A 121,896-nucleotide genomic window follows, 5' to 3' on the forward strand; every position below is an offset into this window, starting at 1 on the left:
GTGTCACGTACTCTATAAAAGCATGGTTTTGAGTCATTTCTATTATAAATAAACCTCCTGAATGTCAGCTTAGAGGAGAGGAGGCCTATCATTTTGCTGTTAAAGCACTTGGCAGGCAACAGGCGCTGGAGGCTAACAAAGATGTGAACTTATCGAAAACAATCCTGCTTCTCTTTGCTTTTAAAGTGAGCCATCTCCACAACAGATGGATGACTCCCCTGCAAGTGCTCTGCAGTGTAGTAACCGGCTTTCACAGGTTATTATTACCAAATGTCAGCTAAGCGAACGCACCTTAGATTATATACACAGAGTTTACTGGGAGAGAATTGAACCGCCTTGCTTCTTGGTGCTCTGTTTTCCCCTCCTGTGGATCAAACCAGGAACAATCCATTCTCTGTATAATGCAGAATTCAAATAAAAATGTCATTGGAGCCACAACCTTTCAATGGGTGATGAACGTTTGGAAACTCCACCTCTGATGAATACAAGAGTGAGCATAATGGGGAAATAGCAAGCTCATTATCCTTGCGACTTGGCCCCGGTCCAGTGCAAAGATTTATTGTGATGTGTTTGCTATATTGCCATCATGATTCTTCCCTGCACGAGCTCATGAGCTGGAGAGCTCTTGTTTGGCATGTAGCAGTATGGGAGTGGATGCTCACACCTGCTTAATGAGTCACTCCCACCTCCAACACACCCGGGGACATGCCAAGATAGATATAGCCCTCCCCGAAGGCTCACAGGAGGTGAGGGCAAACTCTGGATGACAAAGAGTTGCATCAGCAATCACTGAGCGACATGACTCCAAAGAGGATAAAAAAAATGCACACAGCACAAGGGGGCTGTTCCAAACAAGTAATTCATAAATAAATCACTTGGCATCTCATTAGAAGAGCAAAAACAACAACACGGTCTCTCTTCGTTTCTGCAAATACAACACAGCCGAAGGTGGCGTACCGAGAGAAGCCTTTTTGCTCGTGCGCGTCTGAAGCTTTAAGAAGTGAATTTCTGAATGAAATTAGTGAAATGTCTGATAGCTGGTAGCAAAAAGGGGTTGTGAGGAGTGTTAGGATCCCGTTGGCACGTTCGGCCGAGGGTCAAACACAAGCAGGGCAGCACTGGCCCGTGTTCAGGCAACCAGGAGTCTCTCTGAAAAGTGCTAAACCACTATTTCACCGGAACTGAGGTGTAAGATTTCTTTAGGTTTAAGATTTCTCGACACCAGTAACTTCAAACTATCCGCGGCGTTGGGACGAAACCTTTTGTCTCTGCATGTCATGTGGCAAATTTCTACAGCTTCTTAAAATCGCTCGTGGCTCGTGGCTCAAAAAACACACAGGGGTTCGCAGGAGCAGTTGGGTAGTTCTCTCCTCACATCTTTTCCCGCTCACAACCTTTTTTTTTGCCTGTTTGTGCAGCAGAAAGAAGAAACAAGCAGAGGAGCTGACAATACGACACACTTGTATAACCTTTCAAGGCTTCTCTTGCCAAATGCAGCACGATGCTGACAGGTCCGCACTGCCGAAAGCTTCACTTAACAAGTAGAATTATGCCTCCTTGTGCGAGAGAGGAGCCGTGTAATGTGGACGAAATGACATTTTGCGAAATGTCATTTTCACTGGGGATAAAGGGAGGCGATGAGGGTATTTTGATCAAAGTGAAATTGCATTCCTCCTCGAGAAAGAAAACACGTCAACTGAGAAAACATTTTGTATGAGGTCGGATGACGTCAAACGAGGCGAGGGCAAGCTGGAGAACAGTTGAGAGAACTCCAGACTGGTAAACAGGTAAAGTCAGCACAGTCCTTTTATAATCAGATGCTGGAGTGAGGAGTTAATGTCATCCCTCCTGTGATGACAATAACCTTTATTGTAATCATCAGGCAGACACACAGAAGACCAATCGTCTAAGCTCCATATGCACTCCTCCTTCCACATCCTCATGCAGCTGATACATTATTTCTATAGTGGCATGGACTGCAAATCACTCCACAGCCTATTAAGCCTCTGTCTGTCTCTGTCTGTCTGTCTCTTCTCTTGGCTTATGCCTTCCCCCTCTTCCTCCCTTCCCTCCCTCCCTCCCTCCCCCCCGATCCAATATCACCACAGCATCAATAACCTTTGCATGGTTCACTGCTGAAGGAAAACACACTAAACGCGCCTCAAAATGACTTGGAAATGCTGAAATGTTTGTTATGAGGCTCCAACTAAAAAAAAAAGAAAAGAAGAAAAAAAGCAGGCATTTTTCATCTGCTGCACAAATGAGGCTGTAGACAACTAAATCAGTGGCTTGAATATGCCTCCTGCTTGCTTTAATACGACATATCCTGCCAGCATATGCAACCACAGAAACATGTTTTATCAAATAAGGGACAGAAATGATATATTTACCCTTATAGAAATGCAATATATAGATATTTATGAAACAGTAAGTTGGTCTGACATTCAGGAAATAGCCTATCTGTGTTTTATTATCTTGAATAGTTGCTTGGATTCAGTGATGTGCTGCATGTTCACATGCTGAGAGACACACTTGAATGATCGAACATTTCCTCACACACACACACACACACACACACACACACGCACACACACGACCAGAGCATCATGGATCCTTGTAGTCCCGCAGTGGTCCGACATATAAGATGTCTTTACAGTCACATTAACTATATCCACTGTGTATTAATAACTTATCGCGGTCTCCATCGCTGTGAAATCACAATCGTGCCACTGTGGCGAATAACTGATAATTAAATGTTCGGGATGAGGTTCTTCCTCCTCTCAGAACTTGTTTAAACAAGCCTGTTAATTGGATGAAGGTGTTGGTGATGAAGATGATGGTGGCGGTGGTGACTAAAGCAGCAGCAGCAGCAGCAGCAGCGACGGCGGCGGCGGGCGATGTAGCCTACATTTCCATAATGATTAAGATGATTAATTTTCGCTCTAAATATATCGTGACGCCCGCATAGACGTGAGTCGAGATTTCTGCCATGTAAAGCCCAGCGATGATCAATGCCCTATTGGTAATTTATATTAGACATCAGCTTGGATAAATAGACAAGTTATTACGTTTCATGAATGAAACCGGTGTGGCAAAGTGGGCAAGCGCAATCCGAAATCGAGTTTTACCATCATTTTTTTTTTTTTAAAGAAAGGAACTACCTGGTATTTATGTTAAAAGAAAATTGAACGTCCTTAATTGAAAACCAGATTTCGCCAAATCCTTTTAGCCCCCAAAGTGCATGAATTGATCGCAACGGGAAAACGACACACAAAGGCCAACATTTACATTATGAAAAGAAAAACCCAGCAAACACATCAGCCGTATGAAACAGTCTAGGATACCATTAATGCTAATCCTTATTTCTGCGGAATGCATTTATTTATTTTTTCGTTAGAATAAACAGGCCTACCGAAAGAATTTCATCTGATTTTTGCAATGAAACCTACCATCAGGTTTGTTATTGACGCCCACCCCAACTCTGCAGAGCTGAGAGTGCAGAGAGACAGAGAGAGAGAGAGAGAGAGAGAGAGAGAGGGAGGGAGAGAGAGAGAGAGAGAGGGGAGATTCTCGGTAAAGATAACACACGCGGAGACGCACGCACACAGTTGCGAGCGCACGCAGGCGCACGCCCGCACACAAACACACGCAGCCCCATTTATGGACTGATCCGCTGACGTACATTGCAGAAAAGTGCTATAAAAAAACCTTCATACATACAAAGTGTGTCGTGCCACCCCACAGACCCCTCCTAACCCGCCTCCGCTCATCCCTCCTCCTCCACCCAACACGCCCACGCCCACACCATAATCCCACGTCTCAGTAGAAAAAAAAAATAATAATAAAAATACTGCTACATGGCCAGAAAATAGGCATTCTGCAAAGAAAAGATTATATTTATAAACCAAATACAACCGGAAAAGATGCAGCGATAAAAAAAAATAATAATCCAACTCTCTTGAGGCATCTTTAAATAAAAAGCCAAATATGTCTTCAAAGTATCACAATTTCCCTGATCTTATGTAAACTAAAACGCGTGTCGTTTCGTTAGATAAATTATTGATTGATGATAATTTGGGTGATAAACGGTTTTGTGGTATTGATGAGCCCGAAACGTGGCTGTTATAGTTGCGACGCAGCCTTTATTGAAAGGAACATTTTTTTTTTATGAATGTCGGGCTGCCTGATAAGTAATATGATCTATTTTGGTTTCACTGTCATAAAATGAGGACTAACAGGCTGTAAAATGCAGAAACCGACCGGGCAGCGCATTACATTGGTGGGTAAAACTGACCGAAAACGCCAGCGGAAGAAGTCACACAATTCAAATGCAATTAGGGATTTACTGGATACATTCGTTTTTGGAGTATTTATTCGAAAACGCAGCCTGGGAGAGGAGGCTTGATTAAAACAGGACTGCCAGTGGGCGTTGGGGCTTTTCTCTTGCAGTTGTTTTGCCATGCAATTGCTTCGTCTTGGATCAGAAATCTTAAATCTTTGACCAGAGGAAAAGAGAGAGAGAGAGAGGGAGAGAGAGAGAGAGAGAGAGAGAGAGAGAGAGGAAATAGACAATATCCACCCGCTTCTGCATCGGTGTGAGACGAATTTTTTTAGGCTACAAGTCCTTCAGGAGAGCAGAGAAATAAAATCCCAGAGCACTTTTGGGTGATGATCGTGTGAATCTAACAGCCTCACGTGATGCTTTAATTTGGAATATTTAAAAAGAAAGGGAGATAGAAAAAGAAAGACAGCATAAAAAAAAAAAATCGATGCTTCCCGAACAATTGCATATCAAGCCATCTTATCTCCCTCTCTCCATCACATTCAGCCATAACATCTGTCAGTGGATGCACTTTGACCACGCCCATCTTTATTGTAATTTTACACAGGAATAACAGAACAATTTGTCTACTGTAAAGGAGCCTCGCTTTGGCAAATCACACGAGTCAGAGCGGCTGAGAATTAATTCATCTTTTCTCCTTCTTTCCTTTTTCATTCTTTTTTTTTTTTTTTTTTTTGCGTGTGTCTCCATTATTCATTGGTAGCCTGCGTTTGACAGGTCGACTCGGAGCCGTGTATGGACAAAAGAGGGGGTAGGGTAGCAGGTGAAGTGAAAAGCACCTTATGAATGAAACCGTGGAGCGGTCGTAGTAAAAACACAAGTGATTTGATGGCGATGACGGGAGGAGGAGGAGGGGGGGGGGACGATGGAGGGGAGGGAGGGAGGGAGGAGGTGGGGGGGTGGGGGGGTAAAGAGTAGGGCTATTTTTGGTCGATAACAAAATCCAGAGGGTTTGACATCAAGACAAAACATGAATGCAGCAGACCAAACAAGAAAATATAGATAGATAGATAGATAGATAGATAGATAGAAACATAGATAGATAGATAGATAGATAGATAGACACTGTTTTATGATATGCACCAGCATCAGTACTCCAGTTCGTGCAGGCTGGAAGGATCACTGCAGCGTCTTAAGTCCCATATTGGGAGCATGATTAGGCACAACGCAACGATTACGCAAATTATGTTGCAGCAGGCAGTGTTCGGAAACTCCAGAAACGCTTCAAAAAAAAAAAAAACCTCCGTTTGACAGAAAAAAATCCCCAAAGCACGAAACCGAGTCCCAATTTAAACGTCTCACATGACCCAAAGCCTATACGAACGTGCACGCACCAATAATTTCTAGATATAACTTCATTTTTTGAAGGAAGAGGAAGAAGAATGAGGAAGGGGGGGTGAGAGGAAAAGATGGTCTACGAGATTATTGGTCACCTGGATCGGGTTTCATTTCGGAGTTATTTCGGTCACTGATGCCCACAATTAAAGCCAGTGCCAAGGCGAAGGCTGCATGCTGTAGTTTTTTAAGCCGAAGTTCATTTGTGAAAAAGCCAGAAGCCCGCAAAGACGACAGGAACAAAAGAGTGACATGAAAACAATGGATTGTGCTCTTACCTTTACAAGGGCTGACAACCACTATGTGCGTGGTTAGATCTCCGCGACCAAGACTTGCATGTCCCAAAGTTTAACGCAGTGTGGGGGGGCTTATAGGTACCGAGAATGTGGTGTGCAAAAGACCAGACGACCTAACATTTTAACTTTCACAATGCGCTACAAAAACACATCTCAAAGCACGAGCTCTCTTAATGGCAAGCGCTTTCCTTTTTTCTTTTTATCCTTTTTTTTTTTTTTTTTGGTATATATTCTTTTTCTCTTTAGAATCCCGTTTATTTTCCGTCTACAAGACCACCGGCTCCCTCAGAATAAGCTTACCAAAAGTTGAAAAAACAATCCCAGGTTTGGCAAAGGGGGGCTGGGAAAAGAGAGAAAGAGAGTTGGCGTCCACTCGGCGTTTTAGTCCATGCACGACTCCGGTGCCTCTGTCCAACGTGCTGAAAGCATAACACAGCCAGGGTAACTATGAGGGGCCAAGAAAATATCTATATACTTTTGTTTGAGTGCCCACTTTAAACTGCTTTTTTACTCTGCTCCTTCCCCGCGTCTTGTCACGTGTATTTCCCCCCCCTCTTGCCAAACCAGTCCTGTTAATATTTGATCACATGTTGGTCGGACATTTCCTTTTAGATAACAGCACCTATATCACAAACGCCGGCTCAATTCAGTGTACAGTCGCCTCCATAGAAAAGAAAGAGAAAAAAAAGAAAAGAGGCTCCACTCTCACGCCAAATGACCAAATTATTACAACTGGCACCGCTGTAATACTTATACCCCCATTGTTCTTCATGTCATGCTTATGGCAAGTGTCACAGGTAAGTGGCACATGTTGCTTTGTTAAAGAGAGAGAAAAAAAAACAAAACAACAAAAACATGGGCACCGCACAAAAAGAACATACATACATGCATAAAATATAAAGCCCTCACTGCCAACACACACAGCCCTCCAAGGCAGTCTACAGCCTACATCACATCCACACATTGCGCGCAGACACAATGTAATATTTCCTTACCTCTCTCACTGTACCGGCATATCCTGAGCCGAGAAATGTCACACAATCTTTTCTCACACAAGCTTTGTCAACATCAGCCTCATCAGACATGGGTCTCGATACTGAGTTTCTCAAGTAGCCACTGAGTCCAACCCTTCCAGCAATGCGCTGCCAGACTAAATAGCAAGCACGACTATTTACTGGTAATCATCCTTTTATATGCTGTGTGTTTCCATTGCTACTTACCATTTTCCCCTACGCTGTCCTGGAGATAGAAGTGTCTTAATATCCACTCACTCCAACAGATGCTGGTAGGTAATGTGTCTTGTTTGAAGTCATCATATGAGAACTTCTGCTGTGCTCAGATCGCCCACCACTTCGCTGACTTATGAATCTAATAACCCTTTGCAATATCGGCGTGCTTAAACTCTCGTAGGCAACACCTTGGTGGCTCTACAGTAAAGACAAATATCAACAAGCCCGGGTTGTCAGAAAAGCTTGTACAGATATACGTAACACCCTCGCCCGGACAACGCCATTAGGGGTCTTACGTGATTGAAATAAGCGACGACAATCCAAGTTTATGGGGATACTAGTTCCTGACTGATCGCTGGTTCACTGCCTCAAATCTTTAAATCCGCATCGGGCAACAATGACAGAGACATAAAAACTTCTGAGACATATCCATATTCACGTGTTTGTGTGTTATAGACTGTTAACTCCCTCTTTGGCGAGGGGCCATTGGCCCATTACGCATACGCACAACTGGTCAGTTTGATTTTTCTAACACGGACGACGCACAGCCAGGTCGCTTTTACAAAACAAATATCACATTAATGGCGCCCCTGCGTCTGCCTGTCAAGTTCTTGAGGAACTTGTTGCTGCTCAAAAAGAAACCCCCCTCCGCTTTCCCACCCCCCCTCTCTTTTGCTGGACCAAACACTCTCATGTATACTTACATTGTCAAATTCTGTTCAAGTGCTGCGTTATTCTCGGACTGATGTTAACAGAAATCCCCCACCAAAAAAAGTTAATCCACGTCCTCCAGAGGTGTGATAACACTGAGAGAAGCGATCAGAGCGATTAAAAGCCAGGAATGATACTTATCGATCAGGGATATCTGGAAGTTCAAAGGCGAAATCTGTTTTCAGTAAAATTCCATCAGTTGCACTGCCAACACTCAGCCATCTGATTGTTATGCAGTGACGAAGCGCTGTGCTTGCAAGTGGAGCCCCAAATGTACGAAGTAACATGAGTAATAGGTGATATTTGCCTGACTCTTTGCCAGCATCCCAAAACTTTCTGGAGTGATTGTACAAAAAGTGTCATTCTTGTGGTATAAATTACTTTTTTGTCATAGTTTATGGAAATCACGCCGCATGGGTGGCGCGTTATTGGAACCTGTAGGCGTGCGTCTGCAAGGAGACAATAGCACCAATGTGACAAATCCATGGACTTCTCCTTCACAAAACAGAACAAACAACCAAAAAAAGCTGCTCATCAAAGTGCTTTAGGTAACTCGATGCCATTCATACCAGCACACGGTGAGGCTCTCCAGGTGAGTTGGAGCTTTAAAGAGGGCAACGCTGTCCCCTTCTTCATCATACATGTAGTGGAAAACGCATTGGGTTGAATGTTTAACCCGCAGCTTTATGACTTTAGAGGGGAGAGAAAGATGTAAGTGTCTGTGTTTTCAGTGTCTCTTGTCAATATTGTGCCACCAAACTTCTGATAGAGTCCTTTCTTGGCAAATATAGTTGATTCTAATTTGGTCTGACTACGCATGTACTCATCATCTCTCTTGTAGAGGCAGTGGCCAAAAAGAAGAAAAAAAACAACAAAATTCTTTGCAGTTTGTGTCAATACATTTCTGTCTCAAAGACACAAGATGGCATAATCAGATAAAAACAAGAATCCTTTTTTTCCCCCTCCATTGGATGTATTCTTTGCTGAGAAAGATGTACTTTTTCATGCATCATACAGGCAACAAGTGCTGGACTTGAGAGTCACACATAGCTTATTATCCTTGAACTCACTCCTCTCTAAATGTAGGCTTCTCACACAGTGGCTAACTCATTACAGGCTACTAATAAAAGGCAGTGACGTAAAGAGAGAGGTAACACATATCAGCTCGGCGTGGACAGCATGCTGTGGATGAACAATTCCCCTCGTTCGCTTCACATGATTAAATGATCAGGATGTATGTGTCCCATCACCTCTCGGGCTCCTACCATCATCCTACTCTCAGTCCTTTTTGCCTCCTGACGTGGTAACTTGACTTGCTCCTACTTGTGATGTTGTTAACACTTCCTCTGCTCCCACAGCTTTTCGCAGACTCTGTTACTGACTCATGCTCGTCCCTTTTCCACTATCCATGCCCTCCCCCGCACTCTTCACCACAATATCTTATGGCTGAGTCCGAGGTCACAGATCAATCACTTCATCCCCTGGGCTGCATATGACTGCATGGCATTTTGCTCTATGGTCTGCCAAGATACTTCACCTCTTTTGAGCTTACTCTTGGAACTTTTAAGTGTTTGAGTGGAATATGTTTTGGCAGAGGGAGGTTTATTAAGATGTTTAGCCAACGGGCTGCACCGTGGGATAAATATGGAGATGAATGTGCACCATTACAGATCTTTGTGCTGTGTAAAGAAAGACTGAGATTGGTATACATATGGTTATTCATTAGGTAGGGCGTAGAGGCAAAGAAGATGTACGATATAAGAATAATAGCAGGAACGGTTGCAGTGTTGCTCTTCAGTGGTTGGCTCATTACCACTTGTTGTTATTACTCTGTGCTCTGGGAAACCCGAATTTAAGATGTCATCTAATGTGATTCAGTCCAACCTTTCCTGAAAATGAACCCCAGCTCCACCTTCTCAAATGACAACTGCGCAAAATGAATCACCCAAAAAACGTATTGTTGAAGCCACTTTAACACTGCAGTCATCATACTTCCCTGTTTACATCTGCTAATTACATTTGGGCCCTGTCTGGTCTCTGGAATCATTACTAAAATGTAGAGTGCCAGCCTAAAATTTCGAGTCTATCAGCACTTTTCTCCCCCTCGCCGTAATGACAACTATTAGGCGAGGATGGATGCGGTTGGAGCTATGTGTATCATTACTCTGTCTTAATCTTTGTTCCATAAATATTGATAACAAGAGCCCCCACGTCATGTGTTACTAGTACCTGCTGTTAAAAATAGAACGCCCGCTGATGGCAGGTTATCTCTCACCTCTTGTATCTACAGGAAGTTGAGCTCTGGGACAAACAAAGAGCAGACAGAAAACAACAAATACTCTGATTACACACCACTAAATCAATCTACGGGACTCGTGCCTCCTCTGTTCACCCCTTTAGCTGGCAGTCAAAGTGCGGCGTGTGAAAAAGAAACTGCCACGTGTGTAAAATCTCGATTCATTTACATGAAAACACAATTTCTCCACCTTTCTTCATAACGAACCGGTCAGAATAGCTTAATCCAGTCACCCTGTTGACAATGTGCTTCATGCTGTACATCTGTCATTCTGTCGTGCAGCTTCATAATATTTCTGTAGAGTGTGGAATTAATTATCAGGCTCGGTCGGTGACTCAGAGCTCAGGTCTTCAGAAAGTAATGCAGCCCGTAAATAATCGCCCTACTGCCACCATACTTCACACTGATGGCGAGGGCTGCATTTGTGCTAATTTCGCCGTTCTATGTATAGTGTGACGGACAGTGTCAGGATGGATGGTATTTGGGTTGCCCCAGTGGCTGAGCAGGCTGAAATTGAACTGAATGTGCTGCTGTGATATTGAGGGTTTCTCTCTGGCTTTGCTGCATACAGTACCATCCGTCTTCCCCCGACCATCTCTCACCAGTTAAACACCAGGTGACTATGTAAACTCTGCCTTTAGTGCCCGAGGGGAGAAATCTGGAGCTCTGGGCGTGACATATAAGTGCATTGATCTCCTAACTCTGACTAACCTCCGTCTGCTCGACAGCCTGGAGTGGAGGATGCTGCCTGTCTGCCATTAGCTTTATGACTGCCTGGGTGAGACGGGTAATGGGGGCCTGCCACTGGACAGAGAGGCTGCCAAACTACAGCGGGGAACAACGACGGAGGGTGAACAGAAAAATGTAAATTTAAAATATCTAGAAGTTTGAACACAGAAATATGGAACCAAACTTGTCTCAGATCAAATACCGCTCCAGGACCGCGACTTATTCATGACTGAAATGAACGCAATGTACTTTAATTCCGCAGCACTGAGATGAGATGATTGTGTGCAAGTGTTTGTGTAAGCTCGAATGTGTATGGAGTGGTGCGAATTTGAATAGATGTATTTGCATCTTGTTGCTTAGCCAAAGGCATTATTGGTTCCCAGTGGTAGTGACCTGAAATTTTGCATGCACAGCAACCCTGCAAATGGTAGCCCCTTTATGATGAGCCAAATACTGCACAGTGGAAGTACGAGGCACTGACCTTCGATGCGGCAACATATATGTAACACACGTCAACAGAGATGTTCACGTTTCACGATTGTCTCTCCTTCCCAGCTTTTCTGCTGAATTCTACGAGGAAAGGAGAAACAATAAAGTGTGTGTAAGTCTGTCTTCGTTTGGAGTGTGATGGTTCAGGCTGATTTGGTCATTTACAGTCAGAACTATTCGCAGGCCACGCTGCCTTCAAGTTGCCAGAAAGTCAGAAATAGTGTAATTTAACAAAAAAAATTATTTCTGAGGCAGACGCTGAGCCCAAAAACATCCTCTTTCATATCGAATAGGCTTTCTTTTAGTCTGTCAGAAAAGTTATTAATTGTAGATGTTTCCAGTAAAACCACTTTAAATCTGTAAAATCCAGTGTGAGCTAAATTAAAATACACAGCCGCAAAAAAAAGCCAGCAGCCCTGTAAAACTCATACCAGCATTACTCAGGCTCTAAAACAAAGCAGTTTCTTTTTTTTGTGTGTTTTTATGTAAAAGCCCTATTTTCTGACCCCCATACTAAAATGCCTATGTGATGAATATAATCTTTATCTGCTTAAGCAGTTGTGGGCGCCCAGGAATAGCCGGGTCAAAAGTTTTAGCTCTCTTACTGGCCGTCTGCTATAAAAGACAGAATAGCAGCAGCCTGCAGAGGAGGTGGAGGCTCGTGACTTGGATGCTGGCAGTTCAAATCCCCGGACTGACTGACGAAAGCTGTGTAGGGAGGCAACACTATGCTCTGCCTCAACAGCAACTGTCAAAGTGCTGTTGCGCAGAGTCACTGAAGTCCCCACTGCTCGGCAACAACAGTGTAAGACTGTGGCGGAATACTGGGCACCTCCCAGGTGTGAGTGTGTGAACTTTCTCCTCTGCTTGTCTGGTCAAATTACCGATTTGAATAAAGTGGATGCTTAGAATCACACCCAAAGCTGATCATCAAACATGAAGCACTATGTGACTGTTTCAATGAAGACGCTAAAACTAGAAAATCACCATATAACATCTAAATAAACTGAGTGCTATTCTGAAGGTAAACTGTATGATTTGATGTTCACAGTTCATTCTTGATGGTGGAAACAGCAGTTGAGGAAGCAATCTCATCACAAGATCAAATTAGTAGCTGCTCTGGAGCTTTCAATCATGTCGCGTGATCTTCAACCACAGACTGGTGCTTAAAGTAATGGCATTTGAAAGCAACAACACAGCTACTAAACGGACTCAACGACTCAAAATGATTTGTTATTTAAATTAAATACTGAGAATTCCATTTAAAATAGAAATGGACCTCACTGGATATTAATTTGGAAACTGAAAACAAAATAATCTAAATATTTTCTGATCGCAGGATGTATCTTAAAAGAAGGAGAAGTGATGGACTCTTCTGTTGATGAAACAGTGTTGATTCTACATCTTGATGCTACTAATGTCTGTGAAATTAAACAAGTTTATGGCCCCCGTCTGAAATATGTTAAATCCCCAGAAATTACTGATTCTGCGCCAGTTTGAAGTAGGGCCAGACCGATAAATTGGCTGGGATGATATAAGCCTGTAGCAAATATGTGGGTATCAATTCATAAATCAGCCAGTAATTAATAAGAAATTGCAATACATGTTTGCAGTAATTAGAAACAGAGTCGCTGTTACTTTGTTTGTCAAACAGTGAGCTGTTTTTCTCTATAAAATGTCCCACTTGGTCACAATTTCCTAAAAAACAGAAATCCCTATCAGAAATGTTTGCTCCTGTTATGTGTCCATGTGAAAAAACATAGTAGCTAAGGTGTTAGTGGAGTTTTTAAACATACAACGTAACAGCTGTTTGTACACACTTTCACTTTTGCACAAATCAAATAATAATATATGATGTGATAATACTGAGCGTTACTGGTGGATTTTATTATGTTTTTGTTCCCCCATGTCCAGTCTTTCTGCTAAGCTAAGCTAACCGGCTCCTGGCAGTAGCTTTATATTTACCTTACAGTTATGTGTGTGGTATTGATCCTATGCGACTTGAATAAGAATATTATCTCCAAGTGTCGAACTACTCCTTTAAACGGCTCAGAAAAACGGAAATTTTCATGAAAACTGGGCAAACTCGTGGGAAAATTGTTTTGTTATGAATATTTTGCTGTCATCATTGTCATCATTTTTTCATGATTCGCTGTCTAAATGGTGTCAAAGTGGTAGAAATGCCAAACTTTCTTTATAAACAATGTCACATGGTCAGGTGATGTTTTTTCATATCTGAACTGCATGCCCCCGACTCTCGTCAAACGCCTCCCCTCTGTACAATAAAGTCAAACCAGATTCCCCATTACAGTTGACAGACAGACAGTAGGCACAAAGTTTAAAATAAAGGTCTTAAAGGGAATAAAAGCTTTGCAGTGAATGGTGAGGGAATTGTTAAGGATAATACAAAGGAGTGGGATTTCTCGTGCATTTGTCTGCGAGGGATATCCCAGCCAAAGTTTCTCTATACATCAAAGGGCCGCCGCAAATAAAAGCACACTTGTCAGGGGCGAACAAACTGCCTCCTTTGTGCCTTCTACCAGCCAAATTCAGGCACACAAAGCCTTTGGATGTACAACACTGAAAGAAGACATACTATTCAGATGACATGCTTTGCTCTCTGGTGGTTTGCTGTGTGCCTTTGTCTGCCCTGACCAGGACAGATATATAATATCACTGGATCAAAATCCTTTCAGTCCCTTTTACTCCCTGTTAAAGACTCCCGTTACACTCCCTCCCCCATACACTCCACTATTCTTTCTTTTCTTAAACAAAGTAAACTTGATGCAGCCAGATAACACTTGCAGCCCTCAGGCCTAATGCCCAAAAATGAGTCTCAGGTTCATTCAGGTTTTTTAGCCGTGTACAAACTGTGGTCAGACAGACTGGACACGTTTCTCTGTTGCCTCAGGAAATCTTTGTCCGGTTTGGTTTTCCATTTCGTCAACCACCTGTCATCTGCATCTCTTAAATTCCTGTGAAATAAATCACCACCAGACACAAAGTTTTTTTACACGCAAAAAAAAAAAAAAGATGAAAGTATTATTACCGCCCGCACACACTCTGACACGACTCACAATTGCGCGCGCGCACACACACTCACACACACACACACACATATACACCTGAATTACTGAGTACAAACTAAAATATACTGAACATACATCAAAATTATTTGTATGACACCTTGGAGGTTTCTGTGTGAAATCTTGTGAATGATTATTTACAAGATTTCTAGATAATTATTGATAAGATTTAACTCAATATTTTAATTAGGGCTGCGACTTATAGTGTTTTCATCATCAACTCGAAGCAGTGCACTGGTCATTTAAACAGCTGATCTATAGTAAGAATTGATGCAGGTTTCTGTCAATCAGCTGATCAATAGACTAATTGTTTCAGTTCTAATTGAAATATTTTTGATGTTTGCTTTGTTGTAGGTACAAATGTCTCGGTGATGCTCATTTCAGTCATTCTGCCAATAAAGTTCTTCTTCCTACTAATAATTTTTATTAAATGCAACAAAAAAGGTAATTTACAGTATTTACCGAAACTTCTTTTGATAAGACCTTTGGCAGTGGTTCACAACCTGTAGGACACAAAATTATATGATATTTTTACCTTTTCAGGCCTCCCGAAAATACTCAAAATAAACTCTCGGCGAAGGAAAAAATACAACATTTGAAAATGATCGCAGGTTCCAATCAATTATCTACTGAGAAATTTCATAAATCTGACTAATGATACATTTTCTATAGTTAGTTTTAGGATTGACGAAAAGCAGCAAAGCCTTTCAGAAAACTTTTACTTTTACGATACATGCAGTGAAACACGTTGTGAATGAAACAGTTTCCATTGTCACCATAATTATCATCACAGCAGTTTTTAGGTGTCTAACAGGGCACGTTTATCCTTCCTGCCAGTCTCGACTCCTTTCATTGTAACAACACAAGAAACTAATTTCTGAGAAACACCTGATTATTGATTGGCTCGGATTATTATATAAAGCCTAGTATGATCACAGGAGAGGGGAGCCCTCTTTAATTGTAAGGCATGTGTGTGTGTGTGTGTGGCTGGAAAATCAGTCAGTCTGATTTCAATGGATTTTAATGACGTTATGTGCTATTTTTGCTTGACTTTTTTTTTTCCCTCTACATTTGAGAAAAACGTCAAGGCACACCTGAGCTCACTCAGAGGCACAATGGTGAGAACCACTGCTTCACTCTGCCTTAAGAGATTTCAGCGTGTTGAATAAAGCAAATCTCTGAGTGAATGCAATGACTCATCACCAGGGTCATTTGCCTTTCACTGCAAATGAGTGTGGGTGTCTGACTAAGTTGCAGTTATAAGCTGGATATTGTTTTTTAATCATTGGAGAGAGAGAGAAAGAGAGAGAGGATGAAAAATAGAGGCCTAGTGTTTCTGTTTGTGTGTATGGTTCATATGAAAGAGTGTGTGTGTGTGTGTGTGTGTGTGTGTGAGAGACGGAGGGCCACATTTTGAGTCTTATCATTGTGCACCCGTTGCCATGCGTGCTATTTATCAAACAGGCGCTTTGGCCTGGAAGTGCAGTTTCCTGTCATTTGACAGAGATGTCCTCTGTGTGTCAGCAGCGAAGGACGCCTCTCTCCCACACACGTCTGAAGGAGGAACACGCAACAAGTGGGAGGAGATATGATAAGCGTGGCTGGTTTGCAAATTCAGCCTGATAAAGTTCACACACTTTGTGAAGGCTGATATTTGGTGGAAAGTTTTTCCTTCTCTACAAAGCAGGTGTAAGTTTTTGCAGGTTTTTACAATTAAAGGCTGCGGTAGGCAGGAGAAAATTTAATTAAGCTCCATCTGCAGAAATCCAGCCCACATAGAGCTACTGTAATATCAATGGTAACACTCTGTTTAATGGGGTGTGCGTAAGGCTGGCATTACACTATCAGGAAAACTGTCATTATCAAGAATTAAACTTGACAGTTGTTTCTGAATATTGTCATTAAGTGTCATTTAATTGATAATATCATCCAAAGAATTCAAAGTTGTCAAATTCTAAAATGAAGCTCTGTCAAATCCTTTAAGCTTTTAGCAGTGCTACTACACTGACAGTCTAATAACACTTTATTAAATCTTTATAAAATGTATAAACTCCACCATTTTCGGAGGAAATTCTTCACAAAACTGTCATAGAAGTGTAATAATACGTTCTAGTTGAATAAGTTTATTGATTACCATTTTTGTTAACAAGCAACTACTTTACTTTGTTTTTAATGCCAGAAACTGACGATGTGATATTCCTTTGGTTACTTTTGCGATTATCCGTGGGAACTTGCTATGTTACTAGCGCACAAGCTAAAAATCGAAACATAGCTACAGAAGTGGAAAGTGCATTTGAGTGGATTAAAGCATGGTTGATGTAGCATTTAAACATCATGTGTATGGACAACAAAATCCTAGTTAAGAAAACTGTATGACAAATTTTAAAGAATAAATCAAGCGCGCTACATGAACTGAGAGCTATCAGAGCTAGCAGAACGTTTCCACTCTCAAAGTTAGGAATACCACATCAGAGGGACGTTCAGATGAATGAGGTGAACACAATCCTACTTGAAGAGAACATGAAAACAAATGACAACATCCGGTATCATACGAAGACTCGCTGTAAGAAAATCTACCAGCTCCAGCTCTGCGTGAATCGCTAGAAGAGCGGCTTCATCTTATTTCACATTTTTCTGATACAATGTTTATGTACGTAGTGACAAGGCTCTCTACAGCGATTATTTCTGAAGCAAAGGAGGAAGTCAGATTGCCTTACTGTGGGACGACAAAGTCCACGTTATGTATGTACTGCAAGACCTGGATACAGCGCCACCGCTCATTCTTGCTTTCAATTTTCCCCAGTGGCCACTTGTGGTATTGCAACAAAAAAAAATCACCTGTGGCCCAAAAAGCATTTTCTCCCGAGGCCAATATTGTAAAAGAGACATACAACCATTGACAGAACACCTACAGCTATAAATGCTGTCAATTAGAACTCTTTGTGTTGTATATTTTTAAGCCATGGGCGTTTAATCTTTGTGAAACTTGTCACTAATGTCTGCTTCAGGGGATTCTGGAGGGAAAAAGTCCTCCACCTTAAAAAAGCCCTCTGTGGCATCTTGCGAAATAATGTTGTTCTCCATTTGTTTTTGTGTCTAACCTAATCAGATTGTTTTTATTTAATTTGGAGGTCTCTGGTTGATTAGACCTCTGCTCAGATTAAAGTTGGGTGAGGCTTTCTAGGGAAGTAGCTACGAGGAAGGAGTTATTTCAGGGCTGCAGAAGTTAAAGTCCCATTAAAGCACATTAAAGGCTTGATTCTTTGATGGAAAAGTCAAAGGTGTTGTCCTGTGTACATTCTGTTGCACACACTGCTAACATCAAGCTGAAGCTAAAGATTATTCTTTATAGAAACTTTCATCAGTTTATATTTTAAAAAATCGCTTTAAGATGATACTGGATCACTTTTTTGGACAAATTTTACCACTGTTTTGGAATATTTTGCTCCCACTTATTCCCAAGTTTATTTCATTTTGTCACAGTTCTGATTCCTGCTTCTGACTTGCTCATTCTCCAAATCAATGGTGGCAATTGTAGAATTAAAAAAAAAGAAAATGGGATTTCTTAGAAATGCAGATGAAATAATTCAAACAGATGGCGATAAGATACACCTACCATTAAATCTCTCAGGCAGACTCTGTGTTCAGAAAAACGAGGATAGAACAGAAAACTTTTAAATTCACAGCCAAACTGTTTGTCTGTACTAATAACAATGATAGAAATGCAAACTTCTAGTTCCCCAACGGGTGCAACAAAACTAACATGAGAGCGATGCAGATGTGAATCAATCTCAGTGTGTACGCGCCCACACAGTCCTGAGAGGAGGTCTAATCAGGAAAAACAAGCGAAAACACCTGAGTGGGCGTAACATGGATGTGTGATGCCTCTGACTTTATTTGAAACAGAACACACTTGGCCTGAATAAAAAGTTGTTTAATTGTAGAATGAAAAAGGATGTCAGGATGGATAAAGGCTGTAAGTGCTGTGTTGAGGTTACACTTTCCCCTGCAGGGGGAATTCCTCACTGCCGACAGATTGTAAACAGACGGACAGACTTACTTGATGGGCAGCATGGTTTCCTAGCCTTTAACGCTGTCTCCCTACAGAGATAGGGTTTGTCCCCAGGCTGGCTTGAAAAAATTCGCCTCAAAGTCTAATTTAAATCAAAGACATTTAGCCACAACTCCCATAAAAGCATCAGTGACAAACTTCCTGATATAAACAGCACAAACAGACGTCAGAGCAACAGGATGACGGAAACCGGATGGGGAATGAGGAGGATTTACAGTTTTTTTTTTCGTTGTTGTTGTTGAAGGGAACAGGTGTGAATGGCTGCCGAGAATCAAAAAAATCATTTGAATGTCTGCGTATTCCCTCGCCATCCTAAAGAGGTGGAGTCACACATCCACTCTGCGTGCAGCGTTTCCTGGAAGTTGCGGTAAAGGGTAATGAGCACACACTCATGCACTGTATAATACCAGCAGGTTTGGGACATAACCCTGTCTCCATGGTAATTGGTGCAATGATGACAAATTTGCTGTTTCAATAAACAAAATGACTAAAAAATCTGGAGCCTAAACTGATGTCTCACTGTTGTGTGTTTTAGTGATACAGCCATTACATGTGTAACACACGAGGGACACGTTAACTGGAGGGCATTTTACACTGTGTGCCTTACAGGCAGAACAAAGCAGAATTGGTTTGTCAGAGTTTGTATTTGCGGTCTGTGGGTTCAAACTGTAAGTCAGCAAAGTACTTCAGTAGACACTGCAGATCGTGAAATGTTTATTTGCAAGGCTACCTGCACCATACAGCTCATTCTCCCGAGGATGAGTCATCCACAGGCTACATACAGTACATTTGAGGTGGGCTTTGGATAAGCTCCTGGAGGAGAATGTAGAGGGGCAAAGAACACTGCTGAGCCATCACAGCTGTACTGATTTTCTGTCACATTGTTTCACAACAGGAGACATTACCTGGTAAAGGAAACTGTAAATCTCACCCATCCCCCACAATAACCACTGCACAAGGTCCTGCCAACAGTCAGCTATGTATTGATAAAGGGAGTCAGGCATTTGCCGCCACATTGTCCTCTCACAAAATCTGTTTGCCGTTTGTTAGTGTGGCGAGAGATTGCGACGCGAAACATGTAAACTGCGCAAGGAAAAATGAGGATGACATACAAGCACTCCGCTAAACGCACGATATAGCTATAATACATAAAAATGATGCAGTGTTAAGTAACGTTCGACTGAGAATAAACAACATTTTGTGCCACCTATTTTTTTCTGATGTCTCTTCATTACTGTATGTAACAGACACACATACAGTGTCCTTGAGGGTGGATACTTGTTGTTAACTCAGATTGAAAGGGCCTGATTTTTCCAAAGCCAGTCAGTGGCTAAATGTTTATGGAAAAAAAAATCCTCAAAGGATGTCAGCACTTATAGAAAATCTGCTCCTGATGTTAAAAAAAAGGACATTTATTAATCCACAACTTTTTATTCAAATTAGTCTGTTTTATTCAATTTTTGCTTCAACACATGTCTGTTTGGTGCATAAAATGTCATAGAATAGTGAAAAAAGGGCCCGACAATCAGCTTGAGCTCTCAGAAAATCCTCGATGATCTCCTCAGGTTTTCAGTTTCGTCCAAATTGCACCAAAAGCATCCACTGGAGTAGTCAGAATCAGGCTTTTTTAGATAAACTAAAACAATTAACTGGTCATTGAAAGTGTTAGCGATGAATCGACTGATCATTTCAGAGCCAGGCTAGACCTCTGTAAAGGTGTGAGATATCAGGGCTTACCTTATCCAGAATCACTAAGTTTGAGTGCCGTTTGAGTTGCAGTGTCTCACTTAAATGCGCTCCAATTTTGTGGAAAACAAAGCAAATGTTTTCATATGTCGACTCCTTTTCTTCCCACTGTTGGATGTGCTGGGTACAAGTGTAAGTGGCGTAAACAACAATCTTCTTGGCCCTGCTTTACATGCCAAATCCAGGGTGCATCCCAGGAATTTCCATAATCCCCATTTAAATATTTGCATTTAGCATCACGGGACGGGGCAATGAGCAAAAGCAACTCCCTCTGTGCCTCGCTTGAGATGCTGTACTTTTTTAACAAAATCAAAATGCATTTTCTACAACGGCACAATAAGAGGTCACAGATTTTCCCTTTGAAACATTTCCTTTTTCAGTCTTTTTAAAAGAAATTTAATTAAACTATCTACAAATGCAAGTGTACCCCACAGAAGAGGTGCGGAGGAGCATAAAATAATAAATACCAAGGCTGCGCTTGACAAATGTTTAAAGCAATATTTGAATCTTCATCATTCAGCGCGTTCACATCAACATGAGATGCAGTAAGCTGTGTGCATGCATCAGACATGCACGCCTATTTCCAGGTGACATATACGCATAATTTCAGGCTAAGAGGTAAAAACAAAAGCCAACAAGCGCCACCATTAGTGGTAAAAGGACATACAGTACTGGTGGTCAGCTCTCCACCAGTTATTTCACTGTGACATATTGCTGTAAGATATCAGGTCATCTAATTAGACAGGGGACGAAAAGTTCACAGCTGTGACGCGCTGCCTTGTGGGAGTCAGGAACATTGTAGGAGGGATCACATGCTTGTACTCGTATGTGGTCGTCTGTGTCTCTCTGCCACGGCCATGCACGAATATAAAGGCTCTTTTCAACCGCTGGATTTACCAAAACATGCTCTCAATTTCATGTAGGCCAACACTCAAGGTTTTGAATCAGAATCATAATAGAGTCATAATTAATTGCATCAGTGTTGTGTGTGTGTGTGTGTGTGTGGCAGTGTGATGGTATCTGGGGGTTTGGTGGGTTAAATGTTGCAAATGCTTAAAAAGCAAATGCTGACGTTTCACCAACATGCAGAATCTTTGTTTTCAGCAGCCCTTTTGTGTTTACAACCACTCATGTCTCATTCTGCATGGCGTTCACTAAAGGTTAATATCTCTGTAACAATAAAATAAAAAATTCACTTGCATGTGCTCCCGTGACTGTGGTGAAAATAAGACATGTAGTAATAATAACGTAATAACAATCAATTAAAAGTGCTCTGACTTGAGGGCGAAATGCCATTAAAGTCACTGTGATCTCTGTTTGACAATACAAAAATGGAGTTAACAACTTTGTGACGCATTTGCACAGAGGTGTTTTTTACTAACAAATCACAACACATAGCATGTAATGTCTCTCAGGGAGGCGAGATAAAACAATGGGTCCGACATGATCTGAGATTCTACCTGCAGTTGCTAAGCAACACCCACCTCCAACCTCTCAATCTGTCCCATTGGTCAGCAGGAAAAACGCACAAGGCGCCCCATTGGCTAAGAGAAAGTTAATAAACTTTAGCCAAGACCTGCCTCCCTGTGTGCGCACACACACTCTCTCTCTCCTTCTCTCTCTCTCTCTCTCACACACACACACACAATGAAGAGATTCTTGTGAATGAGAGCATGAGAGGGTGTCAGTGCTTGCGCAGTACAGTGCTGATATATGCATTGAGCTCCTGAGCTAAAAATAAAGATCACACTGAATGCTGTGCCACTGAAAGTTGCAAGACTGAATTCAAAGTGACAAGTCTAGTTGTCTCCAGACAGAGCAATGAGGTCCCTCCCCCATCATAGATCCAGGAGGTATTTTTTGACAATCGCTTTTAGTATAAAATTCTAATAAAAGCTTGTTCACAGCAATTCTTCCCATTTGATCAGGCTAAAAATGCAACATAGGAAATCCTAAAATATCTTTGAAATAGAACTCCAGAGTGGTACTTAGCAGTGGTTCCTAATCTTTTTTTTCTCTCTAACGTACCCCAACAGCCCCATCGTACCCTGTCATCCACAACAGTCATGATATTTTGAATGGATGTTACTTTTAGCCAGGCGGATAATTATGTTTTTGTCTTACAGTTGAAGTCAGTGTTTAGGTTGGTTCGGTCAAATTGATCTATTACATTTTCCTGACTAAACGTTTTGCCATTTCTTTGAGCTAATTTTATCATTACTTGAGCTATTTCCAACTTTTATCCATTACTTTTACTGATATTCTTAGCAAGTTCAACCATTGATTCATTCTTAAATCTGCTACTCTGAGTTAACTATTTCAACCATTTATCCATTCATTTCAACCATTTTTTCTGCCTGCTTGCCAAATACATTTTATGCACTCTCCATTCCAACACTTGGTGTTAGTTAGGTATAATAACTGACTCAGGCAGGTGGAGTTACACATAAATGTGCTAACATATTTTTTGATTTGTCTGTTTTTTTCAAATTAAGTCAGCTACTCCACAATCTTTCCACATATACCCTGGAAAAAAGCAGAAATACCCTGTGGTTAGAAATCTAAATTTTGTGTACCTTAATTGGAGTTTTGGACGACAATGTTTGAGTTAGTTGTGACACCTCTTGCAATGTTGAACTGTGAAATACACTTCAATCATCCAGAATCCCCACAAGGCGTTGGTAGAGACAAATAGCTTCCTCTCAATCACTGCACCCTGGGTTCACCTTTTTTTCCTAAAGGCATATGAAACAGTTGCTTTTTTGGTCGGAAGACAACAAGAAAGTTATCTTTGTGAGTTATGCTGCGAGTCACTCTCAGGTCAGTTCCATTTTTCTTGCCATTGTATTTTTCACCTTCCCTGAGCTGCCTGTCTTACATGAACTTATTTATCGCTGGAACATCTTGTAACCCACACTTCACTGAAAACCACATTCAGACTCAACACCAACGGCACAAAAGAAAGCAGATGCTCTATATCAGAAAGGGATTCATTTATTGAAAAACAGCCACAGATTCTGTTACACGTAGTTTTATTATGAAAAATCTGCAATTCCCCATACTGAATAACAGAATAAGAACTTAAAACACAAGCTGCTAAATGTAGAGCATTTAATTTTTTTGTCAGCCACTGTCATACCTCTATTTAAGGTCAAGTACAGTCTCCCTCTGATATTAGCTGCCCTGGTCACCTACCAGACTGACCCTTGTTTACAGATCAAAGCACAGGACATGTTGTTCTATTTTTTTGTTAGTGTATATGTGCTTTAAAATCTTAAAATCTAGGTTTAAAAGTTCCCAAAAATGATCCTTAAAATATCAAAAGAATAATCTAAGCAGATCAATAACTTTACAATGTTTATATACAGTCAAGTAAAATTTTACTGCAGAGTGTAAGTAAGGCTAAATCGAACAGCGTAGAGAAAATAACGCAACTTAAATTATGTTTAATCTTATTCCATTAACATTTGTGTTGGAGAAACCTAGACAACTGTTTTTTTTAGATTTTGAGAAAATATTATGAAAAGACGAAATATGGATGGAAAAGAAAAATGTTCATAAAGGCAAAATGGTTCCATTTGACCACAGTGTTGCTTTACATCCGTTTGGCCACTCGTTTGAGCTGTTGGGAAGTTTTATAGAAAATGGACTTGGATTTCTGAGGTTCAAGCAGGTTGAGGTTTCCTTCAGAAATGCTCCTCACAACTCTCCGAGGTTTGTTCTCCTCTGAACCTGAGGGCAGACGCCAAAACAATAGTCAATGCAAGAATGAAGAGAACTATACTCCTCTGACTGACAGCTCGGTAGATGTGTACGTCATGATTAAACATCACATGTTTTACAGTTTGAAGTTTGGAGAGACAGAGAAGCATATGTCCTCTTCAAATGTGTGAGTTTCTCTGTTGACGCTTACCGGCGAAACGGTGCACTCTGATTGGTCTTGGAGCCACGGAGGCGTCTTTCTTTATGCGCTTTGGTGCAGAGAGACCCTGCGTTAACTCTTCCCTGATGCTACTGCGGTGAACAAAAACGGATGGGGAAAAAGTAGAAATAGAAAAAGTGATCAAACATGAAGAACTGCTCAGCAACTATGACTGGATTCCTTCCTAATAACACCCAGAAGTAGCTGTTTTTGTCATATTGTTTGACAGCTCTGTGCAGCTTCAGTCTGGTTTCAAATATTGACTAAATAATGAATATACGAGAGACATAAAAAAAAAAAAAGTGGCACGTTACCGGTTAAATTTACGTTTTCCTTGTGCAGCAGACGTCATGTGCATGTAGGTCGGGTTGGCTCGTCTCACCTCTTGTAAAGACGGGATCTGTTGTCTGCGGAGCAAAGGTTCACGTTACCATGACATCTGTTGGGACTTCACGTGGTATTAAGGAACATTTACATTTGTACTAAAAAAAAAAACCCTATAACTGATAATTTTGTCTGTGCTGCATTTCAAAAGCTTTTTGACACTTGATGCTTTGTTTCGATGGACCTGTGTTCAGATATTTGAATATGCAAATTTCAAATAAATGTGAAGCAGTGTTTTATACCTCCATTATATATACCTCCTTTTATACCCTCCATGTTTGTTTGTCTGGCATTTCCGTTTTCTAAATACACCTGCTGGTTATTCAAACAGTTGCTGATGCACACTGACGAGCTCATTTCAGCAATTTTACATAAACTATCCACAAGTTTGCTGTACTGATTCCAGCTCAGGCCAGGATTCAGTTTTGTAGCTCAAACGCACCTCGAGCACATCCAACCTCAGTGATCTGAGGTTTAAGAAAAAAAAACGCATAATTGAGGTTAAGTTGCAACCAGTAAAGAGCTCAAAACTCAATCTGGTACAGCTTTAGTGGCAGAGCTAGACCCAAAGTGAGCACACATTCCACTGGAGGCTGACTATGTGGCTGAGTGGGTCATTTGAGCTGCTGGTGGCGCCTAAAAACGAGAAGTAACAGTGTGTTTGGGAGAAAAAGAACCTACCACAGGAAATCAATCTGGTGAAATCTGTATCACCTTCTATGTAATTAACCTTAACCTGTAATTAGCCTTATGTAATTAACCTTCCTCATATATTACTCAGCCAGGTCGCTACGTTTGTTTTATCAGTGTTTCTGTTTTTTTTTCTGTTTCTTCCAAACACGACAGTTAAACTGTCAAAGTCACTTGAAAACTTTCTCCTCCCTATAGTGTCCCCGTCTGCTACACTTTACATGAACCCTGCCACTCAACCAACTTGCAGTTCTACAAAAAAAGTTTCTTGGAGTCTTCGAGTTTCTTCGTCATCAGCTGCACTGTTAGCACCATCCACAATGGTCTTGTACTGAGAAATATTTACAAAGGTAATGCTTTTTCTTGCTACCTAAATGCAACAGTGTTCCCTTGAGGTCTGACCTGTCTGTTGCAGGACCAGGTGCTAAGTGCTCTCATAAAGTCTGGATTAGTCCTGGTCTTTAGTATTTGAGGAAAAACAACTCTTTGTGATACAGTTTATGGGGTAACACAGATGTTTTTGAACAATTTCATTCGTTTGTGTTGTGATTTCGTTGACTGAAGCGCTGCATTTTGAGATTTTGAGGCTGGTTGGGAACAAAAAAATTGTATCCAACAAATAAAATGATGCACATTCTATCACGATCCATTTCTGCTGCTATAGCTTGAAATGTTTCCCCATTTTGTTTGCCACTTCCAGCTGAAGACACCATGACGCTGCTCAGCTCAGCTGGCTTAAGCCTCTTGGCCCAATGTTCCAGTCTGGAAACTTGCTGCTGGTGAGAACACTTGTACTATTTGCACTGTGGCCCGTCTTGTTTTGAATAAGGTTTGGAGGATTTACCACTTTTCAATGGTTTAGAAGCGTCTGAGCGTCTTTTACACAGATTGTTCAGTAGCTTCGACACTCTCGGTCGACAGCCAGAGGGATGTGTTTTAAGATTATTTAAAAAAAAACCCAACATTTTATGGTACTAATTTGGGAGTTGCCTGCATTTTAAAAAATACAATAGATTTTTTTATTAATTAAATAAGGAGAATTTTTCTTGATGCAATTTTTTTAATTTTCTGTGTACTGTCCTGAGGCTTGCTTAAAAATTTGATAATTCATGCTTCTGGAGAAAAAATGTTTAATTCAGGGTTAAAGTTAGCTACAAGAACTGTCCATGCTTTAAAGGCATGAATACTGAACCAGCTTTGAATCATTGTGAGTTTGTTATAAAGTTTAGGCATTTTACCAAGACTGGCATTGGTGACATATTCATGACATATACTTTCCATCTGTACCAATTTCTAAAATAATATCAAGAGAATTAAGTGGGGACATCCCTAACGTTGTGAACTCCATTAGCAGAGTTAACGACATTATAATTTGTGTTTGCTATTCTTATTAAAAGCTTCAAAACAGCTAATTCAAAGATTTCTTGTGAAAGTGTCCTTTCCCAGTAGTGACAGGGAAAGAGTGATGGATCAATTAATTCAGTTAAATGTCTAAGTGTAAGTTTCTGCCAATTAAAAGCACACAGCAAGTGATAATATATCAAGTGTTTTTGAAGAGTTTTTGTGCTTAAGTGTTTCCCAAAGCCTTTCTTACAATATTTCATGTTTATGTGAAGTGTAAACTATTGTAGCAGTAAGTTTTGGAGTGACCACATGAGTCCAATGGGCGTGTGTGGGTGTATCGATAAATTTGTTTACAACTGCTTCAAAGTGGAGAAAGCCCGCACCATATGGACTGCCAAGACAACAAATATACTGCATGTGTAGCATCGAGAGGACTGTTATCTACATTACAAGTCAGCCACAAACCGGGCTTGTCTCTAACTGGCTGTCAGAGAGGTGAAAATGTCCAGTGTGTGAACAGTAGATGGACAGAGAGTCATCGCTCAAAGATCACAGTTTTCCTGACACTGTTCCCCATCGGCTCCATTTGTGGACCAGTTAAAAGAATTCTGTGCAACTTGTAGTTCTCTGTGTTCATGTGAACAAAGGTTCTGTGTAGGTATGGGCCATGATTTTCAAATATTCCTTAGTTTATAGAAAATCAAATAGTCAGTTTAGCTCTTATCCCGGCTCTCTCCCCTCTCCTCTCAGGGAGATCTCCCTTCCAGCTGTGGCACTTGGTCCGGATGGAGGGAAGACGTTGTCGGCATTGATCAAATTAATGTCTGCTTTAATCCAAACTAATTTAAAAATGCAATTTTGCCACAAGTAATGCGTGTTTAAGCAATAAGGGTGAAAAAAAATTGGCCGAAAATAAAAACAACAATGTAGCGAAGTTTGAATGAGCTGCCCCCGCTGTATCTGGCGGTAGCTGTGGCATGTGAGCGTGCATGTGTGTCTATTTTATTCCAATAATCTTCTAACAGCTCACAGTAACTATTGAATAGTATTTTTGCTTGAAATGCACATCCCTAACGCCCCATTACACAAATACAGTGTTTTACAGTGTTGCTGGAAAAGATCTTGTAAATTCATTGAAATTACAGAGAATAGCTAAAACAAACTAGATCGTACGCTCAACGTCTAAATAATTATAAAGGCAAATCAAAAGAGCAGTTAAGATGTGAATATTTTCTCACCTTTTAGTAGGAATCTGGTTCCCCTCATTCGCCTTGGGAGGATGAAGTATTTGGCTGGGACCTGGGAAGTCTGTGGACTTTGATGCTTGACATGGACTACCGCCGCTTATTATAATGGTTGCATTACTTGCAGTTTGATCATCACTGTCCGGAACCTCAAAGGTCATGTTGGGATCCATGGCGTTGGAAGAGCTCAGCGTCAGGGCCCGAGCTGTTTTTTGAGGGGGCTCTGGCGTGCACTGGAGTGGGAGCATGCCCTCCACAAACACTTGGGCCTTGGCGATGGTCCGAGGGCTTTGCGGTGGCAGTGATGCACTCAGATTTCTCCTGATGGGCATTCTGGGAGGAGGTTCCTGTTTCATATGGGTCTGACTTCCATTACCTGAAAAACAAAAATCACTAACAGTTAACAGAAATTGAACTAACATAGCAGCACTAAAATTAATTCAATCTTACTGACGATGCACATTAACAGTTTTAACCATTTCACATCAGAGATTTCTGTATCTGCGTTTTTCTTTCATGCACGTATCAGGGTTCAGTAATTTTTTAGTCAAAATCAAATGAAAATAGTGGGTTTGTCATTTATGCCGGGCACATTAATGCTGGTCTAAACACGGCCACACAGTCCTGTTGAAGCAGGTTGGTTGGGGTTTTTTGATGGTTAACATTTCAAAGAATTTGATTCTTATTTATTTAATATGAATATTTTGTTTAATTTAAAAAAAGTTTATATTTGAGAGTGTTCAGGGAATTTAAGAATTGACTCTTTTGGCACAACTTGTTTCATATAAATGTACAACAGAATTATTCCTCATCAAAGATCAAATCTTTGAATACAGATAAGAGTCAAACTGGACTGAGAACTGTACAACAGATTGTCCCCCTTTCTCTTTTTCCTGTTTACTTTGACATAAAATTTCAATATTACCTGTCTGCAAACTAAACGGTGTATCCAGTGTTTATGGGACCAAATGTTGCTGGTCAAAGTGTCATGTGACTTAGGGTGTGGTATGGCAGCAATGTCACCGTGTTACATTGTGACTAAAGTGTTTGCTTACAGAATGAACATCATCTTTGCAGCCCACATTGTTGCAGTTCAAATGGATACCGTTATCTTTAGGAGAGAACATTTTGCAGGGTCATCCGTCATGAGGTTAGTAGGAAGGCAGAAGGCCCACGTGTGGAAACACATGCAATGGTTGAGCCACCTGCATTGACTTGACAGACACATAGCAACTGAATGTGCCTTTGACAACCTCCATATTTGATGACCTCTTTATCAACAGACCTTTTCACAAGCTGTCTGACTATATGCACGCCTGAGGGCTCCCTCATTTGTGGTCCTTGAGAAACAATTAAGAACAAGTCACAGTTTAACATCATTTCAAGCCTTCTTTATAGATTCGGGCATCTTCACACATCTTGGACATGCATTTATCAATGCACTGTTCACAACAAAGGGCCTTGAAAGTGAAAGCAAATCAAACCACTTTGAAAAACAAGAAGGGCAACAATAAACATACCGGTCCCGGACACTCAATCAGTAATAAGCGCTGAAGTGACAGCCTTAGGCTAAACAATGTCACAACAGAGAAATGAGATGGATCATTATCTTAAGCTGCATCAAAGTGTGATCACTCGTGTTATTGAGTTATTATGCATGGAACGAGACATTTAAACATTATAGTGCCGTCCTTGCGCATATAAATTTTACAATGTCAGAATTGAGCTGTGACAGGCGTTGTTACCCTGAAAATCACTGCATTTTATAAATAGACCAGAATTCAAGGATTTAACTGCTAACAGTCTTTGAACTCCTTTTTTCAAACTGAGGAAAACATGGTGCTCGAAACACACCGCTCTGAACTCTGCTTTTGAAAGGAGAAAATGTAGGTGTTGCTACTCCTGCAGTTACAACTTGATCAAAATATTATATACACTCCCCTCCAAAAGTATTGGAACAGTGAGGCCAATTCCTTTATTTTTGCTGTAGACTGAAAACATTTGGGTTTGACATCAAAAGATGAATATGAGACAAGAGATCAACATTTCAGCTTTTATTTCCAGGTATTTACATCTGGATCTGATACACAACTTAGAAGTTAGCACCTTTTGTTTGAACCCACCCATTTTTCATGTGAGCAAAAGTATTGGACCATGTGACTGACAGGTGTATTTTGTTGCCCTGATGTGTCCTGTTACATTGATTATTCAAACAATAAATCGCGCTGAATGTCTACGTTCAGTTTCAGATTTAGGTTTTGCCTGTGCAGACTGCATTTATAGTTAGAGGCGTAACCAACAAGAAAACCAGAGAGCTGTCCATGGGTGAAAAACAAGCAATTGTGAAGCTGAGAGAAGATGGAAAATCAATCACAGTCATTGCACAAACATTGGCCATAGCCAGTACAACCATTTGGAATGTCCTGAAGAAGAAAGAAACCACTGGTGTACTAAGTAACAGACGTTGAACGGGTAGACCAAGGAAAACAGCAGCAGTTGATGACAGAAACATTGTGAGAGCTGTAAAGAAAGACCCTAAAACAACTGTTGACATCAGCATCAACCTCCAGAGGGCAGGAGTGAAGGTATCACAGTCTACTGATCGCAGAAGACTTCATGAACAAAAGTACAGAGGCCACACCAGAAGATGCAAACCACTCATTAGCAAGAAGAATAGGAAGGCCAGGCTGAAATTTGCCAAAAAGTCCAGAGACAAGCCTAAAAATTCTGGGACAAAGTTTTATGGACTGATGAGACAAAGATGAACCTTTACCAAAGTGATGGAAAGGCTAAAGTTTGGAGAAAGAGAGGATCTGCTCATGATCCCAAACATACAAGCTCATCTGTGAAACACAGTGGAGGTCATGGCATGGCTTGAGGTTGCATGGCTTCTTCTGGGATGGGCTCATTCATCTTCATTGATGATGTAACACATGATGGCAGCAGCAAAATGAACTCAGAAGTCGACGGACACATTTTGTCTGCCAATTTAAAGAAAGATGCAACCAAACTGAATGGAAGATCCTTCATGGTGCAGCAAGATAATGATTAAAAACACACTGCCAAAACAACACAGGAGTTCATCAGGGGCAAGAAGTGGGAGGTTTTTAGACTGGCCAAGTCAATCTCCAGACTTCAACCCTATAGAGCATGCATTTTACCTGCTAAAGAGCAGACTGAAGGGAGAAACCCCCCAAAACAAACCACAACTGAAAGAGGCTGCGGTGAAAGCCTGTAAAAGCATCACAAAAGCAGAATGCAAAAGTTTGGTGATGTCAATGGGTCACAGGCTTGATGCAGTTATTGCAAGCAAAGGATTTGCAACTAAATATTAAGTCTTTTCACGTTAATGTATTTTAAGTCTATCTGTTACAATACTTTTGCTCGCCTAAAAATTTCACATCCAGATGTAAATACCTGGAAATAAAAGCTGAAATGTTGATCTCTTGTCTCATATTCATCTTTTGATGTCAAACCCAAATGTTTTCAGTCTACAGCAAAAATAAAGGTGTTTGCGTATATATATATACACACATCATACGGTACTTAGTTTGTAGCGGCCATAACGAACGATTAAATGCACCCTCTCAGTGAGAACCAGGGGACAATGAACCCATGGGGCAGTAAATGAGTTCAGTTTGCCAACATTAGCCAGCAGTTCTGCAACAGCCAACTGTATTGCTGCCTGTAAACAGAAAATGATCTCAAAGTGCCAAGTATATTTTCTTATGTTTGCTCTTTTTTAACATTAAATTAAATACTCTGCTTTTTAACATTATGTTACCTGTACACATAGCTAGCTAGGAACTTGTTTGTTTGTATGTTTGTCAGTAAGCGACCTAGCCTTTGCTGAATGTGGACGTTATTTAGCACCAATGACCAATGTAGCTCGATGGTAATCGAGTACTGAGATTAAGCGTATGCTAGCAGATAGTAAACCATATTCTGTGCCAAATAGCATGGGGATTGGTTGGAGTAAATAAATAAACAAATAATTAAATTACTTAGTGTTAACTATTGCAAGAAAACAAATTTCCAAAAAAATTTATGTTTGGTCAATTTTTAAAATAGTTTTAGGGGAAATGGGGTTGGTTGTCTCATAGCTCCGTTGTCACAGTGCTAATTACAGCCAAACTAGAGGGCGCCGTTTCATCATGTTGATATCAAACGTTTGGTGTGATGTCATGCTCAGTTCTATCTGGCCATTATATGCAAAACACACAAAACGATGAGATGAGGAATTTTTCATGTTGCTATTGCTTTTGTGATAGAAGTTAGCGATAAGGCATTTTAAAATGAAACATTTATCAAAAAGAGGAAGGAAATAGCTTTAATTTTAGTCTACTTTTCAGTTGCTAGCTAAAGATGTGTGGTAGCTCTGTTGCTGCTAACATGTAAATTTCTCCCTATGGGGGATCAATAAAGTAAAAGTCTAAAGTCTAGCTGGCATAAAACCTTTGTCAAGAGCTCGGGAGGGCTGATTGTCACACCTGCGACATCCATTAGATGCTTTATTCATGAGTTGAAACTATGGCTTTAATAAAAGCCAGAATTTCTTTCAACACCTAATTCCTTCATTTTATTTGTTTGAATTATTCTCATTACAAAGAATTAAAACAACCATGATTCACTTTTATGCATTAAATAATTAGACAAGTATAATACATATAATAGAGGTGGTGATTTTATTCATTTTAAAACTGATTTGGTGTCTCCACCTTTACAAACTTAAGTCACAAATCTTCTTTAAAATCACATTTTTAACTGAGAAATTGATAAATTTAGGGACGACTAACTCCATCCAGTGTGAAGTATGTTAAAGTGCCTTTGATGGTTACTAACTTTTTGTAAAAATAAGTTATAAGAATGAAAAGGATCCCCAATTCAATTCAAGACCTCAAACTTCTCTAATGAAGGAATGAATATTGCAAGATGTGTTGATGATGAGCAATTCACATGAGTACAAAGTGTGACAATAAACCTGTCACCCCTAAAACACAGCTAAATGTGCACAGTGAAGTGCTTCATTGTTGAAATTGAATTATATTAAGATTAGCCTGAATGATAACGAACCATCTGATTTCTTCAGCCTCAGTCATTTTAAACACTAAAACAGGATTACTAAATTATAGATTATATATCATGATATATTGAAAACCTGACAGATACATGAAATTCTATTCAGTAGTTTTCTGCTACATTGTCTACCTTCATTTAAAACAGACAGCAACAAAAAACCTTTAGAGGTTGCAGGGCAGAATGAGGATAAACCGCTGTGTCTGCATCACATTATGAACACCATTACACTCATGGCATTTCCTGCAGAGGTGTGGTGGGGGTTAGAGAGGGGGCTAAAAAAGGAAAAATGCCAGCACATAAAGGAAGCAAGAACACTAAATGCAAAGGTGAATGACTGATTTAGACATTACCCTAAATATCAAAATGTCATATTTAGCAAATGTGAGTCAGACTTCAGACAGCACACCGAGAGAGGAGATGATGATAAATAGCCTTTTTTCTGTGGCAGAGGAGTTGTCCCTAGCAATAAATGGCAGCAGAGTTCCTTCAATCACATATTTTTGGCTTGTAGGGGATTAATACATGCATGAGTTGCTATTTCTGGTGGAGGCTGCACTGAATTAGGGTCGCCTGGTTGCTGCTGCCTGTTTTTTATAGTGCGCCTTTTCTGGTTGGTGGAGCAGGGGAGTTTACGTCTGTTGACGTTTTTTCCTGCCCTGCTGTGGATCTGCATTTTCATGAATGAAGCTCAAGAGGGATTGGGAGGGTTAGATGCTAGACAGACACAGAAAAACATTTGAGGGTAGGAGGGAAAGAAAGGCAGAATGGAGGAAAAAAAACAGACTAACAGACGTTTGAAGCATAAGGGAAAGAAAAAAAATCTAGGGAGGAAAAAATAGATAAGAGAGAAGAGAGGGGTAGAAGATCGAATAGGAATATAAAAAGAACAAGATAAAGGGGACAGTGGGAGGTTGCTGCATGAAAAATCACAATGCTATTAATAAATGCACTTGTGGACAAGTTATAATCAACACTAAATCAAATGTGGAATGCAGAAATGTTCCTTCAGTGTGATCACTTTTGTGTGATTCGCTATTTCTAAGCAGTCCACAAAGAGTTAATGCTCTTTCAAAACCCCAACCCTCTCTAAAACCGGTGAAATTTGATTGGCTTTGCAAGCTGCAGGGTGGAGCCATTTCTCATAACATGCTGCAGTGACTACCATTAACAGCTGAGGAAGCAGTAAGGGACTGACAAACAGCATCAGGATAAGATCAGAACAGTTTGTCTGAATGCCAAATAAAAGCCTTGTTTATTAAAACACCTGGTCAGTTTCACTTCTATATAATCTTGGATTTGTCAGTAATTGACCAGTCAGTCAGCAAAGCTGATAATGCTGCACAACATGTATAAAGCTGTACCCATTGTCTTTATATATACACTACTTGCATGTATGAGTGGTGGCTCTAGACTGAAATTAAAATGGACAGGCTGGTTTTCAAGGATGCAAGTGTGAGCCATTGAATGCATAATTGAGGAAGATGCACAGTTGTTATTTTATTAGAGAGTTGAAACTGTGGCTACATGTTCCCAATCATGAGAAAATAGCAATGCAGCGACAGTTATTTAAAGGCTGAATAAGTGGCAATGATCACAGCATGTGGTAAGTCACTATTAAGCTACGGTTCATATGGTGTTACTGCGAGATGGGTTGCAATCAGTCATTCAGCATTACTGCATGTTACTGACATAATATTAACATATGTCTTTTTTTTTTTTTTTTTTTTTAAATCAGGCACATTTCACAATGATACTGTACAGCTGTGCTCACTATTGTTCAAGGTCCACTGCGATTGTTACTTTATACATCTAAAATTAGTAGTTTGAGAATTATTAGATTATCTTTATGCTTTTGATTAATTTGTTGTTACTAACATAAACATTAGTCTTAGTGGTAAAAAGTATAAATTTGTGTTTTTCAAATACCAACTCCATTCAGAGGTTTGCTGTGGGTGTGTCAAATGCTGTATTGATCTGAATAAAATCAAAGTTTGGCCATTTTTCTAAGCTTTTCTGTTAAAATTGTATTACCATGGTAATACAACAAGGGAAAGTGCAGGTGTTGGCACAAAGATGACAAGAGATTTATTGGCAAAGAAAAGTAAAATCAAGTGAAAAAAAACGTTGGACAGACCATACAGAAAAATATTCACAACTAAATGAAAGGAGTTCACTTATTATGAAAGGTTGTAGGGGAATTTAATAGCAGTGATGACAAACTCCCTAGTGCTTTCAAGTCTCATTTCCATTCAAGGAGCTCTGGTCATCTGGCAGGAGTATTTTCTTCAAAAGTTACTTTTCCCACAATATGTTTCAATGAAATATAGGCCACCTGCAGTAAATATCATTACTGCCAATTTGAACTGCAATATTTCACAAAGGTTTTTGTGTTACATTTCCCCAAAGGCTCCGTGTATGGTTTTCCCTCTATAAAACTGGTTGTGAGTATTCACATCATTTCATTATTTAAGTTTTGGCCATGACAGAATGTCTCCACCGCAACTATAAATCAAATTATATGACATGTCTGACTTTTATTGTGTATTTTACTACTCTGAACAAGTCCCTTTAGAGAAACTGCTACAAACCCCACACAACCTGCTACATGTTCAGCAAATAAAGAGCAACATGGTAAAGTGAAAATTTAGGCTAACACAAAACAATTTAACTTTTTTATGGCACGTTAAAACACATCTTTATGATCTGTGTGTTCTGCTTCAGAAGAAAAATAATGCAGCATCATCTCTTATGGTGTGTTTTTGGGGCAAGTGTGAGGGATTGAGTGAAAGGTGGCAAGGGGAGAGCAAATAAGTGAATGATTGAGGGGGAGGGGGGATTAACAGGTATGCAGGGGTTTTAGATTAATGACTACAGTATGTCCGCAAGACGGGGGAGAGAGGAGAGTAGATTTACCTTTTGGTGATGGAGCAGCATTGCACAACAGTGTTCTTTTTGTACGCCCTTCTGCACCTGAAATTTAAAAAAAAGAAAGGAAAAACATCAACACATTAGCTTGAAAAGCTTCTGAAGCCCTTCTGACACAAAAATGTAAAAAATTACCAAGATCACACTTTTTCAAACACTTAAAGGGATATGACTAAAGGAGTATACGTTGTGTAGACTGTACAGACGTTTAAACAGCTGATCTTTTCTTAAGAAAAAGACAATCTGACTGTTGTAAAAGGCTCAAGAAAAATCTAATCTCATATATCAAAGCCCAAGCATGATGCATCGTGCATTGTGGCAGAAATGTGAAGTCAGAGGAACTTTTTATTCATAATGAATTGTCCAAAGACCAAGTCAACCTGGAGTGTTTTGGGTCTTATACAAACATGTAATCATCTTTTAAACGTTAAACTACGATCCAAAAGGGGCTGACATGAATGTCTGTGTTCAGGGGTTGTCAAAAACATCTTTATTTCTGACAATGGATTTAACAAAAAAGAAAAAAAAAAAACCCAACAAAAAACACTTTCATAGAAGTACTCAATTTAATACAATTTAAAACAAGCCAGCAGTGGAGCAGAGGGGCGGGAGCACAGTTTACTGTCTCACAAATGATAAGACACCATCATAGTAATTGAGTATTGCTGGCCAGCTTTGGTTCATGCTCCACTGTCTGTCATGGCTTATATGTCATGAGGGCCTCCTGCTGCTAGGTCAAGCAGAGATGACAGTTAAAAATGAACTGAGCAATCTCATGGGTCCCACAATACACACTAAGCCTTGACCAAGTCCAAACACACTGAACTACCTTACAGGACACTACTGTAATATTGACCTTCCATCCAAGTGTCACATGCATATGCTTGTCTTTAATCTCACATCTTAGGCCTGTCACATTACAGAACCATCAGATAAAAATATTATTGAAAAACAAATTTAAAATCATAGCAAAAATAAACATATTTTTCCAATTCTGGATGCTGTCTGTAAGGGGGTAATGTGAAGTGTTGAAGACACTACAATTAGGCTTAATAATTATTGTCTTCAACAAAAACAGCATGTGCTTAATGGGGTACTGTTCATGTCTGTAGCACTCTGCATCCATCAACGACATGTAACCCCATGACAATTAGCATAATATCCTGACACAGCGAATTATGAAACAGGCATATTAGGTGCAGTTATGCATTAAATAACAGATATGGCTATTTGTGAAAAGAAAAAAAAAAGGTTTAAATAGTAGTCATGAACAAATTTTATCTGCTTTTCAAAATATATTACATAAAATAATACAAAAAAGGTTATGAGGCAATTATCAAATTACGGACTAAAATTTAAGAGAAACTGATTACTTGTAGAGATTATTCAGATTTTTATAGCTCTGGTTTGGTGACTTCTCACATGTCCTGCCTTGCACACGCTACATATGGTCACATTTAACACAAGCTCACTCAGTAAAGTCAAAGCAACCCTGCTGCTGATGTTTGACTGTCAGATTAATATTAGCTAATCTTTGCCAAGTTGCAGTGCATCATGTCTGATGGATGAACTCAACTTCAAGTAAACATACTTAAATAAAAAGTGTTAGAGGGATGAATGACATCAACGGTTTGACATAGATTCATTCACTGCAAAGTCTTGTTCTTTCTCTTTCATACATTGTGGAACGAGGAGGGGTGAGACTGTTGTATGCACTTAATAGAGTAATTATTGGGGCGACCTACCTCCCCATAAAAACACCCTCTACATACATTTCCTCCAACCAGCATTGTTTTTCTTCTGTTGTTATTCAATTGATTGATTTGGGATCTATGGTATAGTCATTATGAGCAATCAGTCTTTACTGCAGTTGATGCATCTGGGGGTTCTTCTATGGAGTCATAGCAGTGCCATAAAAAAAAAAAAAACAAACACAAAAACATCTGTACAAAATAAGAAATAAATGTGAATAAATAAAGACAAAAACGTAAAAAGAATGGAAATATTAAAATAAATGAAACACAGGATAATTATGAGCATTTTCATATATTGAAATGTATTCATTCATCTATTTCCATATATGTATATATATATATATTTTTTTCTGTATATTTTCTTTATTTATTCATTTTTATATAGTACAATTTAGTCTTATACCTTTATTTTTCCTATACTTATCATTCTTATTACTGACAGGCTACTTTTCAATCAACTGGCTTTGGGAGGGCCTTTCTGGCCAGGCTGGGTGGCCACTTCCTCCACATTCAACAGTGGTTAAATAACCATGGTGCGTTCTTTTAATACTGCTGCAGCCAGCTGCCACCTAATAATAAAAAAAGTAAAATTTACCTAAAAGTAAATCACAATGAATAATTAATAAAAAAATATAATAAAATAGATATCCATTAAAGTGCAGCATTTAGAAAATTAACTTGAACTACACTGTACTTTTATTTACATTAGCAGCTTTTAGCTTCACATTTTCAGAAAAATTACCTTGTTCACGTTGTTTGCAGAAAGGGAAGATCTGCCGGCACTGACAACGTAACTAACAACGACTCGCTTCGCACTTCACTCTTTTAACTTTTTTCCATGCACAGTACCAGTGATGTTCCCATACAGGAGATGCCATCTTAAATGGGCGAGCAAGTGCATAGCCAATGGCATACCTGACTGCTGTTGAATAGCGCTGGCATAATGCTAGGAATAAAGAATAAATAAAGGGCTAAACACAAATAAATGACACATAAAAATAAATGTAAAAACAATACAGAGTACTTTATAAGCAAAATATTAATAAATACATATTTGTTAAAATACATAAATAAATATATACAGAAATTACAGAACAACTAAATGTGATAATATATGAAAATGTTTCACATTTTTCTTATATTTGCTTATTTGTCTTAATATTTCCACATTTATTTTCTTCTTTTTATGGCACTCCTAGGACCCCATATTTTGTGGCCATGTGGTTGGTTTTGCCTGTATCATATTAAGTGACACAAAAAAACTTGAGAAATTAGAAATTAGTCTGTTAGTCAGAGGAAACAGGCAAAACATCCTCTTGAGTGTGGTGGGCATTTTCCCACTTTTTTCCACAAGCAACAAAAAATAATATATATGCATAATTTGCCCTACCAAATCTTCTAAGTATTCACTTGTTTTGTAATTTAACCCAAAAAAAGCATCCAAATGTATGTTAAATAAACAAACAATAGGACAATAAGAGTATGATGACTTACTGCAGGGGCTACTCTGGTGGTATAGCAGATGAGAGAAAGACAGGACAGGTGCCAACTCGCTGCAGAGCCCAATGCTTCCCACCTCATTTGTCTCCTGTGATTCCTCTCCAAGCCCTTCACCTTTCAGCTGCTGCCCCACCCCTTCTTGGTCTGCCCAAACCACGCCTCTCTCCCTCAACACAAGGTGCTCTAGTTCATGATGTTCCATCTCATCCGCTGCTGTGACCAGCCCAGCCGCACGCAACGCTGAGTAGTGTCGACTATGAGCTGGCAACAAGATGTTCACCATTCTGAAATACAATGGGAAAATTTTTTTCCAGGAAAAAACGTGGGTTAGACTGAGGTGAAGTGCAGCTCTTTCGGCTGCACTGAGTAACAGTTAATTTAATAAGAAGTGTTTCTGGGTATTGTCAACCTACTTCTGCATGCGCTTGTTCTCCTGATCCTGCAGTGCAGTGAGCTCGACCATCTGCTTGATGTGATGTTTGAGATCGTTTACCTGCAGCCCCAGTCTGTGGCAATGTAGGTCCTTCTCTAACACCTGAACAAGGGGGAGAAGTGAGGTCAGAGTGTGGAAATTATGAAGCAGTAGCCATTCTAACATAACAGCATACTGAATTAGAAAAAACAAAAGGTGGCTGGGGGTCAGGATACTAGAGACAAGATGCAAAGTTCTGTTTTCATCCATGTTTCATCAGAAAAGCTGTCTGCTCAGGGTAAGGGAGGGGAGAGGGGAAAAAAAAAAAAAGATCTCTGACGTAAAGAAACTACGAAACAACAGCAGAGAGAACATTTGACCGGTGGGTGCGTCATAGTTCTGGGTCAGTTCCTGGAAGAAAGGATAAAGAAGAAAAAAATAACATGGCCATGGTTTTAGGTAACTGGCTGCTGTGTGAGGGATGAGTAAAGGGTATTGATTTATTCTCTTCAGTGATCCACGAGTGAGCTGGAGAAATAAAATGAGCACGGTTCTAATTACTGGGAGAACAGATGGGAAGAAAACAAAGACAGTCACGACACCAGTAGAGACACAGCCTACCTTCCAAAATAAACAAACAAAAAACACCAAGCGATGAGTTTTGAAGGATGTAACCCACATTGTAAAGTTTTTCTCTATATGTAGTCATGCTAATTTTTCTTCTTTAACTCAAACTATTTCATCCTGTCTAGAAGTTATGTAATTAGGTATCTAGTTTTAGTTACTGTTCGCCTCCACTGATCTGCTGTCCAAAGCCTGACAAGACCTTGTGAACTCAAATACGGATGTCAGTGCAAAGTGTTGTTGGAATTTGTACAAACATGATTACAAGCATAGTGCTTATACAATTTCTGACAGGTAATCACCAGCACTCACAAAAGAATTTGACAGAACCTCTACATGCAGTTGTTCAATTAAAAAGATAAAGGTTATACTAAACCATGGAGAAATTCTATATTTTTAAGCAGGAAATAAAAATGATGAAATGAAACTTACAGAGTCCACCGTCCACAACAAAAATACACATTTGCCAGTTGATCACTCAGCTCCAGTAAATGTGGAAAGGGTCTGTAAGTTCTATTTACCTCTGAGGTTGGGTCATTCGACTTCAGCAGCTTAATCTCATTCTCAACACGATGAAGCAAGCCATCATTGTCCAGGAAACGTGTTTCTGCCTCCTTCAAACGTTTGCAAATGTGTTGCTGCTGAGTGCGTAAGCTGGCAATCTTCCGCTCGTGCTTACAAGTGGCCTGTTGAAAGCAGCAACAACAAAAGGTCATTTAAGTGATATTATGAATAGTCCACTGTTTGTGCTGGTGTTCCATACTCTTAACTGTGGTCTGAATGATAATAATAATTATAGCTGGAAACAGCAATATGGCAACCGGGCTCCAGTTAAGCAGTATAGATTCATTTAAAATTCTTGACATTTCTTAAGAATTCGGTGTTGGAGGGGAGATTTTTTTTAAATTAAAGTTTTAATATGCAGACAGATGATTTAGTAGAACTCCCATGAAAACTGTTCCCATGCTCTAGTTTGTTTAGGATGGCAGTGGACCAGTCTGCAAAGTTTGGTCCCAAAAATTCCTGAGAATTCACTTCTTATACTTTAAATGGCATTTACGACTGGGCCGACCACTGAGACTCAATTGGCAGAGAAGAGCCAGGAACTGGGGAGCAGTGACCCTGTCCTGTAGTGGCGTAAATGAGAGGCTAAGACAACTATAGAGAACAGAGAAGTGAAATGATGACTCAGCAGCTGTTTTTCTGCGGGGATGATGGAATCTGTGGATAGCAGCGTAAGCATCAGCTACCTTCTCAGTCTTTTCTCTGGCACAGAAATATTGGACCTGCAGGTTGTCCTCCTCACTGTAGCGCTGGCGCAGCTCGTTCTCCTTCAGCTGTCTCTCCAAATCCAGCTGTTCTCTTCTGATTTGGGCCCGGCCTGAGAAGATTTGCTGCAGAGAGTCTGACACCCTAGAGAGAGAGAGAGAGAGAAAAGGAAAGAGGGAGAGAGACATAAATTAATATCAAACTTTGTAGAAATGGTCTTAAAGTAACGCTTGCTATTTAACTTCACGAAATCAAAGAGCAAGTTATTTCAGTCCTGACTGTAACAACTGTAAACGCGGCCACCCTATAAATACATCTAAAAGATATTTGTAATTCTTATGGTTTAGAAATGATGAATTGGATCCTTAAATTGATAACCCAGTGCAAATGTGTAGTCTAATGCAATTGATTACAATAGCCTTGCAATACATTGCGTCTTTGAGAAGCTGTAAGGCTCAGTTTTTGCTGGTACTGTCAGATAGGCATTCATTAAACTCTGTTTTGGAGTATATTATACTAAAGAATGATTTTTTGTCAGGTCCATTCTAAATAAGACATGGATAGCATATTAGAAACACCTTTTAGTATAATGCAATACAGTAAATCATTGTGATGATCACAGGGATTCAAGCTTAGATTAGAAGCTGCTGTGCTACATGTAAGGAGCAAATGCATTTACTGCTGTGCCAAGATATCTTATGTATGTACATAACAAAAGGTCATGAGACATGTACCAGCTTTATCAACACATTTGAGCCAGTTTAAATAGAGCAAACTACTTATAATGATAAGGTAAAAATATACCAATTAATGTCATTAAATGTTTGCATGACCAATATCTTTATTTACCACCACCACCTATTAACAATGATTTTAGTCCTTTACTAAGTTATTTTGTTAACCTTTTAATATAGATTCCACAAGACGTCAGTTCTATTTGAACTGGAAGTCAGAAAGATATTCTCAGCTATATGATATATATATGTATTCCTGGAATAGAGAGTTGAGGTGATATTCGGATTCAATGCAAGTGGCTGTCTGGTTCAGTTAAAGCGAGAGGAGAGACAGGAGAGGCATGCAGGTAAATAAGACTGGAGAGCTGTCGCTGAAATGTGACTGCACTCTTCAATGTAACTCCAGTGACGTAGGAGACGTCGTGGCCTTGCTAGACTGCTGAATTTTTAATAGCGTGAGAAGCGTGCAGCCTCTATTCAGAGCCTCTCACTGTGCGAGTTGTGAATTCTGATGCCAGTGAATGAAATGTGTGGGAGTGAGACTCATTCAGCTTTTCTGTGTCCCCCGCCCCTAACCCAAATACCCTGACAGATGCCACTGTATGCCTTAAAGACGACTACATAAACTGTGGTTGATCTGATTTATGTAAAAGAAATAAATGTGCACAAATCAGTTGAAGTGAAATAAAGTCACTACACAGCCGTCCCTATGAAAAATGAAACCTTGACATTTAAATTAGATATCAGAGATAATGTTGATTAGAGCAGTTTTGTTAAACACTAGTATACCTTCATACACACAGAGGTACCTACTATGTGTTTGTGGCAGATGATGAAAATTAGGTTGCATTTTTTCCATTCCAAAAACAACAATATCAATGCCAGCGGTTTTCAACCCTAAACCTTGGAAATAAAAGCACATCTGTTTTTTAAATCTAAGAAGTAGAATAGTTCCTTCCTATATGCCAGCACTGCTCAGGCATATGTAATGAGTTTGAACTTTCAGACAGATTTAAGGTAAAGAGAGCACCATTCTAGTTTTAATTAACTGCACATCATGTAGCAATATTTTAGTATATGGTTGTTCTTTCCACTGACTACAGTACAGGTCAGGAGTGAATGTGGGAATAAAGTCATAAAAGTATGTATGATAGTATGTAAAATATTGGTGTGCTGTAGAGCTCAAATTCTTATATAGCTGGTGGTATTTAGTTTTATACCAAAAAAATAACACCAAAACATAAAATCACAAAAATATATTCTTTTCTCTCTCTGAACATCCTATAAAACTGTATTAGTTTTTTCATGTAAAAAACAATGTTATAGAGATGATGAGCAGTTTCCTGGAGGTTTTTTCATAGTGGTAACACAAACACAGCAGTAACAAGCAGATCTAGTGTGGGAACTGATTGAGGCTTTTATCAACAATTGAGCAGTATTGGATCATTAACTCTGACACTTTCCAGGTAGGTCAGCTGTCAAAAACACCATCAGTGTATTTTGTTGTGAGTGTGTGTGCATAGCAGCACAAACAAATAAGCAAAAGGCAGCTGGAATTTTTAACTAATGATATCTACACTGACACTGTGTGTTACCGATCAAAGCCTGTAGAACTGCTTTGGGTAAAAAAGAAGTCACTTTGCTCTTATTTTAGCAACATTTCGCTGGTGCACGACACCTTGAAAGTGCTGCTCCAGGTTGAAGCTGCACTTGAACTTTGGGCTTTTGTTTATGTAAAGGGTGAAGACAGACTATCCAAACACTAGCACTGGGTGGCCTGCAGCCAAAGTTTGAAACCACTCCTATAGAAAACAGACTGCATCCATTGGGTTGTGAATGAATTGCTGCTCTGTGCTGCTAAAAATCTGTGGTTCTTGTTGAAGAACCACATGAGTGACATAAAGATTGAGCAAGAGACTGACAGGTTGATTGGTATGTTAGAGGAAGTAACGCAGGTGTCCATACTGTTGGACAGAAAGTATGAGATCACAGATACAAAATGAGTTTTCTTCACAGGGTGCTTAGGTGCCTTAGGGACAGGAATTCAGACATCCACAAGAAGATTAGAATAGAGCCAGTGTTTCTTTATACTGAAAGAAGCCAAACAAGCTGCAGTTCTCTGCGTAAAATTGCCTTGTTGATAGTCAGAGGTGAATGACCAGACTGGTTCAAGCTGATAGAAAAGCAAGATGTACTCAAATAACCACTTGTTACAATCAATATATGCAGAGGAGCATCTCTGATCGCGCAACACGTCGAACCTTGAAGCAATGGGGCTGAAGCAGCGGAAGTCGGCGATGGCCGATGCAATCGTCCATTAGTATGCATGAGTTTATGAGTGAAGAATTACCAAACTAATGTCTATACAAAACATCATGTTCATGCCACTCATTTCATACTATTCCATTAAGCAATATTCATAATATAAATATTGAATCAAATGGGCATATTATCTTGGTGAATCCTGTTGATCCCACTGAGAATCAACACCTTAGACGTGGCATTTTTCAACAGCTTTTAGTAAATCTTGTTTGCTAAATTTAATTAAACTTCATTTTGGAATATTTATTGTACAATATTAATAAACAAATAGATAAAGACACAGCATCATCTGATAATGTGTGTGTTCAAACTACATTGTTTGCACTAAAAGGGTTTATGGCAGCTAAAGAAACAGTCTCAGGATACAATCTGAATCATACTCATGTACATGCTTACCTTTTGAACTCTGCTTGTTTCTGGGAAGAGATCAGGTTGAAAGCTCCAGGCGCCATGTTCTTCTCCTCATATTCTTTTAGTTTCTGCTTCAACTCTAGTATCTTTAGAAATTCAACACAACATTGAGAGAACAGTCAAAAATGAAGCATTGATCATGATGACTGTCGAAATTAGAAATTGTAAGCATTGCAATTATACAGATTTTCTGGATTTTTGTTTGAATTAAGTGTGGTTATGTTAGTTATTTCATATTACCGCTTGCCGTTGTTTCTCACATATCACTGCATATTGGCCAATGTGACTGTCCAGGCTTACAACATTACTCTTCAGCTGAAAGGGGTAGATAAAATAATAATGATTTAAAAAGAATTCATAAAATATGGTCCAACAATCACAGCAATTGTATTACAATTTGAATACTAACCGAAGACTTGATCTCCTTGGCCCTGTTGGCATACTTCAGTGTGTTGTGGATGTCATCATATGACTTGGATGAGGGGCTAATATTGGCAATCATCACCGTTCTGCAGTTGCCTCCCAAGGAGTCTTTAAGTAGCCGTGTTAGCTTGCTGTCCCTGTATGGTACATGACTTTTCTTACACTGAAACAAATACAAAAAGTTAAACATTAGTTCAAGAACATAAAAAGGCCACAATGCACTTCATAATGTCTTTTCAATATAAGTACTATATACCTACTGTGTTTAGAGACCCTTAACCTGAGTAAGCTGGAGTTGTTGGACATGTGGCCTCCTTCAGCCCTTAAACAGGCTGACTGTCCCGTCCATAGAAAGCCTGAATCCACCTCGCTGTCCGACATTCTTGTTATCTTGCTAACGCTAGCTCCTTTAACACTAAGATTTTGATGGTACGATCAAAGCAAGCAAATTGTTCAGTTGTTGGCTACAAAATCCCACACAACAGTTTTAAAGTGCCCTACCACAGTATTTTAGATGTAAATGCCATACAGGGGTGATGATGGACTAATGAAATGTTGTAATATTTGGTGAACAGTCAAGAGAAACTGTGTAAATGTTAAGCCTCAATTGAAACCAACCAAAAAAAAGTAGTAGTTTGGATGCCAGTAACTTTTATTCACGTTTCCTCATTTGAATGGAAATGTGACGGAAATGTCCCCACAAACAAGTGGAAACTGGAAGGTGCGCATGCTCTTTACTTCAACTACCTTCTTAATGAGGGCAGTAACAGTACAAGGTCAAGGATGGATCGATACTGGCTGTCCGTGACCTGACTTAAGGCCTGGAAGCTGTATGCTTTGCCATGTTTAATGTTGTTTTGGTGTTGCATGTTGCACGGCTAAAGCCAGGCTCGTACTACAGGAGTCTGGGCCGATCTATCTCAGATTGAATCTTTCTTACAATCAAGAGAAATCTATCAGGGACATTGGTTGGTAAAGTTCGGCCAAGTTTGTAATGTGAGGGGTTTACAGATCTAATCTTATAATCAGAATTATAGGGTCACCCCTATAATTTCAAATGGGTTTTATATTTAGGATTTAAATACTGGGTGATCATGTCATTACTTTACAAAAATGACCACAATAGCCAATGGAGAGAGAAAAGTCTTCAAGGAGATGCAAGGCTGCCACGCAACAGTAAACATCCTAGCCCTTGAGGCTATATAAAAATGTTGTGTGTTGTGTTGTGTAGTCATGTTTCAGATCTTATAGTGTGTCCATGTTTTATATCAGAGCGATTTGTGCATGATGCAAACCAATGTCAAAATCGATTTAAAATTTTGAAACTCCTGTAGTGTGAGTCTGGCTTAATGTGGTTCTCCATCAGAAACACTAGCAGACCTGATGCAGGAGTTGCCTGTTCGAGCCTGTGGGAATTGACCAATCAGAGTAGACTGGGCTTTCCAGGAGGGTGGCCTTAAAGAGGCACAAGCTAAAAGGTGTGTAAAAGGGTGAAAACAGTACCATGCAGTATGCAAAATATGTGAAAAATACAGTGTTTTTTGAACATTATAGCATGTGAAAATATTCTAGGAGGGCACCCAAATAAAAACATGAACCTGAAAATAAGCAGAATATATCTTCTTTAAATTGTACGCATACAAGCAACTCAGAAATTCTGAAACATTCTGGGGTTTCCTTGAGTTTACACAGAAAACACATAAAATCAAAGTTTGAAAGGATCAAATACACAAGGAATCCACTACTTCTGTCAAACATGACACAATTCACACAAATGCGAAAAGGAGCATTATTGTTGTGGTATGCACAGAGCACAAACCTGAGGTATGCCTTAACATTCATTCTCCATCTGGACACACTCCACAAGAGACTCATAGTCACATTACACTATTTGATGGGGACCAATAAACTGTCGGAAAAACATTCTGTATGGAGTGTTCATTTCAGAGTTAAAACAGGGATCAGCCACCCACAACACTGGTCTGGAGCCTTTTTGCAGCTCGTCTGTGAGAGCAGCTCAGTCTGAACCAATGGCATTAGACAAACTACAGCTGCTTAGGTGAGTCACAATCTCGTGGGCATTTGGATTTCAGAAAGTCACATTAAAGTTTAGTAACAAAGAAGTGTAAAATGATCTCTTTTGGGGTCCACAGCTGTGAATGCATTTCTCCTTGGAAAAACCCTAAAGCCTACATCTGGATTCAAAGACCTTAGTTATAGTTCATGTCAGGTCCAGGGGGTTTCAGAATAGCTGTGCCAATTTGGAAAATCTCCTTTTTAATAAGAGCAGACTTTCAAGGGTGTTCTTTCAGCAAAGTTGTTGTCTAAAAGTCAACGACGGCATTTCATCAAACTCCAGCGTTCGTTTTGATGATTAGTTGGGGAATATGTCACAGATTCAGTGCAACACCACTCCCTGCAACCTTCAGGTAAATGGAAGGACCTGCACTGGTGTGCAGCAACCATGAACAACAAGTGATGGGATCAAAAGCACGCATATTTCATTGTGAAACTGGTACAGGTTTGGGCCTTCAACTAAATCAGTGACTGCTAACTCACCGTGACAACTTCTTGTCTCCATGATTACTTACATTGTCTTTTATTGGACCTTAGCTAGAAGCAGCCTTGGGTACAAGCTGCACAAGCATAAAATAGGGATTTGAAGACAAGTCTTAAATGCTACTTGTTAGCTGAGGTTAACAGCAATTCCCGGGCTGGAGCACACACAGATAATAGGTTTTACTTTTTAATACACACTGACAGATTAGAGAGATTGAAGGGGGCGACAGAGTTTGCTTTGTAACGCTGCTGTAAGGAATGTGGGCATGTCTAAAAATGTTGACAACAGCACATGAGCATTTTCAGCACCATTAAGCAAGATTGGGACTATCAAACAGATCCACTTCGGACATTTTCAATGAGCCGCCTTTTTGTGGGTGGGAAACACTGGCCTTATGTGGACGGAAGGCCAAAAATGGAGAGCGTTGCCAAATGTACTGTATCTATATCGCCCAAAGGCAAATATCTCACAACAAAAAAACTCTGTGCAGCGTAGCAAGAAGACGACATACTGAGCAGCCCAAACAGAAGTAGCAGACATTCTTCTCACTCAAACGAATGCCATGTCTGCCCAGACACAAGTGGGGACATTCTTTCCTGTAAACAATGGACACAACATGAATTCCTTGTCTGCCAACAGTAAATACTAGAGCACCACCAATCATGGGGATAGGGTGGGGAAGGAGTGGGGATTAGTGATGGGCGTTGCAGGTCTAGAGTCCACAACTGCAAAACTCAGAAGGTATAACAGCTGGACAGTGTCCATGAAAGAACACAGTTTTACCCCAAGAATGAAGTAACCTGTTAAAGAAGGATCACATTTCAACATGGCTGCGGTACATTTGCACAGCACTTCCTAAATGCATGTAGCCTGCTTGTGTCTCATCCCTTGAGACTGGTGTGTAAAATGAGAAGACTGCTTGACAGGTTAATGTATGCAACTGGAATGAAATAATACCCAAATACTCAGTTGACTCTCCACTTCCCAGGCTCTCTGTTTCATATGGAGGCTAGTGGTTCATATACCTATAACCATAACCATAACAATCTCAAGTACATGATGCAAAATTTCCATCCATTGCTGATCAAATACAAGCATAAACAATGCTACTAAACAGTTTGCTAGCAGTTTAATGTGTGTGACAAACTGCACATGCACTAAAATTGTGCACTGTATCTGTAGTGCACTGCATTAGTGCACATCTCTGCACAGATCTATATGAAATATTTGTTTTTAAGCATGTTGCTACTTTGATCATGAGAATGACAGCATACTATCACAGCCATTCCTCTTACGATTGTATGTAAGCACAGTGTTAATATCTGTAGCTGGTGATAGAGTGTAGAGCTAATAATTAAACATTTAAACAATAAAATAAAAAATATCACTATGGACTACTAAAAATAAAAAATCCCACTGTATCTTGACTATATATCTGCCAACTGTACTTAACTTGTGTTTTTCTCTTTGTAATTTATTTTGATGTCTGGCTAGTTATACATTTGTTTTTTATCAGTTCAAACTGTTCGATCATGCTAGATTAGACATTATTTGTAGTGCATTGTGTAACTATTATTTCAGAGGTTTAGTAGTAAATAATTATTGTAACTTTATTAGACAATGAATCACAGAGTAGCATTTAATTTGTCACTAAGCTACACGATGCTGCTGTGTGCAGCCGTTTTCGCTTTCGTCTTCTGTGCATCCAAAAGTCAAAATTCTAAGTGTTAGAACAACAAGCACACAACACAGTTTGGATGTTAGCTTTTGTGTGAGCAGATCATTAACTTCAACTTCTAGCTGTCACATCTGACAGACTCCTTCCAGCAAACAGAAAATGTGAAACACTGTTAAATATTAAAGGGAGACCACATTTTCCAGTTTCTCTTTTTCCATGAGTTCTCTATGATAATCAATCCAGTCCAAATATTTAAAGGTTTTCCTGGTATTCCAAAAAATGTTAAGGTTTACTTGGAATGAGTAAACAGCCTGGTACTGGGGCATAATGATCTTGGAAACTGTGAACAGTGTTTGCAACATAGGCAGGTCCTGTAAAATGCCAACACACAGTATATCCCTTGACTTTTACGTGACCACAACACTCATTGGTCCTCATGATTTCCCTTATTTTGAACGATGGGGCCACTTCCCGAAAAGCAATAATTGTACAGTTTGTGTGAGCAGCGCATCCAAAATCTGGGCACCAAATTTTTGCTCGATGTTGAACACTGCTAAGTTGTCAACTAGGCTAATATAAACTCACCTTTGGGTTGGCAAGAACATTGATGACATTTCCTAGGGCAAGGAGTGAGCGATTGATGTTAGCGCCTTCCCGCAAACGTTGCCCTTTAGCATTGGTGGCGCTGGCTCTCTCTGAGCCTGCCAGATCAATCAAGCTCATTTTGGCAACGCAGGCATTAGGATTGAGGCTGGCGGTTTTGTCCTGTTGTCTCAAATAAATCTGAAGAAAAGAATACAAAACTGTCAGCTTCAGACAGTCAAGAGGCAAACTGTCATGCATTGTTAGATGTCTGTACTGCAGAAATTAGTAACTCTCCATTGAAAATTGGGGAGTAGGAACAGTTTACAATTATGCTTTTGTAAAAATGTTTGTATCTTTGTTAAATATTGTCATTTAATGTTGATTTCTTATTCTAAATTATGATGTCATGCTACAGCAAAATTAACCATTTGCATTTCAGTAAGACTGGATTGAAATACCTGAAATACAGCATGTGAGCGGGAAGAGGTGGCATTCATATCAGTGGGGTGCTGTGTCCTGTTGCGATTGCCTGAATCCAAAGCCTCAAGAATGTGCTCTGCAGATTTGGGCTGCATAAAAGGAGGGAAAAAAAAAAACATGGATGGTGAACGACCTAGTAAAAGGCCCAATTTGGAACCACCACAGTGCACTTGCTCTCCACAGCAACAGAACAGTAAGGGGCTCAAGATTAGTATAGTATAGTAGAATAATTTTAATATTTATTTTTATAGACCACTTTCTGGAAAATATCTTTATAAAAGAACTACCATCAGTAATCGGTAGATTTAATTATTTTCTCGGTTAGTTGACAAAGCTTCTAACATGCTGTCATACAGACTGCATTTATTATGTATAACTGATGACATCACAAAGTTTAAATTCAAACTTGTTTTATCCCCATGACGACCTTCATTTATCAAAAGAGAGGGAGCCACTAGGGAGAATTGTTTTCATGTGATGACATTTATATACCCCTGCCATAGATAAGGGTGAACTGTTTTCAGTTTTCACCAACTACCAAGGCAAACCCCCTCCTTCGCTCACTCTTTGGGAAGTACATTTGTAAACGTTAGTGCTTGCAGAGGAGTTCACTTCTTGTCATTTATTCTCGTACAGCCTCTACAGACTTGGAAGATATGATTTTCTAATTAAAAACATTACGCTATATTTGCAAAACCAACTCAGGGAAATCTAAATTAGATTGACTTTAATAAATTGACTCGACACCAAGGATTTACCTTTGATACGCTCTATGATGCTATTGGGGAGTGTGTATGATACATGTAGCTACTGACCTGATGCAGTGTGAGGCCCTGAACAATCACTCCTTTAGAACTGTCCTCTCTGACTGCGAGAGGGCCTGCATTAGCCAACAAGTCTCTGATCTGTTCATTGTAAACCTGTGAACAGAAAACAAAAATACTGCATTGAGCCAAATCCATCAAAACCATCCCAAGACATTGGTCAAGATGAAAAATATATGAGTGGGTTAAAGCTCTGTAAGGGAAAGGAGTTGAAATGAAATGTTTTAAAGTGTTGTTAGAATAGGAAAACATATATAAAGATATAGGAAAACAGGGAGGAAAAATGTCCCATATATAATATTGCCATTAACGCAATGTGTAACTGCTGCAGTGTCTTTAGACAAAAGCTGTGAGGCTTAATTACAAATGAGTATTAAGTATTCTCAGCCTTTAGCCAAAGTCTGAGAATCACTTTGACCAAAAAATTGTATTGTTCTGCACCAATATGAAGAACAAACAGAAAAAAAAAGGAACAGAGAAACAAAAGTGATTCAAATATTCACCTCAAGATATGAGAATGCAACAGCAAACTCTTTGTCCTCCTTGGCATCATCCATGCGTTTGAAGAGCTCCGTCATGGTGCGGTACATGACCCCAGGGTCATTTTGTGAGCCCGACATGGTGTGTGTCTTGCCTGCTCCAGTAGAACCGTACGCAAACACTGGAATTAAATTGCAATTCAAAGACAAATTACTAAAAAATAAGACATGTATACAGTATATAAAGATGTCAAAATTTTAAAACACTGGAAGTGCAGAGTGTTGTGAGCTAGTGACCAGCAAGTAAACTCCGGAGCAAACAGAAAATTAACCAAAAAATAAAAGAAATAAAAATAAAAATAATGAAAACATGGCTGTAAAGTAGTGTGACTTATAAATGCACTTGGACATGCTGGGGTTGAGGAGAGGAGATCAAAAATCCAAATGTTGAAATGTGGTGGCTATAGTCATGGATGGATTTTGGGAGACTTATACCTGTGACATAAATGTTTTTTCAGTAAGATTGACTACATGCAGTCGTTTGTGTGCAGTGAATTGACATGGTTGCGCTGTCTGAGTGATGTACTGAAGTTGCTGTATTCTTGAACTCCTATGGTGCTTAACACATATCTGAAAAAAGCACCACAGGTTAGAAACCTGTGTGGCTTAACAGTGGTTTATTGGCTAAAGTTAATAGAAGCAGTGAAGACTAAAGAGTAGTCACACTACAGCCATAGACATATCCATAGCATCGATGCGACCGCCAATGCAGCCAGCAAAACACATATCCACAGCCATAGCTTCAACCACCACAGCCAGACAAAGCAGCTGGTAACAGCCAGCTGGTATACTTCAGAAAACAAAGAAATAATGAGCAGTAGGTTCATAATATACTATCCCATGATTTCTCCTCTATCTTTCCCCAAACTGGCTGTATAACTGGACTGGACCGACACACTAACACATACTTACACATTACGCAGAATGCAAAAATATTGCATGGGAGGACAAACGGGAAAGAAAAAGGTTTTCGAATTGGTTTACTAATTTTAATTTACGCTAGCTTTAAGGGTATAAATTGCAGGTCAATTAACAAGAGAAAATATATACATAATATAATTTAGATACTGAATATTTAGTTTAAACATCAAAAAATGCAATTGGGATGTGTCAATTGTTCAATGCAAAATGTACCAACATGTTTGTTTTGCAGCCTGGTGCAGCTTTGACACACAGCTTGTATTTATTCATTTGTTACCTGAGCAGTTGAATCCATTCATCAAACCATCCAGCACTCCTTTAGTGGTGTTCTCAAAGATATCAACTTGAGTAGAGTTCTCGTCGAAGACGTGGTCAAAAACAAACTTAAGGTCTTTGTTAGCTCTCTTGTTAACATTTCTGGTTCGTACTCTTTGCGAGCCAAAACATGATGTGTCCACTTCCTTGGGGTCAAATATGAGCATGTGGTTATCAACAACCTGGACCACATTTCGAAAACTTTCACACTTCTCACTGTCGTTGGCTGGCCTCACCCGGACAACCACCTTTACATGGCTGCACACGTCACTTGTCATTGTGGTTCCTCTGCAGTGACTGAAGTGTTGCTGCAAAAAAAGAAAAACATATGAAAATATGCATATTAAATCACAGAAATTGAGAAAGACAAATGAACAGAAAAAAGCAGGTGATGGACTATGTCATGTGACAGACTGAATTTTGCTTTTGGTGCAGATTGTGTTGAGGGCTAAGTAAAGGCCTGCATTATATTACTGTGAGTGATGTATGGGAGCTTGGAGATGCACTTTAATATAATAACTCTGCAACAAATCATGCTCTAATGAAGATTAGAATATATGGCCTTTTTGAAAATGGGTTAAAGATGTACTGCTTTAATCTAAATGATTTTGGCATAAGGCTGCACCCAAACAATAGGTGAAAAATGGATTTGAATACTTTTTGAATGCACTGAAACTGAGGCTGGCATGTGATAAAAACCATTATGAAAAAACTCATCTTTGTAAAATGATGAACTGGTGATAACCAGGAATACCTGGTTACAATAAACTAGCAACTCAGTGAATACACATGCAAAATGATTCGGATGATACTTGTGATCTGGTGTGCAATGTACTCACATGCTCTATTGCTACAAATAACAAGGGAACTAAAGCAGGGATGTTCTTTTACCTAGGGGCAGTTTCTCTCTTGTTAAAATCCCAAAAAATAACGTGAAATCAACAGGTACGTTTCAACAATGAACCTTAATAACGGTTTAATAGATTCAGATGTTGTCTGACAGTTAATGCCTCACTAGCAAAAGTCACAAAAGGACACATAATGTTTGTACTCTCACTATTACCTGTTATTTAACATAAATAGCATTAAGATATATATTTGGATTCAAGCACACGTTGCAACAAGGCTTTTAAAAGGCGAGACGACTGAACACGAAGACAACACTGCCAAGCTAACGCCTGTTAGCTAACGTTAGCTCTCCCTCAGCTTCCAACTGGTAAGTTAGCTAACGCGTTGTTATTCTCTTTAAACTGAAAACACTGTGAGCGGTTATGTCTTACCTTATGTCAGCAGAGGCTATCCTTCATTTCATCCCCACGGTAGCGTTTCCTGGTGAGACACAGGTAGTCCTTTTTAGAAGAATTAAAGTCACCGGCGAGGCTTAGACGGCCATAGCTAGCACGACAAGCGCCAATATTTTCAAAAACAAGCCCTCTTCCTCGGTCGCAGCAGATTGGATGTGAGTGTGCCGTCGCTGGGCGGACCGGAGTGACGCGGCGGACATGCTGCTGCTGAAGGTGGGGCTACTCTCTGCGTTACTACGGTAAGCTACAGTTAACTTCCTGGGGTGTAAGGACACCACGATTCACCTTGGCTAAACATGTTTAAAAGTGACTGGTTGTGCTGTAGCGTCCCTGTCCGTGTGTCCGCTGACTAGTCGGGTTTAGCTAGTTATGCGCGGTCACCCAACATGGTGGCATGGCAACCATATCTATGGCTTCTCTGTGGCGTCAGGTATAAAATGCCCCACAGTGTTACAGCCACCACACACACACACGTGTTAGAGAGCAATGAATGATGTAGTAAAAACGCTTCAAAGCACGTCTTCTCGATGACAGCCGATAAAAAGATATGGCTAAGCTAAACGGGTTTGTTCAATTGAGTGTGTGCCTGTGTTAACTAAATTAGCTCCACGCTTGTGGGATTGATTCACATCCACTGTAGCACATTTTTTCCATGCTAGCTCTGGTGTTTTCTTTAACAGGTTATATAGCTAAAACTGTGCTTTTGAATGGTACTCCAAAAATAGCAACCTACCACTGATTAGCTAATGGGCTACCAACGACCCAGCACTGTAAAGGTATGTTATTGTAACGTGTTACTCGCTCCTAGCTACATGGCTAGCCGCTAAGTAGCTAATAATAATAAGAGACAGGGGCCCCAGAAAAATACCTCCCCCTTAAATTGAATAATGACCCATTATCCTATCCCTACAATCATTCCCCATCTCTCACCCGCCTTATGGTACTGGGATGAGCTGTTTATTATGAGACAAAGTCACTTTTATGTTGTATTCTACACAGATAGAAATGATAACAATGATTCATAACTTTAAGTGATAATAAATGTATAGTATCCTTAAAACATCCCACCATGCCACTGCTTCTCTGGTAAATGATAGCTTACCTTACCTGCAAGATGTAATATTTTGATCTGTATCTAGATGCACGCAATAGTAATTCATTTAAAATGTGTATAAAAAGTTGATTTTGTAGGTATAGCAGCTATGGCCTGCAATCTGACAGCAATTATGCACTGTCACTCAATATTTTTATTGCCACCTCTTCAAATACTGTGTAATTCTTAGCTGCCACTGAACATTTGCAGTGCCTTCACCGATACCATATGCACACTTGTTGAATTCCTTCATCTCCTGCACATATTTCCATCTTATTAGAGGCACACATCACTAACCGAGCTCTAATTTTCAATACATCTTGTTGCCAGGAAACACCTTAATACCTTTTTAACCATGTGGCTCACTCAGGTGCCTGATGCGGGCAGTATTGTTCACGTAGCCTGCCAAATTGTTGAACTGGTCAGCTGAGGATGTACTTAGTCTTATTGTGGGTGGGATGGTGATGAAGTGTACGTACCACCAATGTGTGCTGTTGGAAGAGTTCAGCCTTCAGAGGGATTTTAACCTGAAATGTTAAAACTGTGTGATGTCTTTTTGTTTTGATTGGACACCCCTGATTGGAGACCAGCTGCTTTTGTCAATTAACACTTATGATGTAGACTTAATAATCTTGATCCAATGTATTTATTTGTGCTGTACATAGTTGTTACAAAGCATTGCTGTATCTAACCACTTGATGTACAATCCGGATATACTAGCCCATAACTCCATTTTACAAAAAAATATTCCCCTATATTCAACAGTATTACAAACCCTGTTCTACTTATTTGGCTTAAACATTTTCTTTTTCTACTTATATCACCACACACCTTTGTCCTTATTTTCTCCATAGATTATTACAAGGACCATGATTTTCCAAATGGTTTTGCGCTCCAACCCAATGTTACGGAAAACAAATTTGGCTGTATGGAGAGCATGGAGGTCATGGAAGTTAAGCCTGCACTCTTCTACAGTTTGCACATCCTCTGGTCCTGGTCCCCTGGACAGATCTGAAGAATTGTCATCAATCAAAAAGCTTCCTCACACGCCTGTCATGCTTAAGGAGGTGCTTCATTATTTAGACATCCAACCAGGTCAGGTATGTTTGCATCTTCACTATTCGTACAAGAATTTTTGATGTGCATAAGAAGCCAGTGTCTGTTGTTCTATATGTTGTAATATGACAAAGATTCATTCAGACCAAATGAGTGCTGTATGAACATAAAGCAATGGTGTAATTGTACTTTGTTGTTGTTACTATTATTACCAATATAATGCATCCATTCATTAATATATTTCCACACTAAAAAGCTCCTGGAATGTGTTTAGACTGCAGATCTGCAGATCTGATGTGTGGCTAAATTAAATCTGTAGGACTGACTGCCCTCACTGATATTGGCAAGTGATTATGTTGTATTTGTACTTTCAGGCATTGCTATCTGGTTTGCCCTGGCTCCTGTGTCAATGGCACAGTCATGTAAACTCATACAGAGAGGTTTTTCATATATTATGTCCCTCTAATGTGTGTTAGAGCATTTGATACCCATAATACAGTCTTAAAAATGAGCTTCACAAAGATATGATTTATTGTAGAGCATTTGTATTTTTTTTTTTAATACACTAATTGAATTCAATTGGATAGAAACATTAAATAACACCAGTGTTAAGAAATACTTTTCCAAATGTGTGCATCACAACACCTCAATAGTATCTCATTGCAATCTGAAGATAACTATTAGAAATGACCTCTTTACTGGTAATTATTCTCTTTATCGAGATGTTCGTTGCCAAGGTAAAAATTCTGTTCATACACTATAACGGCTTGTTGTTATAAAAGCACACATGAATCGGACAGGGTGCCAGCAGCTTGGCTTTCACTTAATGTATGTACTACCAGGACAGATGGGCATGAGTCAAAAGCCTTCTGGTGTGGCAGGCAGCATTGGAGGGGAAGTGATGCCCCCCCTATATAATGCATGGTCAAGGCAGGTGGGGGCCATGGGTCAACAACTTAGTCAGGAATTGCGCCACTGTAAGGCTGTTGGCAGGACACAGGGTGCTGCGTCGCTCCTGCCTGAACTTTAACACCTCTAAACTCCTCCGCTGCCCGCCCATTTGCCAACTGTCCCAAGACAGCTTGCCAATCAGATGCTATTAAAAACAGTTTGATAGATTTTGTTTTTTTGTACAGTACATGCTGTAGACACTTAGTGTGATGTTCTGTGGAAATGGTGTATAACATTCAGAAGTCATGCTTTAAATGTTGCTTCGCTGCAGATGTCAGTTAATTCATTTAGTCATTCATGTGATGACACGTATATGATGTTGCAGTTTCACTTGTTCTATAACCACAAAAACATTACAACGTTGTTAGGGTGCTGACACATATTACACACACATATAGATGAATTAAAACTCTGTAGTCACTGCCACATGCTCTGTCAGTTTCAGTCAGGCAATTAGAAATCTAAATTCTGTCATTGCTCTCTGACAGAGCTGCCATTTATGCAGTCAAATTTGTGGTGGGTAAGTGATGGTGTCACAAACAGATCAGTTTCTGTGAGGAGGAAAGCCCACCCTTAATATCAGATAAATGTTGACTGAAATCACTGAGGGCAGCGAGATTAATAATTTGAATGGCTATTAAAATAATCACCAAAATGTAATTGCTCTTGTCAGTTGAAGCAGAGTATGTATGAATGGAGTATTTAGCAATGATGGGTGTCAGAGCAAATACTGCAGTTAAACCAAAGTGTGTAAATGGAGCCTTTCAGTGCCCTGCTGCCTCCCACACAGGACGTCTGGCTGTAAATGTGTATGCAGGTAGCTAATTTGCACTGGTGGCCTACACTATAGTTTCACAGTTTTACAAATGGCCATTGTTCTTGCTGGGTTTGGATTGATAGTTTGTCATATTAAAGCATACAGTCACCTAACAAACAAGTACGCAGCTCCCCACTAATTGACGTCAAGTGCCCATGCCATTGCTTTTCGTTCTTGGTTTGGTGTGTTTTTTTATGAAGCAGCATACTGGAGCAGGACTTAAGGTGGGGAGTGATTTTTTTTTTTTAGCCACACCACATGGGGTATGGTGAGGATGGTAATATCTGTCAGCTGTCCACCACTTTGGCCCAGACTGAAATATCTTTCTGAAAATTTTGACATTCATGTTCCCCTCAGGATGAATTCCAATGACTGTGATGGTCCTCTGACTTTTTATCCAGGGTTGCCAGCAGTTCAAAGTTTTTGCCTGTCCTGTTAAATATTTCAACATCTACTAGATTGATTGATTGGCACAAAAAATTGTGTGCACATTCATGGCTCCAACGTTACAAATCCCAGTGACTTTGGCGATCCTCTGACTTTTCTCATAAGTGATATTTGAGGTTTTAAGTTAGATTTCTTCACATTTTTTGGATGGAAATGCCTCATGTCCACCCCAGGATGCAGTCTAGCGCCATAATCAGGCCAGTTTTTAATGCATCCAATACTTAAGTAATACCAATGAAATTCCCATCAGCCCCAGCAGTGTAAATTAACAGCGTTAGCATGTTAACATGCTAAACTAACTTGGTGAACTTGGCAAAAGTTATGTACCTGCTAAACATCAGCATAGTCATTGTGAGCATGGTAGCATTCTGACGTTAGCATGTAGCTCAAAGCACAGCAGTGCCTAAGTGCAGCCTACCAGAGCTGCTGGATTGGCTGTAGACGCTCAGTCTACACTTCAAAGTAGAGCTGCAACCTCTGTAAACTACATGTAAAAACCAGAAAAACACAATATAAATGGTGTTTTGAAATTTTGCTACTGTCATTGCTGTGAAGCAACAATAATAAATTCACACATTTTTAGATTTAGGTTTTCTCTGTTATAATGCTTTCCTGAAACCTCCTCTTTAACTTGGTAATACTCATAGTTAAGCGAAAGAACTGTGCTAAAAAGGACGTAGCATGAGGAGTCCTCCACTGGCGCAGGCTGCTTGCGTAGGGGACCTCCTCTAGAATAGATTAATGAGCCATCAGCTGAGAGTCCAGGGGAAAAACCCTGTGCTGCTGTAGAAGGAGAAACGAGCTGTCTACTCTTACATTTCAGTCTCAACACACTCCCCCTTGTGGAATTAATGAGGCCATAGGTGTTTAAAACCTACTTTTTTGGATCAATGTCACAGTCTTTCAACAATCAGCTCATTTTTGAGCAAGATTAGCAAACAATATGTATTGCTCGGACAGTTACATATTATGCCTCTTACTTTTTGACTTTACTGTCAATGCATAAAGGTATATCCTTGTCATTTGCTGATGTGAAGGGAGATTTATTATTCCGAACAGTTATAGGCTTGACCATTCGTTGGTAATGATGTTCAATGACTGATGTGGTTCTATAATTTATGAGTGAAGTTATACAATTGTTTTGTTTCTGTTTTGTTAGTTTAGTGTCAATATGAGGAAGAAACGATTTGTCTATATGATTTAATAAGAGTCAACTATGGATATCACATAACTTTTTTAAATGCTGGTACACTTACCTCTTTACTAAGCAGTTCAAAAAGGCAACATCAGTAAACGGTAAAAAACCTTGCTGAAGTGTAAACTTTTCGTAGGACCACCTAAGACCTGGGATTCTTAAGTCTGGGGTCATTGCTAAGAAAACAGAAGCGTAATTCCAGTTTATATAGAAAGCAGGTGGTCTCCAATGTGGAGCTTGCACTCCATAAATAGCTTGAACCAGGCTAGACTCATGATGACAATGGAAATCTAGCACAAAAATACAGCAAAACAGGCAAACCACAAATCACAGGTGTTGTAGCTTGTTAAGGCCCTGAACCACAGCAGACTTAGTTGAGTGCTGCATTTTTCACTTCCTCTGTTATTTGGGTTATTTGGCTGGCTGTAATTCGGACACATGAAGAGGCACTCTGTTCTATGGATAGATGACCACAAAACACTCGGCCAGCTGCTACTTCTCAATGTCTTTTCTCTTTTCACATTTTTAGATGCAAGGCAGAACACAGACGAGGGGAAAGTAGTGTACAGTTGTGTGACATGGAAAAGTAGTTAAGTGATTACCATCTGTTTTATCTGTCATTTCCACATTTTTCCATCAAGTGATTTGGTGGAATTTACAGCTTATGGAGGTCGACATGGAGAAAAAACTAATTTGAAAAAAGTTAATCCAGCATATCTTCAAGTGTTATCAGAGTGTTAATACCAATACAGGATCATATTTTACCAGGTACTGAGTGAACTAGCTTGTAAAGAGTGCCGTGCATAGAGTTAATATGATCTTGTCTCTTTAACTTAGTTTACAGCTGAATTTTGGGCCATCTGAGGTGAGAAATGACTCTAAGTCTACAGCACATGGAGTACCATGTACTTTTGAGCAAGACTATTTAGAAACTTAATATACAATCTATAAAACCTGCATTGTAAAACTGACCTTTTTTGTGACTTTATCTGTGTTTCCCAGCATCAGCCTGGTGAAGCGCTGTTGTTAATACTAGCAAAGGGGTAATATGATCCTGTTTCTTCAAATTAGTTAAAAGCCTTACAGTTGCTGTTTAGGCCATGCAGCTGAAGCCAAGAAATGGCTTTAGAAGTAAATATGAAGTACAAGGAGTTATAGTAGTTGAATCCTGAAGATGTTGTCTTTTTTGTGAAGAACTTAAACTGTAAATTAAGGCTTATTAACTTTAACACATTAGTTTGACAGTTTTTCATTCAGTGCCCCCTAAGACGGACAATCCCCAATTTTAGTTTGTAGCTGCAGTAAATGAACATAAAGCATTTTATGAGTTTATTGTAATCTTTTACGTTACTCATGCTTAAGAGTGGCAATTTTTAAATATTAATCTGACAACACATAATGAAGTTTTATTTTGTAGTCACCCATTAAAAAGATATTGACGGCCCAGACAAACTCATCTGTCATATAAAATGCGATGAATAAACAGTCTGTAACAAGCAAGTATTTTCTCTGTACTAAATTTACCACCAAAACCTCTTCTAGGTCTTTAATGTTTTTTTTTTCTTTACACTCCTTTTTTGGGAGCACTGAGTAGTGAAAGAGGAGGCTGGTAAATAATTGATCCTTGTAATTAAACACTCCAGCCAGGGATGCTGGGGCTGATTGACGGCCAGATATTAGGCCCTTGTCTCGTAAGGTTGCAAGTTTAGTCTGAGGTTATCAGTGGCCAGAAGAGTCTTTCTCCCTCCCTGCCTCATTACTTTCATGAGTAGAACATTTCATAGTGGAGTGGTGGGTGGGGGTGTGGTGTGAAGACAGTCTGGGACTTCATTAGCCAAATGGGGTGCCTCAGTCTACAGAGCGCCAAATCGTTCAGCCTTGCTGAGCAGACAACCCGTTTGTGGGTGCTTCACCACACTGTCCTGTAGAGTTGTTTTACTCCTTTCATTTTATACATTCTTCAGCTTCAGGTTCACTTGAAGAACAACTTAAATAAAGGAAGCCTTTTCTGCTCCTTCCTGAGCAGATGTTGTCCATCATAGCTTAGCTCAAATAAGCCTTTCTCCCCCCCTTCAAACTATATTTGCCCACTTTTCCAGTTTTGCTGTATTGCTTACAAAGCTGTATATCGTATAGTTTGTAGTACAGCATATTGTCCAACAAAGCTTAAATGCTGCCCTAAAAGTAGATACTTTCCCAAATGTTGCAATTTATCAACGTTTAATTTAATTACCATAATAACATCGACAGTGAGTGAGTGAATCTCTTTACAGCTGATGCATGCATATAACATCAAATAACGTGGCACAGGGGTAAGCTGGAGACGAGTGTGCTGCTACAACATCAATTACTGGGAGTTATATTTGCATATAGCTTTAATAACAATTATTGAAATTGTATAACTCTATACTCACATGCATTCAATATTGCTTATCTTAGTAAAAATAAACTGGAACCCATCCTAGATGCTGAATTGATACTATTACAGGAGGTTTTATTGAAATATTTACATTTGTTCCTAGTGTGTGAGTGTGGGTATGCTAATCAGATACATGCCCTGTGGATAGCTGGATTTAGATGACTCATTCCTGCAACACATCTTCAATTGGTGTTTGTGTGAGGTCCAACTACATTATCTCAGTGGTCTTCCTTTTAAATATGTTCAGGATAATTAGATAACAAAACATTCATCATTTGATCCTGCTACTGTTCATCACTGTTTTGGTATAATTAGAACAGTGGAAACCACTTATATTGATCATGTCTATCTAGGCCAAATTCACTACTGTGAGTGTATGAATGTGTACAACCAACATTTTTATTGTTTTTTAATTTTTTCTCATGCAGATTACCATCTACTTGATATCTGTATATTTTTTACATGAATACAAAATTATGAAGCAGACAGCTTTGCTATTTATTACGTTACGCAGTACGTGATCAGCATTATACATGCATTTGACGAGGGCAGCTTCAGCCACAGGTGCATGACTGTATTTATTTAAGTGGACCACCAGGGTAGCCTGTGGAACACCAGGTTGGCAGATTTATGGTTTCAATGTGCACACAGCACTAGCTTCAGGTAGCTAGCCAAAACACACGGGTTGCCATGGAGTAAAGAAAAAAAAGAATAGCATCCCTGTAGTTTTGATTTATTTTCCATATGTTGTCATGTGAAAAGACCCAAAATGAACACTATAAGTGGCCTACTTGAATACTATAAAGAAATTATTTAAACAGCATTTGTATAGGAATGATTCTGTCCCAAACTTTTTGATCCATATAAGTGGTTGATCACTGTTACTTTGATTACTATAAGCGAGGAAATGATCTCATGTTCTAAATTGCAGCTCGCATGTTGGACTTAACTTTTGGCACAACCCAATGCCGTGTCTGGTATCTGGTAAGGTGCTGTGTTGGCAAGTAGAATACATGACTGTAATCAACTTCCAGTTGTAAAATCCTTCCAAATACTATTAGAAACCGGGATCTTGTTGCCAATTTAAACTGAAGGTAATTCAAAACAGCCGTGATGGACTGTATATTCTCTTAGCTTCCTCGACATGTGTTTTGGCATCTAAATGATCTTTATTAAACTGCTATTGCACCTTTTTTTGATAAAAGGCAGTTGCAGTGACCTTATCTGTGTAACCAACATTATCTATATTCCCAGCAGCATCCAGATGAAGTGCTGTTGTTCTCAGCTGGAGTACCCCCGCTCCTTGCGCACTCTGTTTCCTTACTAATTTGGCAGGGAGGAGCATGTCCGCTCGACACGACATGACACTACTGACCTAAACCAGTAACGGAAGGTTCTGCACTTTCTTTTCACTGTTCTTACACAATGTACAACCCACAATTTAACCAGAGGGTACCTGCTCAGGCTCACTGATTTTAAATGGATTAAATACTTGCTTGGTTCTATTTGAGCATGATCTTTTCCAATCGGAAGCAGTTTTAGGGAAAGCCTTTCTGAGAACCACTGCATCACTTCTCACATTAAGTCCCACAAGGCTTGCCTCATCCTCTTGTCAGCACACCAATCTTAAACTTAATGCGTCATAGGCCAGATGGGCTTTGGCTCACAACAACTTCACCTCTTGCTGATGACTACCTGAAGCAAATATATGCATACTGGCAGCAGTGCTAAATGTAGTAAATTTCAGTCTCACTGTATCAGCAGCGTCCTGCTGAGAGGTTGCTGAGACACATTAACTTGTGTACCCTCCAGGCAGCCTCAGGTCCCTGAGACTGACCACTACCCCCCTCCCCCCAAAAGCTAAAAAGACTGATGTCAGAGATTGAAGACCTGGAGCTGGCTGGTTATCATTTGTCTGAGTGGCAGCTCAAAGTTCTGTGCCAGCCCCTTTAGCTTTGGGATGACCAAACATACTCACTGCCCACTTTATTAGGCATCAAGGTAACCTAATATAGTGCTGCTCTAGCCCATCTGCTTCAAGGTTTGACATGTTGTGCATTCAGAGATGCTCCTCTGCATACCTCAGTTGTAACAAGTGGTTATTTGAGTTACTGTTGCTTTTCTATCAGCTCGAACCAGTCTAGCCATTCTTCTCTGACCTCTGCCATCAATAAGGCATTGTCGCCCAGAGAACTGCCACTCACTGAATTTTTTTTCTTTTTCAGACTATTCTCTGTAAACCGTAGAGATGGTTGTGTATGAAAATCTCAGTATATCAGCAGTTTCTGAAATACTCAAACCAGCCCTTCCGGCACAAACAACCACATCACGTTCAACGTCACTTAAATCACCTTTCTTCCTGATTTTGATGCTTGGTTTGAACTTCAGCAAATTGTCTAGGCCATGTCTACATGCCTAAAAGCACATGGTGGGCTTATTAGATATTTGCATTAACAAGCATTTGAACAGGTGCATTTACTGTAGTGGTCAGTGGGTGTAGACTGCAACATAATTGAAATTTGTCAACCGTTAAGTGTTAATACTGTGCTAGCCTTGTTGCAGATCTCTGAATTGCTGCACACATCTCTGATTTGTAGGAGCCTTCCATAAGACAACTGTTTACTGCTCCTAGCAACCACAGCTTCCATGTCAACAGAAAGTGAAGCTAGTTGGATGTACACGTGAATCACTTCTTATTGGTCAGGGCAAAATAATACCCTCCCAAACAGAAAACCGCTTACATTAACTTAATATGAGACTGGATAATGAAGTGAAACTGAATAGCAGTTTAATCCCTGATTAATAGGATAATATTATGAGTGTGGCCAACCATTGACACTGAGACAGTCAATAAGGAAAATACAAAACGTACTGGTGTGCCTACAGTATCTCAGTACCTCTAGTCTCATTTGTAGCTTTAACTGTGATGCACTCTGTGGCCTCCACCTCATTGGTGGTCATGGAAAGGCCCATGGCAACTTTAACAGTATACAGCACTGTATTACGAAGCTTCCCTCTGAGCTCACCCCCTCCCCCAAGCCACCTCCACTGTCCCAGCCCCATTGCCTAGTTCTTTTCTTGTCATATCGTATTGTCAACCCAGTCTTCAAACTACTGGAAGCATCTTCTTAAATGCCTCTAGATGTCTTTTCCCTATTACCATGCCCTACACTCCTCTTTGCACTCCTTAATGGATGTGGCCCTGTTCTTCTTTTGTCTTCCTTTAGTACCATGAAATTCACCTTCAGGAGAGAAAGCCTTCTTTCCTGATGCTTCTTTACATTTCGTGAATATAGTTAGATGATTCCACCCCCTCTTTTCAGTTTCTCTACTGTTTTCTCTTGGGCTTTATATAGTTTGCATTGTTTCCTTGGCACACTGTATTGACAGTAGTGTCACACTTAAGATAAATCTTTCAGAGCAGTGAAGAAAAGCAATGAAGCATGTAATCATTTTGAATAGATTCATCGCATCATTTTTGACCTTATTTCCTGTTAAAACAAAGAAATAGCCTTTTGGCATTTTTGTCGCAGTCTGTGGCGTTTCCTATCCTTTGGTAGTCTATGTTTTGTACTTTAACAACTATGCATTTGTAGACATGTCAGAAGAACAGCACATGAGGTCAGACAACCAGATTGAAAGCAAGAAGTTTCCATTGTCAATAGATACCATCCTCTTGAAAAAAAGGCAACATTGGTACCTTAAACATCCTGTGTTGACATTTAGTGTGTAAAGCTAGAGGTACTGTGACGTACAGGGCAGCAAAATGTCGTAGGAAGGAGTGGCAATATATATAGTTTCCTCTGACAGTTGAGACCAGGCTTTGCATCTCCTCTCCTACCTACACTTGATGGTTTCTTTTAACTTTGAAGCTCATATCAATCACTTTTGAGGGCTTCTAAATGTATCTTGTCATGTCTATTGATTGTCGTAATACTGTCAATAGACATGACATGTCCTGGTTGTGATGTCACAAAATAATGCTTGTACGCACGGTCACTTAGATTTAAAGTGAGTACGCAGAAACTTTTCTCCTTCAGCAGATTAATGTGATAACTTCATTCTAGAGTCAATCTCTGCACATACATCATTCTGCACATTGAAGGTCAAACATTCAAGAGAAATAAGGCAGAGCACAATTTTGAGTGGAGGGGGACTTTAATATTGCAGTAGTAAGTTTGTAGTTTGTTAGTAAGAGTTTATTAAACAAAATCAAATAAAATGCAAAAAGATTTGGGGATATTAATACACCAGCTTAGTTGTTACAATTGTGATGTGACTTGACTAATAAAAGTAATGAGGAGGATTTCACACACTGCAACCCTCTTGCCCCTGTTTTCAACCCCAAACTAACCTGCTAGACTGTGGGAAACATTAATTTGATTATCTTGAACATGTGTCTCCCACAGCTACACAGCACAGAAGTGAGGCTGTAGTCTATGTTGCTGTAAGGATGCTGTCATTTTTTAAAGATATTTGTTTAAGATAATTAAATCCTTATACTTTAAGCCAGACAGGCTGGTACAGAAACATATTAATTAATACATCTTATTGTAAATGCACTATAGCCAACCCCTGATGTATGTCAGTATTATAATAAACATTAACATTAAACATTTTCATTGTTATAGTTGAACATTATATTTATGATATCTTGTTCTGTACTGTAAAGTCATCTTTAATAGTTACTGGAGCTTTGATGTTATGGACCTACTAATTTGACTCATTATGTTACTCATAATAATATGCTTTTTACGGTCTCCATTCAGGTATATGCAAAAATGAATCTTTCCAGCAGAGAAAATGTAGCTCAGTAAATCTCCAACCTGCAAGACAAAAACAGACAGTTTGGCTGGGGGGTGGGGTGGAGAGTGATGACTCATGCACACAGTAGAGGTCCCTCCCTTTCCATTTCTTTCAGTGTCCAATCAGTTCTTTCCCAGCTGTCACTCATTGCCTCCAAATCAAATCCTCACAATGCTTTACTATCCCCTGTAAATCACTTTATTTGCAAAGGTTTGGAGCATGCAAGGTAAATAAAAATGCTATTCACATCATTTTGACACACGGATTGTTGCTTGATAATGTGATTACTCTACAGTGCAGCTGATAATCCTCTGCATCTAAGATGTTGTGGTGATGCAGTGGCCCCAAATTCCACTGAAACACACATGAACACAATTCTCAATGCTCCAGAATTGATTTTAAAGTTGCGACTTCATGTGCAATGAGCAGTGTTTTAATTTGGACAGAAAGAAAGTCTAATACTTTATCAAAAATGTTGTCAGTGAAACTGGATGAATTCATCATTTTTTGAATGTAATTACTTTCAGATTACTTTTTCAGAATGCAAGCACCCTATAAAACAGTAGAAAGACTAATCGTTGCCTTGGGTTGCCCACGTACAGTAAATATTGAGTTATTGGCTCATAGTTTCAGAGAAGATGCAAGCGCCTGCTACCCCTGTTTCTCCAGGGATCTCCTCAGCACCACCGTGGTGTAAGAGCCAGTCTCAGGACTACTTGAAGTGGGCGGATGCTTGACATGGGCTTTATGAGCTTTATGTAGAGGAGGACAGGGACCGGGGGTTTCCTCTTTGCAGTCAGATTTTTATTGAAAAATATAACAAATGTAACCATGGAACAAAGGCAGAGCTGGTGTGAATTATCTGAAAGTGATGGTGAGACAAAAAGAGTACATGAAGGAAGGAGGGAAGGAAAAGGAAGAAAATATGAGGGGTGAAGAATGTTACAGTGTTTGACTTGAGGTGAGTAAGAGTGAGGGGACATTACTTAACAGTATTGCAAGACTCTTCCTAATATATCAACTCCGGTATATGAAGCTTTACATCTACTCACTTGTTTATAGTATTCAATTTTCCCTGAATAGCATTATTTTTCTCAGTTGGGTGAACTACTACAGTGCACATTTGTGTTTTAGCATACTTGAGTGTTGAAAGATCATTTAAGATTAAAATTGACATAATTGTTGTCACTGTCTCTGATGTCAATGTTTTGATGTGAGATCACCTCCAAGTTTAACAACATATACTGTAAAGTCTGGTGAAAGGGAGGCACTGGTGTTTTTAATGGCACTGCTAACACTTGGAAGAACTCCAGGGCTTGAGTGACATGGCATAGTATATCTCCATGTCCTCCCCCGTGCTACAGGGTGATATCGACACTCAAGCTACATAATCTAGGGCTAGCAAGTGAGTAAAAGCAATAGTTTTAAATGCATTCAGTAAGACAAATAACCACCCAGCCATCCATTAAATTAGGAGTCATTAGGGCTCCTTGCCTGGCATCCCACTTCAGCCACTGTGACCCTAAATAGTGATAAAGTGATATGTAGTCAGGGATCTAAACACTTTAACTGATTCCACTGCTGTGCCACCATCATCAGGTAATTTAAGTGCAACTAATTGCATCACAAATGTTTTTAAATGGACAATGTTTTAGTCCAGTTGGAAGTTTGTCAGGTCAAATAAAACCCATAAAATTTTCCCAAGGTAACAACATTGTTCCAGTTGTACTGGACTGCATTACATTGAGGAGTATCACAAATGATCCTCTCGTCATTTATTTTATGTCGAGGGCCAGGACAACAAAATTCTAAACATCTCTCAATATAATGTGGTATTATTTAATTGCAGTAGTATTGACTTGAAGTACATTGCCAAGATATACTGGATAAAGTGGCCACTGAATGTAGGTATTCTAAGTAAAAATATATTCTCAATAGTATGAGCAGTTCTGTAAAATTAGTCTTATTTGTATTGTTGTATTAGGAATAAGCATTTAATGCTCAGTTCACCCACTAATGTATTTTATTGTTATTTATTGAATATTTCCTTGAATGGTATGTAGCCACAGTTTGATGTTCACTTGCTAAGTTTTGTTGATGTCTTCTTGTTGAAGATTTCTGCTGCCAACTCACTACAGTGAAGGTGAGTGGTATTTCTGTTGTGGTGCTCATTCCCACAGGGCCCCACCTTTCAGCAATGCAAAGTGATACATTCACACTTACAGGCAATTTTGTTTTGTCACCAGTTTACCTAACCTAAGGGACATAGAGTATCCTTTGACAGCTCCCACGTCCCAGGATCAGCACCTTGGACAGTGATCATGGCATGCTTGTGTACAAAACATTAAAAATTATCCACCTGAGCAAAAAGCAGGAGGATCTATTGATAGTCTTGAACCTTTACCACAAGTGTTCAAAATATTGTTTTAGATTAGTTACGTTTTCACTTCATCATAATCTGGTTGTCCTCCAGTCGCGTTTGCCAGAGTCCATGCTCCTATTGGAAAAATAAATGCTTTTGTACTAGAATATTTACAGAAATAACAATATGCTAATTTATTTTGTATTATTCAACAGGTTTTTTACTTACTGTATTCCTTATAACATTTGTGTTGTTTCACTTTCAATTCTTATGCCATCGTACTAAGCAGCATAACCAGCATCACTTCTAGCACTGTTGTAAACAAATACACTACTTTTTACACTGTAACATATGCAGTTACACATGTATACACAGCACATTAAATTACTCATCAAGCGACTCAAAATAACAAAACATATATATTTACACCAGTGAATTGTTAAGTGCTGCTCAATTAGCCCATGCCACTTTTATAAGAATATAAGACCGTAACCTCCGATAACCCTGCATGGAAATATTTTGTAGCCTTTCAGTTAATTTTAGAATATAACTTCAGGTCTCTCCCTCTTCTTCTCTGCTGAACTTCAGTTCTGCTTCCGAAGCCCCTTCCCACACAGGAGGCTGTCATACATGCGCAGGCTAACTACGGCAACTTAAGAGGTCAGGTATACAATGGCATCCACAACGGTACACACCAGTAACACTGCGGAGTCATGGAGCTCTGTATAGTGGAAGGGAGCCGCTTGGAGCTCTGGGTAGATTCCAAGCCAGCCCGTTGTGGAAACCCTGGGCAGGGGCAGGACAGCAGGGCTGCACACTGCTGGCTGGTGATTTCCTCACTGTTTTGCTGGAGCTTCAATTCCCCCGCCGCCCCCCACCCCCCCACATTATGAAATTTCAAAAGCTTGTGCATTATATTGATTAGAAATTGGCTAGCATCACTGCTGTTTGTGATTGTATTTTTTTAAATTACAAACTTCTTTCACATATTTGTCAGTATTGTCCGAACAGAGACCGAAGGAGACGACACACATACACACAAGTAGACGCAAAGGCAGAGACACCGAGAGAGAGAGATGGGCGTGGGTGCTTTACATTATAAATGTATGAGGTTATTGATAAAGATAGCTCAACATGTGATTTATAAAGGAGTAGAGAAGCAGAATTGCTTGTTGACTAGTGTGGCGAAATGTGCTTCAGTCAGGCTGCTGCTCGCTGAGAATCAACAAGGTGCTTTGCGGCACCTCCTGTGTATCCGTGGAGTAAAAACAAAACACAAACTATACTCCACCGAGCTAGAAATAACATGTTTTTTCATTCTTAGTGGTTGTGCCTCAGCCATTGTGTTTGCAAAGCTCCTGCTGAAGCTGTGCTGAAGATCCTGAGCTTGACTGAGTTAGAGCATGTGTGGGGGAGGAGGGCTGTGCAGCATGTGCATGAGCAGTGACTGACACTGTGCTGGAGACAGCTTCTGCTCTGATTGGTTGTTTTCATTCAGGTGTATTGAATTCTTGCAAATTACATCAAGAGCACTAGGAGGAACCAGAGGAAGCTGATCTTCTCACAGATTGCCTGTCTCATGCACTACTGTCAGGATATAGAGACAATTTCAGCAAATATGACAAAATTTTTTTTTTTATAGAAGTTACAGACTGCTGCTTTAAGCAGTGTTCTGATTACCACAGATACAACACTTGAGTAAACTTTACAGATTTGGCTGCTTCATGTGTTGTGCTGCTAGCTTGATAGACTCCTTCTCTGAGCTAAAAACACCAGACGTAACATGGATAAAGTTCACAAAATGTTTGTACAAATGTTGATACATATACCTAGTGCTAACTTGCATGTATTGCTGAGGTTTTGTGAGGTGAGTGAGATTCTACTATTCAGTTTTAAGCATACTTTGCTTTATTGTCTGATTTACTGTAAATGGTACCATAATTTACAAAATGAACATCATGCTTTATTGAAGAATACTTCAAGGCCATAAACTTTAGAGGGATGTTTACTGATGTAATAAATCAAGTGAGGAGTTGCATAATTTTCTCACAGACTTATATACAGCTGATTTCTTTTTGTAACTAATGGAGTTGCTGCCCTGCTGGCCATTAAAAAGAATGCAGGTTAAAGGCACTTCCGCATTGGCTTTAATTTTCAGACCTGCAGGCAACGTCCACTTCTTTCATACAGTCTATGAAAGACACTTAACCTTGCGTATGTGTTTCATAACAGCCCAGATTGTGCCTGAAATTTGCTATATATGGTGTTGGGACACACTGTGACACAGACTAGCCAGCTTCTTGAAATTGTTCAGATAGTTTTCCAGTTTGTCCTCTGCCTTGTGCTATAATGGGAACACACACATCTTTAGACCAGTAGTTCACGTTCAATTGCAGCCAATCCAAAAAAGGGATATCTCTACAAAAAAGACAAAATACTGGCTGAATAGTGGACCCAATAGTGCCTACTCAGTATTTGTGATTTTGTCAACAATTTTTCCAAGAAAGAAAGCATGTGAAGAAACTTATGTACGTCAAAACTTTAATAGTAGGGTAATGCCCAGTGATCCTTACTTTCAGTGTCCCATGCTGACATTGAGTTCTGCACATTCTCATTTTTGCTGCATGTGCACTGTGTCTCCATAGAGCTATGCAGTAAATGATAGACATTTACTACTAGTCTCTGAAGTGTATGGCTCTTCAGCCGCTCTCCTTCTCAGTCACATCTTCCTCAGGGAAGACGCTTGACTTGCAGTTGCAGCCTGCTATTACTTCCTTTACATATTCACGTCACTAGTATTTTGTGATTGATTGGATCAAAATTGGTGCTGACTAATCAGAAAATTAAATGGTGAAGGCTGTGATAATGGAATAATCATGGTGGTCTCAAATGGGATTTTTTTATTGCGTTTACTGTGGCATTTAATTCTAAGTGGAATACTTTTTTTAATTAGCAGGACAAACTAAGCAATTGAAGACATCCCTTTGGGTGTGGTATCTTCTTGGGAGCGTCAGTCGTTGAATGAATCATTAGTTGCAACTCTAGTTAAGTGTGAACTTCTCAGAAATGTGTGTGAACATACAGTAGTCTTTATGTATTAGCTCTCTATATAGCATAATGCCTACATTATATTATGTTTGATCCCCAGGAGTGCTAACCTTTGTCGGCCTTGTCATACCTATGCTTACACGTTAGCAGATGTGGGAGCATTTCCAGCAAAACAAACAGTGACCCAGTCTGCTTGTTTAAAAAAAACATGAACAGAAACAGTGCAGTGACTGACCGATAAACAACTACACTGAAATAAAAACAGTAGAATAAATACATTATTCATCGGTATACTTTTGTCTCACTTAGAACACAATCAAATCATCTCCTCTTAACCCCTTTAGAGCAGCAGATAGTCTCTTAAGGGCCAGGAGGAGAATCCATGTCTGTGAAGTATCAGTTGCAACAAGTGAGACAAATCTTATGTGGCTATGGCTGAAACAATATATTCACATACATAAATAAGCACAACCCTAAACCTACCTCAAAGCAGTTGAGGAAATGAATAAAAATGCCTCACTTGCATATTTATCTTTTGATTTTTCAGCGCATTTTCCTATTTCCTCAGCACCATCACACGTTTAATTATGTCACCTACAATTAGCATGGTGAACATTAATCAAATTAGAATTTATCCTTTTGGGACCATGAATATCAGCACCAAATTTCGTGGCAATAATCCATTCATTAGTGTTCATGTCCAAAGTGTTGGACCAGCAGGAGGACTGAGTGACTGCCAGTAAACTAGAACGGACATTGCCATCCTCATAGCCACATATTTTATAGCCATAAATGAAACCCAATCCCATATATTTCCTCATGCCATATCACAGGCCTGTTTATCTTAAATTTTCAGACACTAGACATAAGCAAACCTGTCGTATTATCTCTTTGCGCCCTCAAAACCAAATATATAAAATCGTTCCTTATGTGCTTATTGTTGCACAGTCATCACTTTAATCACTCATATGATCTCCAACAATGTTCTGTAACAGCTGGGCCCCTTTTTTTTCTTTCACAACATTCCCATAATTCATTTCTGTTTCTGATTAGCATACTCAGCATTCTAATATCAGGGGACACTTCAAAAAAGCAATGCTAGATTACTTTTAAGCGTCTCACATATGCACTGATTCTGATTCTGAAAAAGGCTGGCCTTAATTTATGTCTTCTAAGTGCCTTGGGTTGATTCTCACTTATTTGTTAGGAAATGACCCACAAACCTCAGATGAGTTTTTTTTTTGGAGGCAAATGAGCAAATGCTGTTTTTATGTGTGTAGACATGTCGTGTCTTAACTAGCTCAAATACCTCTTCAAATGCCTTTATTTAAACTCATGCCGAAAGAATGCAAACAACACTGAATAGACGAGGAATGAAAGTATTTGTTGTAACTCTGCAGCATTCCTTTGACAAAAGAGAGATTATCTTAACATACAGACATACATTTGGAAGGAGCCCTCTGGCAAAGAATTTTGTCAACATTTTTGTGCTCCTGTATCACTTGTTCACTCACTCACTCATTCACTCACCATCTCTCACTTACCCTCAGACACACATGTAGTATGTTTAGTGCACTTAAACTTTAGGAAGGTGAGGCAAAAGGCCACATGTATCTCAGACATCGCTGATCACCATCAACATAATCTCTTGACAGAGTAATTGCGGGAAGCTTTCATGCCTTTTGAGTTTGTCTGCTCTCACTGGCCATCTGTTTTGTGCACCCCACCCCCACCTCTGTCTCCTACCTGCAAGACCAATGTACACGCCCATCACATTTGTTTAAAGTAGAGAGAGGAAAAACTTCTTTACATCCACTTCAAAATAAAGTGGAAGTCAAGCTGTAGAGAAACGGACAATACCGAAGCAGTAATGTTAATTGTTAAAAAAACATTTTATTGTAAAATAATCTTGATATAGTTTGACCACAGCAGCAGTTTTAAGTGTGAGATTTATGTCCAGAGTCAAGTGCACAATGGCAACGGCCAAGTATGGAGACACTTCACGGCTCTCTGCAGTCGATAAAAACACCATCATTCCCATGATCATAACCTCCACCTTCATCTCTTCATACCGTGCTCTCATGCTGCTAACTTGCTAAAATTTGTGCACACTTGTATCTCGCCATGAACTTTGTGTGACAGAGAAAGAAATGCAAACCGGTTACCTCCACTCTTGCCATGGCAACGGACGCGACAAGAAAAGCGATCCTGTACCTGTGTATCTGTCTCCCTAATGGTCTGTGTGTTAGTGTAACAAGATCTGTAAAAACTCCCCTCAATGACATTTTAGATCCCCCACTGTAACTGACCTGGGCTGGGGAGTCACAAGTAGGATTTAGGTGAGTACTCAGCCATCTCTCAGGTTCCTGTTCCCCTTTTCCTAATGAATTCAACCATAAGAAGACTTGAGATGAGGCCCCTTTTTCCATATGGCCAGGATATTACTTACTGCTGTATGAGCTGTGTTATGTTTGCAAAATGTCATTAATGCAAAAATGATACTTTCCCCACATCATATATGTTTGTAAAATCTCTTTCAATAGATGTTCTTACCATATTTTTGATTTAACATACCAAATGAGAGTCTATAATGTGTTTACCTCTTCCTCTTGAGAAGAAAAGCTCTCATTGCGAATGCTATGGGGTGACGGCTGAAGTGTCCTGCATTATAGCACCTTGCAGTTTCACTGTTGGACTGCACCACTTGGACCACTCCTAACTCTCCTATTCCCTCTGCTGGGAAAGGCAGATATTACACACCCTAAATGGAGTACAAAACATAGACTACATAAATGACTTTTATTTTAAGACTCATCTCTGCATTTAGAGCCTGAAATGACCCACGTTGTGTTCTGGCTTCATTCCAATCTGCTGCTTTCTCTGCAAAGGCCGAGTCTAGGTGAAAGCCTCGCAGACACCTCTCTGTATGAAATATCAATGTGAATGACTCACTCTCAAGTTTGGTGTCAATCATCATCGCAAATGCCAAACCCATTATCACCAAATCTTTTCAAGAAGTTGTTTTGTCCATCTGGTGGCAGAAGCAGCAGGCTTTTTGAGAAAGGGGGAATATTTTCACAACAGCATTCAGGACTTTCAATGAAGCTTGTTTTCCCTGAGGGTGAGGGAACTAGATTTTCAATTTACCTTATAAATGACCTTGTAAACATTAATTTCTTCATTTTTGGTACTTGTACTTACTTGTACATGTATTTAATTTTTAGTTGTACTTAAGTTAATTTAATTTTCAGTTTATTTGGTGTGTGTGATTGAAGGGGGTAAAGTTGTATTATACCCTATGAAGATGGATGGTGTCTGTGCTCAGTGCAGCAGTGATACAAATGTGAATAAACATACAGTATTTATATTTACAACCACCCACTTCAAATATAATTGAGCATCGTTTGGCAGTATGTTCCATCATTTGCACCAATGACATAAATAGGCTTTACCTTTGTTCTTTTGGCCACAGCTTCCTCAAGGTGTGACAAAAGATTGTTGTGACAAGTGCCGCACACTCCAGCAGAGGACTAGTTTGTCTCCTGGTTGCTTGTGTCGACTGTTTCGATAAAAGCCAGCCTAGTTTGCTGTTTGTGTTTCTGTTTTCGTTTTCCTTTTTTGTATTGAATAGCACAACAGGCAAGTTCATTATGCGTGTGACTCATCCCACTAGCCCACACCCCCTCCCCATCTGCTGCTGTGCGCTGGAAAGGAGAGGGAACCGCCATTGATCACTTCTTTCCTCACACATGCACGCACACACCCCACCTTCAACGTCACTATCGATCGACATGTTTAATGTTTTTGAGGGGAATAGCTGGCATTTCCTTTTGTGTCATTTTACATCTGTTCCTTACCATTTGCTGACATTATAATAAATCACAGAGCACAAATTGAAAAAAATAAAAAGTAAAGCATAAGCCAACCAATTATTCAAACAATCTCAGACTGTTCAGTGAGTGCAAAGCTGCGATTTTATTTTTGTAGCAGTGGCAGTCAGGAAATATATAAGGAAATATGCCTGGACAGGAGATAGGTTTTTTTGTTTTTCAAGTGTGGATACAGCTGAGTTTACAGCTACCTGACAAACAACAAAGATGCTGTGGCAGAGTGGTTTGCAGGTATTGGACACTTCCTTGATAAAACATTTTCCCACTCCCTCCCTCTGATGATATGACTAAAAAAAGGTGCTTAACCATTAATAAATACTTGTAACACACTACAACAAAGACATGTAAATGAGATTATTCTGAAGTCGTTATTCACATATTTAAAAGCATGTTTATAAATTATAAGTGCATAATATACAGTGAAAGGTAAATGTATCTTTTTTCTGATTTTTTTTCCCTCAAATCTCATCCTATTTTGGTTCATATTCATGTGCAATAGGGCAAAACGCAAGAGGGATGGGTGAAGTGTATATATTAGAATATATAAATTAGAGGGTGTGGTGATTAGTAAATAAACTCTAGACTAGTCACATCACTGGTCTCATTGCTGTCAAACAGCTATGCCAATCACAGGGAAACATAACAATGGCTCAACTTTTTTTTTCACTTTTGACAAAGATGATGAAATAGATAATATGAAAAATATTAATGAAGCCATTGTAGCATGATCTCTCGTTCTCCCGTGGATTCCCCAGCACTCACAGACCACCACCAGACGATCCGACTCACAATTCTCTTTTTTATTATTTTGTTTTCACGCACACAGTTCCCTCCTTGCAGTGAGGTTCGGTCCGTGTGTCCCTTGGCCCAGGCACGGCGGAATGTCCGGCCCTCGTGTCTCCTGGTTGTAACGTCTCTCTCTTTTGGGTCCCGGCGTGCTACTGCTTAAATAGGGAGAGAGGTAATTTACTGCACCTGTTCCCAGGTGCGCTGGTGCTACTTACCTCTCTCCTGCGCCATCTCCTGGGCCAGTCCTGCACCTCTCTCTGTTGCAGCTGAGCGCAAAACCAGCCCACACCCCCACATACCTCCACCGCCCGACTTAGGCCGGGGACCGTCCGGCCTAACCCACTCCCCCCCCACCCCCCAAGGGACGGGAGAGGAAGTCGGCCACAGCCATCTGTGCCCCCGGTCTATGGATCACCGTGAACTTAAAAGGCTGAAGAGCCAGATACCACCGGGTGATCCGGGCGTTGGTATCCTTCATGCGGTGGAGCCACTGGAGGGGAGCATGGTCCGAACAGAGGGTGAATGGGCGTCCCAGGAGGTAGTAGCGCAGGGCGCCGACCGCCCACCGGATGGCGAGGCACTCTTTTTCCACCGTGCTGTACCTGCTCTCTCGCTCAGAGAGTTTCCTGCTCAGGTACAGCACGGGGCGGTCGACTCCCCGTACCTGCTGGGACAAAACGGCCCCCAGCCCTCTGTCCGAGGCATCAGTCTGCAACACGAAAGGGAGAGAGAAGTTAGGCGTGTGCAGAAGTGGCCCCCCACAGAGAGCCTGTTTCACCCTCTCAAACGCCCGCTGGCACTGCTCCGTCCACTGGACCGGCTCTGAGGCACCTTTTCGGGTCAGATCGGTCAGGGGACTGGTGAGGTCTGCGAAGTCCGGTATGAACCGGCGGTAGTACCCCGCCAGTCCCAAAAACCGTCTGACTTCCTTTTTGAACTTGGGCCGCGGACAGGCCGCAATCGCCGCGGTCTTGTCTACCTGTGGCCGCACCTGCCCGCCGCCCAAGAGGTACCCCAGATACCGTACCTCCCTCCGTCCAACTGCACACTTCTTCGGGTTGGCCGTGAGCCCCGCCTGCCTCAGAGACTCGAGCACCGCGGCCACCCGCTGCACATGCTCCGCCCAGGTGTTACTGTGGATGATGACATCATCCAAGTAGGCGGCAGCATATGCAGCGTGCGGACGCAGCACCCGGTCCATGAGGCGTTGAAATGTGGCTGGGGCCCCGAACAACCCGAACGGAAGTGTGACGAATTGGTACAACCCGTACGGAGTGGAGAAGGCCGTTTTCTCCCTGGACTCTGGAGACAAAGGAATCTGCCAGTAGCCCTTGGTCAGATCCAGCGTGGTGAAAAACTGCGCAGTGCCCAGCCGGTCCAGAAGCTCGTCGACCCGAGGCATCGGGTAGGCATCAAACCGTGACACGTCATTCACCTTGCGATAGTCCACACAGAACCGGATAGACCCATCCTTCTTGACCACAAGAACGATGGGGCTGGACCAGGCACTGTGGGACTCCTCTATTACCCCCATCGCTAACATGGCTGCCAGCTCTCTCTGAACCACTTTTCTCTTGTGTTCAGGTAACCGATAGGGCCGTGAACGCACCGTCACCCCTGGGTGAGACTCAATGTGGTGCTGTATGAGGTCGGTACGTCCTGGCAGGGGGGAGAACACATCAGCAAAACGCTGTTGCAACTGGGCTACCTCTGCTCTCTGGGACGGCGAGAGATGGTCATCGCAATGGAGCGGAGCGGATTTGGTGGAATTTGGTACCTCCGGCCCCAACTCATCTCTCTCTCCAACTACCGTCACCAGAGACACAGGCTCCGCCTCTCTCCATAGTTTGAGGAGGTTGAGGTGGTAGATCTGTGTGGCTCCTCCCCTGTCAGTACGCTCCACCTCATAGTCCACGTCGCCCACTCGCCGTGTGACCACAAAGGGTCCTTGCCACTTGGCGAGTAATTTGGAGCTAGAAGATGGGAGCAATACAAGTACTTTATCTCCCGGTGAGAATTGTCTCAGCCGCGATCCTCTGTTGTACAGGCGCTGCTGACGTTCCTGGGCCTGGAGCAAATTCTCACGTGACAACCTTCCCAAAGTGTGGAGTTTTGCTCTCAGGTCCAGGACGTACTGAATCTCATTTTTACTGGGGCTTGGACCATCCTCCCAGTTTTCCTTAATAAGGTCCAGCACCCCTCTTGGTTTCCTGCCGAACAGCAGTTCAAAGGGAGAAAATCCCGTGGAGGCCTGGGGCACCTCCCGCACTGCAAACAACAGAGGGTCTAGCCATTTGTCCCAATTGCGTTCATCTTCGTGAATAAACTTACGGATCATGGACTTTAAGGTCTTGTTCATCCGCTCCACCAACCCATCGGTCTGAGGGTGGTAGACGCTGGTACGAACAGACTTAATGCCCAATAATCCGTAAAGCTCTCTCAGTGTACGTGACATGAACGAGGTGCCCTGGTCAGTGAGGATCTCTTTCGGGATCCCCACTCGGGAGATTACCTGAAACAGTGCCTGCGCCACACTCTTTGCAGAGATGGTGCGCAGCGGCACTGCTTCCGGGTATCGCGTTGCATAATCCATCAGGACCAACACAAAGCGATAGCCGCGTGCACTCCGGTTAAATGGCCCGATGAGGTCCATGCCAATGCGCTCAAAAGGGACCTCCATCAGCGGTAATGGGCGCAATGGCGCTCTTGGGATGGCCGGTTGGTTAACCAACTGGCATTCAGGGCAGGATGCACACCAGCGGCGTACCTCCTCCCGAATGCCAGGCCAATAGAATCGGGCCATTATCCGGTTTAGTGTTTTGTCGTATCCCATGTGACCGGCCATCGGGTTATAATGAGCCGCCTGGAAAACAGTTTCCCGGCGGCTTTTCGGCACCAACAACTGGGTGTTTACTAGTCCTGTCTGAGTGTCACGACTCACTCTGTACAACCTGTCCCTCCGCAAGGAAAAGTGCGGGTAGGTCTGCGCTGCGTCAGGGCGCACCAAGTGACCATCAATACTTATCACTTGGTCGAAGGCTGAGCGTAAGGTGTCGTCACGAGACTGCTCGAGTGGAAAATCTTCCATGGGGTGGATTTCGGGAACCCTCGGCGTCTCCGGCGGAGGCGTCGCGGGTTCCCCCTCCCCCTCGGCAGCGTCGGACGACCCTGCGTCACCACTGAGCACAGCGCAGACACCACATGTCCCTACCGGTCGTGAGCGCACCCCCGCACAATGTCCCACTAAACCATGAAAACCCGGCCAATCAGTCCCCAGAATCAGGGGGTGCGCCAGGCGGCTGCTTACAGCTGCCTTCACTCTATGCTTTTTCCCCCGGTATTTAATTTCCACCGGCACGATGGGATAACGGTGAATATCCCCATGCACACACCTGATACTCACCCACCTGGCCTCCACCAAAGCCCCGGGCCGAACCAGGTTCTGGTGAATCATGGACTGCGTGCAGCCCGAATCCACCATAGCCTGGTGTATACCCCCTTGGATCCTTACCGGAACGCGGTACGTCTCACCTGAACCGGGGGAGGGGGCTGGCGGGCCGGCGACCCGGATCACTTGTCCCACCTCCATGAGCAGACACTCTGAGCGGAAGTGCCCGGGCCGCCCGCACCGCCAGCACTCCTGCCCTGGCGTCTGAGGGACTCTCTGTGGGTGGGAGATGGCGCCGGTAGCAGCCGGGACCCGTGGAGGGGAGAGTCGAGGGGTGGTGCCGCTGGCTGGCGACGAGGCGGTGCTGGCTGGGTTTCCCCGCTCCGCCGGTGGGGCGAAGTTCTTCCTACGGGGAGCAGGGGTGGGTCTTCCTGCCCCCGGTGCTCGGCCGTCACCCTGGGTCGGGGGATGCATGGCCAGATGATCCTCCGCTAACGTGATGGCCGTCCCCAGATCGGCGGGACGGTGGCAGCGGACCCACGCAGCCGTCCTCGCTGGCAACCCCTCCATGAACTGCTCCAATGCCACGATCTCCACCAGCCGCGCCTCTCCGGCAGTCTCTCCCGGCTGCAGCCATCTGGCGGCCGCATCCCGGAGCTGCAGCGCGTACCCGAAGGGCCTATCCCCGTCGCCGAGCAGCGTCCCCCGTAAGCGGCGCCGGTGATCCTCCGGCGAACAGCCCGTCCTGTCCAGTATTGCCTTTTTGACGGCGTCATAGCGCCCACGGTCCGCTGCCGGCAGGTTGAGTGCCGCAGCCTGGGATCCTCCCGAAAGCAGGGGAAGCAGGCGGACTGCCCACTCAGTCTCTGGCCAGCCGCACGCCTCCGCCGTCGCCTCAAACACCCCCAGAAATGTCTGCGGGTCGTCCTGCGCCGCCATCTTTCCCACCGTGAGGTCCGAGAGCGGGGAGGGTGGGGGACCCCGCGGCGATGCCTCCTTTGAGCGAGCCAGCAGACGCTCCAAGACCTCGGTCTGCCGCTCCGCTTGTGCCCGGAGCCCTTCCAGGTGCTGCCGGCGCGCCGCCGCCTGCTCCTGGGTCATCTGGGCCACCATCTGGGCCAGCAGGGCCAGAGGCTGGGCTGCCTGGTCCTCCTGACGGTCCATCATCTCCGAGCGCTGGGAAGTTGGGCGCCAGTGTAGCATGATCTCTCGTTCTCCCGTGGATTCCCCAGCACTCACAGACCACCACCAGACGATCCGACTCACAATTCTCTTTTTTATTATTTTGTTTTCACGCACACAGTTCCCTCCTTGCAGTGAGGTTCGGTCCGTGTGTCCCTTGGCCCAGGCACGGCGGAATGTCCGGCCCTCGTGTCTCCTGGTTGTAACGTCTCTCTCTTTTGGGTCCCGGCGTGCTACTGCTTAAATAGGGAGAGAGGTAATTTACTGCACCTGTTCCCAGGTGCGCTGGTGCTACTTACCTCTCTCCTGCGCCATCTCCTGGGCCAGTCCTGCACCTCTCTCTGTTGCAGCTGAGCGCAAAACCAGCCCACACCCCCACAGCCATTTATGTGATTACAGCAATCAAACGCTATTTCAGTATTAATTCTACTGTATCTCATGTCTTAAATGACATAGCAGAGTTTGCACCGTCATGCATTTCTAGAATTAAATGTGTAAAACCAGTTTTGCTAAAAAGAAGTTGGAAAGGAGGGAATGACATGTAAGATTGATGAAATGATGTAATCTGTCTCCTGCTTGAACGGCAGAATATCTTTTAAATTTCATATAAACCACGTGTTAACTTTACAGAAAATGTGCTGTAACTGGAAAGCCTCAAAGTGAGTGTGTTCCACCCAAAGGGTAGGAGTTGGCAGGTAGCGTACAGTGGATAGATGGGGTTTCGTGAAGCATATTATAGTTGTGGTTCTCCGTTGCTCATGGAATTAAGAGCATGTCCATTTCTATTGACTGAGCTGACTATTTGGACAATGAATTAACAACTAAGTTAATCACGAGACGAGATTCATCAGGGTCTGTCTGATTCAGCTCTGTAGAGGATTGATTGATTAATCACTGTACATTTGTGTTTCCATGATTAACCAGAGCAGCATGTTATGGGATCGCGAAAAAAGCCCTACGTTTTTTGTAATAGGAAAAACTTTACTTACCACCGTGCTTTGGTATTTCAGATCAACAAGTGTCCCTGTTAACCGGATACTGTAGGCAGAATGTGTAAAATTACACCTAAAGAATTCTTTCTGTCTTTATTCTTACTTCTCAGTTGGAGTCATTTTGTTGTATATTTAATGGAAGGATGCTCCAAAACTGAGAAGTTCTTACTGTAAAAACTGTACGGCCGAAAGATATTTTCCTCCTTGGGACAACAGTGTCTTATCTTGTTCTTGATCTGGTCAGTCTGTCACCAGCATTTTCCTGAAAGATGAATCTGATACAGTAATGGAGGAGGTGCTAATTCATGAATAAGTTTGAATGCTAAACAAGTGGTCAAACAGTATGTCTAATGTGAGAAAATCATAACATGAAAATAAATCTTAGCAGCTTCAGGTGTCTGGTATCAGGTACCAAACATTGTTTATGTTGAATTTTGTTTTTGCAACTTGTTTTTTGAATTTGAGTCTAAGATGTCACCGAGGTATTTGAAACTCGCTTGAAAGGACTTGTAGCTTCTTCTACTGATTTTTCTTTTTTTTTTTTACATTACGATGCAAGCAATATTCTGCTAGACACTTTGTGACAACTTTCATTGTTTGTCTGTAAGTTTATAATCAGCTTCTTTGCAGTGTTTTTTTTTTCATTTGTAGAAATTACTGCGTCATCTGCATACAGTTGGACATCAGCTCAAACCCATGCTGAAGGAAAATCACTGATATATAAGCTAAAGAGGTGCAGACCTAAAGTAAAGCCCTGCAGCACTCCAAAATGACAACTGAGAGTAGGTGACAAAGTATCCTTAATTCTGTCAAAGTAATCTCTCTCTTCAAGGAAGGTTTTAACCAGCATAATGCAGCCGAAGAAAAATTAAATTTTTCCATTTTTGTCATATATATGGTGTAATTAACTGTGTCAAAGGCTTTTCTACAGTCAAGAAACTCCCCCTTATTAAGTTTAGCTTTAATGTTTTCAACAAGGTAGCACTCGACTTGAGTATTTCGCTCTGAACTGAATTGCATGGGGTGTAGAGTAAAATGACTGTTTTCAAGATGACTAATCAGTTGTGCTGCTACACATTTTTCTTTTACTTTTGACAGTACTGGAAAAATACTTAAAGATTTGTGATTATTCATACAGGTTGTATCACCCACTTTGAAAAATATATGTAATTATAGCAGATTTCCAGGATGTGGGATACACCCTTTAATTAAGGGATAAATCAATCATGTTACAGACTGTATAGGAAAAGGACTCTTTAGATCTCGTAAGGAGCATGGTGTCCACTCCCAGTGCATCTGAGGCTATTGAGTTTTTTAAGGAGCATATTGTTTTCAGTACAGCTGTTTCAGTGACATTTGTTAAGTTTAAAAAATGGCTTTGTACCATCCACTGATGATGGGATTGTAACCTTTGTAGGAACACTTTGAATAACAGTTTTTACTGAATCAAGGAAAAAAATTGATGGTGGTGGCTATATTGTTTTGAGTGCTCACTTTAGTTGCCATATTTTAGGTTGTAACTGGCTTTCAAATTCACCACTAAGCCTCCCTGTCAGAGTTTTTAGGCAATTCTAATTTGCTTTAGCATTACCCTATAATCAAACTATACTATAGATTATAGTTTGGGTTTTCTAATTTCTTTCCTGACCTTGTTCCTCAACATAACAAATGTTTGCCCGGTTACGAGGTTACGTTAAATATTTCCTGTCAGTTTTGTTTTCCCAGTTGATATTAAAATCACCTAATAATTTCCTAATGAAAATTACATTCCTTTAGCAAAGCTTTAAGCTAAAAGGTATTTGCAGAGGGTGGCTGGTTAATTCTAGTAATGGTATAAGACATCTGTGGAAAAAGTACAACACAGACCAGTTCACTCAAGTTCATTATCACAGGACCATTGGATCTGGTTGTATTGTACAGTACATGCTCTTTAATATAAAACAACACCCCTCCTCCTTGACTCCCAGCAAAACTGTATATCCAGAAATGCAATGATGATGATATGATGATTAACTATGTATATGGAGTCCTGGTGTGAGAAGAATGTGTTGTTTTCTTGGTTTCTCGCATGTAGGTGGTCCTGGACATGACATTTGGAGGTGGTGGTCATACCAAAGAAATACTGCACATGGTTCCTGAAGTCACAGTCCTGGCCTTAGACCGAGATCCTACAGCAATTTCTCTGGCCGAGCAGCTAGCCAAGGAACACTCGTAAGTGATATATTGAAAAATATCAACTAGACCAAAACACAAGTTAAATCTTATGCTGAAAGCTGTCTAGACAAATGTTTATAATATGTCATGTTTTTGCCATAAATTATATAGCTGACAGCTTGACCATTTTGAGCAGTGTTTGGTTTGTTGTCATTACTTCTTAAAACATATTGTAGGTGTGATATAGTATTGCAGTTCTCCCTGTATTTCTTGCTTCTTGCCTGAGCCCGATCAAATGCTGCTCGCCAAGATACAGCCCCTGAGTTTCACCATCCAATCAAATCCATTCCTCCTTCTTAACTTAAAGCTTTTCTCCCCCCACGCAAAGCTGGTGGGCCCGGCATGTCATTTGTCAGAGTAAGGGCCCACGCCTGCAGTGTGAGGGAGATGCTGCCTCCCACGGAGGATCTATAAGATATGAGGGGGGGGTGAAGTAGAGAGAAGCCCAGAGAAGTTAACAAGTGGAGTGAGAGAAAAAAAAGAAAAGGAAAACATGAGAGTGAGAGAACAGGGAGACACGAGGACACAATGCCAGGGTGAGAGGGAGTGCGTGTTTGTGCATGAGCAAGGCGCGGGAGGATGAAAATGAGATGTTCCTAAGACCATGGCGTGGGAAGGAATCCTTTTTACGTAGATTCTGGGGAAACCTCTCTCAAGGGAATCTGCCAGAGAAATGTGCCTGTGAGCAGGGAATGACAATTAAGAGAGAGAGAGAATGAGAACACTGTATTCTGTCAGCAGCAATATACCCCTGCTGTAAACTCTTCCACGCCCACTCGTGATGCAAGTTGAGAGAAGCTAGAGAAATCTAGCAATTAACCAATATTATTGGATGCTTGAGTAAAAGACCCTGGCAGCCTACACAGTGCATCCACACAACAGGGTTAGAGGATTTTCTCTCTCCTCTGTACTCCCAAGTCTTAAGGAAACTATAACCTCAATGCAATCTGTTGAGTGTTGGTGTGAATCTGAACCCATTTTTTATCAAACAAAAAAAATCATTTCACCTCCTAACATTTGTTTTAAAGCATTAGCTTATGAAAGTAACCCTCTGTTCCCTGAATGATATTCATCCTTGTCTGTAATGGGATTTGTCTCCTGCATGTTGAGCCTTGCTATTCTCTGCTTTTCACCATTCTTGTTGTTGCTATGACTTCCCCGCTTTTGAAGCTCTGCAGTAGGTGTGCCTTCAATAAATGTTATAAATCTGAAAAGGCACCAAGCATTATTGAAAAGCCAAGTCAGGCAAACATTGGATTTACATGTGTGCATATAGGATCACACAGTGGCTGATGTAATGTGATATTAACTTGTAGTGGAGCTAATAGGAATATGCTCATTGTGGGTGCTAGTTCTGTGTTTGTCACTACGTTCACCTGTGTTGAACGTAGTGACAAAGACCATCGTAGGTGCCAGACCATCACTTGAAGCCAAAGAACAACAAAATGCAACTCAATGAAGGATAACATGAGCGATGCAAATGTGACTACATGCCTCTTAAACTCCAACAATAGGTGTAATCAAATGGCTATAGTTACATTTCTCTTCTTTTAACACTAACACAACATTTTAAAACACACACATGGAAGTCTTTGACATATATTAACACTGTTATACCAGTGTCTGCGTGAATACTTGATTCTGACTGGCTGCTGGGTGTCGCAGGATTAAAAAGTGATAATGGACACCTACTAAATAATTCCAACGAATCCTGTTTGTTCACTATTATAAATAATTGCGCTGTCTACGTAAATAAGTAACCATTGCAACAAGGATGGGGACAAAGCCTCTGTGTACAATTTGTTGCAACACTAAGCTAACTTTTTTTCCAACAGCGAGTGTAACGCTAGTCCCTCAGTGTCTCATCCTTTGAACACCACAGGATGGAGACTATAACACGCAAGCTGCACAAAGTACACTGCCCATATGAACTCACTGAGACTTTGGATTACATGGTCAGTCATCACTCTCTGATTGCGTCCTTGACCAGTTTGCACATAAATGATAGCTGCTCATGACAGTGAGCCTGTGATGTGGAGCTTTTGATGGCGATCTTGAAAAACTGTCTGCGTGTGGAAAATCAGGGCTACAACCCTGTTGGGTGAAGTCAGCACAAGCGATCACCTCATATCTCACAGTCAGCCAACAGTAATGTTACACATGACCATTCATTTGTTCGTGAAAATCTTGACATCGATTTGGGGACAAGGACATAGCTGGTTAGACTTATAAACATACTGCGAATTTATATATACTGTTTGTCAACCGTATGCAGGGTTATTGACTTTGAATCTTGCTAGCATTATATTTTGGTAGCTTTCGGTTCTATGAGCTTAGTGAAGTGGTCTTATTTACTGGCGTAGTCAGTGACGTTTCTGTTGCATAAGAAATTAATGGGATGATAATGATGGATCCAGGTATTAGTCAAATCTTCAGGCGTTACCAGAGAAACAGAGTTATGACTTGTGAAAACTTGTGAATGACTTGTTGTTTTCGTTGCAAAATGGACAAAAAATATTGATCATGGTATAAGCGGGAAGTAAGCAATTTTCTTCTGCTGCGTGTCGGACAGTTCATAAAGTGCTGATATGAAGCGTGAAGCCAAACATTCTCTGGGGGTTGTGACTGTCAAAAAATGTATCCACTGATCTACAAACATTTCTTTGACAATGTTAATCTACAAAAATAGTCTTTTTTGGCCATTGCCATCACCTGACTGACTTTATTATTGTAATTACACTTTTGTCCAATATGTAAAATTGGCTTCAAAGACTGGTGTGCCTCCCGGCGGTTTGGTTAAGTCGTCCTGCTGACAAACCCACAGCATATTGTTATTGTGAAAAACCAACAGGCATGCTATGCTCTGGCACCAAGTTAGCAAAGCCTCAATTGCAGTACATGTACTTGAAACAATACTTGACAATAGACACTTTGTGTTTTAGCTCAACCATGAAACACCTATCAATACTAACAACAGGTAGTTGTAGATGGATGTAAATGCCCTTAAGAAACCCTATGACCCTATGGTATGGTTGTTAGGACTAAACATGGGCTACAACATACAAGTACATACATACATATAAGTATTGAAAGTACCGGAGGAGTCCACTGTTACCTGCACTAACAAAACCACCTCATGAATTTAAAACATGGTATGTGTTTTTCTCTGTATATATTTAAGGCATAGAGAAGGAGAGGGGTGTCGTTTTAGCAAAGTAAACAAACTGTTAAACATTACACGTCTGCCCAAAACGACAGCATCCATCCATCTATCCATCCATTGTCTGTACCACGTATCCTAAAGGGTAGCGGGGGGGCTGTTGCCAATCCCAGCTGACATTAGGCAAGCGACGGGGTACACCCTGGACTGGTCGCCAGACAATCACAGGGCAGACGCACTCCTACAGGCAATTTAGAGTCACCAGTTAACGTAACCTGCATGTCTTTGGACTGTGGGAGGAAGTCAGAGTACCCGGAGAAAACCCATGCAAGCACGGGTAGAACATGCAAACTCCTCACAGAAAGACCCCAGGTTCAAATGAGAAACCAGCCGTCCAGCAGATTTAAACCTGGAGGCAGCAGTGCTAACCACCACACCACTGTGCTGCCCAAAACTATAGCAGTAACAGCATGTAGGTAATATATATGTAGGCAATAAATATATTATCACTACCAACTCACAATTATTTTGAAAAAAACTCACTCTTGGCTTAATTGCTCACTGGAAAAATATCCTTACTGTTGTCCTAGAAGTAGTTGCTTGGATTTTTATGGTGACAAAATCAAATCAAGTATAATAAGTCTTCCATCCATCCATCAATCAACCTATCACACATCATAGACAACATCCAGAGAAGTGTAGATTTCCATCTTTGGAAACTTTCCTCATCTCTGAAGCAACATTTCCTAACTGTTCAGAAACAAGCCTTTGAAGTGGGAAATAAAGATGATAAAATTAAAGTGGAGAAACAGCAGGGAAGCATTTAACAGTTATTGATGACATTTCTATGAGACAATGGCATAGTCATGAATTCACATTTTCACTGTAGCTTTAATTGTAAATAAATAAGACAGAGAGGTTTTCTATAATCTTTTTAGGTCGACCGGGGTAGCGCAAAATGAAATTTTGAATGAAACACATTTAAATACCAGCCTGTATGTGTTTGTCCTGTGTTTGTAGCCTCTTTCTTTTTTTTTTCACTGGACTGTAGATATTTTCATCACTGCTCCCCTGCTGAAAGCAATCAATCAGCATCTTGTCTTAGGCTTCAGTGACGCAGGTAAAGGAACTGAGCAGGTCAACACAAGGGAATATTTCAGGCTTGATTTGTGAAGAGGCAGCATCATGTTGAATGAGCATGCACTCAAACTGAAGCTGCTGTGAAGGTTCCTGGTGTCCTCAGTGAATGTAGTCTTATTCCAGATGGACAATAACAAGTGAATTCAAGAAAATATTTTGTGAAAATAACTACCAAATATATAGCCAACTGAGCCTCATTCATACATAGTCATTAGTTTGAAATAGCAGTTTGACCAAAAGAAATCTTAGCACAAGGTCACTTACTGGGAATGTTTCAGAGGCAGTGGCTGAAAGTTCAAGGACCATTCCCAGTGAGTGACTTTGTGCTGTGAATCTTCAGCCAAAGTGTCTTACAAGAGAAATAAGGCGAGAGACTGAAGAGTAATACAGACAGAACCAAAGCTTCCGGTGAGTTCTAAGATAAGCCAGTGCATGAGCTGAATACATACACACACAGACACACTGCGCCTGTTTCTAGCTAGCTTACAGCTAATGTCTGTACAATCACGGACTGCACAAACTGTCAAGAATACAAATATGCGTGAATTGCACGTATGGTTTAATTCGTGATTCTTTCTGTTTAAACACACGTTGAAAGTTAGCTAACACCTTTAGCTGAGGATGATGGGAATGTCATTTTTGCCAGCATTGGGTCATAAAGTAAAGCACTGACATTTTTATTTTATTTTTGTTTTTACCTGGTGATGGTGCTGTATGAGAAGGTATCACCAAAGCTATCACAATTTATTCTGAGGGGAACATGGCTTTCTGTACCAAATTTCATGGCAGCCTTGTCACACAAAACCACAAATGGCAGTCTCTTGTTAGCGCAAGAGAAAAAGTCACCAAAGTCATTAGGATTCATCCTGGGGAATTTCAGATCTTTCTAGGAAAGGTAATTTTCCATTAGTTTGTACTACTTTCTATTTCACTTTATTTTAATGATAATAGTTGAATAATATCAAATATTAAATATAATTAAGCGTGACTAGAAAATATGTAGTGACTCTAAATGTCAGGTGGACTTTAAACTTATAACTTTTAGTTTTACCTAGCACATTATCTCTTCACTAAAAGAGCATCGCAGTGCGCAATTGAGACTGTACTAATGTTTATGTTTTTTTAAGACAAGTGGTTCACAAGTGTTATCAGCATTGGCTCTTTCTTTGTCACAAGCATTTCACGTGTCTCATAATTCAATCTGCAAAGCTTTGGATTGTCTCTGAGCGAGCTTTGAGAAAATCATAATCAGTGTTAGATTGATCTAGTGAGATACCAGAATAACAAAATTTTGCATGATGTCAATGTTGTGGGGTGCTATAACTATAAATAGCTCAGATCTCTTAAGCAATTATGAGCCCACACTTGGACCTCAGCACATACACCACTGAAACTTGTCCTCTTTAATAATATAAGACCTTACATAAGGCATTTATATCTCCAACTCTGTGTCTAAGCCACATAAAGAAGTTAATAATTTAGAAATGTTATGTAACTGTTTTGCATATTTTTAAATCCTTCAGTGGCTTACAAAAACATGTAGAAGTCACAGTGTGTAGTGGAAGGTATGTTCACCTGCGTGTGGGTGAACACGTAGGCTTCAGAATTTTAATTTCCAATAATTAATAACTAGAAGTAATTTGTGTAAAACATACCCATGTAATTGAAATGCAGTTGATTGCCTTTGATTAGCATGATCGAGCTTTCAGTATTGTGTATTGGCTAGCTATTACAAGACTTTGTGAAATTATAGACTTCAGATTGTTATTGGTGTATAAATGACAAAGAGGTTTATTTAGCATGTTGAGTTTTGTCAAAAACTAATTTTCACCGTTTCCCACTCATGCACATTTACTGGGCAGGGTTTCGAACATTGCATCATTATGCATTGTAGCAAACTTAACATATACTCATCCCAAAGCTGCCATCAAATGAAGCTATGAGGTCCCGCTCACTCTGAAGCTAAACTCTTGCCTAACTCGCTGCTCTCAACCCTCTTTTGCCAGTTAGCATGGCTGGTGCTGACAGCACTACGCTTCTTGTATGCAGTTACACATAGAAAGTTCTCTATATAGATTAGCTCACATTCTTTCTACTCCCCAAAACCAATAAAATGAGGAATTCAGTTTAGTTTTATGCAGCACTAACTTTTGTAACATTCATTGGAAAGCTTGTGGCTTCTGTAGTGAGAACCGCCCATTAGGCAATGGTTATGTACTCCACAAGATGGCTGCCATTTTGCTCCTCTGAACTTGTGGCTGGTTTTCTATCCAACAATAATTGAAGGAATCCTGCCTACAACTCAGAATTTTTTTTATTGCTGACTGAATTAAGAAAAGTCTAGCCAGTCTTTTGGAGGTTTCTAGTAGTCCTTGAAAGCTGATGACCAAATAATGCCACGCAAAGCTTTTAACAATACCACTGAGGAATATGACTCCATGCCTCAAGTTCGTCAATTGATGGACCAGCAAAAAGACCAAAAGAATTTTGGTTGAACAACGGGAAAAAAGCATCAAAACTTATGTACAGATCATAGTCGATTCTTCAAACAGGAGGACTGATGATCTGTCAAAGTCTAGATATGACCCGAAACAAATTTGACTTGATTTTGAAATTTCATGTGAAACTTGGTCCAATAATTTAAATGAAAACAGGTCAGAGTTGGACATGTGCAAATGTTTTATCTCAATTTCAGACAAGACAGACTATCTAGAGGACGAGCTTTAAGGTGGTTAAAGGACAAACCTGCTGTTCTGGGTGAAGCTATTTGAAGGGTTCAGGCATCTTTATCAATGAGGACTTCCTTGCGTTGTCCAGCAAAGACGGGAAGAACTACTCCTAGTAATGAAGGCAGCTTGAGGGAGCTTGTTTATTTGAGGTACGACAAACTTATTGCCCATCCATCTACTGAAAACCCACCCCAACAAAGGCCAACACAGTTTGGCTTATTAGTCTGAATTAGTCTAAAATTTGATTCTTTATAATTTAACAAATATTCGATTCTTGGCCCATTCTTACCATAAATCGGAAGAGGCAATGCACACACCTCTCAAATCTAAATGAGCAAGCTGGTTGGTTCATGGGCAGCATAGTGGTGCGGTGGTTAGCACTGTTGCCTCTTTGTTTTTTTTGTTTTTTTGCCATATAGTTACCGTTTAGTTAGTCTCACAGTTTCCACCAGTGGGAGGGAGCTGTTTTAAGTAAATAAATGGATTCATAAATGAACTCTGTATGCCTCCTGCAGCATCAAACTGCAGATAAAGTTGGCAACTAGCTTTGAGGCAACAACAAAGTCATCATCAGCACTGCTTGACCTCCAGCTTTTTGAGTAAATAAGCTTCAAGTAGATTTCAAAATGGCTAACATAAGATGAAAAGTTTTTAAACGCTCACCAAAATTACATTTTATATTTCGACTTTGGAAAGAACTTAAAGAACAAAATTTTGAAATTGTAGACAGTGGGTCGGGTGCTACTGATGAGGCATTAACAGAAAGGGATTGCGCAGGTGATGGGAGAGAACAACAAAGCCTTTCCTATAGATTTTTCAACAAATCAATCACTGTGCAGGATAGTGAATAACAACAGCAAAGCAAAGGAGGGTCCTGGCAGCGTGGGTGAGATGCTCCCTTGCCATTTTGTCTTCAGTGGGTTTTGAAATAGAGGACCTGCCAATTTGTGTTCTTTCCTTGAATGCCCGTTAATCTTGAGGAAGGTGGAATCATTGTTGTGTTTAGAAAAGGGGCAAGTTTTAAATTTTGTAAAATATCTGAGAAGGTTATGGTATTGACACTTTTATTTTATGGATACCTTTATTGATATCAGTGATGCTTATTGGTGTCAATACAGTATTATCCTCTATTTATGATTATTAGCTTATTTTTGTTTGTTTTTTTACTTACGGCAATCAAGAGGTAACTTCTAGTGCTGCTTTACTACATATAAATTAAACTCAATAAAACTATTGTGGAGTAATAGAGCAACAGCCACTTGGAAGCTAATTGCAATAGATACCTTTACAGGGATTCTGTCTTCAACCATTTATTTGCATTTTGCAACCAGTAATAGACACTTCAGACTAAAATTTATATTGAAGTGTGCCAGTACTCCTCAAATATGTGCTCTTTGTCATATAACAGGAGGGAGAGATAATTAACTATAGTTTGTGTGATGAGCAGTAAGCAGATATTGTGCTCTAGCTTACACATGGAAGGCATACACTAAAATCAACAAGCCTTCTACTCCAGATGGAGGTTCATGTGTTGAGAGCAGTGACTCAATCTATGTGCACAGGTTGCTAGTTGCTTCAAAGATGGGTGACACATCAGATTGACTACAGCATTTGAAAGTGCATTGGGTACATTTAAGAGCAGAGCTTCATTTTCACAGTAAGAAGATCATCAGATCGCCACAGTCAGCCAGTGCTAGCAAATGTTAATGCAAGGGTTAGAACAAATTCAGGCAGTCATTACCCAGAGCTCATGACCATAGGTGAGGATTGGAACATAGATAGACTGGTAAATCGAGAGCTTCGCCTTCAGGCTAAGCCTCTTCACCACAACAGTACGGTGCCTGCATTTGACCAAAAGTAATACAGAAAACTATAACAAGTGACAAAACATACCATACGTCCGCACATTGTTTACAACTTTTTCACACCTCCCTTCACACAGACACTGAACTGTGCAAGCAAGCGATGCCACTTTAACACAACCCTTGCGTGCTCATAGCAGGCTTTTGATGTCTCTGCTAGGGTGGTCCAGTGAGGTTCTTGCAGACCCTGCTGACCCCTCAGAGACCCTACATTAACTATCTTGGTCCATTCCCAACTAGTTGGTAAAGTTGATGCAGGTGATGGCAGTAGTGCTTGTCCACATATGTATTAAAAACTAAATTAAAACTAAAACTAAAAAGTACTTGGCCTCACTTTATCCTGCGATATGTCTGTCAATTATAAATGTATTGGTTGTCATTCTAGCACGAAAGCAAGGGGATGAAATTTGACCCTGAAGTGACCACTCTCCTCTTCTTTAGTTTGTGCATTTTTGTAAGGTTAAAAGCTTAAAAAAACACCATTAAAAACATAATGACGGAATAAGATGTCCTTGGTCTTCTGACATCTGGCATAATCAGCTTGAACACATCTTGGCAATAATCAAGATTCATAAAGTCAGTTTTCTGCACCATTCAGGAATATTTAGGACCTATTTGGTGGCCATTTTGAAAAATGACTGCCTTGACCCAGCGGACAAATTTGTAGCACCCTGATATCTCTCATAACCCACATCTGTGCCTGATGTGTTGCTTTTATCACATAATGCACAATTTGTATCCTTAACTGCCCCTCTGATAAGGGCCAGCTTGGGCTTCCAATTGGTTAAAATGTTTAAAGGGCTACTTTGCTGATTTGCAAACGACTGTACCATTACAATGTAGCGAATGTCTCAAACTGATTTTAGGGGATTGAACATGCCCACTGTCTGTGGCACAGCAGAAAGTGCAGATTTAGGGCGTATTATCCATGATTATCCATGACAGAACCATGACTTAGTTATGCGAAGCTCACAAATATGTCATCATTAATGAGTGCTTATTTGTGCTTATCTATTAATTATTAATGCTTATTTTTACAGTAGGCAACCTGAAAATTCAAGCCATTAAATGAGTTAGTGAATAAATGAAATTAATTTCATGGACTACTTGTAGAAAATGTTTTAATTGTCCCATAGTTTAGCGGTAGTTTCCTTTTTGGCAGGTCCTATATTTAGATTTTATAACATACTACTTAAGCTTTTAAAACCAAGCAACCACTGTACAGAGTCGTGTATGAGGAGGGTGGAAATCACTAGAATCTGTTTTCATATCTTGGAAGAATATGGGTAGAGAAGGCTCCAGGAGACCTTTTGCTTCTAATGTATAGATGCTAACTCCTGTTGTTCTCTTCTGCCATCATCTTTGTTCACACAATGTTAAAAGGTCACATGAAAAATGCATGAATGTGGCTGGAGGATCTCACCACTCGTGCATGAGGAGGTGACTGAGTACACAGGGTCTTGCTCTGTCAGTGACGAGGAAGGATCTCAGTAGGCTAGCTAAGACTGCCAGTTGGCTTCCAGGAAAAAACCTGATTTGGTTTTTAAAAGTTTGACTGGAGACTCAAGCTATTGTGGGTTTCCATTATATAGTTTACTTAGAATAACCTTGACTTGCCTGATGTTGAGTGTGGGTGTTCTCTCTGTACAATAGGAAGTTGTGAACGCATGTAATATGGAAAACTGCAATATTTCCCGTAAGTTGAAGGGGAGACTTTACTTACCAATCTCAATCATTAGCAGCTGTGGCCTGAAGGTTAGAGAAAGCTAAAGAGTGGTGTGGCTTCCTTCTCCCTCATTATGTTAGTCGTGGCACAGACTAAGGTGCCCTTGAGCGCAGCTTCTAACTCCCAAATTGCTCCAGTGAGCAGCAGATCAGACTGGTTGAACTAAGCAGCTTCCACTTGTGAACGTGTGTAACTGGTATATGCCCTTTTTTCTGCCTTCAAACCTTATCTAGAACATATGGCACACAGAACAAAAGTGACATGGAAAACCAAAATCATGCATTCATGTCATTGTTAGTAAATGAAAGAAATTCGTAAAAAGGAAAAAAGTTACATTAAGAGTATTACTTAAGATTAAAAACAAATCTTAAGTAACACAAGCACAAGAAAAAGGGAAAAGGATAACAATAAGATATATAGTATTCATTATTATAATAACGTTTAGCTTTTAAATACAAACATGAATATGGAAAGGTGTAGAGGATATACTTTCATTCTTACTTTCAAGTCCTCAACCTCCTGACTTCTTATTCAGTAATTCCATAATGAATAACTCAATAGATGGGAGAGCTTTAGAAAATCTGGGCTTATGGATATTAAATTGACCTGATCACACCTAAACAGTGTGTTGTATTTTCTGGTGCTTGTTTTCATAATAGTTGCAATCACACCTGACATCTGGTTTATATTGAATGCGTATTGTGAATAAATGTAATTTCACAGCACTTGGATCAGACGCAGCTTCTGCTCTCATCTATATCGTTGTGAGTGTGGTACCATCAAAGGCACTTAAAAAGGCACTTTTCTCATCAATTCACCATGCCAGCTATATATTTTTTTTTTTTTACTGAATATGCATCTCCTGTAATATAGGTGATGTCAATGGAAAATACAACATTTACTTTTTGCATTTGACACTGAATAATCAGTTATTACACCCCCTCCAATTTACCCTTTTGAATTTTGAAGATGGTCTCATTTAATTATCTAACAGACCCAAGTAAGTAAAAAAATTGACACGTAACCTCTTTCCCCACTGTTTTTGATACTGACTTACCCCAGGAAAACAGACTCATTCCATTACTCTTGCTCTTTTACATTAATGATTAACCTGCTGTATGTATGTAGACAGTTTTTTGCTTTTTATGCTGATGACACTGTAATCTAGTGTTGATGTGATTAACAGTGTTCACATTTTAAAGCCTTATTTACAAGGTAATGGTGTTACTTGTAATGTAGAAAAAAAAACCCTAAACAACAAAAAAAACAATTTTCCGGATCCGGCCACATTTTAGACATTCAGAGTCAAGTAACATTACTTTTGTACCATAATCTTTACCTCAGTTTTATGCTATATTTTGTGTACTTACGTATGGGCACCCACACCCATGAAAGTATTTTCCCTTTTTCTCTTTTTGTCATTAATTTCATACCTTTTTCTTCTCACCTATGAAGGGAATGTTGTCAATGACCTGAATGAGTTAAATTTTGCTGCACTTTTGGAAATACTTTTCACAGCACTTTTGCAATAAGTACTGATAATATACAAATGTCTAATTGTTTTAATCTTTTCCTCAGTGGTCAAGTCAGACCATTGCTTGGCCGATTCAGTGAGGTTGAGGCCCTGCTGTCAAGCGTCAACATTAAGCCAGGCAGCATTGATGCTGTCTTGTTGGATGCTGGCTGCTCCTCCATGCAGATGGATCAGGCGGACAGAGGCTTCTCCCTTAGCAAAGACGGGCCCTTGGATATGAGAATGGATGGAGAGAGGTAAGAGATTTGCAACATACAGTAGGTCTGGAAGGAGGGAGGGATGTGCAGGTCAAAGTGCAGCTTTGGGGCCATAGCCAAAATGGCTACCAATAACATGGGTTAGCATGGCCCTGATAGACCATTATATTTTTTTCCCTCTCTAATTGAGAGAAAAGTATCTTGTCTGATACATTAAATCAGTTTAGACTCTATTTAAAAAAACTATTAATATTGTGTGTTTTTTGTTTAAATGATTAAGACAACCTATGATTTCCTGACACATAGAAAGCAGTAGAGTATCACTACAAAAACTCGTAGGAAGACAACAGGTGCAAAATGTGAGTTTGACACCAAAGACCACAGTTGATGACCCATCTCCTACCAACATTCAGCCTTGGTTTCTCGTAGGAATCCTCCATCAAAATGTTAATTTTAAATTAAATTAGCACCTCCCACCTGTCAAATGCAAGTAAAATTGCTACATAAAAGCAACGCCATTGGCCGTAGAACCTTGATCATTTTAATTGATAGTTGAAGTTAACGTAATTATAACCAATAAACATCAATAAAAAGATGCACACACATACACGCCCACTCATTACAGCTAGCTATAAAAGGTTTATTTTCAAAGCTTTGTGTGGATGTGATGAGAAACCTTTAAATTAATACATGAAACTAACTGTTGATTTCTTAATAGTTGTTACATAATTTTCATTTTGACTGGCGCTCCTCTAATTACGTCATTTTATTATTTAAGAATCTATCTATCTATCTATCTATCTATCTATCTATCTATCTATCTATCTATCTATCTATCTATCTATCTATCTATCTATCTATCTATCTATCTATCTATCTATCTATCTATCTATATGACATTTAATGGTTCTTGAATGTTTTCAGAATTGTATAATCACTTTACAATGTCAGCATAATGTGCAAAGCAACTAGCTAGGATAACCCTTTTATAAGATATTGCACAAGCTGTATTTCTCTTTTCATTCTCTCACAATCATTCTATTCATAACTGTCAGCCATAAAGGTTTTCAGCTGTATCTCAGAGTTGTCAGGATTCGCCACTGTCAGCAAGGACATGACGTCAAGCAGCTTAATTGGGCCTCTCTTTGTGCGTAGGTACCCCGACATGCCCTGCGCTGCTGACGTTGTGAATACCTTAGATCAACAGGCTCTTGCATCCATCCTCACTGCATATGGAGAAGAAAGACACGCCAGGAAAATAGCTTCAGCCATTGTGGAGGCACGCCGTGTCAACCCCATCACCCGGACACAGCAGCTGGCCGACGTGGTGGCAGGTAGCTAGACACTATCCTGATTAATTCCCCGCAGCATTCTGGAGGCTGTAAGGGAAAATAAAACACGAGTGGAGTTATTAAGGCTGTCTCCCACTGGGACGTATTTGTCTCAGAAAATTACATGGACTGTGACCTCAGTCATCCTCTCCCCTGCGTCTGTTTTGGGTGCCTTTCTTCCACACCTTCCTGTGAGAGATAAAGTTGAGACAAAGACAAAGCTGGAGGTGGCTGGAACAGAATGTGGCTAATGCCTTGAAAACAAACAGTATCTCTCATACAGTAGCTCATTTCTCTCTCTCCTTCAGCATTGCTTTTCTGCTATCTTTTTTTCATTTCCCCACTATTTCTCTGCTCACAAATATGCACACACCTGACACAAATGCAAACACCCACATACGCTCGCACGCATGACACACTTGTGCATAAAGCCGGGATTACATTGTTTGTCTTCACTGATTGTTTTTTTTTTTTTTTTAGCTGAAGCCTCCAGATTTGAGCTGCTGAACGAGTGAGATGTCGTTTCAGTAGTTGCACAGAGCAGTATGTGCGTCAGTGTCACCCTGGGAGAACAGGTGTGAGTAAGAGCAGCTGTTTAATCTTTTTTGAAGAGCAAAGCGAGTCACCACCAATGTTTATTCGAAACAATCAGACAGGTCTTGAATTTACAAAGTTTCAGAGGGGGGCCTGTATGACTAGTGATAGTGATGCGGACAGGAAGAAAAAACTGTATTTACAGGAGAAATGATGAGGACTCAGTTGTTGTGTTTGGAGGGCTGGGAGAGAACCACTGTAGGGACCTAGTGGTATTGAGACATCATGATATTAGCAAGGTCCCTGTCTCTCTCTCCTTATTTAATTCATACACTCTGCACAGTTGTGAATATTCATTTAAATTTCAGAATTTTCTAAAAACAAATAGTGCAGCAAATAATGTATTGTATTTTTTTATTTAATTTGTTGACAACAGCATCCACTGGTGAACCTTGTTAATTGATTAATAATTTGGATTCAATTGTACAAGAATATAGAAACACTGCATTCAACCATACGCAGGCATGGCTGTGTGAGTGAGCATGGGTTTGGAGTTGTATACATACCTTGGGCCAAATGTAAATGATGTGTACCCATAAAAACCATGCATACACCATTGCCCACACATACACTGGTAAAAACGGATTCTGTAGCTCACTCATACTTAAAACAAATATAATTTGTTTTGGTTGTTAGACTTTTCACTGATTGTATTTTGAAGAACTTCGTAAAGTCTGTTTTAATATGAGCTCTATAAATTAAACAGGAAGCAGCAGAACTATTCATTCGCTTAGTTTTAGGACAGCTGAATGGTGCTGATTTCTGGTATTAAACTGGGCTCAGATTTGAGGAGGTTCACACTGATTTATCCTCATAATATACGTGTTGTGAAATATTTTCCTATTCCTGTCTCAATTTGAAATATAAGCCATTACGTTTTGTATATTCATTCCAAACATTCCTGTATCTGTAGACTTTCAACAACTCCTTTAGTCACGTTCTGGGATTTATGTATATTTGGCACAGTTGTTCTTCAACTGTTTATCCAGTATGTTGTAAATACTAGCCCAGTGAGGTCCGTTGATATTGGACGATACTTTAGGGCATGGTTTGCTTCCAACGCCAATGTTCACTGCCAACACGGGAGGCAGAGTGACGATCATGTGGTATTGCTAGAGGAAAGGACATGAAGGTTAGGGTGGTCAGAGAGTGTGCATCACATTTATAATAAAATGTAATTGTAGTTAATTACTTTTGTGTGCTTAGTTTTTATCAACATCAGTGTTCCCATCATGTTCTTTTCATGTTATTTTTTAATGTGAGTCACTTTGTAGAGTCTGCTTCAGTATGAGCTTTGTAAATCATTGATAACTTTCCTCATGTTATTAGGTAATGAGAAAAAGAAAGAAAGAAAAGAAAAAAATAAGACCATTTATTTATATTTTCAAGTATTTTGCAACCAAAATATAAAGTTTTTCACAAGTCGTAACTCCGTTTCCTGGGTAATGCCGGAGGGTCTGACTAATATGTGGATCAATCATTACCATCCCATTAGATTCTTATGCAATGGAAACTTTCTTTCACTCCTCCATTAGATAGGACGGATCATTGATACAACGTGGTATGGGGAGATATTTCTAATCCGCTCAGCTCATAGATCCCTTTGGCTCAGCTATTAGCCAGAAAGGTAACGTTATGCTAGCAAGATTCAACATAAATAACACTGTGAACGATTGACAATCAGTAAATATAATCTCACATTATGTTTAACAACAAGACTAGCAAGCTAACCAGCTATGTCACTGTCCCCAAATCAATATCAAGATTTTCAAAGACAAATGAATGGCGGTGTGTAACATTACTGGCAGCCTTAAGCTGCAAGCTGAGTGTGAGATATGAGATGACTGCTTGTGCCAACTTCATCCTACAGGATTGTTGCCCCTGATTTTCCGCACAGCAACAGTTTTACAGGATTGCAGACAAAAGCTCCAGATGATCATTGATGAAAATAGTTCAAAGATGTGATCAGAGAGTGATCATGTGGTCCAAAGTCTCAGTGAGGTCAGAGGGGATCAGTCTACTCCGTGCAGGTTGTGTGTCTCCATCTTGTGGTGCTCAGAGGATGAGACACTAAAGGACCAGCGTCACAGTCACTGTTTGAAATAAGCTAGCTTGGTAAAATGCTGCAGCAAATTGTAAACGGAGGCTCTGACTGCATCCCTGTTGCTATGGTTACTCTAGCCAGCGCACTAATTTAGACGATGAACAGACAGTTTCACCAGAACTACTTAGTAGGTGTCCATTATCACTTTTTAATAGACACCCAGCAGCCGGTCAGAATCGAGGATTCACCCAGACAGTTTACAAATAGGTGCCATGATAACGATGCAAAAAACCACAGCTAGTCTGGTGCACGTGCAGCCTATTTCATGACTGATTGAGACTTTTGAAACAGAATCATGAACATATAACTTAATGAGAGTTTGTTTACTTTGCTGAACTCTAACTGCAGGGATTAAGTAAGAAATCGTAGCTATATTACAGCTATTACGCTATTGGGTTTATCCCCACATGCAGTTTTTCTTTATGGGCTGTGTTAGGCAAACCACAGCCGTGACACTTCGATGAATGAGATGAATCACATGGTTGGACTACCTCCATCTCAGGTTCTTCTCTCGTCTGTTGGAGGACTTGGCATGTTTGTGGCTCTCCCTTTCTCCACCACGATCAGGAGCCGCACAGTGGCCCTCCTTCTCTGCAGCAGTCTCTCAGCCAGACCTCGGCCACCAAAGGAACTGCAGGCTAATCATCCTCCACTGTGGCCTCTTTTCATGGCGCTCTAGAACTTTAAGGAGGCGGCTTTACCTGTCTCTTGGAAGCTGAGGCCTCCACTGTCCAGGTTTGAGCTTTTCACTAGAGTCTACAGGGAGACGTAGGAAAGATTACTCTGTGTTTCAGAGCAAGAGCATTGTCTCGCTGGCACCCTGCCTCCTAAAGCTACATTCTTTGGTAAATGCAAACCATCTGCACCAGTTCCTCGTGATCAGGCATATGCGCACCGCTATAAACGCTTCCACCAGTGTGTTGCTCAGACCACAGCAGCCCAAAACAATGTAGTGTTGCTGTCCTCAGTGGTCTCCACTTAAGCACTAAGACCAGGGCAGGAGCTCGCTATGTTGGAGAGGGCGGAGATCTGCCTGAAAATTATGTCGATAGATGTTGCTTTGCCAAATAGCGATAGCGCTTTGCAAGCTAGGTCTATACAAAATAGAACAATAGTTACGTATTGTAACTCCAGATTCTACGAGTTTAGGCGCAGCCCCCTAAGACTTAGGTCCCCTGCTCCTTTGGCAGTAGCCAAAGAAAGTGTTTTGTAAGCAGAGATCAGGTCCTGACAGTGTTTTATACTGTACATGAGAACCTGAGAGTGGCAACTGTTCAGTGTACAGAGGCGGCAAAAAAAATATTCACAACTCTGTGTGTGTGGGCATAAACCTAATAGTGATAGCTCTTAGAGTGCTGCACCTATACTTATAGAATATGGAGTTACACTGTGTAACTATATTTTTCTCACCAGCTACAGAAGCTAGTCTCATAAATAGTTATTAAATCACCAAGCTTACAACGCCACCTATTTCATGTGAGCTTATAATGAATTACACTGTGCAGCTTACTGATGTAACAAAGCACTTACATTTGATACACTCCTAATTGTTGACTTAATTCTCAAAAGTATTACAGTCTTTATGTTGATTTTTGGCTCAAATTGAAAAATTTTGACTTAAGCAAATAAATCGTCTGATCTGTTGTGTAAAGTCAAACAAACTTTCTGTCCTGTTTAGTCAACCTTTTTTTTTTTTTTTTGCCAGTGACACAAGAGCGTCAAACACTGTTGTTTCACAAATATCTTATTGTGGAATGTGGTTGTGTTCCTGCCTTTGTTAATGCACGCGACAAACTTCAAATATAACAACTTAAGATGAGACCTATCGCAAAGGTAGAGTGATTCTGTATGTCGTCTGCTGTGTTGTGGTACCTTCTTAACTACGTCATTTCCGCTTTATGTACACGTCTTAATCTGTTCTTTCCTCCATGGATCTGTCTGTAGGACCTTTGAAAGATGAATTAGAGAGAGAGAGAGAGTACATGGCTTGGTGAGGCCAGACCAGGGCTGGTCTTTGCTGTGCAGGCATTGTATTGATTTCAGTGTGAGTCACACCTTGGGCTGTTTAGTGCAGGAGGAGAGAAATGCCACATCACTCACTTCTCTATTTATTGCAGTTTCTCTTTAGGTCTATATAAGTGTCTAATTGTTCTTCGGCCTTCTGTGTGGTGGGTATGAGTCGGTCAAGCCGGACCCTGCAAACTTTTCACATGTATTTATGTGCCCTAACCTCTAACGTTCACATTTATTCACCTTTTTGTGGCTAAATTCTGATGCATTCTTAACTCCACGTTATTTATCAAACAGATGCACAAGCTTCTACTGTAAGTGCAGTAGCAATGCCTTCTTATTGCTCATGGATTTTGAGGGAGGATCACTCAAGGAGATGTGAGGAGAAGTTTTCTATGGAAAACTCTCTTCCTCTAAAAGGCAAGGGCAAATTGTTCAAGAGTATTTAAGAGGAAGGTTGTTATGGGGCAGAGAAACATAAGTCACCCTTTATTTCACAGAAAGCAGGTCAATTCAGAGAGCAATAACTACAAAAACCACAATATTTCAGTATTAAGTAATAAGTGCATGGGGAGTAGTCCTTTTGTGGTCCGTAAGATTTAACTTGAACTTGGCATTCAGTGAATTGAGAGATCATGAGAGGCATTTGGCTGCATTTACCTCGGTATTTTGGTGACACATCAGCCATATCAACACCATCTCCACCCTCCATCTGCTCTGCACAGAGCCGCTGATGGACCTGCCACTCAGTCCTGCTGCAGCTCTCTCTCCACTGGTTTAAGTGGCATGTATATATTTTTCATTTAGCTATTTGTTTTTGTTCTACGTCTCGCCATGTCAATGAATCTCTTTTTTGTTGTCTTTGAACTGAATTTAATGAATCCTCTTGCATTAATAATATAATCCAGCCTACTATGTCTGATGATTCTCAGTCAACCTAGAGGCACCAAGTCAACAGGATTTATTTTACTATTGTATTCTTTTATTCTCATGACCATTGGAGGCCTTTCACCCTCAATCTGTGGGTTGTTGAGGTCATATTGGTAAAGCAGCAAATCTGCACATTTGAGAAGCTATAGCCATTAAATATCCTGCATTTTTGCCTGAAATTACTGAATTACTTAAACGATTAATCTATTCTAAAAATAGTTGCTGCTTAACTTTGTGTTGCAGCCTCAAAAGTGACAACAATCCAACATTCATTCTCCCTCTTTTGGTCTCCTGCAGCCTTGTGCTTGTGTTCTTATTCTTTGTGCCTTCTGTGTTTATCCACATTATATGCAAATAAACCAGCACTAATTCTGGCTATTTCTTTGTCTCTAGGATCATTTCCTGCTGCTGTTGTCTACGCACGTAAAGACCGGCTCCAACGACCAGCACATGTGGCCACTAAGACTTTCCAAGCTCTCCGTATTTTTGTGAACGATGAAATGAACGAGCTACATGCAGGTCTGCGTGCTGCCCGGGCAGGACTGAGACCTGGAGGGCATCTCTGCGTAATCACTTTTCATTCGCTGGAAGACAGACTGGTCAAACGTTTCCTCCGGGGAGAAAACTTGTCTAATCTAGATCAGGATCACTTCAGCCCGAGGAAGAAAGGCTCTGGGAAGGAAAAATTGATGGATGTAAAAAGAGATTGTGGAAGTGCTCATTGGCTTCCTCTACGAAGAAAAGTTATCACCCCAGAAAAGGACGATGTAAAAGAGAATCCTCGAGGACGATCCGCTAAACTACGGGCAGCACTCAGATGTTAATTATGCAACGTTAATTATGAGAGAACAAAATCTCTCTGTTTTCATCAAAACATTTAAGTAACTTTTTACAATTAGAATTTAATGCAAATCAAACAAAGGCCATGGATACATTTTGATAATAACTCTCTACTGTATTTGTCTGCTGCTTTATCTATGGGTAATGTACACTTTTCTGTAGTTGGGTGAATAAAGAAATTCAGATATTTACTGTTTCTAACTTCAGCCCACCACAGGAGAGACCCAAGGTTTAATCCTGGTGGTGGTACCTCTGGTCCTGTTGTGCGTTCCCATGAACACAACTGGCCATGTTTGCTGGTGGGAAGCCAGTGAGGGCCGTCATCATTGAGGCTGCATTAGTGACTCCTGCTGGTTGGTTAAGGCAATACGCTGTGACAGGTGAACTTGGAAAGATTGAATCCTACGAAATATGTCCGCTGCTTAGAGCTTAGATATTTTTTTTCCATTGACACCATGTGTCACAAATCTAGCCAGAGAAAACAGGCAATAAACTGCAAAAATGTGATGAGATGAGGTGTTTTGATCTTTACTATTTGACTTTGACTAATTGTAATTGCTCCATCAAGATTATTAACACTTTTTTTTCCTTCTGTCTCAGTTTAGTGCACTCTAAATATACCCTTCTCGTTACCTTGGAAACTAAATGGCGCAAGTAACATTTAACTGAGTCTAAAATTACATGCTGTTTTAATCAAATATGAAATGATTCCATATCCCGAGTTTTGAATGTCCCTCCCTTTTGACATCACTGGATGTAAAGTTATGTAAATTACTGCCCTTATTGATGAAACACGTTATGACATTTTAATCTTTTGAATACTTTGTTTCTTCTTTTATTGCCACAGGAGCATGACGGAATCACGCTGTTAACCGTATTTCAGGAGGTGTGGTAAGAAAATGTTACTCTTGATTTATTTCCACACTGATGCGTGACGGTGTTCATATAAATAGAAAACTATAAATTAACATGGGAAAGATGCCCACTTTTTTTAAAGTGAATATCCTCGATAAAAGGTTCATCCTTGATTTTCTTGATCTTTTGTCCTGCCACCATTTTACCCGCTAAAGGAGGACGTTATGTTGGTGCCAGATTTTTCAAGCAAGAATGTGCAAAATAAAAATCAATATCTGGTTCTGATACATTGATTCTGATTTTATCAGTTTTTCCATTGTCAGGAATGCAGTGCTAAATCAATCAAGTACCTTTACTTGAATATTTCCCTTTTCTGCTACTTTATACTTCACTACATTTCAGATACAAATATTGTACTTTTTACAGCTGTTTTTAAACATTGCTTTAACAAATATAGAATGCAGGAGTTTTACTATTTTTTTCATTATAGTTTATTTTTGTTGTGTTTCAAATAATGTAAATTATGTATGGGCTATTTTAGTGTTACAGAATAAAATGGCTCTTTGTTTTTTAACTTGAAAGAGTGTCTCAGGTGTAAACAGAAAGGATCATGTCCAATATGTTAAAGCTCCAGCCACTGCTGAAACAGGGACGTTTTATTTCATGATTAATTTGTGGCAAGAAACAGACTCATTTTCAGGGGAGTTGTATATCCAGTGTAACCGGTGTGACGATGGCGTGTCAATGTACCAAAATACACTCTTTAAAATTGTGTTTTTTAAAAAAATCTCTTATGTCTAATATTTTGGTGTCCTCAGAGTGAAGCGCAACTGATGCTTGTAGCTTGACGCAGGAGAAAATGATATGACAGGAACATCAGTGATTATGAATTATTGTTATCTAAGACTGCAAATTCTCAATCACCATGGAAACAGTAACCTCAGATAACAGTAAATATACTGTAAGGCAATGCTATTATTGTAGACTTGAATCAATCCATAAATTGACTACCAGGTGCGTAACTAATAGCTACCGTTGTTGAATCACGTCTCTGAAAGTGCAGGAAGACACAGTGAGCATCATCTAACCTGCTGCAAACAAACCTGCAGGCACAAGATGAGCAGATGAACACAAGTCACTGCTTCATTTCAGAAGAATAAAGAACTATGGTGTCTTATTGATGAATCCAGCTTACTAAGTGCTCGAAGTGGCTTAAAACAATTACGAATGAGGATGATGAGGTGTGGCCAACCTGTGGCTCATGAGTCACATGCAGCTTTTTACCTGCACATGTGTAGGGGAATGTAACCAAGTACAGGTTCTTCCATTTCAGTTAAATGCTGTTTACACATCACTACATCATCTTTAATGGTCTAAAAACACAATGTAAAATAATGTAGTACACTCACAGGTGTCATTATTCTGCACTGACTATTTTTACTTTTAATATCAAGTACAAATAGCTGATGATACTATAATACCTTTACTTAAGTAACATCTTCAATGCAGGACTTTTACTTGTAATGGAGTACTTTTACAGTGAGGCTACTTTTAATTCAGTGAAGGATCTGAATTCTTCCTCCGCTGCTGAATTTGCTAAACATTTAGAAACAGCTTCATTGGCATAATAATAGCAGCCATTTAACACTACACATATTTTGCAGTGTTAAAAGCAGCTGTACATTAAAAACAAACTTAGTTTAAAGTTCTTTCTCTACTAAATTACTGTTTCGAAAGGCTTCCAGCTGTCCGGACACATGGCGAAACACAGAATACAGGACATTACAACACTATTGAAAAACAGTTGTATTCCAGTCTTAAAAAGTGCTGGTATTTGAACACTGATATGTCTTGTGAATCCCAAACACTGATATGTCCTTACTCCTTACCCGTGTGAAGGAGTTGTGGATAGAAGTGTGACCATCACACTGAACAAATTAGACGAGAATAACAAAATAGGATATTGATATTAAATCTCACTGGGAGTTGAAACATTTTGGCTCTATGTTTGATTGGTCACATCTGATATAATCCGTCAGTAGTGTACATTGTTAGAGCTGAAACAATTAACCAAGTAGTTGATCAACATAATAATTGGCATCTATTTTGATAATCAATCCATCAATTTCAATTTTTTTTTTGAGAAATAATGCCAAACCTAGTTTTGTTTTGTCTGTGATAGTAGAAAAATATGTTATTGTTTTTGATTGATCTGACTATTTCATGACAATGAACAGATGATTATCAGGTGACCAAACACCAAACAAGGTCTTTTTCTAATCTTTAGGAAACAAAATCACAACATTCAAAGACAGACATACTATAATTAATCAATGTCTCCGACACATACAAAATAATCTTCCTAGTCTGTGTGTCTGCCCACTGACAGGACACAACAACAACAAAGGTGGATTAAGACCGTGCACTGAATTTGATTATAAAGGTCAAGTTTCAGGGAGTCATCAAGAGTTGAATCTCACTTCTAATCGATTGCACTGTACAACTTGAGTAGTAGTTAGTAACAGAAAATGTATCTAGTAAAGACACCAAACATTTGCTGGTTACAGTACCACCCATCTGAATACCTGTTTGTTTTTTTTACAGCGACACTTCTTAAGGATTTTGTGGTGAAATTTGTCCTTTACCATCAGCTTCGCTGCTCTTGTAAAAATATGGTGGAGGAAAATTACACTTTTTCCACCTTTTTGGGAAAGTAAGTGTATTCATTCAGCAGAATTAAACCCTCTTAACATCTTGCCCTCACTAATTATCCTCAAGATGTAAAACCTGTAAGAGATATATTGGTCTGTGTTAAACATCTCTACATTTTTCTGCTGTAAGTGGAGAGTGTAGGCTCTTATAAAACCACTGACCTGCAGGAACACATGTCTATATATTTTAGATTGTTTTCATGAATATAGTTGTTAGTTGCAGACCTGATTCTGTTACTGTAAAATAGTTATAGGATAGGATATTAACATGAGATGTGGGACATTGGTTGGAAATCCCTAAAACTTCAATGTGATTTTTGTGTTTTAACATCATTTTGGACCATTGCTTGCAATGCTCTGTGGTTTCAGAATATCCTGTAAAGCAAATACTTTTAAAAAATAAATTCAAAACCACGATCCTCTCCATTCAAAAAGTGAACCGCAAAAATTCAGAAACTTACACCAGTAGTGAAAAAACTGTGGGGATTGAGTGTGAATCTGTAAATGTATCTTATATGGAATTCACAGTACATTGCTTGTACTTGTACTGAATCTTGAATTGACCTTTGACATCAACAAGGCAGGAAAAGAAGAGTTGGAGGACTAAGTACCGTAGGTTACAATGGGCTCTGATTATTAATGGTCCAGCTCATGTGTTTTATATATAAAAAGCTGATGCAAAGACAAAGACAAGACAAAATATGACAACTGGAAAAAAAAAAAGCTGAAAAATGTGCTGTAGGCTAAAGCATGAAACCATAATTCAATCTTCCCCCTCCCAAAAAAATAAATGACTATGCATTACCTCTGGATATTCATCTACCCCTGACGGTAGCTTTTTGTTATTTCTCCATTTCTGGCGGAGAGAAGTGAGCCAGGCGTTGTGACCATTAACTCTCTGTGTGAGGAGAGAGACATGCGTCAGCCTGTGGCTCCCCCTCTGACAGACTGAAGAATGTATGAGTTTCACAGTGTCGGAGAACAGATCGAGGCAGCCAGAGAAAGCTCGCTCTATCCACATCTTCACTCCCGCCCTCCTACTCTCACTCCCCGCCCATCTCTGCTGCTCCGCCTGCTATAAAAAGATTTCTCACTGAAAAACACTGAGGTCAAAGCTATTTGAATAATTTTTGTGATTGACGGAGGGCCTGCAGGTCTCACGGGAAGAAGATCCAACTGTGAAAGAACACAGCCATGTTGGATAATAGTGCAAGTGCACAGCCAGGGGCTACTACTGCATTTTGCTGACTTTCAATTTGAAACTTAGTTCAAGGGATTAAAATATGACATTGAAAACATTAATTAGAAGCCCTACCCTCTTTAGCGTTTACCCAAATTCACGACCTTTAAGCTGCCTCAAATAAATCACAGGTGTTTAGTGTATCCTGGAGCTTAAGCTGATCACAGCCTCTTCGTTATGTCTCAGCCATCATCAGAGTACCACTTGCTGTTTCAGGTGGTGTACAGGGTGACCTGATGTCAGCTCACTTACTCAAGAGTCGCAAGCTGAAGGAGAAACACCACCGGCTTCCTTGCCTTCTTTAACAGCCACCAGCATGTGTTCATGTTTATCTGCCACAGCCATCCTCCAGGACAAGAGGGAGTCCCATAAGTGTGAAAAAAAAAACATCTTCTCCCAAATTACGATCTATTTCACTCCTTATAACGTAGATGGTAAAATGGCAGTGAAAACCTGTTCTTAATCAGGTAGCTGAACCTTTTTATTTTTTTATTTCTAAATGTCTGCATTGTCACTATGCTTGGAGCATTTCAAGAGTCTGTAACGTGACGTACTTCTGAGTCAAACATAACAAGTGAGCAGTCTTTAATTTCCAGACAGATTTGATCAAATCGTTTGCAGATTTGATTAGACTACCTCAAAATGGACGTGAATTGGCGAGGAAGGTGCTGTAGAGCACCGTTCACCAGCGCCTTCCATAACCAAAATAAGTAGACCCTATACAGCAGCGGTGTCTCTGGAGACTCTCAAGAACCTCATCTTGCAAGTCATGGAGTGAAAGACAAGGTGATTTGTTCACTCTGTCTGTACCCATTGCACTCTTTCACATTTTGTTTAACTTTAGAACAACATTTTTTTTTGCAATATCATCTTCGTATTTTCTGTTAAGGTCACCATCATTTGCATAATGACATTAGATCACAATGCAGGGCGAATAATGTGAATCCATATCAATATCAGGTGTAAATGCAAAGGCCCAAGACCAGATTAGGTTATCTAGATAATATATCCAGGTGCAGTTCAAATGTTACGATGTCTACATACCAGAATGCAGGATAAGTCATTAAAAATATCTAGTTCATACAGGAAGAGGACACAGAGGGATTTTAGGATATAAATAATCAAAATGCCTCTTTCACACATATCAAGTGAAAAACTAGCAGGGAAACAAGATAAGAACTTGGAAAAAAACTGTGATCCAATATTATCCTTCATATTGGATTGATCTTGTTTTTTTTATGATGACGAAAGCTTAATCGATGTGTAGAAACATGACTCCAACGTCTAGAAACCAGGGTAAAGACTTGAATCCATAATGTCATCGTGATATTCTTCCTGAACCTGCTCTTCTGAAAATGGAAGTTGATGACCTGTGGTTTACTTTGAAATTTAGTTCAAGCCATGTTTCATTTAAAAGCAGTTTGTGCGAATGCTTCACTGGGACAATAACTGGAATTTTTCCTCAATGGTGGTAAAATAACAAAATGAGAGAGGGATAAAATCACACTGGAGGAAAAAAAAACAGCTACCTTCAAATCAGGTTGTAGGAGGTGAGATGGCAAAACCTAGAAACCAGGAGCTGTCTGTAATCAACACCAATGAGGCGATGTATTGGATGGTGGCAGCAGAATAAAATCACCACCCTCCAAGTAGGTGTGCAGTATATGACTAAATCTTACCACCCCCCCACTTACTGCCATTATCCCACCGTAGGGAAAATTGCCTGTCTTGGTACAAGCCTGCAATATTCCCAGCAGTCGTCCATTTGGCTCTTACAGAAGCACCACTCTGTAGAATGACAGTGAAACAGAGGTCACACGCCGAACAGTCACCCTGGGGTTAAAATGATAGAGTTTGTGTGATTGTAAATTACTCTATAACACAGGACGCCTTCACTCCAGTCTTTAATGGATACCTTCCTGCTCTTGTCCTACAGGTATCTTATCAATGTGAGCCCTGTTGGCTTGTGGATTTTGCTGTGACAATATACACAGAGAACCTTGTTAACTCACTGCACATGAGAAACTGTGATCTATTCTGTCTTCTTGGTAATTTTCTGGCCTAGCAACTCACAGTGTTGTGAATATACTCTGTAGTCATGGTACGTTTTAGCTCCGGCCTCTTTTTCAGGCCATTTAAAGCAGCTGCTCTAAAGCAAAATGTGAAATATTCGGGGTTCAGTTCTCTGGAGTGTGCCACCATATCTCCATATTAACAACTCTGGAAAAAGCTTGTCGGTGGACCTTCAGTACTTTCTTTTTTTTTTTGTCCAAATTCATCAAATTGTTCTCTGAAGTACCAAAGAGCAGTAGTTCAGGCTACGGCCAAAAAATGTACAAAAGCAGTGGCACAAAATTAAAACGCTGGTATGTATATGGTATTTACTGGCTTTATATTTTTGGGCTGGGTGAAACTTTAAATGTTGTGCAACCAGCCCCCGGTCATGTATTCTGAAATACATGATCATTATTGGACCTGCTTCAACATTTTAAGACAGATAATGATTTCTGCTATTGTGCTGTTGCGTCTCGACTACTGTAATACATTATTTATTTGATTTAGCCTGAAGCTTGACTTCAGCTTGAATAAAACATGTTGCCACTAATCTTTCAAATAAAATCAAGCCTTTTCATTAAATATGGAATTTATTGGGTGCTCTGGTAGTTCACCTGGTAGAGCGTGTACCACGTATTGCGGCTGCATCCTTACCTCAGTGGCAAGGGTTTGAGTCTGGACTGAGCCTTTCACTGCATGCACCCCCTTTCTATTTTTTCCCTGCCTTTCCTGTCTCTCTCAATTGTTGCTATCAATGAAGCAGAAATGCCAAAATCTTAATCTTTTAAAAAATACATATGTGAATTGCATGGTCCAAGACCTGAGTGTGACTTGAATTTGGCAATGACCATTCATCAATGTTTGCATATGCGCTGCAAAGTCAAAGGCTTAAGTCAAGTCAAATACTTTGAGTCATTCACCACAACATCAACATGGCTCAGAATTTTGTATGTTTCCTTCTAGCTGTTTTGAAATCACACCATCTTCAAGGATTTTGTTTTGTGCACCTTTAAAGCATTTATAAAGGTGGTTGCTTAGCAACTGTTAAAGGGGACAAACGTTTGACAAATTTCAATCATGAAATTATCCTACCTCTCAACTGCTGGTCATGGTTTTATATCAGTTTATTTTGTTTCAGTTTATATATGCTCCCTGTTGGTCATACTGTCTTTTAAAATTGTCTACCGCTGTTATGCTGATGACACCCATCTATATTTTGTTTTAAACTGAAAACCTGGATGATTGGCTTCTAACCTCTGCACTTAGAATTCACAGAAATCTTGGTTTTGTTTTTTATCTATACATAAACATTAATCAAGACATTAAGCCTTGTTTAGTCCTGCTTCCTACAACTCAGATATACTGCAAAATTAAATCAGACAAGACGTTCCTCTCTTCCTACCTTGCAACTCTCTATTTACCTGAACCTTATTGGTTCATTAAAAAAGCCAAATGCCTCTGACTTCATTTTACCCCAGACCTGGCTCCATTACATAGGATCTCAGTTAATTTCATGATTAATTTAAACTCTCAACACTTTTTAAACATTATTGTGTTGTGAGCTATGTATAAGCAATAGCTGCAATTCAGTAATGCTAACCATGGATGCCAAATGCTACAGGTTGCACATTACATCAACCATGCTCTGTTACAGAGCAGTGCATGCTCCTGCAAGGATAGTAAACCATTTCACCCACGCCCACAGATGCTTCACAACCATATAAAAAGCCACTTTTGAAGGCATGGGATGAAAACAAGGTTTAGTAAATGCCTTCACAAGTAAAAAGCAAAACAGCCCTAACTTGAGGCAGCAGGAACTAAAACTAAATAAGCACATTATGGATTGTTTCCCTGCTTCTCGGATAGTTAATACAGTTTCCCGTGGCAATAATTACAAATTAGATGTTTTATAGTCAGACTTCAGAGCTGCAGTGAGAGGATTATTAACTATTAACATAATTAAACCATCTACATAAAATATATAAAACAATATAACAATTATAAATAATAAATAAATAAACAATTAGTTTTACACTGTGACTGATGGTGACCGGCCAGTCCTGGTTGCACTAGTATAAATACATCCTGCTCCTACAACATTTCTGTTGGTTTCCCGGGGACCCGTAGGATCCTAATTCTGCAGCAGCTCTCCACAAATAGGTAGTGATTAAAACTGGCTGCGTTGGGGTCCACCTGGGCCAAAATCTCTGGAGGCACCCCTGGTGTTGCATACACTCAGCATATAGAAACAGTGAGGGTGGGTTAGAGTGCGTGGTCTGCTTTTGACCAGATCTCTCTGGGTCTGTGCTTAGCACCAAGAAACAGTGTGTGAGTGTGGGAGGCTTTTGTGTGGCATCTGTGCTGTGTGTACTGAAAAGACCAGCATATGTCAGTTGGGGTATGTTGGTTAATTCTTCACAGGTGACGCACTTTTGGACTTTTGGACTGCCTGCGTGGCACCAGCAACAGGACCTGTGGGTGTGTATCTTCCAGTACTTTACACTGAGTCCAGTGTTGTGTTGGATAGCTCTCCACCCCCGTCTCCCGCACCCTCACTTTCTCCTCAGCTGCAAAGCTGGGTGGGAAGTACTGCATCCTCCTCTTGGTCAGTGTTGCTCTGGGCAGCAACAGATGAGAACAGTATTGAACACTATTCATGTCAGTCACATGCCAGACACATTAGTGAGATTGTGGATTAGTGTTGCCTGATTTTATATGAATTATAAGACCCATAAACAACTCTGTGTTGCCCAAAATGTAAACCTAAAAAGCATCAAAATAATATTCAAATGCAGTGATCTTTTTTTTTTTCTAAACTAAAACATGGTTAAATAAGTGTGTTTACAGCTTTGCAACAAGATTTACAGGTCATTAAGACATATTAGAATTATATATTATTTACTTGTAAAAAGTTTTTGGCAATTTAAATAATGAAATAATTTGCAGGGAATGCACTGCTGCCAGGTTGTGTGTTAATGTACGTTATTCTTATATATATTATATATTCTTATATTAAAAGTCAAATCAAAATATTAACATCCCATTTGACCTTATTTATATGAGACATACAGCAATAAAAAGTGAATTTGTTGTCTAATTGATTGCAAATATTATTATTATTATTTATAACTAATTCAACTTTCATTGGCAGTTAGCATTAGTAGTATATTAGGGAGTTATCTCAGTATCAATCAGCCTTATTTAGAAAAACTGATGTGAAAAACTGTTTGCATATACAAGTGACCAATTTTGCGAATGTTTATATGCAGATGACTGTGTCCTTCATATCATTAAACACACATAATATAGTACTTAACATAGGGTCACTAAGCACAGTGTGTGGTGTTCAGTAAACTATCAGTGTACAGGGCAGGTTTTTATCTAAATCTGAATCTCTGGATAACTGGTTTCTTATTGTGGTAGTGATTCGACACGCTATTTTATTTGAACAAGATTAAAATAGTAATCCATTGTTTGTCTCTTTTTACCTGAAGTTTACAAACACCAAACAAGACCAGAAAATCATGATACATGACTACTGCCATAAAGAATATTTATTCTGAGAGAGTTGAGTAGTAGAAATGAGTAGAATTCCAATGTTACTCCAATGTTTACTTCAGGTTTTATTCCTCTATTTGGGTTCAGAAATGAAAGTAAAGTAAAAAACACTTTTTTAACTTGCTGGAGCAATGCAACATTCCACCCACTGCTCTCGACTGCACCTTAGTGATTTACTTGCCAACAGGACTTCATGTACAACCAAGAGGTGTGAGCAGAACAAAGCAAGGTGTGCTACTTGCTGCAGCCAACACTCATGTAGGAACCCTTGTGGTTTTTCACTTGCTTGATCAATTTACATGGAATAAAAGCATAAAGAACACTCTGTAGCTGAATATCAATTTTTAGGTCATGGCAGAAATCTCTTTGTATGTTTCCTTGGTGTATTTCTTTTTGTGCATGCATAGTTTTATTTGTAAAATATGTGCTGCTCTGTCAAAAGGTGATGGTTCTGAACAACAACTACTGTGTTATTCACTCTGCTATTGATAAAAACATACTGCTGATAATTACATTTTTCAAATATCTTATTGAGTTTTTAAAAAGAAAACTTCTCTGTGAATTCTGTTGGTGGTTATATTTTCACCTGCCCCACCTAACTGTGGACAAAGCTTTGATTGTTTATTCGAAGGGAGATAAATGCTGAAGAAATAAGGTAAGTTACATTTTGAGGATTGTCAGTGCTATATGAAAGACATTTGTCAGATATTTTGACATTGTAACATTGTACTGATAGTGTACTTCTATGCATTTCTATGTTTTTGGTTTAAGCACAATGAATCACACCTTTACTTGACACTGGTAGTTAGTATTCAGACAACTGCAGAACAGACAAAGCTCTGGTAATGTGTTTAGATAGATAGATGGATAGATAGATAGATACTGTACATATAGACAAATGCACAGAGTCTCTCAGATGTGAGAAAGGCTCAAGTGTGGCTGCTGCTCACAAAGAAGTTGAAGCAGAGAAATGCCACAGCGCACGCTGAGTGACGTCAACCAGGAGGCCCCGTGGGGATGAGGTGAGTCAGAGCCAGGGCCGCGGCCTCGCCAGCTCTCCGCAGCCATGAGCGCGTCATCACCAGTCTCACTGACACCCTCTCACATTTCTCTGCATCTGCTTCAATGTGCCTCTGCCTCCCTCCATCCCTCCGCCTCCTCAAGAGGATCTCTTCACATCCATGGCATACGCCAGTACTCGCTATGCCTGTCTGTCTGTGTCTCTCTCCACACTTTAGGGTGGGTACTCATCAAGCATGAAATGTTTTATATCCAATGATGGTGAAAGCTTTTTGTCATTTTATATGTAGTCAAAGAAGGATACTGGAAAAAATGAGGTAACATACAAAATAAGTCGCAAGGTTTGTCATGACGTGTTCAGTGGAAAAGGATTGTTTAGCTATCTTGACATTGTGAAAATGATTTTTATTTTCATTGTTTTTTATTGATAAATAATTGTTTAGTGGTGCAAGCTCAGTGAGTCACACCTTTGCTCGACATCGGTAGTTAGACAAAGAACAGCGCAACAGACAAACATCCTCTAATATCTTCCAGACCTAACCATGTACAGGTTAAGAGAGCAAATGCCTCCGTATCTCAGCAGTGTAGGTTTATGCTGATAAGGAGCTCATTAATGCAGACTATACTGTTAGCGATGGATCTGTGCTGGCAGATCTGAGCAGTGATGATTCACCCATCACAAGCAGAACAACACTTTAAATATTTTTGAGGAACCGCTCAGACACAAAGTACCCTGTAAACCTTCATCACTTAACCCACCCCAGGGCCTCTCCTAACAGTCAGCCAGCACTGACTGTCAATATTTGTGAGGATAAACAGATCCTCAAAACAAGAATTACTGACTTCTATCATGACAATCACTGACATTTCTAAGACTAACAGACTGACACCAGTTATTTAAGCTTTTACCACTCTGACATTAGGCATCATAGTTAATGGTACATGATACAAATTAAGTACTTTGTAAACAAATAGTGGTAAATTAGTCTAAATGAGCGCCTTTGTATTGGAGTAACATGGGCGGAAATTCTGTGAGGGATGGAGGGGGCCCTTCCTGGGAAAAACACGAGTTGTTCCACTCAAAATGACATGTAGACATAAATATATAATTTTGAATAATATAATAACATGGAATGGTTTTGTTAATCAAATGAAACAGATGGTGCACAACAGAACAGAGTCAGGCATAGAGACCTATTATTATCATTATTACTATCAATATGATTATTCAAAACATTTGAACACATCAGTACAACCCTTGTTTTATCAATTATCTAGTATACTGTACATAGTAGTAATAATAGTTTTAGAATACTTTTAGCAGCATCTTTGACATCCCTTTCAGGAATTACTTACTTACTTAGGCCTTTATATTCCCTAAGGAGTGTAGGCCATCAATGAAAGCCCTCCATCCTCTCCAGTCTTGTGCCTTTTGATCCAGCTGCTGCCACGACAGCCCCACAACCTTAATATCTTGTTCTGCACTTTATCCCCAGGTTGGTTCTCCTTGTTCCTATGTTTCTCTTATCATGTGGGCCCCATGCTAATGCCTGTTTGGTGATTGATTTATTGTGTCTGCTGAGTGTGTGTCCACTTCTTTTCCCTAATTTGAAGTTGTATGGGATTTTGCTTGGCGTGCTCCCACTGGTTGGTGTTGCTGATGGTATCTGACCCATAGAGACAGTGGTTGATGAATGTTTGTAGTTCGTTGAGTATGCTGGTGGTAATTTTCCATGTTTCGGATCTTTACGACAGACTGGATTTGACATATGAATTAAAAATGTTCAGTTTGGTTGTGCCTGTGAGGTGCATAGTCGCAATCAGCTCCTAAACAAATCAGAAACCAGAAATGGTAGAAGGTTTTGTTTGAGTTAACTAAATATATATAATATATTCTTTGGGTGTAGGTCAGACATTCAAAGAAGTAATTTGGGGCTCTGGGAACATGTGATGGGTATTTTTTCTTTTTTACCATTTTCTGACATTCTATAGACCAACTGATTAATTGATTGAACTGATTAATTGAGAAAATAATCGGCACATTATTTGTTAATGAAAACAATCATTAGCTGCAGCCCTAATCCCTTTTATGTATTTTTAATGTAAATATTCACAGTTACCAAAATGCATGAAATAATGCACAAATAAAACACCTTTTGTAAATTTCTTATTAGCAGTTTCTCTATCAGGGTTTACATGAAGTTAGTTTTATTATAACTAAACTTCAACCTAAGTTACTGCCTGTGTTGTTTCCTTCACTGCTACCTGTACATCTAATAGTATAGAGCAGATCAGAAAAAAATATCAATACCACAGCTTTTTTTTTTTTTTTTTAATGGAAATTGAATTGACAAGTTCAAGCACTTGCTTTGCACTGCTTGCTTTGTTAGTGGGAAATACAATCTTAAATGGGCTGGATTTTAATCTTGGTAAAATCAACAACTGTCTGAATCCAAACAGAGTTAGATTTTTTGAGATGCAGTTTACTAGAGATACCAGTTGCTCTACAGACTGGCAGTGCTCCGATGGCATGGCACAGACAAACCTCTAGTGGGGAGCATTGCAGTAGATGGAGGGGAGGGGTGGCAGATATTGAGAAACAGACTTAATTTGTGAATAACCCCTCTCCAATTGGCTGTCTGCAAGCTGCCTGCATCGTGTTCAAGTTCCATTCATGCCAGGTAGAGCACGCTCAGCTAAGGGGAGCATGAGGGTGTGTGTGGGGGGTGTGTGTGGCAGCAGCGGCGTGTGGGGGGGTAGCTGTTGGGTTGAGAGCAGGGTGGGGGAAGTAGCTTGCCCGGAGAAAGAGGTTTGCACCACATACAACATTCAAGCGGACATCTGACGTCAGTACATCAATAATTAAAGCATTTTATTCATAGCCTGCGAGAAAAAGAATCAATTGACAAATCACATATTCACTTTGACTTACTTCAAACGGTGAGACAATTAAAATACACAACATGTCTGTGTTGTGTGTGTGTGTTTGTGTTTGTGTCTGATGCCATTTTCAAATTTTTCTATTTATAGCTTCTATGTTATTTAGGATGCACTACCCAATATATGGCAAAGGCAGGCATAGAAATCGTGACTCACTTTTTTTTCCTGAGTCTGCCCTTGCTTTCTGATTGGTTTTAAGATGCATCCAGCCATTATATTTATCCCATCTATCATGCTTTGACATGCCAACTTCCTCATTTGTATTTCATGTATTGCTATGCATGCAATCTAAGAATATTCACATGCTAGTTATATTACATTTTCAGATTTGACTGTATGTGGTTTACTGACATGAACTCAAATACTGCAAAACTGTCTAAGTTAACTAAACTGTTAAGATGAATTGTACTTTATATAGCTTTGTTTTGTAAAAATGCAATTTCTACAGGTATTTGTTCAACAGAAGTCAATCATAAACTCTAAAGACAGCAGGCTGTCCTGAACTCCCACATAATTGGAAAAATGCTGTAGACATTTAAATACTACAACACAAATAGGCCTAATAACTTGCTATTTATTTGTGGCATTTTACCAAATGCTTTATAACTCATCCTTGTTTCTTTGTTGAGTGTAAACAAGTTTAGAGCCACTGTGTTCCTGAAAATAACTCAATAATTCTCAGAAATTCTCATACTCTGTCAACATTTTCTTAAAACTACAATAATCAATATTTTCACAATAACAATGGATCACATTTGGAAATGTGTCTGGGTTGCTTGCGGTGACGAACCCACACAGGTAAGGTTTGCAAACCAGCCAGTGAGCATAGTGGAACATTTAGTTCTTAAAGAAAACCAGGTGTCTTTTTGAGGAGGTGGTGGAGACCAAACAGAGGAAAAAAGTGAATACTGCTCTTACAGGTCAGGGTGCCAGGGTCCTTACTACTTGTAACTCTATCCAAAAAAAAAACACCCACACAGTCCATGGAACATTTAATGTAAACAAGATTACTGAACAATATTTACAATAATAACTTTCGTAAAGAACATTTAAAATAGGACAAGAGGAAAGTGTTTGAAAGCTTTGGAGGAGGCTAGAGGGAGCACATATTGGCACAATGGTACTGGTGGCAAGGTATATATATCTGGTATATACCAATATCTGGAACCATCTGACCAGTAAGAAAAAAATAATGTTGGTGAAAAGACTGGTGAGTAGGCAAGTCATACACATTTTCGACAATATTAATTAACAATTTAGCACCACCAACCTTTCACTTTTGTTGAGGGTGGAAACTAAAACACATTTTAAACAAAAGGCAAACTGTATAGCTACAAAAAAGCCAGCTAGCCAGACCCAACCCTTGCTTCTCTTATCCTTCTTGTTGTCTGTCCTACTACCTCAGCCGCAAAACTTAGATTACCAGGTGAATTGGTGTCGCTTGGCCCAGTGGGCTCAGTGGGCTCAGTCGGCTGCTCTCAGTGCTGCTCTGCTGCCTTCAGGCTCACTAGGCTAAGATGACTGACGGCAAACAGCACCAAATGAATCATTTGTTATTTAAAAAGAAAATTGGTTGTATCAACCCCAAGGCATTTCAATCTCTCTCTGCTTTTACGCACCACCCTCACATTTGTTCTCTTTCTCTTTGTCCATATTACTTCCCTCCACTATTCATCCATGTATCTATTTACCCAAATGTCACCACTTAACAGAGATAGGAAAGAGGAATTGCCCAGATAAAGTCAGTCCACTCACCAGGGCCAGTTAACGTCACAGCACTTGGGTTATATTTTGCATCTGCCCCCGGTTATCTGGCAGCCCACTAAGAAAACTCCCGGCTCTCCAGATGGCCAGTCCGTCATTGATGCTAACTTCATTAACTTGCCAAGCATGTCCTTTGTTTTCCCTTTCTGACCGTCTTTGGCCTGAATGCTGGCCTGCCCCTGACCTACCCTGACCTACACTCTGTCTTTGCCGGTTGCTGCATACGAGCCTTTGCCCTTTGTACCTCCCAAGACACTTGCGGATGCCCTATCTGGGGTTGAGATCATGTTATTATTATGGTCAGAATCTGGTTGAAAGCTTTGTTTAAAAACAGAACTCTGTCACCTCCAAGATGAGTCAAAGCGAGACAAAA

The 121,896-nt window shown here is 40.2% G+C and overlaps 2 protein-coding genes across 3 annotated transcripts; one reads left to right on the forward strand and one right to left on the reverse strand.

Annotated features, from left to right (window-relative positions):
- Positions 1-23,324: 23,324 nt before the first annotated feature.
- kif18a (kinesin family member 18A) lies at positions 23,325-53,555 on the reverse strand. Of its 2 annotated transcripts, none has more exons than XM_070830763.1 (17): positions 53,233-53,555; positions 51,999-52,156; positions 51,487-51,591; positions 50,650-50,760; positions 50,192-50,389; positions 45,355-45,531; positions 45,186-45,260; positions 44,931-45,031; positions 41,460-41,622; positions 40,731-40,895; positions 39,587-39,708; positions 39,168-39,457; positions 35,908-35,964; positions 27,910-28,291; positions 24,568-24,660; positions 24,245-24,342; positions 23,325-24,063 (listed from the first exon to the last, which is right to left on the reverse strand). In XM_070830763.1, exons 1-17 carry the CDS (start codon positions 53,546-53,548, stop codon positions 23,927-23,929), a joined length of 2,748 nt encoding a protein of 915 aa, XP_070686864.1. In that variant the 5' UTR covers positions 53,549-53,555; the 3' UTR covers positions 23,325-23,926. The 2 variants fall into 2 exon arrangements, with proteins under 2 accessions (XP_070686864.1, XP_070686856.1); XM_070830755.1 differs by having other exon boundaries at positions 24,245-24,345.
- Positions 53,556-54,777: 1,222 nt separating this feature from the next.
- Positions 54,778-106,023, forward strand: mettl15 (methyltransferase 15, mitochondrial 12S rRNA N4-cytidine). Its single transcript, XM_070833335.1, has 6 exons — positions 54,778-54,813; positions 56,522-56,767; positions 85,084-85,220; positions 97,419-97,610; positions 98,727-98,905; positions 104,934-106,023. The coding sequence occupies exons 2-6, from the start codon at positions 56,537-56,539 to the stop codon at positions 105,362-105,364; spliced, it is 1,170 nt and encodes a 389-aa protein (XP_070689436.1). The 5' UTR covers positions 54,778-54,813; positions 56,522-56,536; the 3' UTR covers positions 105,365-106,023.
- The last annotated feature ends 15,873 nt before the right edge of the window (positions 106,024-121,896 follow it).

Source organism: Pempheris klunzingeri, chromosome 1 (assembly GCF_042242105.1).
Source record: "Pempheris klunzingeri isolate RE-2024b chromosome 1, fPemKlu1.hap1, whole genome shotgun sequence".
Taxonomy (NCBI): Eukaryota; Metazoa; Chordata; class Actinopteri; order Acropomatiformes; family Pempheridae; genus Pempheris; species Pempheris klunzingeri.

Excerpts from the sequence above, each read along its gene's own strand:
- kif18a (XM_070830755.1), bottom strand. The coding sequence starts at position 53,548 with ATGACAAGTGACGTGTGCAGCCATGTAAAGGTGGTTGTCCGGGTGAGG. Across the intron at positions 52,157-53,232 it reads GAATGGATTCAACTGCTCAG|TGTTTGCGTACGGTTCTACT; the intron begins GTAACAAATGAA and ends ATTTAATTCCAG. Across the intron at positions 39,458-39,586 it reads GAGAACAAGCGCATGCAGAA|AATGGTGAACATCTTGTTGC; the intron begins GTAGGTTGACAA and ends ATTGTATTTCAG.
- mettl15 (XM_070833335.1), top strand. The coding sequence starts at position 56,537 with ATGATTTTCCAAATGGTTTTGCGCTCCAACCCAATGTTACGGAAAACA. Across the intron at positions 85,221-97,418 it reads CAGCTAGCCAAGGAACACTC|TGGTCAAGTCAGACCATTGC; the intron begins GTAAGTGATATA and ends TCTTTTCCTCAG. Across the intron at positions 97,611-98,726 it reads ATGAGAATGGATGGAGAGAG|GTACCCCGACATGCCCTGCG; the intron begins GTAAGAGATTTG and ends CTTTGTGCGTAG.